Source organism: Daphnia pulicaria, chromosome 4 (assembly GCF_021234035.1).
Source record: "Daphnia pulicaria isolate SC F1-1A chromosome 4, SC_F0-13Bv2, whole genome shotgun sequence".
NCBI lineage: Eukaryota > Metazoa > Arthropoda > Branchiopoda > Diplostraca > Daphniidae > Daphnia > Daphnia pulicaria.
Window position 1 is genome coordinate 9880349 of NC_060916.1, and position 128182 is coordinate 10008530.

The 128182-nt window shown below is 40.2% G+C and overlaps 10 protein-coding genes, 1 non-coding gene and 1 pseudogene across 16 annotated transcripts; 6 read left to right on the top strand and 6 right to left on the bottom strand.

The window, feature by feature from the left end:
- Positions 1–15323: 15323 nt before the first annotated feature.
- Positions 15324–16878, bottom strand: LOC124337682 (merozoite surface antigen 2, allelic form 2-like). The gene is made up of 4 exons (XM_046791720.1): positions 16779–16878; positions 15720–15845; positions 15478–15669; positions 15324–15412 (listed from the first exon to the last, which is right to left on the bottom strand). Exons 1-4 carry the CDS (start codon positions 16876–16878, stop codon positions 15324–15326), a joined length of 507 nt encoding a protein of 168 aa, XP_046647676.1.
- Positions 16879–37079: 20201 nt separating this feature from the next.
- LOC124337683 lies at positions 37080–38955 on the top strand (annotated as a pseudogene).
- Positions 38956–43768: 4813 nt separating this feature from the next.
- Positions 43769–44859, bottom strand: LOC124338585 (U-scoloptoxin(16)-Cw1a-like). The gene is made up of 5 exons (XM_046792674.1): positions 44716–44859; positions 44511–44631; positions 44264–44378; positions 44132–44149; positions 43769–44035 (listed from the first exon to the last, which is right to left on the bottom strand). The coding sequence occupies exons 2-5, from the start codon at positions 44611–44613 to the stop codon at positions 43897–43899; spliced, it is 375 nt and encodes a 124-aa protein (XP_046648630.1). The 5' UTR covers positions 44614–44631; positions 44716–44859; the 3' UTR covers positions 43769–43896.
- Positions 44860–46329: 1470 nt separating this feature from the next.
- On the bottom strand, positions 46330–48742 carry LOC124338584 (protein phosphatase methylesterase 1-like). The gene is made up of 8 exons (XM_046792673.1): positions 48451–48742; positions 48195–48393; positions 47771–48126; positions 47619–47684; positions 47368–47557; positions 47110–47287; positions 46894–47026; positions 46330–46827 (listed from the first exon to the last, which is right to left on the bottom strand). Exons 1-8 carry the CDS (start codon positions 48525–48527, stop codon positions 46809–46811), a joined length of 1218 nt encoding a protein of 405 aa, XP_046648629.1. The 5' UTR covers positions 48528–48742; the 3' UTR covers positions 46330–46808.
- Positions 48743–48821: 79 nt separating this feature from the next.
- Trnar-ccu lies at positions 48822–48894 on the top strand. Its single transcript has one exon. It is a non-coding gene; the product is annotated as a tRNA-Arg (tRNA).
- Positions 48895–50157: 1263 nt separating this feature from the next.
- On the top strand, positions 50158–57896 carry LOC124338601. Its single transcript, XM_046792688.1, has 12 exons — positions 50158–50363; positions 50705–50798; positions 50869–51072; positions 51164–51390; positions 51506–51709; positions 51781–51891; positions 51951–52253; positions 52317–52620; positions 52700–52910; positions 52981–54421; positions 54548–54841; positions 54916–57896. Exons 1-12 carry the CDS (start codon positions 50175–50177, stop codon positions 56434–56436), a joined length of 5103 nt encoding a protein of 1700 aa, XP_046648644.1. The 5' UTR covers positions 50158–50174; the 3' UTR covers positions 56437–57896.
- Positions 57897–57919: 23 nt separating this feature from the next.
- On the bottom strand, positions 57920–87909 carry LOC124338602 (thrombospondin type-1 domain-containing protein 7A-like). 2 transcript variants are annotated; one of them, XM_046792690.1, is made up of 22 exons: positions 87347–87909; positions 71676–71837; positions 70902–71061; positions 69905–70034; positions 68909–69078; positions 67512–67760; positions 65985–66196; positions 65459–65706; positions 63376–64096; positions 62487–62696; positions 62071–62272; positions 61676–61811; positions 60917–61086; positions 60620–60764; positions 60276–60517; positions 60020–60150; positions 59805–59950; positions 59369–59516; positions 58900–59004; positions 58730–58775; positions 58612–58656; positions 57920–58546 (listed from the first exon to the last, which is right to left on the bottom strand). In XM_046792690.1, exons 2-22 carry the CDS (start codon positions 71770–71772, stop codon positions 58438–58440), a joined length of 3822 nt encoding a protein of 1273 aa, XP_046648646.1. In that variant the 5' UTR covers positions 71773–71837; positions 87347–87909; the 3' UTR covers positions 57920–58437. The 2 variants fall into 2 exon arrangements, with proteins under 2 accessions (XP_046648646.1, XP_046648645.1); XM_046792689.1 differs by having other exon boundaries at positions 65459–65709.
- An 8770-nt stretch (positions 87910–96679) lies between these two features.
- On the bottom strand, positions 96680–100074 carry LOC124338472 (ATP-dependent RNA helicase DDX54-like). The gene is made up of 10 exons (XM_046792556.1): positions 99753–100074; positions 99356–99694; positions 99100–99281; positions 98851–99019; positions 98574–98784; positions 98069–98505; positions 97651–97994; positions 97452–97587; positions 97161–97386; positions 96680–97043 (listed from the first exon to the last, which is right to left on the bottom strand). Exons 1-10 carry the CDS (start codon positions 99942–99944, stop codon positions 96802–96804), a joined length of 2478 nt encoding a protein of 825 aa, XP_046648512.1. The 5' UTR covers positions 99945–100074; the 3' UTR covers positions 96680–96801.
- Positions 100075–100437: 363 nt separating this feature from the next.
- LOC124338474 (elongin-B-like) lies at positions 100438–101723 on the top strand. The gene is made up of 3 exons (XM_046792557.1): positions 100438–100687; positions 100751–100892; positions 101317–101723. Exons 1-3 carry the CDS (start codon positions 100579–100581, stop codon positions 101426–101428), a joined length of 363 nt encoding a protein of 120 aa, XP_046648513.1. The 5' UTR covers positions 100438–100578; the 3' UTR covers positions 101429–101723.
- Positions 101724–102222: 499 nt separating this feature from the next.
- Positions 102223–105549, top strand: LOC124335791 (melanotransferrin-like). Its single transcript, XM_046789247.1, has 10 exons — positions 102223–102384; positions 102565–102701; positions 102762–103015; positions 103085–103313; positions 103382–103480; positions 103559–103933; positions 103997–104215; positions 104271–104472; positions 104548–105096; positions 105158–105549. Exons 1-10 carry the CDS (start codon positions 102276–102278, stop codon positions 105400–105402), a joined length of 2418 nt encoding a protein of 805 aa, XP_046645203.1. The 5' UTR covers positions 102223–102275; the 3' UTR covers positions 105403–105549.
- Positions 105550–106057: 508 nt separating this feature from the next.
- Positions 106058–109081, top strand: LOC124338057 (arginine and glutamate-rich protein 1-like). Of its 4 annotated transcripts, XM_046792105.1 has the most exons (8): positions 106058–106339; positions 106412–106472; positions 106582–106651; positions 106914–107089; positions 107158–107301; positions 107365–107590; positions 108481–108564; positions 108642–109081. In XM_046792105.1, the coding sequence occupies exons 4-8, from the start codon at positions 106935–106937 to the stop codon at positions 108801–108803; spliced, it is 771 nt and encodes a 256-aa protein (XP_046648061.1). In that variant the 5' UTR covers positions 106058–106339; positions 106412–106472; positions 106582–106651; positions 106914–106934; the 3' UTR covers positions 108804–109081. The 4 variants fall into 4 exon arrangements, with proteins under 4 accessions (XP_046648061.1, XP_046648059.1, XP_046648060.1 ...); XM_046792103.1 differs by lacking the exon at positions 106582–106651 and having other exon boundaries at positions 106059–106339; XM_046792104.1 differs by lacking the exon at positions 106582–106651 and having other exon boundaries at positions 106065–106158.
- LOC124338056 (serine protease inhibitor 88Ea-like) lies at positions 109073–111907 on the bottom strand. Of its 2 annotated transcripts, none has more exons than XM_046792101.1 (7): positions 111765–111907; positions 111100–111238; positions 110707–111021; positions 110102–110395; positions 109888–110023; positions 109607–109827; positions 109073–109523 (listed from the first exon to the last, which is right to left on the bottom strand). In XM_046792101.1, exons 2-7 carry the CDS (start codon positions 111208–111210, stop codon positions 109236–109238), a joined length of 1365 nt encoding a protein of 454 aa, XP_046648057.1. In that variant the 5' UTR covers positions 111211–111238; positions 111765–111907; the 3' UTR covers positions 109073–109235. The 2 variants fall into 2 exon arrangements, with proteins under 2 accessions (XP_046648057.1, XP_046648058.1); XM_046792102.1 differs by having other exon boundaries at positions 111770–111897.
- Positions 111908–128182: the final 16275 nt, after the last annotated feature.

The window sequence follows — 128182 nt, forward strand, 5'->3', positions numbered from 1 at the left end:
AAAGACACAGAGGTGGCAAATTGGCCTGATTGATTGTCACTTTAAATTTTTCCATTATATTTTCATTATAACAAATCATCGTGAGATCCTCGTGAAGAAACGTTCGTTTGCTTTATCTAGTTTCAGCGGGCTCCAACCAACAAATTATACAAGCTTTCCTGTGTCCGACGTTGGGTTTTGTAAAGAGTTTATACAAGAAAATGCATTTATAGGCAGAACATATATTTCATTGTTTAGCAAGCAGTTTTTTATTATTCTGATATAGTTCTGAAATAATAAATGGTTACATATTCATATTTCTAAAATAAGTTTTAAAAAAAATATTTTTCCCCTAATCGTAAAACTTATTTGCATGATAAAAACTGGTAGAATAATCTGCAAATGGAGTACCTTCGTTAAGGGGTGCCGTTGGATTTTGAGGAGAGATTAAAGGAGAATTTGGAGAAAAGTCTGACTAAATTCAAATTTACGAGCCGAAGAAAGACAACAAGTAAAGAAAATAATACTATTACAAGAAATATTTACTTCATTTTGGTGGAGCTTTAGCATTGTTATCTTTACTTAGAACACATTTACCTTTTCAATGGAGTAAACATGTCCGGTTAATGATTCATAGGAGTGAGTTTTACTTTGTAAGTTTTTTAAATGAAATATCAACATTTTTATCCAAAAGATATTCTCAATACAATTTCTTCTTTTAGCCAGACCAGTGTAGCAGTTTTGTTAAACAACATTAAAAGTAAGTCCCACATTGACAGTTTTAAGGGGTATGAGTATAGGGGGTATAAAGGGGTCGACGTTTTTTAGTTTGATAGAGCTAAAAAAAAGGTGGTCTCCGCTGTTGAACACTCGTTTGACCTTTTTACGAATTTCAATTGTTCGTCGGTCACTGCCTTACTTAAAACCATTCTTATTCCACCATAGCCTTCCCCATGGCCAGCATAGTCTATTATTTTCAAAATTACAACTAATATAGAGGCAATTTATTACGTGGTTTCGCTAGTCAATTGTTTTGATGGTCCATTATTTTGTATTGTTGTTTACATATTTGTATCTGATAGAGGTATTGGCTAATAGCACGATAGTTTAAAAAGTTTGAATATCACTCTCTTCTGTCAGCACTGTGAAACCCACCAACCATATTACTGAATGGAAGAACGACGTCACCAACAAAAAAAACTTCCACCATTTTTTTATTTTGATCGAATAATTCGCACATACCATATACACTACACTCAACACCGTATTTATCTCGAGATTCTTTACCCATATGGGGATTTCTGTGAACCTTAGAATCATCCTATAGGAACACATTTTTTAAAGGGGAGCCTCTTAACGGAAATTTTCTATGATTTGTTCCATGATCTGTCCGTGCGTCACGTCCTGGACTACAGCCGTAGTCAACACACACTGTTAAATCCCCCCCCCTTTGGATTTCCATCATAAATTTAATGTTGTTGTTTTTTTATATTTAGGACAAAATATTTTCCTTACCGTCTCCAATCCCAATCCATCACTGGAGCTTGGAATGCTTCTTACTATTATGTAAAGATCCATCCTCTTGGACGGAATAACTTTACAAAGAGAAGACTAAAAATAATAAGGAATAAACAACCAGAGGCGTTTTACCCACAAGCCGATGTATTGGACTAACACTAATAACTAGTAGCACAAATAATAATTAAGATAGACATACCGTTACTGAGATGGAAATAGAAGAATAGGCGACAGGGTAAGACACTTGTTGACACAGCACTAGAACTCAACATAGAGCTCAACACTAATAATTCTCGGTACACAAAAAGGGACCGGTAACTGTTAGACACGATTTGAAGAAGGGAACTAAGATAAATCCAGACTAGAACAGGAACACAAGACGGAAGTAAATCAAGTACTAAAGACTGGAAGAGAACTGACGTAAATCAAGAGCTGAAAAGAGACTGAACTAAGACTGGCGAATCGAGAGTCCCTTATAAACCCTCGTACAAAATGCTAAATATAAATGTTTGCAAATCGAGAACAGGTAAGAACATTCCAGATTGGCAGCTGAAAATAAACGTGTTTGTGGCTGCAAATCTAGCTTCATAATTCTAATTAAGCTGGTTTAAGCACAATAAAATTATAATAATGGAAGAAGCAGTACATGAAGCGTATACAATAAAAACTTGGCCAAAATAACTATAGCGCTTGTTTCGCACATAACTATATATGGTATGTGTAAATAATATTCAAATAAAATAGTATAATACATCACTCCCACCCCCGTTGAATTACGCCCCGTAATTCAACAAAAATGGTTCTTTAAAAGTTCTGATAAACGAACGATGTGTCTAAGAAGCACAACACAAAAATTAAGTTGATAGTTGGTAAAGAAAATCAAATCATATGATTTTTAGCGACTAGGTTACTCGTAGCATTTAACAAAGCTATTTGTCATTGAGGCCAGAGAGAAAAATACTTCATTTTTATGAATAAAATGTGATAGTCATATGATCTGCTAATAGTGGTTCATTCCCATATCGTTGCACATGCCAAGGAGTAAAGGAGTTGGCACTCTTATACATCGTTATTGGACTACGAGGGGACAATGATCTATTCGCTTGGCTGAAAAACGGCCAAAACATCTATGAGAATACACCCCTTTTCTCAAGGTTCTTGAGTTGAACGCCAGATGCCTCGCCATCTGGTTGTATAGCCAATAGCAATATTATTGAAGAGTACACAAATTTAGGTTTGGCATCTGTTTTGCCACATAAACAGGTATTTGTGAAATCGTTTGAGATCTAAATTAATATTTCCATTAGCAGAAGAATATTCTTTAGCTCTAGCAGACATTTTCACCTAGTGCAAGAAGCTGAAACTGTTTTTGGCGCGAAATTCATTTACCGAGCTAGCGTGAATCCATCAACACACACTGTTTATTTCTTACCCAGGAATACCAGCATTTTGGGCAAACTGAATTATTTAAATTAACCATAATGATTGAATTATCTACCTACCATATTACTATACTATATAGCTGGTCAGATAAATACAAGTCACAGTTTCTAGAAAAAAAAGTAAAAAGGTTTTCATCCGGGACTATTAAATTGGTCTCTTATTTTGTTAAGGAGAAGTGCTCAAGAAAAGCACATAATCTATCAACACTGCTGTCAAAAATGAAAGGAACGTCAGCGTATCTACCAATACTGCTGGTCCGACTGAAATGATCGCCAGTGTTTCTACCAACACTGTGGGCCCAAGTGGAAGGAACGCCCGCGTATCTATCAACACTGCTGGACCAAGTGGAAGGAACGCAAGCGTATATGTCAACACTGCTGGCCCAAGTGGAACGGATGCCAGGGTTTCTCTCATCACGAATGGCCCAAGTCGAAGGGGAAGAAGTGAATGAAGCGGATTTCAATGAAGATAATAATATGGACATATACGACGATCCATCATTAACTCACCAGGGAATTGTATTGCTTCTTACTACTTAGAAAATATAACAAGATAAAATGGAGAAAAAGAGAAACAAAAATACAAAGTCCGGAGAATAAAAATACGCATTAGATTAGTGTTGAAGTCCACTCACGGTAAAGCTTTTTTTTCATCTACAGCCCGATAATCCGTCGTGCCAAAAAATCAAAAGCTACCTGTTAGTTGTTGTTGTACTCGGTGCGTCGGAAAATTCAAAATAACCGGCAGGTTTATTTTCAAGTTGTTTTTGCCATCACTAGAGTGCGCTGATCTCAATAAGAACTTCGCTTTAAAAGAGGTGGAGACTGCGTTAAGACGAAAGTACGGGAGAGATGGGGAAACTCTAGGCTTGAACTATTCCATCAAGTCGGCTATATTTAGACACACTTCAGAATTAGGAACACCTCATTCAGGCAGCGTTGCAGAATAAAAATATATTGATTATTAAAAGTCGTGTTTTTATATTCATATTTGGCATTGGCATTGCTGTATATTCAGCCTGCAATCCTGTATCTCAGTCAATGAGGCGACAGCGTCGTCAGCAGATAATTGCCAACAGATAAATGCAAAGAATTGCAAAGAATTGAACTCCATGGAATTTTTTTGTCATTGTAGGGGGGGGGGATTCACAAACTCCAAAGTGGAAATATTATTTCTTATCAAATGCTGAAAAGAAGAGTTTTCAGCGGAGCTTCCTCGGCTTCCGGAGCTACCGGAGAAAAAGAAATTTTTTTACAGACCGTTTCCAAAAATGTAACAGGGAAATTAGATCATACCGTTGAAATTTGGATCGATTTCCTCCTGGCATCATCAGAAGAAGCAAGCGAGCACAGTTCTCGCAACGTTGAGCAGCCACTGTTTCTGGAGGGGTTTAAAACGAAAAAAGAACATTTTTAAATGTAAATTTTAAAAAAATATATTTTTATCTTAGCCTACTAATAATGTTGCGCCACTCCATCGGCTCAGTGGGAAACGAGTTGATGGATGGATACGAGGCCACGAAAGAAGGAGCAGCACCAGTAGGGACAGCAGCAGCAGGAGTAGAAGTAGTAGCAGCAGAAATACAAGGAATAGCAGTAGCTGCATTAACAGCGGTGGGGAACCTGCAGCTAAAGCTGCCAATGAAGCTGCAGATAGTGCGGTGGACAAAGCTGTTGTTGCGTTGATAAATTTTTGCTGCTTTTTAGTATTTTTTATTGCTTTGAAAACTCGTTTGTTTCTTTGCTGAATCTTCTGTTTAGCTTAGAGAAGACGGAGTCAAAACGCCAACAATGGTTTGGCGTGTTGCAAACGCTGCATAGCCAGTGAGGAGTAGGCCCAGCCTCGCCTCCACTCCCACCAGAACCTCCACCTATTCATTAAGAAAACAAAATAACTAGATAAATAAACAATTATTAAAATTTAAATACCTGGGGAAGGAAGTGCCGACATCTTTTTCCTCCTACTGTGATGCCTTACTATCCCTTTGGGATGCAAAAACTGTTGCAGAGAAGTCTGTTAATTAATATAGCATGACAAATTACCTTAGGAGGTTGGACCAAAGAACTTGTGGTAATACGTTGAGGATCCTGGGAAGCTGAAAATTAAAAAAAAAAAAACATTAAAATATTAAATTAAAAATCATATTGTAATCTGAACCTACTTATGTCTGTCCAGTCCATACGCTCTGTGTCTTCAGGTAGGTTGCTGGCTCGCAATACTGAAAAAAAAATAATATTATTATTTATCAATTGACTGAAAATGAAGAAAAAAATTTTACCTTGTATTACTTGAAGCAATATTTTTTTCGCCCCGAAAGAAGTAATCCCGATTGCAATTAAGTCTTTCTCCGTCATTTGGGTAAACATATTTAAATCTATATGATGCCCACGAAAAACTCCTAAAGAAAATAAAGCAAAACATTTAGGTTAGATAAGAATGATTCTGCTGCAACAGTTTCCCTTGATATGAATATGGATAGACGGAGCGTTAACAGTGCTACCGACGACGTACAACCCGAATTTGTTAATCTTGCATCACCAGATTAAACAAACACAACGGCTGACGACATATTCCCCTTAAATGATGCAACAGAGAATGAAATGGACGTTATGTTAGAACGCGATTGGGTCTTACCGGAGTATTCGGCCAGGCCAGTTCCCTCCAGGAGTTGCTCCATCTGACTCCAAGATTCAGGAGCAAAGATGACCGGAACGCGGAAGTAAGGTTCGGTCTGCGTGGATACCGAAGTCCCCACCAGGTGCTGCTGGTTTTCCGGATGGGGAGTGGTGCATTCGCATGACTCCATGTCCCAGTCTTCATCTGGACATGGGGGGGGGCGCCTGGGGTGCGTTCAGCCTCGCATTGGAAGCATTTTGTTCTTCGGATGAAATTCCATTCACCGCACCACTCACATCTCCAAACTCCATCTGTTTTAAAATAAAAATATAATTAGTACCTTAATTTTTTTGTTAATGAATTAGTTTAATTATACCTCCACCACCAACACCGCGACCTCGGCCGCCGCCACCAACATCGCTAGCTCTAAAACCACCACCGCCGCTACCACCACATCAGCTCCACTCGCTGCTGACCCACCTTTGACTGCTTCAGACTTTAGAGGATGTTTTCATCGATTTTTTCCACATTCGGTGACCGAATCTCCATCCATCCTGAACTCGGCAAGTAACCGGTATCCTGGGAAGCTGAAAATAAAAAAACAAAAAACATAAAAATATTAATTTAAAAATAATATTGTAATCTGAACTACCTTTTTCTGTGCAGTCCATAGGCTCTGTGTCATCATTTGGGTTTCTGGCAGGAGTCACGGCAAAAGTATCATCATAATTTGACTCACTAGAATTGGACTCACAATCTTCTTCTTCAGAAAGAATTGATGAGGTAGCCGAGGCAGTAGCAGCAGCAGCGAGTATTTTGTTCTGTATCTTGGTCTTTTTGACAGCTTTGAAGATGTTTTTTTTTTCTTTTCTGTTAGGTCTTATGATTGTCTTACAGATCACACACTGAATTCGGCCATGAGGGTTTGGAGAGTTGCAGGTGGAGCAAATCCAATGTGGCCCAGCCCCGCCTCCATCACTCCCTCCAGAACCTTCGCCTCTGCCTCCATTCCAGCCACCACCTATTCATTAAAAAGATAAATAAATATATTTTACCTTATAAAAAGACATACTTCATACCCTTAAATACATAAAAATATACTATACCTCGGGACACAAACGTAGACATTTGAAAAACGATGGTCTTATGACAAGAGTTGTCGTCCCTCGTAAGTCTGTAAATATACATTAAATATGACAATTTTTAGCTCGAAATATATCACTAATTATCTAAATCTCACCTTAGTTACACAAATTAAATAGAAAAAACTGATTTTTGTAAACAAATCCACTTTCAAACGGGACACTTTCACCGCGGCATAACTAAGCCAATGCTCTCTCAATCTGCTCTCAACGGTCAAGTTTCGATACGCCAACGCTACAATTCAAATTGCAAACTGCTCATCAGTTTCACCATGAATTGCAATACTCAAAATTAGAATATTTTATAAAAAAAACGTGTAACTTTAAAAACATTTAACTTTAAAACGACTAGCTAGTAGTTAAATTTAAATGAACCAATTTCAATTAGAAAAGTTGGCAACGCTAAATTTCGGCAAGAGTTTTCGCCCCTCGAAGTCTGTAAATATACAGTAAATATGACGATTTTTAGCTCCAAATATAAGAGTAATTAACTAAAGCTCACCTTAGGTACACAAATTGAACTGAAAAAATAAAAAAAACTGTTTGAAAAAAACCACTTTCAAATTCAAAAGCTCCAGCAGCAGTAGTGGAAGCTACTGCAGACATAGCTGCAAATAGTGCAGTAGTCAATGCAGTAGTGGCGTTCATAAATTTCGGGTTATTTTTTGTCTGTTTTATGACTTAACACCCTCTTCTCTTCCTTCGTGAAATTCCTTGTTTTTTTGCAGTAGGCACAGTTGAACCGCCCATGCATGTTAGGCCTACTACAAAATGAACATATCCAGTCAGTGGGGCCAGCCCCGCCTCAACTTCCACCAGGGTTTTTTCCACCACCTCCACTTCCACCAAGGTTTTCTTCCCCGCCTTCACCCCAATTAGCAATCCAGACTCCACCTATATTATTATACATTATTATAATGACAAATCGGTTTCTAGAAAATTTAGTTTTAATGTTATACAATAGCTATTCAATATTTGTCGCTAAATCGAAAAAAAAACAATTGAATTCGAATTCAAAAAACAAATCAATGTTGTTCGATGTATCCAAAAATCGAATTCTAATGAAAAATATTTACCTCATTAGTTGTGTTAATTAGTGCATAATTTAAATAATTGCTTGTTAAAGTCTAAAAAGAAACTCGTCTGCTTGTTTACATCTAAATTGTAAATAAACAAATTTGTGCAGAGGCGTCTGCTTCATTGTTTTATTTATTTTAGTAAGAAGCTCTCTCATTGCCCCTTTTATTTTTCTAAGTCTATTAAAAGCAAAGTCTTGTTATGTGTGGTTTTCTTAAATGTAGCAGTTTTGGTTAGGTTGTGTTAGGTTTTGGTTCGGAATCGAACTTAAAATAGTTTTTGAAAAATATAGACTTCGGGTTGCTTAAAGACTAAACTTGAACTGAAGGAAACTTACACTAATTGACTTGATGATAAATAATTTTCAATGAGTCGTAATTATTCATATTCTTTTCCTGATTCCTTTGTGGGGTGTTCACCGGGATCGAGATCCAAACGTCGGGTTTTTTTGTTACCCGATCTCTTATCCGGCAACGATCGGCTCCTCTTTTGGAATGCAGGAGAATTATGTTTTTTAGATTTTTCATTCCTCAACACATAATGGCAATGGCCGCACAGGAACGATATCTTATAGGAAACAGCTGTACGAAATAGTTTCTTAAATGACCCTGTACGATAAAATGAACGAACTCCATGTCAAAAGACACTTTTTTCTATTCTATTTCATCCATGGCTTAAGTATATGTTGTTGTATGATATTCTGTGTAAGCCATCCTGTCAGTGGAAACAATTTTTTCTTCCAATTTTCGCTTGTCCAAAAATGCTTCTTTCCTCAAATTTGCATTTTTTAGATTGATAACAATTTTATCAACAACCGCAGCTCCGCTCTTGACGTAAAGTGTAACCAAATACATCATTCCTGATATCTGCCTCTCATTATTTACCTGTTGTTAAAGTTTCTCAGTTCAAAGAGACCATGCGCAATGACGTCAATCAAAGCTTCCTTCAATTCAAAGTGGTGATTTCGCTGTCACCATAACAGGCCCAAAACCCCAATTTTTCGATAGCGACATGTATGTTTATGTGATAATAATAAGAGAATTGCGAAGTCCAATTTATTTGAAACCTAGTCAGTTTCTCGAATTACGCAACTTTAGTCGGCTGCATGAACAGATTTTTCACTTCTCGTTTAAATCTTCCTGTTAGGAAGGGGAGGTATTTTTTTATTGTTTGTGATTACGGAAGCCTCATGATCCGTCATGAGATTGTTGTCATGAGAAAATTTTTTACACTTTTAATTCCGGTACAAATTTAAGAAGGTATTGGAAAAAAAATCGTGATGATTAACTTGATTTAAACTTACTCATAGGCTATTATTTACTTTATTTCATTCAAATTAAATTAGGTGAGAAATTTTTATTTATTATTGGGGAGAATTAGTAAGGGGGGCTTTAGTTATGAGGGCAATAGTTTTGAAGGGCAACAGTCTGAGAGACAACTGTAAAAAACGCGAGGGGCATTTGTTAAATGTGGAGATCTTCGCTATACCAAAGACACAGAGGTGGCAAATTGGCCTGATTGATTGTCACTTTAAATTTTTCCATTATATTTTCATTATAACAAATCATCGTGAGATCCTCGTGAAGAAACGTTCGTTTGCTTTATCTAGTTTCAGCGGGCTCCAACCAACAAATTATACAAGCTTTCCTGTGTCCGACGTTGGGTTTTGTAAAGAGTTTATACAAGAAAATGCATTTATAGGCAGAACATATATTTCATTGTTTAGCAAGCAGTTTTTTATTATTCTGATATAGTTCTGAAATAATAAATGGTTACATATTCATATTTCTAAAATAAGTTTTAAAAAAAATATTTTTCCCCTAATCGTAAAACTTATTTGCATGATAAAAACTGGTAGAATAATCTGCAAATGGAGTACCTTCGTTAAGGGGTGCCGTTGGATTTTGAGGAGAGATTAAAGGAGAATTTGGAGAAAAGTCTGACTAAATTCAAATTTACGAGCCGAAGAAAGACAACAAGTAAAGAAAATAATACTATTACAAGAAATATTTACTTCATTTTGGTGGAGCTTTAGCATTGTTATCTTTACTTAGAACACATTTACCTTTTCAATGGAGTAAACATGTCCGGTTAATGATTCATAGGAGTGAGTTTTACTTTGTAAGTTTTTTAAATGAAATATCAACATTTTTATCCAAAAGATATTCTCAATACAATTTCTTCTTTTAGCCAGACCAGTGTAGCAGTTTTGTTAAACAACATTAAAAGTAAGTCCCACATTGACAGTTTTAAGGGGTATGAGTATAGGGGGTATAAAGGGGTCGACGTTTTTTAGTTTGATAGAGCTAAAAAAAAGGTGGTCTCCGCTGTTGAACACTCGTTTGACCTTTTTACGAATTTCAATTGTTCGTCGGTCACTGCCTTACTTAAAACCATTCTTATTCCACCATAGCCTTCCCCATGGCCAGCATAGTCTATTATTTTCAAAATTACAACTAATATAGAGGCAATTTATTACGTGGTTTCGCTAGTCAATTGTTTTGATGGTCCATTATTTTGTATTGTTGTTTACATATTTGTATCTGATAGAGGTATTGGCTAATAGCACGATAGTTTAAAAAGTTTGAATATCACTCTCTTCTGTCAGCACTGTGAAACCCACCAACCATATTACTGAATGGAAGAACGACGTCACCAACAAAAAAAACTTCCACCATTTTTTTATTTTGATCGAATAATTCGCACATACCATATACACTACACTCAACACCGTATTTATCTCGAGATTCTTTACCCATATGGGGATTTCTGTGAACCTTAGAATCATCCTATAGGAACACATTTTTTAAAGGGGAGCCTCTTAACGGAAATTTTCTATGATTTGTTCCATGATCTGTCCGTGCGTCACGTCCTGGACTACAGCCGTAGTCAACACACACTGTTAAATCCCCCCCCCCTTTGGATTTCCATCATAAATTTAATGTTGTTGTTTTTTTATATTTAGGACAAAATATTTTCCTTACCGTCTCCAATCCCAATCCATCACTGGAGCTTGGAATGCTTCTTACTATTATGTAAAGATCCATCCTCTTGGACGGAATAACTTTACAAAGAGAAGACTAAAAATAATAAGGAATAAACAACCAGAGGCGTTTTACCCACAAGCCGATGTATTGGACTAACACTAATAACTAGTAGCACAAATAATAATTAAGATAGACATACCGTTACTGAGATGGAAATAGAAGAATAGGCGACAGGGTAAGACACTTGTTGACACAGCACTAGAACTCAACATAGAGCTCAACACTAATAATTCTCGGTACACAAAAAGGGACCGGTAACTGTTAGACACGATTTGAAGAAGGGAACTAAGATAAATCCAGACTAGAACAGGAACACAAGACGGAAGTAAATCAAGTACTAAAGACTGGAAGAGAACTGACGTAAATCAAGAGCTGAAAAGAGACTGAACTAAGACTGGCGAATCGAGAGTCCCTTATAAACCCTCGTACAAAATGCTAAATATAAATGTTTGCAAATCGAGAACAGGTAAGAACATTCCAGATTGGCAGCTGAAAATAAACGTGTTTGTGGCTGCAAATCTAGCTTCATAATTCTAATTAAGCTGGTTTAAGCACAATAAAATTATAATAATGGAAGAAGCAGTACATGAAGCGTATACAATAAAAACTTGGCCAAAATAACTATAGCGCTTGTTTCGCACATAACTATATATGGTATGTGTAAATAATATTCAAATAAAATAGTATAATACATCACTCCCACCCCCGTTGAATTACGCCCCGTAATTCAACAAAAATGGTTCTTTAAAAGTTCTGATAAACGAACGATGTGTCTAAGAAGCACAACACAAAAATTAAGTTGATAGTTGGTAAAGAAAATCAAATCATATGATTTTTAGCGACTAGGTTACTCGTAGCATTTAACAAAGCTATTTGTCATTGAGGCCAGAGAGAAAAATACTTCATTTTTATGAATAAAATGTGATAGTCATATGATCTGCTAATAGTGGTTCATTCCCATATCGTTGCACATGCCAAGGAGTAAAGGAGTTGGCACTCTTATACATCGTTATTGGACTACGAGGGGACAATGATCTATTCGCTTGGCTGAAAAACGGCCAAAACATCTATGAGAATACACCCCTTTTCTCAAGGTTCTTGAGTTGAACGCCAGATGCCTCGCCATCTGGTTGTATAGCCAATAGCAATATTATTGAAGAGTACACAAATTTAGGTTTGGCATCTGTTTTGCCACATAAACAGGTATTTGTGAAATCGTTTGAGATCTAAATTAATATTTCCATTAGCAGAAGAATATTCTTTAGCTCTAGCAGACATTTTCACCTAGTGGAAGAAGCTGAAACTGTTTTTGGCACGAAATTCATTTACCGAGCTAGCGTGAATCTATCAACACACACTGTTTATTTCTTACCCAGGAATACCAGCATTTTGGGCAAACTGAATTATTTAAATTAACCATAATAATTGAATTATCTACCTACCATATTACTATACTATATAGCTGGTCAGATAAATACAAGTCACAGTTTCTAGAAAAAAAAAGTAAAAAGGTTTTCATCCGGGACTATTAAATTGGTCTCTTATTTTGTTAAGGAGAAGTGCTCAAGAAAAGCACATAATCTATCAACACTGCTGTCAAAAATGAAAGGAACGTCAGCGTATCTACCAATACTGCTGGTCCGACTGAAATGATCGCCAGTGTTTCTACCAACACTGTGGGCCCAAGTGGAAGGAACGCCCGCGTATCTATCAACACTGCTGGACCAAGTGGAAGGAACGCAAGCGTATATGTCAACACTGCTGGCCCAAGTGGAACGGATGCCAGGGTTTCTCTCATCACGAATGGCCCAAGTCGAAGGGGAAGAAGTGAATGAAGCGGATTTCAATGAAGATAATAATATGGACATATACGACGATCCATCATTAACTCACCAGGGAATTGTATTGCTTCTTACTACTTAGAAAATATAACAAGATAAAATGGAGAAAAAGAGAAACAAAAATACAAAGTCCGGAGAATAAAAATACGCATTAGATTAGTGTTGAAGTCCACTCACGGTAAAGCTTTTTTTTCATCTACAGCCCGATAATCCGTCGTGCCAAAAAATCAAAAGCTACCTGTTAGTTGTTGTTGTACTCGGTGCGTCGGAAAATTCAAAATAACCGGCAGGTTTATTTTCAAGTTGTTTTTGCCATCACTAGAGTGCGCTGATCTCAATAAGAACTTCGCTTTAAAAGAGGTGGAGACTGCGTTAAGACGAAAGTACGGGAGAGATGGGGAAACTCTAGGCTTGAACTATTCCATCAAGTCGGCTATATTTAGACACACTTCAGAATTAGGAACACCTCATTCAGGCAGCGTTGCAGAATAAAAATATATTGATTATTAAAAGTCGTGTTTTTATATTCATATTTGGCATTGGCATTGCTGTATATTCAGCCTGCAATCCTGTATCTCAGTCAATGAGGCGACAGCGTCGTCAGCAGATAATTGCCAACAGATAAATGCAAAGAATTGCAAAGAATTGAACTCCATGGAATTTTTTTGTCATTGTAGGGGGGGGGGGATTCACAAACTCCAAAGTGGAAATATTATTTCTTATCAAATGCTGAAAAGAAGAGTTTTCAGCGGAGCTTCCTCGGCTTCCGGAGCTACCGGAGAAAAAGAAATTTTTTTACAGACCGTTTCCAAAAATGTAACAGGGAAATTAGATCATGCCGTTGAAATTTGGATCGATTTCCTCCTGGCATCATCAGAAGAAGCAAGCGAGCACAGTTCTCGCAACGTTGAGCAGCCACTGTTTCTGGAGGGGTTTAAAACGAAAAAAGAACATTTTTAAATGTAAATTTTAAAAAAATATATTTTTATCTTAGCCTACTAATAATGTTGCGCCACTCCATCGGCTCAGTGGGAGACGAGTTGATGGATGGATACGAGGCCACGAAAGAAGGAGCAGCACCAGTAGGGACAGCAGCAGCAGGAGTAGAAGTAGTAGCAGCAGAAATACAAGGAATAGCAGTAGCTGCATTAACAGCGGTGGGGAACCTGCAGCTAAAGCTGCCAATGAAGCTGCAGATAGTGCGGTGGACAAAGCTGTTGTTGCGTTGATAAATTTTTGCTGCTTTTTAGTATTTTTTATTGCTTTGAAAACTCGTTTGTTTCTTTGCTGAATCTTCTGTTTAGCTTAGAGAAGACGGAGTCAAAACGCCAACAATGGTTTGGCGTGTTGCAAACGCTGCATAGCCAGTGAGGAGTAGGCCCAGCCTCGCCTCCACTCCCACCAGAACCTCCACCTATTCATTAAGAAAACAAAATAACTAGATAAATAAACAATTATTAAAATTTAAATACCTGGGGAAGGAAGTGCCGACATCTTTTTCCTCCTACTGTGATGCCTTACTATCCCTTTGGGATGCAAAAACTGTTGCAGAGAAGTCTGTTAATTAATATAGCATGACAAATTACCTTAGGAGGTTGGACCAAAGAACTTGTGGTAATACGTTGAGGATCCTGGGAAGCTGAAAATTAAAAAAAAAAAACATTAAAATATTAAATTAAAAATCATATTGTAATCTGAACCTACTTATGTCTGTCCAGTCCATACGCTCTGTGTCTTCAGGTAGGTTGCTGGCTCGCAATACTGAAAAAAAAATAATATTATTATTTATCAATTGACTGAAAATGAAGAAAAAAACTTTACCTTGTATTACTTGAAGCAATATTTTTTTCGCCCCGAAAGAAGTAATCCCGATTGCAATTAAGTCTTTCTCCGTCATTTGGGTAAACATATTTAAATCTATATGATGCCCACGAAAAACTCCTAAAGAAAATAAAGCAAAACATTTAGGTTAGATAAGAATGATTCTGCTGCAACAGTTTCCCTTGATATGAATATGGATAGACGGAGCGTTAACAGTGCTACCGACGACGTACAACCCGAATTTGTTAATCTTGCATCACCAGATTAAACAAACACAACGGCTGACGACATATTCCCCTTAAATGATGCAACAGAGAATGAAATGGACGTTATGTTAGAACGCGATTGGGTCTTACCGGAGTATTCGGCCAGGCCAGTTCCCTCCAGGAGTTGCTCCATCTGACTCCAAGATTCAGGAGCAAAGATGACCGGAACGCGGAAGTAAGGTTCGGTCTGCGTGGATACCGAAGTCCCCACCAGGTGCTGCTGGTTTTCCGGATGGGGAGTGGTGCATTCGCATGACTCCATGTCCCAGTCTTCATCTGGACATGGGGGGGGGGGGCGCCTGGGGTGCGTTCAGCCTCGCATTGGAAGCATTTTGTTCTTCGGATGAAATTCCATTCACCGCACCACTCACATCTCCAAACTCCATCTGTTTTAAAATAAAAATATAATTAGTACCTTAATTTTTTTGTTAATGAATTAGTTTAATTATACCTCCACCACCAACACCGCGACCTCGGCCGCCGCCACCAACATCGCTAGCTCTAAAACCACCACCGCCGCTACCACCACATCAGCTCCACTCGCTGCTGACCCACCTTTGACTGCTTCAGACTTTAGAGGATGTTTTCATCGATTTTTTCCACATTCGGTGACCGAATCTCCATCCATCCTGAACACGGCAAGTAACCGGTATCCTGGGAAGCTGAAAATAAAAAAACAAAAAACATAAAAATATTAATTTAAAAATAATATTGTAATCTGAACTACCTTTTTCTGTGCAGTCCATAGGCTCTGTGTCATCATTTGGGTTTCTGTCAGGAGTCACGGCAAAAGTATCATCATAATTTGACTCACTAGAATTGGACTCACAATCTTCTTCTTCAGAAAGAATTGATGAGGTAGCCGAGGCAGTAGCAGCAGCAGCGAGTATTTTGTTCTGTATCTTGGTCTTTTTGACAGCTTTGAAGATGTTTTTTTTTCTTTTCTGTTAAGTCTTATGATTGTCTTACAGATCACACACTGAATTCGGCCATGAGGGTTTGGAGAGTTGCAGGTGGAGCAAATCCAATGTGGCCCAGCCCCGCCTCCATCACTCCCTCCAGAACCTTCGCCTCTGCCTCCATTCCAGCCACCACCTATTCATTAAAAAGATAAATAAATATATTTTACCTTATAAAAAGACATACTTCATACCCTTAAATACATAAAAATATACTATACCTCGGGACACAAACGTAGACATTTGAAAAACGATGGTCTTATGACAAGAGTTGTCGTCCCTCGTAAGTCTGTAAATATACATTAAATATGACAATTTTTAGCTCGAAATATATCACTAATTATCTAAATCTCACCTTAGTTACACAAATTAAATAGAAAAAACTGATTTTTGTAAACAAATCCACTTTCAAACGGGACACTTTCACCGCGGCATAACTAAGCCAATGCTCTCTCAATCTGCTCTCAACGGTCAAGTTTCGATACGCCAACGCTGCAATTCAAATTGCAAACTGCTCATCAGTTTCACCATGAATTGCAATACTCAAAATTAGAATATTTTATTTTAAAAAACGTGTAACTTTAAAAACATTTAACTTTAAAACGACTAGCTAGTAGTTAAATTTAAATGAACCAATTTCAATTAGAAAAGTTGGCAACGCTAAATTTCGGCAAGAGTTTTCGCCCATCGAAGTCTGTAAATATACAGTAAATATGACGATTTTTAGCTCCAAATATAAGAGTAATTAACTAAAGCTCTCCTTAGGTACACAAATTGAACTGAAAAAATAAAAAAAACTGTTTGAAAAAAACCACTTTCAAATTCAAAAGCTCCAGCAGCAGTTAGTGGAAGCTACTGCAGACATAGCTGCAAATAGTGCAGTAGTCAATGCAGTAGTGGCGTTCATAAATTTCGGGTTATGTTTTGTCTGTTTTATGACTTAACACCCTCTTCTCTTCCTTCGTGAAATTCCTTGTTTTTTTGCAGTAGGCACAGTTGAACCGCCCATGCATGTTAGGCCTACTACAAAATGAACATATCCAGTCAGTGGGGCCAGCCCCGCCTCAACTTCCACCAGGGTTTTTTCCACCACCTCCACTTCCACCAAGGTTTTCTTCCCCGCCTTCACCCCAATTAGCAATCCAGACTCCACCTATATTATTATACATTATTATAATGACAAATCGGTTTCTAGAAAATTTAGTTTTAATGTTATACAATAGCTATTCAATATTTGTCGCTAAATCGAAAAAAAAACAATTGAATTCGAATTCAAAAAACAAATCAATGTTGTTCGATGTATCCAAAAATCGAATTCTAATGAAAAATATTTACCTCATTAGTTGTGTTAATTAGTGCATAATTTAAATAATTGCTTGTTAAAGTCTAAAAAGAAACTCGTCTGCTTGTTTACATCTAAATTGTAAATAAACAAATTTGTGCAGAGGCGTCTGCTTTATTGTTTTATTTATTTTAGTAAGAAGCTCTCTCATTGCCCCTTTTATTTTTCTAAGTCTATTAAAAGCAAAGTCTTGTTATGTGTGGTTTTCTTAAATGTAGCAGTTTTGGTTAGGTTGTGTTAGGTTTTGGTTCGGAATCGAACTTAAAATAGTTTTTTGAAAAATATAGACTTCGGGTTGCTTAAAGACTAAACTTGAACTGAAGGAAACTTACACTAATTGACTTGATGATAAATAATTTTCAATGAGTCGTAATTATTCATATTCTTTTCCTGATTCCTTTGTGGGGTGTTCACCGGGATCGAGATCCAAACGTCGGGTTTTTTTGTTACCCGATCTCTTATCCGGCAACGATCGGCTCCTCTTTTGGAATGCAGGAGAATTATGTTTTTTAGATTTTTCATTCCTCAACACATAATGGCAATGGCCGCACAGGAACGATATCTTATAGGAAACAGCTGTACGAAATAGTTTCTTAAATGACCCTGTACGATAAAATGAACGAACTCCATGTCAAAAGACACTTTTTTCTATTCTATTTCATCCATGGCTTAAGTATATGTTGTTGTATGATATTCTGTGTAAGCCATCCTGTCGGTGGAAACAATTTTTTCTTCCAATTTTCGCTTGTCCAAAAATGCTTCTTTCCTCAAATTTGCATTTTTCAGATTGATAAAATTTTATCAACAACCGCAGCTCCACTCTTGACGTAAAGTGTAACCAAATACATCATTCCTGATATCTGCCTCTCATTATTTCCCTGTTGTAAAAGTTTCTCAGTTCAAAGAGACCATGCGCAATGACGTCAATCAAAGCTTCCTTCAATTCAAAGTGGTGATTTCGCTGTCACCATAACAGGCCCAAAACCCCAATTTTTCGATAGCGACATGTATGTTTATGTAATAATAATAAGAGAATTGCGAAGTCCAATTTATTTGAAACCTAGTCAGTTTCTCGAAGTACGCAACTTTAGTCGGTTGCATGAACAGATTTTTCACTTCTCGTTTCAATCTTCCTGTTAGGAAGGGGAGGTATTTTTTTATTGTTTTTGATTACGGAAGCCTCATGATCCGTCATGAGATTTTTTACACTTTTAATTCCGTACAAATTTAAGAAGGTATTGGAAAAAAAATCGTAATGATTAACTTGATTTAAACTTACTCATAGGCTATTATTTAATTTATTTCATTCAAATTAAATTAGGTGAGAAATTTTTATTTATTATTGGGGAGAATTAGTTAGGGGGGCTTTAGATATGAGGGCAATAGTTTTGGAGGGCAACAGTCTGAGAGGCAACTGTAAAAAACGCAAGGGGCATTTGTTAAATGTGGAGATCTTTGCTATACCAAAGACACAGAGTTGGCAAATTGGCCTGATTGTTTGTCGCTTTAAATTTTTCCATTATATTTTCGTTATAACAAATCATCGTGAGATTCTCGTGAAGAAACGTTCGTTTGCTTTATCCAGTTTCAGCGGGCTCCAAGCAACAAATTATACAAACTTTCCTGTGTCCGACGTTTTCAGCGCTCAGATTCTGTTAGACATTCCAAACTTGCCTTGTCACGAGGCGCATTAGTTCTGTGACTTCCCAAATCACTTAGCTTTATCTTTGTCAATATAGTTGCTTCAGTGGTTTTATAGTAGTCTTCATTGTCTTTTGTACTGACTTTGCAGTTCGGTAGAATGGAGTGTCTTATTTTGTTATGGAGTGGCATTTCCGAGACAGAAATTAACTATTTCGTCTCCATTGTATTCGATTAAAACTAATCAAGGGATCGTTGGATGATAATAATTAATCTGCTTAAAGTTTTAACTGAATAACTTCCTCTTTTTGGGGGGTCGATCCCGATTTCCAATTTAAAATACAAATATATTCCCTGATCACCATCCAGCTGAAAATTCTCGTTTATATCGATCGGCACGCCAATCGTTTAAATAGCAATAGTCGAGGTATGTAATTCGGTATGTACCACCAAACCAAAATGGATAACTTGAAGCCGGAGTGGCTGTTCAGTGTTCAAATGGCTGACTAGGTATAGAAAAAATAACGTGAAAAAATCGTTGGTGCAAAGAACACAATTTATTCCGATTTTCTTACCTGCTTTATGTTTGAAACGCACGTTTCTCTGGATTTAATTGACTAAATGCCCCAAAAAGTTTTGTAGACGCTAAAGTTTTCCTAAATTTTAAACCGTGCTGATTAAGAAATATAAGCAAAATTTTACGCGACTCCGTAACGCGACATTGATAGGAAGGAAAAAACGAATGAAAAGCATTTTTATATTTCAAACAAGAATATTTGTGGCAAGACACGGCTATAACTAATAAACCAATTACAAAAAAAGATCAGTGCATCAAGTTATTGATACCATATTAGTTGTGACTTGTGCGTGTTAGTTTTAGCCTAATAAATCAAATATTTTCTTAAAATTAGATAATAAAAAAATAGAAAATATCTTATTATCTTAAAATAGATAATATACGAGTCCCTTTCTCTTTGAAACTCCATATACTGCTGCATACTGGCCCAAAAGATATTCAAATAATCATGTATATTTTGTGATACTTTTGGGATGTTTAAATATAATGCATTTAATGCATCAAATATATAATATACAAGTAGACGAAATCTGAAATATTACTCAACCACTTTCGATAGCACAAATAATACATGAAATTGATAATTGGCATTGTGAAAAAGGAAAATAAATTGGTCCTTCACAAACATTATAAACTCGGATCTCCGATCTATCTCTCGATATCCGACATGCTAGTCAGATCCTCTTCCAATGAGCTATTTCTGTCACTATATCAATGAAATAACCTTTTGTTTATAAGTCTTTTTGGTCTCAGAATTGGGACTTTTGTAATTCGGAAAAAAATTTTGAAAATTTTTTTGTAATTGTTTTTTTTTTCTTTTTGGTTGTGATTTTTCCCCTGAGAAGGGTGGAAATTCAATAAATTGTTGGTTAAAACCCGAAAGCATTTCAGATTTTACCATACATAAAAGTTTGGATTTTATTTATTATTCTTATCAATTATAGAAAACGAACTTTAATCTTAAATAAATCAAAATTATGTCAAAATACTGTGTTCCACTTTTGATATAAATATGATATACTTTTTATCGGTAGTCGAAGTGGAATTTATCCAGGATCATTCCTTAAGATGAATTTAACCCATCTCTAAGCCTCCTACATAAAAACGATGTAACTGATTTTCTTTATTAAATATCATTCCTTAAACATTGTGATTACGTAGTTAACGGTAAATTGTAACGGTAGATTAATAAATAACTTCAACAGGTTATGGGCCCAGGTTCACGCATCGACTGATTAGAAAAATGGCAAACAACGTGAATGAAAATCATCTCAAAGATGTCAGCCATGTCCCTAAGTTTGATGGATGCAACTTTCGTGAGTGGAGCTACGAACTTCGCATGATTCTTCAACAACTAGGTTTACTTTCAATCATGGAAGCAAGAGTTGGACACACAATCCCCACAGAGGTAATCATGCAATCCAAATTAACGTGCAAGCCACATATTTATTTCAAGGCTATGCAATTTGATATTCTCAAACATGTACGAATCCCAGACTTATTTTGATTCACACACATGCAAGAACTTTAGACTTATTCTAGTCACTCACATATACGAATCCCAGACTTATTCAATTCACACATATGTTGACCTGACATTTTTCTCTCAACAACCTGCAGTTTAATGTTGTCACATGTACGAATCCCAGACTTATTCGATTCACACACACGTGTTCACACAAACTGTCTTATATAATGCTAGAAACATTTTGTCAACTTTCAGAGAACTAATGCTGAAGGGCAGGTTACCAACACCGCTGAAATTGAAGCCTGGAATCTGAAAGATGTCACGTCCAGAAACTACATCTTCGCCACACTTACTAAGCCAATGAAGGAGAGTCTTTATTCGTGTGGCACTGCAGCTGATATGTGGACAAAACTCAACAATCAATATCAGCTCAGGGCAGCCGATAATCTCCATCTTCTCTGGCAGAGCTTTTACGACTTTTCTCATCTCTCTGGTGATGACATGACAACCCATTTACAAAAACTATCAAGCATTGCCGACAAATTAAGAGAAATTGGTCAACCCATGGACGAGATGCAGTTGGTAACGAAGGCCCTGGCTACTCTACCAGAAAAATTCAGAATTGTTAGATCGGTTTGGGCGAACGTCCCTCTAGAAGAAAGAACCATGGATAATCTACTCCAACGTTTACGTTCAGAAGAAAACGTTCTCAAGTCATACGAGAGGAACGAAGACGCCAGCCAAGCTGCTTATGTAGCTCATAATCGCAGTTCAACCAGAGGAAACCACCATTGCAAATGAGGAGGTTCATCGGGTGCAAGACCTCGTCACCGAACTCAAGATGGCTTCGTTAATCAACGCTTACCACGTGAAGGTCCGCGCTGTGGCTACTGCTCTATCTTTGGTCATGAAACACACGAATGCAGAAAGAAGAAAAGAGCAGAGCAAGAACAAAATGAAAAAGAACCAGCTGCATTTTAAATGTAGAAAAGAAAAGCAACTAACACCTTCCTGTGCCGAAGCTTGAAAGTTTCAGTGTTATGTATTAGACATTATGCATGTTCCTAATTTGAGATCTTGGTTTGAGGGGAAGTGTCGATGTTTAATATATGCAATCCCAAGATTCCAATCCCCAACTTGACATCTCGATTTGAGGGGAAGTGTTGAATTTAATATTACAACCCCGACACAATGTTGGACACTAATCTATTTTATTTCGTGTTATATTTAATACACAAAATTTTAATTTTATAAATTTTAATTGCCATCATAAATATATCAAATTGTTTATATCAAATTAATTACAGAAAATATATTTGAAATTGATGTCGGGATTTTCGATATGGATGTCTAAATGGCATTGGCATATCTTATTGACATGGAATTTATATGCCTGTACTACTAAGAAACAGCAAACCTTGGGAAACGCAGCATCCACGGGAATATTACTAAATTATATCCAGTTTTGTTTTATATATTTGTGAATAAACTCACATTTTTGACATTGCAGATCAGAACAGAAAATGTCTTCATTTGTCTCCTTCAGACCATGAAAGATTTGACAGTTTCATTGTAACTGCAAGATGATACCATCCCCACCCATGTTGTTACGCTTGGTAAAGTTATTGCCCGGTGATCAACTGTTGTATCGTGTATCTCGTAGCATCCAGCCGGTAGTATCGTGTAGTCAGTATAATCCTGCCGTTCATGTTAGACAGGTTTTCCTGTGCAATGTACGATAGTTAATAAGTACGGAAGTTTTCTCAGGGAAGAAGCCTTGAGTCATTTTGTCGAAGATGAAGTCGCCAATAAACTTATTTAAGAGATCCAAACGAATTCATTACAATATTCTTTGTCGTACATGAATTTAAAAAGATTTAAATTAACCCAAGCTTTTCTTGTGTCAAAATTTCACGAATTATTTTTTATTGGAGGCTTCTACTGGAAAAAATGGTCTTCAATATCAATAGCTACGTATTGCAGAAATCGATATGGGGAATCAGGGATATTATTGATTTCGGAGGTAGGAAAATATATTATTTGTTTTAAAGGTATATTTACCCTTCTTACAAAAATAAAACAAAGGAGGAATTGCGATAACATCGTGGGGTGGAAATGTGACTAAATCCCTTTTTAATTTCAAAATTCAATTCATTAAGAAATATTTAAAAAATTACCTATGTGTGAAGTAACAAAGGTCCTTACTTTAAAATATTTTGCGTCGTTTTAATTTTATTTTTTCTCTACTTACAGACCGGCAAAGTAGCTGATTTTAAATCAGGTTCTACGGCGTAATCCCAAAATTTTATATTTATTTATAGCTACTTTCCCCTTAACTACAAAATCTGGAAAAAATCATGAAAAAGCTAACCCATATGGCTCATGGTAGTGCATTTTTTGAATGCCTTGCCAATGGACCAACCAGCCCAACCAAAATATTTGAATGGAAGGAAATAAGAATCAAATCTCTGAAAGAAAATGCTATTTTCTCAGTAACGAACGGAAGAAGTAAACCATCATAGCATTTTCAAAGTAGAAACGTAGCGTTAGAAGTAGCATCAGCAACTCGTGTTGGGAAGTTGTAGTGTTTTTGTAGATAAAGTTTCCCTACTAGCATTCAAAATACTTAAATAGGCAGGCATATGCCCAGAAATACTTTAAACGGCCCAATGGGGATTGCTAGAACTTTCCTTGGTCATTGATCCAACATGGATTCAATTGATTTGGAAACTACGTCAATTAAATTTACAAAATCATTATTTACTTACGTTGCTTTACATTTTTTTTCTGAGTTTCAATTTTAAATATATGTACGTGACAGGTGTGTTATGCTTGTGACTATCTGATCTTTGATTCTCGTTGTTGGTTTGGGGGGCTGGAGATTTTGGTCTTGGTGAAGTGTGAAGTGAAATGTGAATATTTTCAGTTTCGGAGAATTTCTATAAATACTAAGTTTTTTGTTTGACAGAAGTATCTGAAGATAATAGGGTAGCAGATTAGGAGGACGACCTCGGTCGATATATCGATGTCATCATCTCGGGGATGATAAGCGCAATGTCAGAGACAACAAACGACTCAACATGGCAAGAAAACGGGAAGAATTGTTCAAATTCTTTTTCAAAATTAGGCGCGCTTATAATATAGAGGGAATTCATTTGAAGGCTTCTTAATCAGAATGACCTCCTACAATCAAAAACTTGATTCAACGCTGGAAACGGGTTTCTTTCATTTCACAGCTATTATGGCTACAGGAATAATCCTACACCTCCGCCTGTGGGTTAGAAAACAGGTTACGTAAAAGCAAATATCAAACAAAAAATCTCGGTTCCTACTGCAAACAAAGGACAGAGATTTTACTACCTATAAATAGTAGAACGGATTAGGCGTTCTATTTCTATTCAATCGATCGCACGATACCAGAATCCATCAACGGCGAAGAAAGCCAGGCAAGGCTGGCCGAGGCGTTACAAGGTAAGTCTATAACCTATAATTTCGCGGTCAAGGTACAGCTCGTCCGAAGCTCGAACGAGACTTTTAGGATTAAGCGAACATTTCGGATCCTCTGCAGCTCGATGGCGTCTCTTTCTGCATGTATATATATGCATATAATATAGTGCAGGTGTTCGCATGCTTTTATCACTGTACAACACAGATTTAGGGACCGCATCAAACCTTGATCTCGCTACCAGCGTCCAGTTTCGAAAAGTCACCGTTTACAGCTGAGATCGATCACGCAGCAACACTAACACACACACATCCGAGTCAAATTTTTTTTCGTCTTCTTCCATATTACAGAGGAATTCATACACGTTACAAAAGTGATATTATCACCATCACAAGAATTGAGGGGGGGGGAATCCCCCCCCCCTGGGCGTGAAAACAAACAAAATATTTCTAATACAAATGAGGATTACAAAATAATTTGGGAAAAAAGAAAGAAAAGAAAACAAAAAAAGATTTTTATACATAAAAAACGTTTTTTTACAATTTTGGTGGTGATTCGCACGCCTCCGAGGTGAGGGTGGCGTGTGCGTAGGAGGTTGAAATGCCAATTCGGGTGGTTCCAAACCTTCTCGACTTTCTCACGAAGGTGGAGAGCTCTTACTGTCAGGTAGTAGTGCTCCAGGAGTTGACGGGAGGTACAACGGTGGAGGAGGAGGTGATGGAAGAAAAAGAGGAGGTGGACGAGGTGAGTCAAAAGGAAGGGACTGGCGATGCCTAGAGTGTAGGGAATGGAATCGTGAGTGGCGGTCTTTTTGCCAGAAATGTGGAGCTCCGCGCATCGGCCGTTCTACAACATGGCTTCGAACCGAAGAAGACGAAGAAGAGGAAGAAATGGAATGGGAGACCACGACCACGTCTCCCCCCCCCCAAATGCAGCGAATGCAAACGACCCCGCACCGAGGCTGGAACATGATCTTCGTCTCCGCTGCTTCTTCGTCTTCCAGGAGACGATACATCGTCCTACAACCCTCCAGTACGATTCAAAGGATCGCGTCCCATCAGTTAACTGAGCTGCTGAAGGATGTCAGCCTCAAACGTCATGCATCCGTTTTCCTCGAGAACGACATTGATTTGGTCATGTTCCAAACATTGACCGACGAAGATTTACTCACCATCGGCATTTTTTCATTGGGCGCAAGAAGATTAATGCTCAATGTCATTCAAGGTAAAAAATCCCTTTTTCCTTTTCCTCCTTCATAATTGAAAATCGATACATATCTAATTTTTATTTCTTTAATTAGAACTGTGCCATCAATAACTTCAAACTGCAGTACCCAGTGCAAGCACAATGCTGCAAAATCTAATCCGCAAGCAAGGCTTGCCGATGCTTGTGGAGAATTCCTTTTGGTTGAAGAACTGGGGATCAAGGATAAATTTGTCGATGCGCTCCTTTATGACGTAGACCGATTGAGGTTCTAGCTGAATCCAGAACTCGTCAAGTGACCTGACGAAAGGTGCTACGGCAAGTTTCGAGTTACGGTATCTTTAGTTGGCTATGGTGAAGTGTGACTGTTTGACCGTTGTGTGTAAAACAGCGGTTTGTCTGTCTTCAGTTTGAAAGATTTCCTTTGCAAAAACAGTTATTTTCCTAATTTCTCAGGGCAATTTGTGCTAAGGTGAGCTTTATTACTTATTTTATTAGTTTTCAATTAAAGAAAATATAATAAAGTGAGGCTCAAGCCTAGTTGCATGGCGATTATTAAGGTGAGATTTAGATAATTAGTGATATATTTCGAGCTAAAAATTGTCATATTTAATGTATATTTACAGACTTACGAGGGACGACAACTCTTGTCATAAGACCATCGTTTTTCAAATGTCTACGTTTGTGTCCCGAGGTATAGTATATTTTTATGTATTTAAGGGTATGAAGTATGTCTTTTTATAAGGTAAAATATATTTATTTATCTTTTTAATGAATAGGTGGTGGCTGGAATGGAGGCAGAGGCGAAGGTTCTGGAGGGAGTGATGGAGGCGGGGCTGGGCCACATTGGATTTGCTCCACCTGCAACTCTCCAAACCCTCATGGCCGAATTCAGTGTGTGATCTGTAAGACAATCATAAGACCTAACAGAAAAGAAAAAAAAAACATCTTCAAAGCTGTCAAAAAGACCAAGATACAGAACAAAATACTCGCTGCTGCTGCTACTGCCTCGGCTACCTCATCAATTCTTTCTGAAGAAGAAGATTGTGAGTCCAATTCTAGTGAGTCAAATTATGATGATACTTTTGCCGTGACTCCTGCCAGAAACCCAAATGATGACACAGAGCCTATGGACTGCACAGAAAAAGGTAGTTCAGATTACAATATTATTTTTAAATTAATATTTTTATGTTTTTTGTTTTTTTATTTTCAGCTTCCCAGGATACCGGTTACTTGCCGAGTTCAGGATGGATGGAGATTCGGTCACCGAATGTGGAAAAAATCGATGAAAACATCCTCTAAAGTCTGAAGCAGTCAAAGGTGGGTCAGCAGCGAGTGGAGCTGATGTGGTGGTAGCGGCGGTGGTGGTTTTAGAGCTAGCGATGTTGGTGGCGGCGGCCGAGGTCGCGGTGTTGGTGGTGGAGGTATAATTAAACTAATTCATTAACAAAAAAATTAAGGTACTAATTATATTTTTATTTTAAAACAGATGGAGTTTGGAGATGTGAGTGGTGCGGTGAATGGAATTTCATCCGAAGAACAAAATGCTTCCAATGCGGGGCTGAACGCACCCCAGGCGCCCCCCCCCCATGTCCAGATGAAGACTGGGACATGGAGTCATGCGAATGCACCACTCCCCATCCGGAAAACCAGCAGCACCTGGTGGGGACTTCGGTATCCACGCAGACCGAACCTTACTTCCGCGTTCCGGTCATCTTTGCTCCTGAATCTTGGAGTCAGATGGAGCAACTCCTGGAGGGAACTGGCCTGGCCGAATACTCCGGTAAGACCCAATCGCGTTCTAACATAACGTCCATTTCATTCTCTGTTGCATCATTTAAGGGGAATATGTCGTCAGCCGTTGTGTTTGTTTAATCTGGCGATGCAAGATTAACAAATTCGGGTTGTACGTCGTCGGTAGCACTGTTAACGCTCCGTCTATCCATATTCATATCAAGGGAAACTGTTGAAGCAGAATCATTCTTATCTAACCTAAATGTTTTGCTTTATTTTCTTTAGGAGTTTTTCGTGGGCATCATATAGATTTAAATATGTTTACCCAAATGACGGAGAAAGACTTAATTGCAATCGGGATTACTTCTTTCGGGGCGAAAAAAATATTGCTTCAAGTAATACAAGGTAAAATTTTTTTCTTCATTTTCAGTCAATTGATAAATAATAATATTATTTTTTTTTCAGTATTGCGAGCCAGCAACCTACCTGAAGACACAGAGCGTATGGACTGGACAGACATAAGTAGGTTCAGATTACAATATGATTTTTAATTTAATATTTTAATGTTTTTTTTTTTTTAATTTTCAGCTTCCCAGGATCCTCAACGTATTACCACAAGTTCTTTGGTCCAACCTCCTAAGGTAATTTGTCATGCTATATTAATTAACAGACTTCTCTGCAACAGTTTTTGCATCCCAAAGGGATAGTAAGGCATCACAGTAGGAGGAAAAAGATGTCGGCACTTCCTTCCCCAGGTATTTAAATTTTAATAATTGTTTATTTATCTAGTTATTTTGTTTTCTTAATGAATAGGTGGAGGTTCTGGTGGGAGTGGAGGCGAGGCTGGGCGTACTCCTCACTGGCTATGCAGCGTTTGCAACACGCCAAACCATTGTTGGCGTTTTGACTCCGTCTTATCTAAGCTAAACAGAAGATTCAGCAAAGAAACAAACGAGTTTTCAAAGCAATAAAAAATACTAAAAAGCAGCAAAAATTTATCAACGCAACAACAGCTTTGTCCATCGCACTATCTGCAGCTTCATTGGCAGCTTTAGCTGCAGGTTCCCCACCGCTGTTAATGCAGCTACTGCTATTCCTTGTATTTCTGCTGCTACTACTTCTACTCCTGCTGCTGCTGTCCCTACTGGTGCTGCTCCTTCTTTCGTGGCCTCGTATCCATCCATCAACTCGTCTCCCACTGAGCCGATGGAGTGGCGCAACATTATTAGTAGGCTAAGATAAAAATATATTTTTTTAAAATTTACATTTAAAAATGTTCTTTTTTCGTTTTAAACCCCTCCAGAAACAGTGGCTGCTCAACGTTGCGAGAACTGTGCTCGCTTGCTTCTTCTGATGATGCCAGGAGGAAATCGATCCAAATTTCAACGGCATGATCTAATTTCCCTGTTACATTTTTGGAAACGGTCTGTAAAAAAATTTCTTTTTCTCCGGTAGCTCCGGAAGCCGAGGAAGCTCCGCTGAAAACTCTGCTTTTCAGCATTTGATAAGAAATAATATTTCCACTTTGGAGTTTGTGAATCCCCCCCCCCTACAATGACAAAAAAATTCCATGGAGTTCAATTCTTTGCAATTCTTTGCATTTATCTGTTGGCAATTATCTGCTGACGACGCTGTCGCCTCATTGACTGAGATACAGGATTGCAGGCTGAATATACAGCAATGCCAATGCCAAATATGAATATAAAAACACGACTTTTAATAATCAATATATTTTTATTCTGCAACGCTGCCTGAATGAGGTGTTCCTAATTCTGAAGTGTGTCTAAATATAGCCGACTTGATGGAATAGTTCAAGCCTAGAGTTTCCCCATCTCTCCCGTGCTTTCGTCTTGACGCAGTCTCCACCTCTTTTTAAGCGAGGTTCTTATTCAGATCAGCGCACTCTAGTGAAGGCAAAAACAACTTTAAAAAAACCTGCCGGTTATTTTGAACTTTCCGACGCACCAAGTACAACAACAACTAACAGGTAGCTTTTGATTTTTTGGCACAACGGACTATCGGGCTGTATATGAATAAAAAGCTCTCCCGTGAGTGGACTTGAATACTAATCTACTGCGTATTTATATTCTCCGAATGTTGTATTTTTTTTGTTTCGCCTATTCTCCTTTTATCTTGTAATGTTTTCTAAGTAGTGAGATACAATACAATTCCCTGGTGAGTAAATGATGGATCGTCGTATATGTCAATATTCTCATCTTCATTGAAATCCTCTTCATTCGCATCAGTAATTTCACTTCTTCCACTTCGACTTTGGCCAGCCGTGATGGGAGAAACCCTGGCATGCATTCCACTTGGGCCAGCAGTGTTGACATATACGCTTACGTTCCTTCCACTTGGTCCAGCAGTGTTGATAGATACGCGGGCGTTCCTTCCACTTGGGCCCACAGTGTTGGTGGAAACACTGGCGATTATTTCATTAGGACCAACAGTATTGGTAGATATGCTGACGTCCCTTACACTTCTGACATCAGTGTTGATTGATTCCGTGCTTTTTTGAGCACTTCTTCTTAATAAAATAAGAGACCATTTTAATTGTCCCAGATGAAAACCTTTTCACTTTTTTTTAGAAGCTTAGACTTTTATTTATTTAACCAGCTATACTAAGTGGCTTATGAAATAAAAATCACTGTCCTCATTTCCGTGCAGGATACTTTACAGAAATGCACGTTCATTCGATGATAATTCTTTACAAAGAGAATGTAACGTTCAAATTTGTTTTCCATCATTATTATTAGCTCCCGTCTATTGTCTAGACGACAAAACAGAATTACATATAATTTTTTTAAATATTTACCGAATACAACTATAGGCTATAATACAGCATTCTCATTAAATAATCATAGATTTCTTTGTGGTTTTAACATTTGATAGAAAAAGTAAGATCTAGTTTCGGGGAAAGCAGTTTGTATTCAAATGCATTAAAACTTGAAGAATGGAAATGGATAATATGTCAAGGCTGACGTAACAATTTCAAAAACGTTTGATGAAGATAGTTGGAAATAAAGTAAATATTCTTTGTTTAGACCTATTTTCCCTAGCACAAAGATACTTCTGTTAAATTACAGGTAATTTCTTATTCAGAAAAAAATGTCACACGAAAGAATTATAGTTAATCAGAAATTATTAGAGTTGTTTTAAAAAATATTAGATAGCATAGTTTTTTCTTCACGTAATTGTTTGAAAAACATTGTATTGTAATGTATTGTATTACATAGCGTAGTATTTATATAGCGCCTATTCATAAACAGTCAAAGCGTTTCAGTTTTTTTAGATGAGTTACACATTATACATCGTATATTTAACGAAATTTGTCTTGAAAGCAATCTTGAAAGCAATCAAGAATCTGTGTTGTGCTGCCGTTGGAGGCGCGATTAACAATTTGTTGACTAGTTCAGCAGGGATCACTCACCCATACATCCCTATCAATTACGAAACATGAATTACACGAAAACATACTGAATCAGTAGCCAAGTGGATGATAAGACAACATAAAAAGAAAAAAAATATTGAACCAGCATACAGCGAAGAGAGCGATGAGCGATGAGAGCCAGCAAGAATCGGTAGCCCCATCTTAAAAAACTTGATAATAAAATTGCTGTGAATATTTATGTTTGGTTGATGTCCCATAGGCATCTTCATCAATGACAATGTCACATTCTTTTTAACTAATCTATGCTGCAATAGTTTTGGCTTACTGGCAGGAGAAGCTTCATACAGGCAAGTCTAGAACAAAAAATCTTTCGTATTACTTGCGCGATGGATTTAACATACTTTAATGTACGAAATTGCTTGGTATTTTTCCCGCTAAACCTCGGAAAAATTCATTCAAAAAACACATATTTTATGCTATAAGCATTTTTTGGAGGGGAAAGATGACGGATATTACTACGTAACTTATGAAAGTTTACCAATTTTACTCATGTTACTACAACAGAAGAAGGAGGTAAAAAAAAGAACCAACGTTATTAATGAACGTCTATCGCTATCGAGTCTATCGCTAGTAGTGGCCACCCCGGGCCGCCCAAGCAATTAAGCCTACATATCAAGGAACTAATATTCAAACTTTTTTTAACTATCATGCTTTTAGCCAGTTACTCTATCAGACACAAAAACGTAAACAGAAATACAAAATAATTGACCCTTTAAACAATTGACTAGCGAAACCACGAAATAAATTGCATCTATATTAGTTGTTATTTTGAAAAGAAGAGACTGCTTGCCATTAGAAATAATAATTAATAAATAAATTTCAAAACAGTTTTCAATGTCTGCCCCCCCCCAAAAAAAAGGAAAATGTAAACAAACCACTTGTAAATTCAATAAATTGTTTTCTGTGATATCTAAAAATATGATACTTACATGAAAATGTTACCTGTTTAGCGGTGAATCTTCTCCTCTATAGCATTCTTCACTTTAATTTACACTATTTGAATTACTTTAGACATTTATTTTTCTGGAACCTTTCGGCCTGTTTAGTAATTGGGTATATTGAAGCGATTTAATACTGTAATAAGATGTTAGTTTATTTCACCATATAAGCTGTTTTTTATCATTTTAATTTTTTATTAATTTATGTTTATATTTTTTTTATAGTTAATAGAACAGAACTATATCTTCCTTCACAGTACTTAAAATTGAGAAGCAAATAACTGTGAATGATGATTTGAGTTGTCCCTTGATGTGACAATTTCTAACAATTCTAGTTCATTTTCATCGATGTTATTTTTTATTAATGTGTATCTAACTTTGTTGTATTAATCAAAAAAATTTTAACAATTGGTTAATTTGTTTATATTTAAATAACTTTAAACAAGTTACCCCGGACTTGGGAGAAGTTGTCTCGCTTTTTTCAAATTTTAATTATAAATTAACGGTCAATCGATTAAAAGGATCAAACACGAGCTTCTTTCGATATCTATATAAGAAAATCAACGTTTCGATAAAATGTAGTGAAGTACATCGTAGAAACATGTAGGAATGGTAGAGGGAAGGGGACAAAGGAAATACTTTACATGCGTTACCCTTACATTTTGTTTTGCGAGTTGTGTGGGTAATTTTCATCGAAGTCTAAAATGTTGATACTTTCTGCTTCATATGTAATGACGTCTCCACTAACGATAACCTTTTCTTAAGCGGGCAAATACACTCGTGGTATCCTTTTGTAAATTCACAGTGTCTGACTAAGATGCCTTCTAGAGACTTTGATTCAAATTTGCTTGTTTTATAATCGGGGATGTGGACCTTTGCTTCAAATGTCTAGATGTAAGATGCGTCGGGTTACATTTTGTTTCAGATGTCGCAAGGCGTCTCTTTTGACACATTAAACGTTATTCTATTCAGGATCAGCAGTGGCTTACGCCACTGATTCACCCAACAATAAGAAGAGTGGTTGATTGCTTCCATGGGTGTTTTGTGTTCTCTTTAGGAGACTCCCTTTTTCTCCGTGGTGCAGTGGGTACTTTTCTTATGTCACTTTGCAATCTCTAATTAATTATTTATATAATTAATACACTTGCAAACAGCTAATATATGAATTCCTTGCTTGAAAATTTTCTTCCGTTTTCTGATCTAAGAGTTTGAGCATTGCTCATCGTTTACTGTGGCCACGACCAGACGAAAAACATGTATGTATGATGGTGAACCTCCGACTTCGTCTTCATTAATTTGACGACTAACCAGCCATTAGTAGTCACCTTTGAACGTTTCATATTAGTTAGCGTGGGTAGGTACAGACATCGAGCCACAAAACGTCTGAGTGTTTAAGTTCTCCAGGATGGTAAGCTCTATTTCGTCCAACTGGAGAGCTGGAGCGCTGCGTTTTTCCTTCTGCACACCCTCTACAATGGGATGACTTTTCTTTGGATCTCCTACTCAATTTTAAACCTAATCTACCAATTGTTGAGTAAACATTCTTCGGATGGTCCTTGTTTTCACATGAGTCAATCCTTGATGCCAGGTATTGATGGACGTTTCTTTGGTGTCCACATGGGTTGTCTCTTCGGTGTAAGTTAACGATTTGATGTTATCGAGGTGATACTGTGTTCTCCCAGTGCGTTTACCGCAAAATTTTAGTTTTCCGTGACAGAAAAAGTAAACTCGATTATTCATGAAAACTACCTCCATTAAATTCTCTGTGGCCGCTCCAATCGAAAATAAATTTGTACCTAGTTTAGGTAAGTATAGTATTTTCTGAATAACCAACAGTTTTTTCTGCATCATTAACAACGACTTTCACTTTGGTGTCTCGTACTCCATGAACATTTAACACCGTCTCACAGATTTGCGGTACAGTCCTTGTTTCTGGGGTTATAGCTTGTAATTCTTCAGCAGTTTTCTCTGACAAGTCACGTGTTGCGTTGCGCCTAAGACTGCGGGTCAACCATTTTTTGCAACTTCTTGCTGCAAAGCATGGTGCTGCTGGGAAGTCGGAGTCTTGATGTTTATTTGCCAATGTGGAGTTGGACTTGGACTTTTTACATTTTGTGATCGTCGAGTAGTCGAGTCCTGAATTTTTTTACTTCGACGTTTTCGAAATTCTGCCTGTGCTTTATGAGAGTCTGGTTGACACAGCGCACATTCGAACTCCCGAGTGTAATTTATCGGTTTTTCACATTGATTGTATCCAACAGTTCCTCGATTAGCTGATCCTCTTCTGGCATCATAATAATTTCCCCTCAGTCCAGGGTATCCACCTCTTCCGGACAATATTTCTTTGAGAAATAATATTGTAGTTCTTCCTTAGTTGAATATCTTTCACCTAAATATTTTGTCAATTTCAAAATGAACCCTTCGTCATTTTCCGACCCTGTCTGACATGAGAGGGGGGTTATAATGGGGAAAATCGGAGGTGTCAAACGTTTGAACGGTCTTCCCTGTGAGGTAACATCCTCTCCATAATGAAACTATGCATGAAACAACGCAAAAGTTCCTGCCAACGCTAATGAATAGTGTCATTTTCTCTCGTGACATGCTGGGAATTTAGTTTAATCCACATCTATCTTGTTGTGGGACACATGTAGAGGAGAATCTTTTGACTTTGATCTATTATTTTCAGTATATAGTTTCTGCATATAATGCCCCGCATTCACCAAACATCGATTTTCGCTTGGTGAGTTACTGTATTATCAACCATTTTCTAGTGAGTATATAGTAATAAGTGTTGATAAATGTCTTGTCAAAGTGTGTTAACACCCGTTAGCTGACTAAGTGAAAAAATATGTGTGATTAAAGTGGTTTAGCAGGTGTGTAAAGAGTAGTTAGAGGTAATGTACTCAACGGTATTAGTCCTTCCTTCTTCACAAGCTGCCTTCTCCAATTTATCTTGTTGGTTTAACTTGAACCTCAAAACAGTGCAGCTAGATTAGTTCAAAACTATAATGAATGCCATGATCCATCAAAGGGCACACAATTCCAATGCAACATTCTGGGCCGGGACAAACTTCATGTGTTTTTCGCGGCGTATGCAACAGAGTGGTTTCTGGAATCAACACTTGACTTATTCCTGTTTCTTTAGTCCATACTTGACTTTTAGATGTTTCATGATTCCATACTTCACATATTTTTGTTCCTTGAGTCTATACCAGACTCCTCGTGGATGCATCCGTTGTTTTTTCTAAAATAACGACAGTTAAATTTCGCATTTGCACGTTTGCTCCTTAGTTACCCATGTTCGCTGCACGATATTTTGAGCATTTTAATTTTGTATTAAAAAATATTGGTCGCTCAATGATTTGGTTTTCAATAACCAATTTGAATCGCCGGGTGAATTCTTACTAAACATGAAAATTACTTCAAAATTTATTTTGTGGTTATAAGTGTTAATTCAAGGACTTGAAATAGAGCTGTCAACATGTTGAAATGTGAATACAGAAAGTATTTTTTTATTTACTGTTTTTGGTGATTAAACTTGTTCGTATTGTGGATCGTATGAAAATATACTGCTTCAAGCAGGCAGGATCGATGATATAGAAGAGATAGGTTCGGAAGACAAGGTCACCAATTGTAACAGGTGTGTTACAGGGGTTAAAGATAAATAATAGTTAAAATGACGATTCGTGTGAGGAAGCACTGTATTACCATGTACTAAATAGGTTTACATACTCAATAATACAATGTATATAACTGCGCATATGAATATTTTTGCGATATCCGATTGAGTCACCTTTATATACCTACGGATTTTGGCAGATTATAACTGGGCGGCTTTCTAAGATATTAGAAAGCCTGAGGTCTTAAAGTCTAGTAATGACGTGTAGTAATAACATCGTTAGGAATACATTGATAATCAGTCTCGAGGCAGTACTCGTTCTTGATTCTAGTTTGCTTCTGCCAATTGTTCTCATTACGACACATAATCTTTGTTATAATGGAGATGGCATCATGGGCACCGATATCAGAGAATTGGGTAGTCATTGTCTCTATCTTGGTGATGCGGGTCATATGCTATCGTAATCGGGCTTGTAGTGGTATTAAAAGAATCTTGCTAGTACAACGTAGTGCTTTTTAACAGCGTCCCAGGTGTTGGACCAACATGCACACCCACATATCGTTAGCTATGCTGCAATTTATCAAAGACTTTTTCTATTGGCTCTCAATGGTGGAGTTGAGATAACTACGGGAAAAAACTGTTTGTCATTTACAGGAATTTCAGAACTTCCTCTACAGTTTCAGAGATATACTGAGCTTCAGCCAACATTAAGTTGTTTTCTTAAAAACCACTTTGTGGCATTGCAGTTATAACTGGGTATTTGCATCTTGGGAAGCTAAAGCAAAGCTATGTAATTGCACTCTTTCAAAACATAGAAATTCAAAATCACTATGTCCTCTGTCTTCCCAGAGGCTTCCTTACTCGGTGATCCTATCTGTTATCCTATATGATCAACATAGTTGAGAGAAATAATGTCGAGTGAAAACTTAGTATTGCAAGAATGACAAGACTCATGTAATGCAACATGTGACCGCATGATATAATTGTATTGTTACTATAGTAATAAGTGTTACTTTAAGTTAATCTAAACATGAAGTGCGACGTGGGGTGGCGGGGCGAAGCCTCCGCCACACCTAAGTCGCACCACTCATAATATTGACAGATTATTAGTCAATTAGTTAAAAAGAATCAAATCATTTAAGAGAATAAAGGGAAACATAATTTTCCAAAAATAATAGTATGTATTCTATTTACTTCCTACTATTTAACCTTGATTTTCTGTCTTAACGTTTAAAAAAATTCCGAAGGAATCTTGTTGCAAGAATGAGGACATTCTTCCATTTTGCAATACCCATTTTAATTTTCCATTATTCATTAACTTTAGTTTCGATGTTGGAAAGGCAAACCGTGAAGTTCAGCTGTCTGACAGAAAATTGTCTTTAATCTGCAAATGACTTTTATTAAACATTGTTGAAAGTTTAAATATTTTACATATTTGACTATAAGAACATCCATGAGAAAAATTTAACCTGAAACACGCTTTCTTATTCATTTACAAACATTTCAATTCGTCCCCAAACAACATGATATGAGTTTCCTCTGTCGTGAACACTAATACATCCATGACTGCTCTTATACGTGGACAGACGATAAAAATACGATGTCATCGAGTTTCATAGAGGGTAATCACTTGTTTGGTGTCAATCGCTGATGTGCTCTTTGTTAGCAACGCAACTTTTTATGACAGCTCACGCTTATTTATCCAACATCTAAAATTTTCCTTAACAAACGACACGATCATCAATGCACATATCATATATTGAGTGACATGGTTTATGTTGTTTAAAATTATTGCTAGTCACCATTTCTAATATTGGAGATCACATCGCGGTTGACGAGATCAAATTTATTTCCTTAAAATGGCAAGTTTTCTGTATTTTACACTTTAATATCAACGTTAATGAAAAGGTTTCTTGTTTTGTTATTACATATTTTTAATTTATTGCCTGATGAAGTGGAGTGGCAGTCCAAATTCAAGCTGTATGGATGACTGCTAGAGAGATGAATGGATTCAAATAGGAAACAAAGGCTTTCAACAAAAGGTTTGTTCCAGCATCTTTCTTCCAATCTTCCTGTCACTGATTTAATTTGTAATTTTTATGTCAGTCTTAGTTATCAAAATGCGAAATCTACTAAGGAAAACATTTTCAATTTATCGTCCTAAATCGTCTTAAAATCGCAATTGAAAGTCCTCACCACCTGCTGCACTGCTGATGTGTTTCATGCACTTGCAAAAAAGCCGTTTCTTTGACCAACGTGTAACTTTTTTCGACCAACCCGTGCCCGATCACGAAAGTATGCGAGAACGAGAGATGCGTCGACGTTAACAGCTCCAACATCCCGGTTATCCAAAGAAAGATCACGGTTGGTTTTCCTTGCCATGCGTCGCATTGCAACAGTAGTTGGTTCGGTTTCATTTCTCCGTTTGAGGACCACGACGGCCTTTTTTACGACCATCGTACGATTATTCACAGGCCCATAATGGGTGACCCTCCGATGGTAGGCGAGAAGACTTTTAAGGCTACTATTGTGGAGAGAAAGACTTTTATTTGTACAGAGAAGACGGCTTTTGTTATGACGCAGAGGGCTATTGCTATCATTTCGAAGAAGACGATTACTATTAAGACGTAGGGAGTGGCAATAGTTATGATTCTGGTTGTTTTGTGTTTGATGAGAAAGGCGTGCGTATTCGTGACAATCAGATGAGGAGTCCGGTGCAAACGGTCCTCCCCCAGCCAATATAACAGCCCCTCTGCCGAGTGATAAGTCAGCTCACCCGAAAAGTAAGACAGATCAGCCGCCGAGCGGCAAATCAGTTCCCCTTCCTAGTGGTAACAAGATTTTTCCACGCGTCGAGGAAACTAGCGCTGTTCCGAGCATTGCGAACATCAGGTGCAAAAAGAGGTAAATTCGGACCAAACGTTAAGAAGCCGTCCTTGGCGTCCTAGTACGACCAGATCGCCAGCGCAATGAGAGGGGGGTTGGAGCTGAGGCGTCCACTACTTGGATGTTGCCAGCATCGGTGGTAGTCAATCTCACACCGGCGGACACTGTAGCCCCAATCCCTGTGATAACCACTGAAGGGGTGAGCTTGCCTGGTGGTTCAGGCTTTCAGCTGCTTTCAGTTTCAAAATATATCTCACAGGAGATTTAATCTTTGAAGACCAAGGGCATATTGACCAATACCTCGAATGCGATTTTTAGAGAATTTCCGCTAGAGTTCTTTGACGCCAAATTTTCTCAAAAACCATCCAAACTTGATGACTGGATTTTATGCCGAGCGCAATTGAAAGCCGACAAAAGCATCGTTAGATCAAGTAATGTAGATAAGGAATCGTTCACTAAAGTGTAAATGAGAAAATATACATCATTCCACCCTTGATCGATCTTTACGTTGGCTTACATTCGTTGCCGGATAGTGAATCGCTTAAACGCCCGGTGTATGCCTCTCTCCAGCAGTGGAGATGGGCTTTGTTCCACATTACTAATTAGCACCGGAGCGCTGTGATAGCTCTCGTTGAGACAGGAATAAAATATCTGCTGCGTGATCCTGATGCCTTTGAATCTGGGATAGAAGCACGTTCGTTTCTCTTTGCGGACGCCAACCAAGACAATACCTCGGGCCATGCAGTGGCAGCAGCTGCTGTGCGCATTCCTAGACGATCGAGTACAAGGCGCGCCCTCGTCAATCAACCAGGTCATTCCTTTGACGCACCCAGGCCCGCAGGCCGTAGTATCGAGACTTTAACATTTCGCAGCCCGTTGGCCGGCTGTAACTTCAGAATAATCGGTCTTGAAAGCGGTCCGCGAGGGCCTTACTATTATTGATTTCATTTCCAAACCGATTTTTTAAATGTTTCCATCACAGATCACAATGTCTGTTAAATAATTCTGCTGTTTTTGAAGTGGAAGTGGACGAGTTATTATCGAAGTGATGATTCATCCGGCTTCGTTTGCTCTTTGTTTTGTATCAAGAAAAAGCAACAAGGTTAGTTTAGGCCCATTATTAATTTAAAGCCGCTTAACAAATTTATTCCGTACTAACATTTTAAGATGGAGAATCTGGAGTCCGTACGCTTCCTAGTAAAAAAGGGAGATTGGTTGGTGAAATTAGATCTTAGGGACGCCTATTTTATGGTAGCAGTTAAGAAATCGCAACACAAGTACTTGCGATTTCACTGGAAAGAGTGCGTTTTTTAGTTTAACAGCATGGCCTTTGGCCTCGCCCCCGCTGCCAGAATTTTCACTCAAATTCCTTAAATAATGATGGCGTTTTTCGACGACAGGACATCCGACAGTTATTTATTTAGATGACATTTCGATCTTGAACGAGTCCAAAAATGGGCTGTTAGTGGACATTAGTATAGTTATTGACCTCCTCCAATCGCTCGGCTTCCTGATCCATTGGGAAAAATCAATTATCGTTCTAACTCAAACGATAGAGTAATTAGGCCTAATCGTTGATTCGACCGACCTATCGTTTCTGCTTCCTATCAGAAAAGCGGCAGCATTCAATAAGATGTGCGAGTTGGCTCTAGTCGAGGGTAGAGTATCCTTGCGAACACTAGCCTCGATACAAGGCAACTTGTCTTGGGCGATTTCGGCCATTCCGTTTGCGCAGTCGCATTATCACAGTCTACAACGTTTTTATATTTCCAATGCGCAACGGGTCCACTTAAACCGAGAAGTTTAAGTTTGTTTTTATCACCAAGCGCCCAGCTGGACCTCAGTTGGTGGGTGGCCAACATTGAAAAAGCAAACGGCAAAATATTTTTCCCGTGCAACCCAAATTTTGAAATTTTTTCTGATGCGTCGCTGACAAGATAAGGACCTTTCGCAATGGGATTACAACTCGGGGCCCTTGGACCTTGCATGACAAATATAAATATTTTAACGAATTAGAACTCATAGGTCCAGGAATTCCTAGCTAAAGAGTCGGACATTGCAAATTAGAATATTTTTTTGTAACGCGACGGCCATCAGTTACGTGAATAAATGCAATGAAACGAGATCAGTCGCTCTCACAACCACGGCCAAAGCCATTTCCGCTCGGTGCGAGGCGAGAAATATTTCTGTAGAAGCAGTCCATCTTGCGGGCGAGCATAATCGCGGACCGCGAATCTGGAGCCGAGGTCGACGCTGACTGGCGATTAATCACAAATACGTTCTTTTTTATTTCAGATGTATGGAAAATGGATACCGATCTGTTTGCCGCGTCCCGGAACAATCAGTTCCCCAATTTTATCTCATGAGGACCCCAGCCTAGGGCCGTCACGTCGAACGATTTTTCCTTTAGTTGGAAGATATTGCCCCCCCCCCCCCCCTTTTCATTAATTTTTAAATGCCCCGAGTAGCTCCGGTGGGAGAAAGTGTCAATTTTACTTATCTGTCCCATCTGAACAGGCCATCCCTGGTTTCCTTTTTCATTGGAGCATGAATGCGACATCCCTCCGGCTCCTGCGACCGTTGCCAGCGCTCCTAACATCAGCACGAGGTTAACCTCACCCGCTGCTCCGATCCGGCGCTCTGAATTTAGCCGCTTGGAAACTCTCAGGCGATCAGACTTGCAGAGTTTTTCGTGACTGTCCATCGAACTTTTCCTGGTGGGGAGCCGTAACAATACAAACGCTGCATATGAATCCACCTGTGTCAATTGGAGAAATTATTGTTTGGAGTGGAATAACGATCCTTTCGTAGGGATCTAGCCTTAGTGTAAGCCTATCATGTCCATCTGCACGCATCATGCCTTCTGTTTCTTAAAGTTTTCGGGCCAATATTGGTAAAAAAAGTTATCCTGTATGGGCAGAGGAGTATTTAAAAAAACTAACTGAACCCAAACCTAGGATGAACAAAAGATAATGAAATGGGTGTTATTTTAGTTGATTATGTTAATGATGTTTTTTAATCAAAATATATTTTTATATTTTACTCTGTTACACCGAAAATTGATGTTTACTTTGAAAAAAACCTTGAAAAAAACCGGCACCGGAATACCCAGATGAGCCAACAACTAATTTAAGTACCATTTAAATGTTCAAGAGGCACATAAATTAAAATTTTCAACTGAAAATGTTTTGTTCGTTATTTCCCTGTGTTTTGTAATCTTTCCCTATAAAATTATAGATTGGTTGGAAGCGAGTCAATTCATTTGTGATATTCTTTTTTTATTTTGGATGTATGGAAAATGGATACCGATCTGTTCGCCGATCTGGCGATCTTTCTTTTTGAACCGGTTCATGTCTTCCGGCATTTCTCTTAGATGTTAAATGTGATGAGAAAATTTCAATTCGGCCGAGTTCAACAGCTGTTGCCTTTTTTGTGAAGGAATTTCCCAAAAAATTAAATAATTGAATTTGTTTCACTTGAGCCTGAGGTTGGAGTTTACTGTCTCTGTTTCTTCCTGAAATAAAGTTGATGGTATCAAAACATCATCAATAAGATTCAAGAGAATCATCAATCCTAACATTCACTTCGATTATGAGTACGTGCCTTCATTTATACATGTCGACATAACTTTAAACAGGCTTTAATTTTAATCTTGTGCGAAAAACTTCTTACTGCAACTTGGCAACTTATTTATACATAATTTTTTTTTTTAGATTTTAGGTTATTATGAAACGCCATAGTTCATTATAGTGCAGTTGTCCATAAAGATCCTCCTTCCCTATTCCCAATGTTCGTCTCATCCCGAGCATTGCCAAAATAAAAGTAAACTTTAAATTCAAATTTGTACCATGGTTACCAAAAAGCTAATTTTAGTTTGAAAAAGACTTTTATAATGCCTTTTCCAGGGTTTTGGATGAGACCTTAAAAAGATAAAAGCGAAGGAATAAAGTGATGATATAATAAGAATAAATAAGGGATAAAGCTAGTTCAAACAATTATATTTCGCTGAAAATTATCGCTAGAAGTAGCCAGTATTGCCGAAGCTCACCTCTAAACAGCCCTCTCGGCACGGTGTATCGGGAAGAAGTGGGCCCGGAAGTGGGAAACTTACTGACTTCGCCTTGCTTCCCACCATCCGCCTCAACCCTCTAGTGGCTGACATGCATAATAATACCAAACAATTCACAACGACATCTGGGGGTAATGAATGCATATACGTTTAGGGGTACGTGCTGATTGCGGGAGATATAAAATTCAAAACATGAGATCACAAAAAAATTAACGAAAAACATGATACGTGTGAAATTATTTGATTGATAAGAAAGTATAGAAAAGAGAGATATCAGGAATAAATAGCACTCCCACTCTACCAAAATCGATCGGAAAATGGTCCAATCGATTGGATAATTAGAGTACCAACCAGAAGTTTGGAAATGCGCGAGAGAAGCTTATGTAAAAAGCTGATTTTTGCCGCGTTCCCAAAAATCGGGTTTTCGACGGAGGGTATTGATTTTTTTTTTTTAAGTAGCCATTATGGTTGGCTACTTCCTGATTTTTTTTTAGATTTTTATATCTAAGGGGAGGGCAGCTACAAATGGATGTAGAAGTTTGGAAACATGCTGTAGAAGCGTATTAAAAAGTTGCTTCTTTGCCACCAACCTAATTGGGGAAAAATAACCCTACAAAGACGCCAAAAAGTGCAAAATAAAGAGCTTCGTTGGCTCTATGACAATAGGGTTTCCTACTTCGTAGGAAGGGTAAATATCACCTACTAGAAAAGGTGGCGTTTCGTTTCGTATTTCGTTTCACGTTTCGTAAAGAAAACAAACAACCAAACGCCATCTGTATGCGGCGACATTTTTATGAACCAGAGCGGAAAAAAATTGTTTTCTGCGAACTTTTAAAATGAATAACTTAAGAGCTATTAAATATTTTTCAAAACGACTTTTAAATTTAGGAAAATTGATATCTTAACTAATTTTGTACAAAAGATCAAAATTTTAGGACAACTACATGACTAGATATAATGAGTTTACGGATGGACTATCCGCCATAAGGTCCCTTGTAAACACCTTTTGGTGATTTTATAAAATTTGAGGCATAGTCCCTCACAGTATATTTAATTACTAAAACATCGTCAAAGCTAGAACATTAAAAATTGAAACTCTGATCAATAAAAAGACGAGGAACATTTATTAGCTGTAAAAAAATTATTTTTATTTCTTATCACAATTCTAATACATTTTCTAATTTTTACATTTTGTTTTCTATTTTTTTTTTATAGCAAAAATTATTATTTCTGAGGAGGGTTTTTACAACAAATATAAAATTATAGTAATAACAAAGCTCATGAAAACAAAAATTCGTGTTGCAATTTTTTCCTGCTTGATCGGGGAAATTATTTTCATCGATGTAAACGCGATCTCTTTTTGGGGTTGTTGGTTCGATCAAATCAGCGCTCGGTAATCGCTGATCGATCGGGTGATCGGAGCGGAAAACGAGCGCGCTCTGCCCAACCCTGTTCCCATGTAAAAATTCCGCCTAATTAGCTCCGGGTTACAGCCATATTTATAGCAGGGGTAAGGTTCCGAGAGTATCAGTGTGAGCCTATAGCGATGTCGCAATCCCGGAATTTTTTTCCCCTCATTTTTCTATTGTTTATTTTATTTTGTTTTGCTGTTAATAGAGAAAACTAATAAGGCACCGAAAAACATGTTTATGATTGCCGATTCTGTGAATATCTTAAAATGGCGACTGAGGTCTAAAATGTATTAGTAAATGAAGGCCCAGCTTGGATTTCATAACGACATTTCACGAACAAAAATCACGTATCTTAACGACCACATCTTTAAAAACTGCAATGCTGTGTAGTATAAGATTTGCTTAAGCAACTGGAATATCGGGGAATTCTAGTTGAACACCAGGCGCACAGTCATAGACGGGGCAGCAATTAGGATAGGGAAGTGTAGCATTGGCATTGACTTTGCATTCTGGATTAGCCTTGGCCGGTGGACCGCAGTCGCTGTTTCGAGAAACATATAGTAGATCAATAGCAAATTCACGATTTTAAAATACATTTCATTAAACTGAAATAATTAATTTCAAAAATAATAATCACCTGACACGTTCCTTCAAACTGCAGAAGACGTATCGAAGTCATATTTGTAGCAAAAATTTTAAAATTACCAATATATTATTTTTCTCTAAAAGTTCTAATTTGAAATTAATCAGCAGAAAACGAAATAGTTACATTCCATCAGCTCCCTTTATGCAGATAGATTTTCCACAGAAAGGTTTTAGATCCCATTCTTCGTTTTCCTTAAACGTTCGGCATTGGGTCGAAGCATAACAAACGCCAGGGAAATCTATCGTAGATGTGCATCAATGAACAAATAATTAACTCTCATCCTTCTTAAGTCTTTTTCTTGTTTTATCCGGTATTTTAAAGTGGAAAATATTAACTACAGACACGCAAGCATTCACATAAACCATTATACCTCTTAGGACGTCGGCTTTGATTTCACGAGTCAATGTTTTAGGAGTGATTTCAACGCTAGCCACAAGGACAAATAAAAGACTGAAGCAGAGGATGAATTTCATTTTCTTCTAAATTTCGAGCTAAATTTCAACCAATGTCGAGATTGTTAATTTCAGTATAACGGTATAAGTCATTAAAAAGTCGTATAATTATTAGTAAATTACCTTGTGTACTGCGTTATGCGCCAAATTCTAAAAGCAACTGCCGAGAACCCCTTTTCCTCAGCGGCTTTTATACCTTAGTAGTCGAGGGCTGGTTAGGTGGGCTGAACCTCTGAGCTAATGGTACCGAATGGTACACAAGAAATGTGTATATTCCCTCACCTCAACACTCTTTTCATTCGTTTTGTTTACAAAAAATTCTTATTGCTTTCTTTTTCTCTCAGCCCTTACTAAGCGCTATAGCAACAGCGAGAGTTTCCTTGTTTTCGGAGTTATCCAATCAGATGAAACTTTTGGAACAGGGGAAACCATTCGTCTCAAGGACATCACGAATACTCAGTTTCTTTTTATACTGCTAGCATAACTATAAACTACAGCGCTACCCTGAAGAGGGAAATACTTGGTTTTTCCACCTTCTAAAATTTAACAATAGCGTGGCCTCGTTTTAATTCAATGTGATCACTATGAAACTCCTGAAGGGTACAGACTTAAAAGTTACTCCCCGCAGATTTTAAAAAATAACAGTTGATTAGCAAGAGTCGCAAAACTGATAAGAGTCTAAGAGAACTAACTGAGATGTCTTATTACTTTATAGACAAATTCAACTTCGCTCAAACATGTGCTGATAATAGCTACATAGTAAAAATACCAAACAAAAACAAAATCTATACTTATCCTATAGAATATACCTCAATACCTGAAAGAACGCCGTCCTAAGACTGGAAATGAAATGTCCATCGCTAAACTCGAATAAAACATCTAACTACGCAACATCTACCTAAATGTTTCGACAATTAACTTTGTAGCGAATACAATAAATGACAGATTTAACGAAGGTCAAACGTGTTTGAAACAAACAAAAAACAACACAAAGGCGCTTCCAGGAATGAAGAGAAACTCATCATTGCAACGCATTGCAATGATTAAAGGATTTAGGCTTCGTTAGTTTCCTTTTCAACACTTTGTTAACAATAAAAAATCTGTAGACAAAATCCATTAGTGTCCTTTCTCTCCTGTCTCTTTTTGACTAATAACGCTTTCACTACATTTGGAGAAACGAAGCACGGCAAAAGCGACTTTCTTCCAAGGTAGATTATTTGTTGAAAAAGTTAAGCCCAATTTTATAGAAAAAACAGGTGAAATGCCATTTTCCCCTGTTTATGCAAAGCGAATTCATTAGTTGCAACCGGAAAAAAACCCAACATAAGGCCTTTCGACTTTTCTTGGCCACTTCAAACCGGTTTAAGACATGGAGCTCAGGGAAATCCGGTCGCTTTGCAGGCTATAACTGTTTTCTCAAAAAATTTGGTTTCCGCCTCTTAAAATGCCTGAAGCGCACCAAAGACAATCCATTTCAATAACATCCGTGTTGACGTATTAATTCAAATGCGTCAGTGACTAGTGAAGTTATTTCTAATAGAATTTTGAACTTGAAAACTTTTTTATTTATTTTCCTGTTCTGTATTTATGAAAACTTCGAACTGAATGGATGAAACTGATTCTAAAAAAAGTTAAAACTTTTAGATCTTGTGACGTATCAAACTTGTCTTCAATAAACAATAAGACCTTGTGACGTATCAATATTTGTTTCCATAAACAACGAAACAGCATCAGTAATTCAATTCGCCAACAAAGGGAATGTCCTTTTGGCCTTGACGAACTTTATTAATACGAATCACCACGTACGAAGAAAATACGAAAATTTAGATATCTTCAGGTGCAAAGGATAAATTCGCTTTCAATGTTAGCTTATCGACATCAAAGAACCGACACGCAATTTGTTGTCGACAAAGAACCGACACAAATTGTTATTGTCATTTGATTTTGACAAAGAAATTTGATGCGGCGGAGCATGACCCATTTTCTTTAGAATGCAGTTTTAAGTACGCCATTTTGAAGTAGGAAAAGTAAAACTGCTGAATAAATGTTACAAAACACTTTAAAATGAAAGTATGTAGAACAATGCATATGACGCAAAGAATATGACAATATGACCATAAAGTAAACACAAATATTCAGGACCCAGATTCTACTGTCGCATTATCGAACACAATACTCAATACTTCATTTGTTGTCGAACGTGATAAGTGGAAAATCTAACAAGCAGGCATCACCCTAGATTATATGTAAAATCTTTTAATTTATTTTTTATTTTAAAAAAGAAAATATATTTATTTTTACCAATTAAATTTCTCCTTTGGTGATGTCAAGCGATTTCTTACTAAAAATGTAGCAACCACTTCTGCAACCTTGTCTGGCACATCTTCGTGTACCGCGTGCCCACACTGAGGAAGCACTTGCATTTGGAACTTTCCTATTTAGGCCACAAACAAAAATTGACATTAAGACGAAAACGGATTTTAATATTTTTCAAACTATTATTTGAATTTGACTTGCCTTGCATCTGACCAACGGTTAGTTCTCGGTCGAGTCGGTCAATGCCGGCCAACAGCAGGAGCTTCGCAACAGGAATGGCTAAAAATGTAGCCGAGAGACCATGGAACCATCCCGGCCATTGGTGTTCAGTTTTTGTCAGATCAATACGCCAGTGATAGCCAGTCTTAGGACTAACGGCCTAAATACAAGGACGAGAAGTTTTTGCTTAAAATTTACTCTAAATGTGATGTAACTTGATAAATTATCCGAAAATCTTACTGGAGGGAAAAATGTAGGTTCTCTAGTTGAAGGAGAACTTTCAATTTTTTCATCTTCATCATCTTCTGTTATACATTCACCATGTTTGAGCGCATTCGAAGTTTGTGTTGTAGCATCGAGTGGTGAAGAAGCGGTAGGAGTGGTGACTGTTTCTGGCACATCAGATGTAGCGCATTCTCCAGTCACGTCACTAGATGAATTGAAAATTTTGTTGAAGTTCTACATTTTCAAATACACAACTCAATGGATACCTCCGTAATTGACCAGGCATAGACACTCTAGCAGATTCACCGTTTCTAATCTGACCACTTCTGACACTATAAAAACACAACAAATGAAATTGTTATAATTAGAAAGTTTTTACAATCAAACTTATTCAATAGTATTTCAGTAACCTAAATACCTCCATTCAATGGCTTGTTCCAAGGAGAGAAACTGTTTGGGTCTTGATCTTAGAAAATTTTGCATAGAGGCTAGTGCTTCCATTGCTGTTCCCTCCACAACATCGATCACAATGAGCCCAGCAATCATTGGGAGCTGATCTGTAGCAGCAGCATGAACTGCAATTGCTCCTCCCATACTATGTCCAATAAGAACAATGGGAGGAGGGTCTGATCCAAAGACATGTTTGACCACTGATACAATATCATCAGCTTGGGTTTCTGCTGAAAGATTTTCATCATTGTGTGTCTTGCTGTCACCATGACCCCTCATGTCAATTGCAAGAATCTGACAGGAAACCAGCCCTTCAATGCATTCCTAATAAAACGGTGAATTAGAAATATACATCATAAAACATTAACATTATTTAGATAAGAATAAATTACAGCAAACAACGACCAGCTCAGAGCAGAAAATCCACCTCCATGAAGCAGAACAAGAAGAGGGCCAGAAGATCCTCTACGATAAACCTGAAATGAATCTCCATCTTCATTTACCACTATTTTTTCACGTGATGTAAAATAACGGCTCCAATGAATAGGGGTATAATCTTTCTTCTTTCCCATTCCACTAGGTCTTGAAAAGCTAAAAAATAAAATAAAAATATTGTTGTCTCAGATACAGTACCACAAACAATGGTACCTTTTGGATGAAGGAGGAGGGAGGCCCAAAGGAGCAATCAATTTACACCTTACTTTCTTCAAAGCACTTGCTTCCATTTTTAAGATCAAATGTTATTGTAAAAATTACCGACTAACCAGATTTCATTTCAGATTTTCTGTCAGGCAGTGCACACAGCAGCTGGCTGCTGGAATAATAGAATAATGTCGTCTGCAACTGTGATTTGCAACATAAATATATCGCTACGCATTCAATTAAATCAAGATCGATTGTCAGTAAGTTTTTAACTGAATGTTTATGAATGTTTATAAATTGAATGGAGGATTCTCGGCAGCTTCCATTAAATAAGTTTAATGAAAGAATTATTTTTGATTTCATAACATCCAAACTAAGCCCTTGTGGCCTAATGGATAAGGCGCCAGCCTCCTAAGTTGGAGATTGTGGGTTCGAGTCCCACCAAGGGTATCTCACCTTTTTGGTATTTAAAAAACCAAAAGCAACTTTAAATTATTCTTTTCTTTCTTTTTTCGCATCTACTATCTTCTTTTCCTTCTCTTCGCAGATTTTTCTATCATTTTCATATCGGAGAATTAAACGCATGAATTTATATTTTAACTTTTTTAGGGGCATTTAGTAGCAAATTCTGCCATATCCATTCTCATTGGTCGAACATCCTAGACATTTTATCGAATTGGTTCTATAGACATTTCTATGTCTCTACTCAACAGTTGAAAACACAGAACAAAATTGTTCCCATTTCCTAATAGACCTACCAATACCTAGGGCCTACCAAATAATAACGGGCAACGGGAAGTTGACAGTCACGCACTTTTTCGATGTAGTAACGGTTCAGTAGAGCAGGTCAAAGGTGACTTTAGATTTCCATAAAAAGTGAAAACACAACAGATTCGGTATGCTCCACGCTATTTGATTTTTCATTTAAAAACTTTGCCAAATTGTATCCGTAAGTTCACATTTCTTTCGTTTTGAACACTAAGACGACTTTGTTGATTAACTATAACTTACTATAATATCAGCTAACTCTATAACTTACTAGTAGCGATGGGTCAAATAAAATTAACAACGAATGGAAATGTTTTGAAAAGATGGAATATATACAGTAGGTATAAGTACAAAATTTTTAATAGTACGGTGTAAAATTGAATTGAATATTTCCTCTCCTCGAGCACAGTACATTCAGACATTCTGTATTTAGCCAATATATTTTTTCGTTTTCCTTTTTTGTTCTTCTGTTTGTTATATTCTGCTTTTGTAAGAATTGCGCTCCACCTTTCTCCGGAAAAGCAATAGACGGTCCATGTGACATTTCACTTCCCATGTATTTTAGGTTTAGTTTTGACCTATATGATTCTTTCGAGAAAGAAAAATGAAAGTCTATAATTATTTGTATGTTGCTGAACAATGGACATTCATCCAGTCTCATCCAGTGTGCCATGTTTAAAGCAGAGATGGTAGAGATACTATATGGAGCCGTTTCAAAATCAATAGAAAGTAAAATACAGTACAACAAAATAAGCGGAGAAATTTAACTTAAAATTTGTCGGGGTCGCAATGGACGTAATCATGGTCACGCGTGCACACAATCATCATTCATTGTAGCTCCGCCTTGACTTCCTTCCTTGAAAAAAGCCACTTCCCGACATTAACAGAAAATAAGAGTAGAATTCGTTAAAAAAATTCAACCACAGTTGTGCTCCACTACTGCAACTGAACTGTCTAACAATATGTGTCGTTCTGTGTCATCGATAGGCGCGATTTTTTATTTTTTATTTTCGTTGGCGGCAGCAGATTGGATTTGCCCAGTCGGGAATAAATATTGTTTTCAGTGGATAAACGAACCCCCTAGGACTTGGAATGAAACCCGAGCTAGATGTGCCCAAATAGGAGGAGATCTTCCTGGGGCAGACCATTTGGTATGGAATTCGAATATAACCGAATAAGTATATATAAGTCAATAGTGCTAACTAGCCAAATGCAAAAACAGTGAAATCCTCATTTGGCGGGAAATATTTAAAAAAAAAATCGATTTATTACATATTATCATATTACATTTGTCTGTCTGAGTTAAAGACACGCAATTAGTAATAAGATTCTTTTAAAATCGGCAACCAAAACTTTTTTTTTATATCGTGCATAATCGATGTTTATATAAATCAAGGAAACAAAATCTCGTTTTTTCTTTTTTGTTTAATAGCCATGTAACCATCGCTAGATCACATTTTGCATGAATAAATTATTTCCAAATTCATTTTAGCATGTATTGAGCCACGCATGGGTTAATGAATATCCTTTCTGGACAAGTCTGTGTTTCAGCAATGGACGTCTGCAATGGTTAGGAACCATTTCATGTACTGTAGCGTTTGCGTTAATTATTTTTAAGATAAGAAATTGATTAGCGAATTTTGTTCTCCAAATTAGACGAGGAACGAAATCTTGCATTTATTGATACATTTTTGCCTGGCTTGACGACACTTCACGATGTCGACGGCAAAATGTACTGTTTCTACACTAACGGCAACATGGTTGATCCACTGACAACTTTCGGCCTCTCTCTGAAAGACAGTCAACATTTAATAGGATCTATGTGTGTTTCAGACTACCGATTCACTCACTCCTTCATCGGTAATAATAAACATTGTATACATTTTCTACTAAATCTAAATGTGGTTACTTGGGTTTGCAAGTTTATTTTTTATGTTGAAAACTTTTCTAGGATCAACGCTGGGAGGACATGTATTATCAGCCTCGATGATAGCTGAGGGCACCGATATAGACTGGGGCCCTATAAGGCAAAATCAAGACGGTTTCGTAAATATTTTCCCACTCCAAGCTACTTCTCTGAAATTAAAATGCGTCGTCCAAACAACAAACGACGCTCATAAATCATCAGTCCGCATAAGGTGGATTCGAAATAATGGTTACTTAGGCAATTTTTCTCAGGTTCGTTCTTGAATAATAGTTACGCATCAGGGTAGCGTTCTGTATTTGTCAAACAAAACATTACTATTTTAGTAAATAACCCAACTCTTTTTTTTGTGATTTTTTTTTTCTTCAGGAGGTTAGTTTTGCTTCTGCGGAGGATCTAATTCCTTGGATTGGATTTATTCATTGTGAAACGTCTTATCTGAATCACCAACCAGTCTACAGTCAAGGAATTCACTTGGTGGTGTGGAACACGGTGACAGCACGTCTCATTTCCACCTGTATTTCTTGCAAAGTGCAGAGCATAATAGAGACAGCAAAAATTATTTTAGCACAGGTAAAAATTCATAATTTAATCACATAGATTCTTAAAAAATTAAAAATTACAATGAACGTATATTGCTATAGTTTGTAGAGATGGAAATCACTCCAGGTAAAGGAACAGCAATGGAATTCTACATTGAGCCTCCCGTTATACACCACACTACCATCTCGTTCATGATTCATATAAAGAATAAGGTAGAAAAAAATATCTATATTTATTAGACACTGCTTTAATTTTTTATGACACATTTTAGAAAATCGATAAGTTTGATTTCAGAATGGTTGAAAAACTTGGCAACGAATTCCAACTATCGCGCTGGGCAAAGAGTCGTTCTCTATTTCTTCCCAGCGATTCCGATTTAGTTCTTGAGATTATTAGTCCATGCAACATGGTCTTGCCACAGGATCGTCAGAACACGACATGGATTGGTTATTTAGGTCAAACGGTACCATCCGGGAATTTTATTGATGGCCCCATCTGCGTTAACAATCATGGGGCCATTGTAACAAGAACAGCCAGATGCGGTTTGTCTGATTTACGTCCAACACCTCACGAAGTAAATATTCAAATGCAATGAACACGAAGAATAAATAACAAACAAAGTTGTATATGCTGGAAGGAATGTTTCTCTATGAAAATTAGACGAGAAGACCCACAATGTTTCAACGGCTTCTATCCAGCTGATGGGAAATGTTACCGAATGACAGAAGCTTCTGATTTTGCCACAGCTGTCGCTAAATGTTGGGTCGGATGGCCAGTGCAACCCGAAATATTGCTGCCAAACAGTATATCCAATTGGGTGCAGACTTCACGCGAATGGATCTATCAGACTCACTATTCACCAGCTTCCCTAGTTTGGCTTCCCCTACGACGCGTTAATAGGGCGGCTCCTCTTCAAACCCCAGTCTGGAGTTGGAACACAAGTACAATTTTGAACACATTCATTTCCCTTCTGTTTGAAAGTTTTTATAACATTTTCAATTCGGACATTCTGACATACAGTGAGCAACCGGTGGATTCACATGGCCAACGATTGGAACACCACAGTTGAAAGCTCTGACGTCAGCCGTTTATGTGCGGCATACGATTTAGTAAGGAATAAATTGATCAGCACTTCATGCCAAAATCATCTTCCGATGATCTGTAGTCGACCATTATTATCACAACCCCTCAGTTCCGCTCAATCGGGTGACGTGGGAGAATACTTTTGCGAGTATGACTATCAATAACCTAAAGGAAAGGACAGTATGATAAAAATATTTCAACCATTTCGTTATTTATAGCCCCGGTTGGCTGACTCATTGGCTTGTGCTGGACACGGGAATTTGCTACAAACGCTTCACGCTAAAGGAAGCCATCGATGCGGATGAAGCTCAGCAATTCTGCGTAAAACGCGGAGGACATCTTGCCAACGCCCCAACTCACAGCACACGACTAGCTCTGGAGCAAGTCTACTCTTACTTTAATAACAGAAGCGTCGTTGACTCTTGGATCGGACTGAGGAATCAAGATGGCCAGCCAGGAACTTTTAGCTGGGTGAACGAAACGGCTGGTGACCATAGCAAGACGTACAACTGGCACCCTTATAACGAATTTAGTGAAGGCTACGCGTCAGCATTTCGTAATGGCATGTGGTGGAATTGGCCACGTCACACAAAACTGTGGGGTCTGGTCTGCCAAAAGAACGCGTCCGATTGGAAAGAAGGCATTCGATTGCTGCTTGAACCGTCTAATGACCCGATTAGGGAAGGGGAATACGCTCTCGTTTTCACGTACGAACCCAAACCCATTCTTCAAGATGAAAACGACGATTACATCACACCCGCAGCGTTCGAGACAAAGAAGATATTGAATCATTCTTATTTGACTAAATCCTTTTGGCTATCCGATTTTGACGTTGTCTGTCATTTCACTAACTACGTTCGACGCTTCAGTTTCCCCAGAGGATTTCGTCGACAGTATCGAGCTCTGGTCCCCGTGTCAACGGCCATGGGGTCGGGACCTTTCACTTGCGAAGCATGGTTCAACAAACCGGCCTTTCGATTCCAATCGAATACGATCATTCACCGACCCGCTCACTGGCACAACTTCGTCATTGTTGTGTCGAAACAAAATCCTCTCTATCCTGCAGGCTACCGCCAGTCACCAGAAATAAACTGGAATGGCGAATCAGCTGTTAATGACCTTTTGCAACGAATGAATTTGAACCGATTCCGCTATTTCAAGGATTTCATGAAAAATTTTTCGGTTGTCACAATAAGTGTCGAGCCCAACCAGAATAATGCGACTGGTACTGCAAATATTATCAATTATTTAGTGTCATTTTTCCTTTCGCCGGATGTCCAGCGTTTCGATCTGTTTGCAAACATAAGACAATGCCAAACAGGGTGGGATTCGAACGCATTTAAAACCAGCACGCTAGACTACGAGAGCATCCTTCATTTACTCCTCCAGTTTTGCTTACCTTTGGTCTATCGAAATGGCGAAGATTACCAGTTTATTGAAGTACGAAGCACTGTAGCCTGTCCATCAATTCATCCACCCGAGACATTTGGCCATCACCTTCGTGATGAAACTTCCATGGCGATCAACCGGTTCGCTTGGTCAATGACAAATATTAACCGGATGGCTAGATCTACCAACCCCTGTTTGATAGAAGGGCATATTGTTCGTCGTACCTGCACGGGAAGCTTTGAGCAAGGTGCCATCTGGGGACCACCAAAGGTAAACTTAATTCATACTTAATTAATTCGTGTTTCCTATAACTTTGAAAAACTAACGTTGTTTTATTGATTTACTTTCTTAATTATCGCGATCCATTCAATCTTTTAAAAAAATGTGTCTCTTTAGATTGCGGAGTCGAACAAGATATTGGATGAAGCAACCACTATTTGCCAAGTGGCAGATTACACGGAAAATAAGATGTATCAACTAGAACGACTGTCGATGGCTGCCACGGTCGACGGTCTTTCTCTTTCATCAGAAGCCATTTTAACAGAGTTGCTAAAAGAATGGGATGAGCAACCTTTCTTGTCTATGGCTAGCCTCGAATTAACTATTTCCAGTCTTCGTCAAATATTGAACAGATCTCGAAATCAAACTGCCCAGCTAAATCGCCTTCTCTTAACCACAGTTATCGAACGGGTAATATTTTGTCGTCTATTTTTTGAGCGCGCAAAATAATTTCAGAGATTCTAAAAATCATTTTCTGAATTTAGATGATACACCCGGGTAAATGCCCGCTGCCTGAATTGCAATTCTTACCCGACGTTCTAGAAGATTTGATTCAGCTGTTCTCCGATCTACCTGCATTGGACAACAGGGGATCGCGAGTTCGGGTCAATATTGGCGACCAGGTCTCTGTCGTGGCGGATGGAATTGATACTACGCTCGGAAACCAACACTTTGCATCCGAGATAGTGATCGATTTCAATCGCCTCTCAGTCACCATCCAGAAAGATGCCGAGAATAGCGTTTTATCCACCGTCGTGGCTCTACTTCCGTCTGAGCTTTTGGCTATCGATCCGGTGACAAAGAACAGCATCATCGATCTGTACAAGGTAGATGCCAGCGATCGGACTCAGAGGAGCATACTCGGGAAATTCATCGCCAGCCAAACAATCGTACACGTCAACTTGAAATCCGTCGTCAAGACGTCAGCGACTCCATTTATGCTGGCCTTCAAAATTGAGGGGCCGTCATCGGCGGAGAGTACCTTTTTGTGTGCGCGCTGGGACTCGCGTTTGAATGACGTCCACGGCGGTTGGCTAACGGGCGATTGCTGGTATCTCGGACGCACGGATGAAGCCGGAACTCACCTCTGTCAGTGCCATTCTTCCGGTATCTACGGCTTGTTCCACTCCGAAGAGGACAGAACACTGCGCTTGGCTTTGATTCGACGACTGCCGATTGTCATCAATGTGATCCTATTCCTCTTTATGACTTCCTGCCTGATTATTCGCTCGGCATTCGTCTGTCGAAAAGCGGTCCGTGAAATGGATTTGGTGGAGCTGGGCGCACGTCTCCAGCTGGTGATCGCTTGGTTAACGATGCTATTTTGCCATCTTGGCCAATACTTTGCACCGGGCCAAAAAGTTGGTTGCATTATCTTGACAACGTTGTTTCAGTTCTTCCTAACGGCCGCTTTCTTCTGGAATATCATTCTCCTGGTCGTCCGGCGCTGGCAAATTCACCAACGCTGGATCAGCAATCAACACGCCTGTCTGGCAAAACTCTCTTTTGCCGTGTGGGCGCTCAGTTCCCTCAGCGTTGTGACGATTCCGATTTACAAGTGGAAATACGTTCACGCCAAACTGGCGATAATATCAGAATGCTGGATAGAAGATCCGATCGATTTTGGATTGACGGTTGCCATAGTTTGTCTGGCTAGCCTCGTCAGTCTCATTTTAAATGTGAAGAATCTTGGCGATCAAAGGGAATTCGGAGTCGCCTCAGATTGGAACGCCAGTGACGTTCTGGGAGCCGTGAATACGCCACTGATGTGCCTGACCGGATTGCTCGCCATCTCGGACAACAGCTGGCTACATTCAACTCCGGTTGCTATCACTTTCAGCTTCACCTCATCATTGCTCGGTCTTATTTGGCTGTGCACTTTCTGCACGCTGGTAGCCAACCCTACGGTCAAACATGAATTTCAACATTCCAATCGCAAACTTGGTCAGGATTTGCAACTGAAAACCATTTATGGCTCCACTATCGAATATCTTACCGATCGTTGATGTCCTAATCGGTCCTAATGCGACATAATGTGTATATGTTTACTAACCCATAAATATAACTCGATATGCAAACTAAGAAAATATGCCATGATACAGTTTATTTGCCTTACGTAATTAATGAACTACACACATCACGTCAGTGAACAAAATAGGAAAGTCGTGGAATCGTGTCATCTATAAATATCCACAAGGTTCATTATAATTACCTCAAGCACATGAGGGGGGGGGGTGTTAAAGTGGGATGGGAGAGATGTAAAAAAAGCTGAGAAGTGAAAGCTGTAACACCAATAACATACAATTAGGGGATGAAGATCAAAGAATCAAAGGTCGGTAACTCAGCATCAACAACCATCCGAGTTCCATCACGCAACCGCAAAGAAATGTGACACGTGGAGAGTATTGTAACGAGCGAAAGCGTGAGCTTGAGTAACTATGCTTAACTTTGAGTTATACTCTGTGCGCATCTAAGAAAATATTCTATTCTATCGATATGTTGTCAATTTTTTTGTTTGGTTGGAAATGGAATTAACAAAACACCCTAAATATTCTAACCTAATCTATTGGAATTTTTGTGCTATAGATTTTCAACTAACCTAACTTCAGATGCACTTAAAAATACGCGTTTGCTGTATCCCACACGCAAAAATAGTTGCAGTTATACAGTCGCGGCTGAAAGTTTCTATACGTGTAGCTCAAAAATACGCCTTTTTACTGTGTATTGGCGGATGGTGTTAGCCTATGGTAGAGGTTGAGCTACCTTATTTGCTAGTTTCTTTATTTTTTACCGCCCTTCTTTACTTAACTCTTCCTCTTAACATCGATTACTAATTTACCCGCGATACCCCAAACGTTATACTCATTCCTATTGCCTAATGCTAAAATGAAACTAATCGATGCAGAAATTGCCACAGTTACAAACTGATCAATCCTCTGCCATTTTAACGTTTCATTTTAGAGCTATTGCTAGTTTATTGGGCATAGACTCAATTGTCTGATTATCGGCCATGGTTACCCATAGTTGAGAAAGCCCCGCCAACAAATCATTGTCGGAGGTGTAAGGGGGTAAAACTTAAGAAAATCGAGCAAATAAGGTAGCTCAACCTCTATCATAGGTTGACACCATCCGCCAATACACATTAAAAAGGCGGGTTTTGGAGCTACACGTATAGAAACTTTCAGCCGCGACTGTAGATTATATTGTTATCACTCGGTAAACAATGTTGCTGTGAAAAAAAATACATTATTTTATCCCCGCAGCTGCAACGGAAATCTTTAGGTTAAGGAATGATAAAAAAATAAAAACTAATTAATCGCCGATAACTTTGCTTCAAAAAATAGAATTGTAAGTTGAAGCGCAAGGTGCTGGTTTTTGGTAGTCTCCAAAATAAAATTAAGGCTGAAAATTTCGGGTGAAAGCTTTATTTTTTAACAGCTTTCAAGTTCGTTTCAATATACGGGACTTGTATAATATTCAGTCAGGGAATGAGAGAAAGAAAGTGAGTGTATTACATCCAAATGAGGGAGGGGGATGTTGACACGAGAATGGACACGAGTCGTAGATGAATGTGAGCAGATGAGATAGAGGACGTTAGACATCCAACAAACAATGAGAGGGAAAAAAAAGAGAAGACTCGTTTTTTTGAATAATTATTTATGATTTTTCAGACAAGAAATGAATTTTGGTTGTTATAAGATTTCGTTTTAATTTTTGGGTCGAGGGGTTTCTTCTCTTTTCCTTTCTCTTTTCTTTATAGTAGATAAATATTTACAACATAAATCGGTTAAAAAACATGAGTAAGCGAAAATAACATGCAAATGTCATTTCGTTCTTGTTTGCTTCCTTCAAGTATAACTGACCTGTTCAACAACCGGTCGACTGGCAAACCATTCTATATCGTCAATATCCCAGTTCACCCCAAAATAAAATGATGATAACAAGTCAAATAATAAAAACAGATGGTCGGTACAGATGAAAAATAAATAAATAAATGTTTAGCTTGTTTAATGAGATCCAGCATTGCTAACACGATGGACTCTGGTGCGAAATTCACTTGGCGGTCCCGCCATGGACACGTTGCGCTTACAGCCGCTTGATTCCTCTCGCGACGAACTACATGGAATCAAATTAATGATTAATGAAAAAGAAAAACAAAATGCGGAAGTATCGATACCTACCAGATAAGAAAAATTGTTACTCCAACGAAAACGAGGAACAAAGACCTTCAAAAACCAAATTATTATTTGATTTGATTATACCTTAGTGAACGTAATAAAAGAAAACTGCGTTTCTTACCCAATGGCGACCATGGCCACCATCCAAATGTTGAATTCACCATCGTCTATGTGCGCGGATTAAAGCATCGCAAATAAAGCAAAGACAAAATAGTCAATAAACATGATGAACCGTATTGGTCCACAAGTCTATGTAGGCCAAGTGCTAAGTCGTCGTCATTCTTGACTTACTTGGATAGTAGAGGACGCTGATGTCATCATCAATAGACGAGGGGAAGATGCTGCTCACGCTGTCCTTGGTGGCCGTGTCTTCGACTGACACTTTAACCAGTTTCTCTGAATCCGCCATGATATGTTCCAGCAAAAAAGAAGACAAACGCAAAGGATTATGTTGTGAGAGACACCTTGGTGTGGGCAGCAGGCAGCCACAAAGCTGGGCGCCAAAACATGGCGTCAAGGAGAGAATGTCACGAAACGGAAGCAAAATGGACGGGGGTGTGAACATGTGAATGGCTTGCTTAAATGCTTGCGCAAGCGTCGGAGAACGATGGACGCGCGCGCAGCTTCTCCGCTGCTGTTTTTCACAGTTTTAATAAACAACCGAAAAAAGAAATGACGCCAGAGCGGGAAATGGAGAAAAACACACACACACACAAAAAACAAAGAAATAGCAAAAAAATAAAAAAAAGGAACAACTCACCGAAAGTGCAGAGAACTTTACATTCGGACATGTGAGAGGGAGGCGGTCGACGACCGAGTCGGCAGAATTCGGGATCAACTCGTTTTCCCGTCTCCTCCAGAATGCATTCAGACAACTGACGGCGGACTCCTGTTCCACATTGCGCCCCCTAAAAGTTTTCAGAAGATAACATGGACGTTATTATTTTTTTTTTAAATAACAATTTAACATGTAGTAAAACATTTGAATATTTTATATTAAAGTTAACCCGTTCCGGCTTCTCGGTCTCTTGAATCAAATTTTTTACTAAAACTTGATTAACTATATTCAACCTTAAACAAACAAATATTCTACAAGAAGTTTGCGTACAAACAAGAGATGAATATTAAACTTTAGGTTCTAGACTGACGGAGTGACGGTAGTAAAATAATCAAGTAAAATAAAAAAAATGACCAACCTGTAGGAAGCAATCAGACCAGTTTGATGGCCGCCATTCGTAGCAAGGCTGGTACGGGCACGAGAGCTGTTGGCGTATGGTGGTCGGGCAGCTGCGACCAAACTGATTGTTAATCATTTGAATCTCGCGGTGGCGTGAACGCAAACCTGCATTTGAAGCCATTAAAAAATTAAATGCAATACAACTTTGATAGTATTTTATGTATAATTATTTACCTGAATGGTGACCACACGGAGCGCATTCGGAATCATCCCATGCCGACCACGAAGAGACTTGGCAATCGATTGGGCACTCGACGTGGCACCACATCTCAGTCAAGCCCGGTCTGGTGTGGGAATCGCAATTGCTACAGACGGAGAATATGTTGGAATTTTTGAAAATGTTTTAATACGATCGTGTTTGTTTACGCCTTGTCGCGCTGCACTTTGGGATTTATTTTTAACAATATAGTGCTGGTCTTTGAAATCTTACTTAGGCTCAGTGATGTATCCGTCAGATCTGACGCATGAGGCGATTCGAGTGCGGACGCCTTCGCCACAATTAGATCCGCCCAGCGGTTGACAAGAACTCCATTCTGACACCTGCCAATCGTAACCAAAGCAACCGCCGCTAGCCGGATTGGAACAGGATTCCATCTCCTCCAATGGCGGGCATGTGTGATTGTAAATGGGATTCCTGATGATGGAGCGCTCACGTCTTCTCTCCCCACGACACTGCAGTGGATTATATGATACGAGTTTAATATGATGATAAGTTGGCTAGCAACAAACTTCTTGGATAAATACGAAAATAAGAAATCAAAGAAATCACAGTACGTGTTGGCATGGTGACCAAGACGACCAGGAGCTGATGACGCAGTGGCCAGGACAAGCGATCTGGCAAGATTGTTCGGCCGCAGGCTTGTTGGCCACGTCGCAAATCGCATCTCCCACCACCATGTCTTCCAAGACATTGACGCACCTGTTCCATTTCCATGCCGAGAAGAGAAGATTGATCAGTTATTCGAGTATATCCAACGTACTATACGTTTATCAATTGCTCGCTTGTCATTTGACATGCAGGTCGTCGTGTATCTAGTGATTTATTATGTGTGCAACTATTGTGTAGGTTACCTGACGTATCGCGTTTGGAGACCGCTGCCGCATCGCTCGTCCGACGCCAAGTGACAAGGGGTCCAGTCGGAAGTTCGCCACCGATAAGCGTCGCACGAATGAAGGTTGCACGCTTGAGTCTCTTCCATCGATCCGCAAGGTCTGCCGCCGTTGGCGGCTTCGGTTTCAATCTGCAATTGACATTCGTATATTGTTGGGGTTAACGTTAGTGGATGTATAATGTTCTAATGCAGGGTCATTGGTCACGTACATATATCATTAAGGAGTAGTAAAAAGCAGTAGGGAAAGCATACTATTTGCTAATTATCCTTCAACATTTCCTTTGCCCAATTTAAAGTTGCGTAATCAGAACATGCACATCCACAATGGCAACTGAAATTCGCGGATGTCAGCTGTCACTCGTAGTTCAAATTCCCAACGGCTCTTATTAATTTCTTCTCAAATTGCATAGCTGATGGGCGTCCAGCACGAGAAAACGGGTTCCAAAGTCAAAGTATAACATTAATGAGCATGAACCAAGGAGGAAACGAGGAAACTGACAAACTTCCGTGCTGTTGTTCTATCGATTGCGTTGGCACTGGATAACCCCCCGTGCTACTATCAGTTAGATCGGAGAAGCGTGTAATTGCGACTACCCACTACCGTCCATTCTTACCATCTCGTAGAAAAACCCACTACAGTGCAGTCATGAGAAACATAAAACTAAAACGGAAAAAAAAATAAAAGAGAAAAGAATAAATAAAGATATCCTGGACGGACCTTCCTGTGACGCTGTTGGACGCCCGGGCCGCAAGTCGAATTGCAATTCGTCCATGAACTCCAAGCAGATAATTGGCAGTCGACTGGGCAAGGAACGTCGCAGCTTCTCGTTTCGAAATCTTCTTCATTACACCAGCTGATTTTCGAGCATTAATCAAATAGAAAAATATTCAATCAGTTTGCAGTTAAAACCCGCTAAATCAATAATAACAGGAATATTATCTTATTTTATTTCTCAACAGAATACAGTTAGACTTCAACGTTAAACAGAATCTCCAACTTGCAGTTTTATTCTTTGCCATGCAACAAGTTTTGACGGAAACTTGTGAATAAGTTATGCATGCGAGCGAAAGTCTATGTAAATAATTCTGAGAAAAACAGAGGAGACAACTCACTGGAGTGGTGCTAATTGGCCGTTGGCTGTGACGATGCACTTCCGTCGGCGGTACTGTTTACCGCGTCCGCAACTACGCGCGTGATCCTCTTCTATCAGGCAGGTAGACCAATCCTCCAGCTCTAGAGTGACTCTCTCACAGGGACAATCTTCCGTCAATTTTTTGTCGTCATCACCGTCGTCGCACTCGCCACCGTTACTCCCTAAATTGCCCCGTTCAAATATTTGATTATTTATAGCCCATCAATATCCAAAATACCGAGACACAATGGACGTTTTGTCCGTACGCCCACTCTCTTTACTCTTTAGGTTGGTCGACGTTCCTTGTCTTACATATCCACACGCGGTGTAATTGTTTAACGAGAAGACACGGAGTGATAGCGGAGGGGGTTTGATGGATAAATGGGACCAACGTACCAGAGGTGCTGCGAGTTCCGATGCAATTACGAGGACAAAGTGATCTCGTTTCTATCGGATCCTGATGTCGGCACGCTTTCAAATCGCCATCTCGTCGACAAGGAACGGAGCATTCGCGATACGTCTCCAACTGGCGATATTCATCCATTAACTTGGCCAGACAGACGGACGGGTCTATGGTGACATTGTTACCGTCGTGACAGTGGACACCTTACGACGCAGCAACAGAAAGAAAAAAAAAACGAAAAAAAAAACGAACAAAGTGATTCGTTAGACATTTTTTTTTTTCAGTGTTACGGTAAAAATGGGCGTATTCAACAAAAGAAAAGCGGGAAGGTGACCTTCTATTTTGTACCAAATTCAACAAAGAGTTATGGAATCTACAAAAAAAAATGGTTGCCTTCTGCCTTTAGAATTATTTCCCCACAAATATGTTTTCTACGGACTTATTTTTTTATAAAACTACAAGGTCCTCTATAGTCATTACTTTTCCCGCTATAATCAAATAAATGTTAACTGCCAAAAAAGAAAGAAATGTGAATGAGAAATGATGAACGGGAGTCGGGGAATTGGACCAACAATTCCTTGGGGGCAGTTAGTATATACGTTTGAATGATGATGGAGTCTTTTAATTAAGCGCTCGACGGGTTATATCAAATGTGCAATAAGGAAAGCGCGCCAGCCGACAAAGGGGTTCAAAAGCTGCTGTTGCTGGCGCGCTACCAGAATCCGTGAAATATTAGCGTTGTTGATCGAAAGGATTTCAGAGAAACGTCCGGCATTTCGTGTGTTTGTCGACGAGACGACACGTTCCGTATCAAACCCGGACGTCAACCAAACGCTATAATGAGATTGCCAGGAAGAGCTTAACAACGTGAACGTGAAATACTTCGAATGGATATTCCAGTCCCGCATTTGGCATTGGCTGCCAGGTAGCAAGGCGACCACGAAGAGACTTGCCAGCCGATGCGCTCCTGCTGGACCAGCCAATCGTAGCAGGAGCGTTTCTCGACCAGCGGCGGCCAAGTGAACGACGACGATAAGCTGGGCGAGGCCGCATTGGCCGGCTGCTGCAGAACCACCCGGATTCGCGATTGAATGGCGTCATCTTGAGATTGATCGGAGCATTCGGACCACTCGGACCAGTCCGACAAGCGATACTCTTCCGGGCACGGCACATTGCAAACGCGGACGCTCTCAGGGCGACTCAGAAGAGCGCAATGGGCGTCGTCGACGTGCTGTCCGTCGTCTCTGGTGCAGCGGACTTCGCGTGTGTGCGTTCCAGCTCCGCATGACGACGATGTGGCGTCAATCATTTGGCACGGACCCCACGGCAGGGGCCACCAACCGAAAACGGGCCAGCGGAGTTGTTCCATTTGCTGCTCGACCGAGCAGACTTGCTCCTCCATCAGCTGATTCGGACAAGGTTGGCTGTCCGGCTGCGGGAGCCCGACCACGTAGCGAGTTCTCCGTCTGCGCCCCTGATGAATGCACGGCGTCCACTCGGACCAGGGCGACAGAATACAGTCGGACGAGCACTGGACCGTGCAGGCGACTTGCTCCAATGGCGCCAGTGTATTGTTTGAACACTCGTCGTCATCCACCGTCACCTAAAATATGGCAAAAAGAGCTGCTGGTTACAACATCCGCGTGTCAACAATTAGACCAGTCGCTCCTGATTGCGTCTGGGGGGGTCAACTTGTACAGGAAATTCGCAACTTTCGCAGTTTTCTCTCAACGCGGCCGTGCATTTTGTATTGTATTATGTCATTATATTGTGTCGAAATAGCGGATCGGAATGAAGTAGCAGTCCTAGGACCCTATATATGGCAAGGAGTTAGTCGTTTTTTTCCTTGTGGATGTCTTTGAATGTTCCGGATCGTTTCAGATCGTCTGCTGCTGCTGCTGTACAGGCACTCTTCATTCTCCTTTCTTTTTATTGGACTATTGCGCAGCATTACTATCTCGCTCTTGCCCCATTTCGACCAGGGTTTCCCAATGGAGATATATGAACCCCAGTTCGCTAGCTAGCTAGTACATATTCTGGTGATGGCTCGTTTCTCATTCTCTCCAGAGTTCTCTCTATCTCGTGTATTATATTGCTCGGTCCCCGGACGGGTTGTCAAGAGAATTTGAGTGTTTTTTTTTTTTTCTCTCTCTCTCTCTCTCTCTTATTTCGTTTCTTTCCATTTTCTTTATCAATTTTGTATTACGCTACTTCTTTTGTTCCTTTTTCTTCTTCTTCTTCTTTTATAACCAGTAATTGGGACAAGAAAAAAAATAACAACAACACCCTAAAAAAAAAGGAGAAGGAAAACGAAACTGGTGACAACAATACTTCTCTGGAGAATTGTTGGATGCCATCTGTCTAAACATATATATATACAACACACAGCAGAGAGAGAGAGAGAGAGAGAGCAGCTTAATAGTCTAAAACGCATGGCAGTCCGGCCCAGTTTTCGGTTGAGTTCAGCTCGTCTAGCTTATATATCCTATACATCCGTCGACAGTATCAGCAGTTTCAGAAGCGAGTAGTATATATATATCTAACACAAAAGAATAGATGGAAGGAAAAACGGACGGCACGAGTCCCTTTTCATCCTAGGAGATGCATCAGACGTAATGCGATTGGATGCGTTTTCTTTTCTTTCGCTTTTTTTCCTTCTTCTTCTTATTCTCCTTCTTTTCTATTTTCGTTGTAAAGAAACTCGCCCACATACGGAGCTGCGATGGTGGAGACTAGCAGTTAGAGAAAGGACATGGCGAAGGAATACAGCGACATTAGCATCAATGAAGTCATTAAAGAGAAAGCGGCCAACATCTTCCGAGACGTTTGTGACTTTTCTTCCGCTTTTTTTTCCCGACTCGAAATGGACAGACGATGACGATGTAATATGCGAAAAGTTGTGCGGAGTGGCTCCAACTTCTTTTGGACGGGGGGAAAAATGAAAAGTAGGCTAGCTAACTCTCACCCCGTCGTATCGACGACATCGAAAGACGAGCTCGTGGTAGCCGAGTCCGCAGGTGGCGTTGTCGGCCAGATGGCAGGTGTCCAGAAGCGGCTGAACCTCCCAGCGGGAGCAGGCATCGCCCCAGTCGGTGTGACAGCGTCGAAGCTGGCTCAGCGCCGGGCATTCAGTTCCGTCGGCGCTGGCGTTGGACAGGATGCGTCGGTGACGAAACTGGTATCCGCTCGCTACTTTGTCATCCGTCTTGCCAGCTTCTTGACATTCAGTTCCGACGCAGCACATAATAATAACAGAGTTGGAAACAAATAACGCACAAATATGTGAACAACATCGCTAATACTCATATAAACATGTCGACAGACTCGAATCAAAGCATCAAAGAGAACAACTAGATAAGCGTAAATATAAGAAATGCGACTATTAACACTCCAGTCGTCTATACTGTGTATAGTCTATTCCATTTTTTCTCATCATCTTATTTTCTATTGTTCAGTTTGCGTTTTATTTCAAGTATAAATGATAGAAATACCTAAACGATAGTAGAGTGTGTCTGTGTTTTGGTTTGTTCCTTCGTCTTCTTTGTCCGCTGTTCCAGTCGCTCCTTCGTTCGCCAAGTGGCTGACTGATGGCGATGGCGAAAGACCAGGTGGGTTGATGTTTCCGACACAAGCGGCCGCCATGCACGACGACCAGGGCGACCATTCGCTCACTTGGCAATCAGAATCGCATGGGATCTCGCAGCTAAACGGAAAAGTGGCACACATAACACAGAAAAACAGGAATGTAGTAATTCATTCATCAGCGAAGCAGTCATGATTATCAAAATGCTCTAACATCGTTAAGTTTGCTAAAAGTACACAATCGTCCATCAGTGTTGCTCCTTCCTTATTATTTATTTTCGGCATCTTTCACGATATCGTTGGATTATTTTTGACTTGTTTACGTAACACACACAGGTCCGTGCTATAGATAGGTTAGTCAATGGTTCCGACGAATTTCGGAGAAAACGAAGATGATCGTAGAAACATGTCACTACAGATTTATTTGGGCGTCCAAAGTCTATATTCTAGCCTGCCTTAATGTTGACTTAAGTTTGCTTCATATAGCTACTTGGTTGTATATATGACTATGTGTATTCTTCACTGTTTACACGGACGTACTGAACACTGGGTGAAGTGGAGTACGGTGGGTATCAAATTTAAAGAGAAACGATGAGAAAAATAGTATAAGTCTATATATAGGGAAGGATTTCTGTTTGTTTTTTCGTGTTTTCGGAGGGAGAAAGCAAGGAAAACAAGAAGGATTTAGATGAGAAAGAAAAAAGTAAAAAAAAAAAAAGGAAAGAAACTGAACTAGAAAGTATAGGGGGGTGCGGGAGGGAAACAACAAAAAAAGTAGATTCGGTATACATATCCGGGCACTTTTCCAGCTATAGCCAACAAAAAGGAGAACATGCAGAAGCAAAGAATAAAGGAGAAAGGGGGGAAAAAAACCAAACCAAAAACAAAAGAAAAATAGGAAAAGGAAAGAAACGGGAGAATAGAGCAAAGGGATTATTGGATTGTCTGACGATGAGCGCACACAAAACAGTGAGAACGAAATAAGAGGGAGAAGAGACGTACGGAGCAGGCAGAGATAGTCTTTCATTGATCCTCAAAGCACTTGCATCCGCACCGGATCATACAACTTGCTTTTCCGCTTACAAAAATAGACTAGACGACTCTCCTGTTCTTGTATCGAAATACGCCGTTTCGTCGTTTCGTTTCAAACATGCATTACAGCGAGATATATATTTTCCGCAATGCAATATATGTTTGAAAAAGAGGATGAAAAGAGTCCGTCATGTAGTACGTACTATATTTGCAAAAGAAATCCAACAAACATACGTTGAAAGTGCGCTTGAAATTTGTCAAACTCTGAGCTGGAAACTTTCTGAAAAGTTTTGCAATGCTCTTGTGTTTGCTTCTCTCCAACAAGCATTTGGCACCAACACAGGCTTCACACACAGGCAGTATATACTAGTATATTCAATATATATCGAATTATCGATACTCACTGTTGAACGGTGGGTAGGAGAGTGAGTGCCCGGCAGAGTCGAAAGTTGACGGGCCGAGAGTCGCTCAAACGGAGACAAGTCAGACCACGCATCTGGATGCCACCGCCGCAGATTTGAGATGACGACGAAGATGTCAGCGGAGGGTTAGCTGAGGTTAAGGCTGCATTCGGGCCTGTGTCCACACGGATGGCGGGCGAGATGGGAGAATTGGCTCGACACGCACTCCAAGGTGACGGCTGCCACTTGTACCTGAATATTTTAAAGTTGCCCAAACTCAATATCCAACTGCTGAGCTACTTTTTTTCATTTCTACTTGTGTCATATACCGACATACTACTTTTCTTTCGTATAAATCAAGAAAAACTTGTGGTAAATAAATTAAAGCAATATTGTACAGTATCTTGATCTTGACATTAGTTCATACGGTGGCATTATTTATTTTTGTAACATTTGTGATTTCAGCTGAGTTGTGCGCGATTTATTTGATTTATTTTTTCCTGTTTCGATCCCACCCTTCTGATTACTTTTGCCTGTACTCGAAAAAAAACGATCGATTTTGTATCGCTTTCGATTGACAATAAACTCTTACAGTCACAATAAATTGAGGAATATTGATTGCAAATAAATTTCGATAAAAAAAATCAGTTTCTTTTATTGGTGCGCTCACTCAGATCGTCACAGTGATCGGCAGATTGGAATCGTCAAATTTCACGATCTGAACGACCCCGAATTTCAGATATATTTTAAAAAGGCCAGACAGAAAACTGATTGATTGATTGTCTGATCCAATAAAAATGCAACGTTTGAACTTATAACTATTGAATTACGCCCAGCATTTTCTCGAATAGGATTTAAAAATTAAAATGTAATCTGCTTTCTAAAGGCATGTTGACGGATAGGGTACCGTCGTGCTGACCTTGTCTCTATTTATTTATTTCTCTCATTTTCTCGTGGTTTCTTCTTTCATTTCCCATAGAAATAAGAAAAAGATATCAAGAGACAGCACTATCCGATGTATACCATCCTTCAAAATGCTCTAAAACATATTAAATTTTTAATCTGTTCCAGAAACTTCAAAGCGTGGCTGCATGTGCAATCGCAAAATAAAAACAAATCTTTTGTCTTTTGCATTGGCCCAGATCGATAGTGTTTTTGTAGCAAAATTTAAAAGAAACAATAAAAACACGCAAGAGCTTAGAAGAACGAGAGATAGAAAAAAAAGAAAAAAAGTTCTCTAGCTTCTTTTTATACTGGTCGGGGGGAGTCAAAGTCTACAAGGAGAGGGCGGGAGGCAAAAGTTGAGATGAAGGAAAAGCAAAGAGGATTGAGTGTTGGATGAAGAGCGAAAGGGAGAAACGAAGCGTGGAATGAGAAAGAAAAAAGAGGACAGATAATACCTTTGATTGCAAAGAGGCAATTGTGAGGGTCGGTCGATAAAAACCTTCTCCTCCCACGGAGGGCACTCGCTCTCCGACTGCCACCGACTCGAGTCCGCCGTGCGGATCCTTGTCGGGACGAGTGGTGCTTCAACGATTCGTCTCTGACGACTCCGAATTTCCGGTATTACCTGCAAAGGCCGCAATTATGTCACTTTAATGCTGTATCAACTACCGGTATCAAGTTGATGGCAAATGTTGCCGACTTCAATTTTACATGAAAGTAATTTATTCTCTAAAAAAGCAGGTCCGTCTCTTTCAGCTGGATCTGCTTTGATGCGGAGACAACCTGTGTTGTCGACGATGATGTAACTAAGCCTAAATTGGCACATGACATCGTACTACGAAGTATCATATTACACGGGATTACTAGCTAGATGCTGGGGTGTGCCGAACGATGTTGGGCATGAAACAGAAATCTTTGATCATCGCTACTCTCTCTGTCTCCCTCCAGCCTTGTGTAAATTTCGTCCTCCTTGATACAACCCATCACAATCTCGATGGCAGGAGAAACGACGAGGTACGACGTACACGTCTTTAATCAGGCAACCAAGCGACGAGGAGAGAGACGCGGCCGCTCGCTGTGACGACAATTGATGAGCCTGTTTGGTATTAATGTCGTCATTGATCTCACATTCGAAATGCGTATGTGCTCCGAATTCTGTTGAATCATTTCTCCGCTTATAAGCTCTCCGGCTTATAATCTCATTTGGAAAGGAGATCCTCCTGCTCGCCGGAATATGCAATAAATAGGCCGACAACCGAAAACAATTCCCTGGCAGCACAATTTCAAAATAGAAAAAAAAAATTTGTCTCCCCATAAAATGTGCAGGGTTTTTTATTATTTTAGAGTCTGTTGAATTGCTCAGTAAAAGGTAAACGAATCATTTTTAAGCCACGTTTTCTTTCCTCTTATTTCCGACTCCAAGTAAAAAAGCGCAGCGCAGAGGCGGTTACCTGGTCGTCGTCTCCTCGGCAGCCCTGCTGCAGTGTTTCCCACGGAGACCAATCAGCCACTCGGCAAGGTTGCGCTACAATGCAGCGCCGGTGCTGCTGCGGCTGCGGCTGGCTCGTATCTCCGCACCAACTGGTTCGTATTACATAAATAAATCCAAACAGAAAAAAAAAAAGAAAAGAAAAGAAAACCTCGTCACAAATGTCGAATGAGACTATTTTTTATCTGTCGCCCTGGGCGTAGTCGGGGTAATGAATTATATAGAACGAAGAATCATATAGTATGTTACGTAGAATCGCCTGAAAGAGCAACACTACTATTCCGTTGGAGTTGCCGGCGGAAGGAAATGCAGCGACCCATTTTTAGCGGACGTGTTTGCTTTACTTTTCTTCCAATGAAAAGAATAGAACAAACAGTCGCCATTGCCATGTCGTTTTTGTCAGTTGGAAAAATATGGATTCCGGAATTCTACTCTCTCATGGATGTCGTGCCGCTGGTTCCATTTATAAGGTGTCGTATATACCTGCACGGTGCTGCATGCCATGTATGTATATGCTCGAATGTTGGATCGATAGAGCTGTCAAAGGGCAATTTTGTCGGATTTTTTGTATTTCACGTTTTCTCTTGTATTAACTTTCGGATAAGTTGACAAGGGAGAGGCGAGAGACTCTTAGTGCGCCACTGGCACACGCTCGTTCCAGATTTCCACCAACACAACACAAAAAGGCACAGCACTCGTTACGACTTTTTACAGCAAGGAAACCATTTCTGGCGCAGCACTGCACTTGGTGGGCCATAAAATTTACTCAGCTAAAGGCTAAAACGCGCGCGGCGTGTCTGGGGAATATTTCATTTGATGCGGTGTCACCTGTGCAAAGGTTGTTAACTGTATTAAACGAGCAGAGACACCAAATAAAAGACTGGGTTGTTTTTTCTCTTATTGCAGGGGCCGGCATTGTGAATATTTAACAGGAAAACGAATGAAAAGTAGTCGCAAACCTGGGCGGAAGGACGGAAGCGTTGGCCGAAATGCAGGTCAGCGTTCGTCGTTGAAGACCGACGGTCGGCGTGATGATCCGACTGGCGCTGTCGTTCACCGCTTGGAAAACTTTCTCCGGCTCACAAGACTCCCACGACGTCGTGTGCCATTCGCCTAAGACTTTAAACAGAAGTACAGTCAAGTAGAGCGTCAGTGAATGTCAAACATCAAAGAGCAGCGGATAGGATATGTGCATAAACAAGCGAGTCGAGAATATAAACCACCAAATTGAATTGAAAAACAAAAAGAGAACGGCACGCCATTTCACGCAACCCAACCGCCGAACAGCGCGGATTTTCATAAATACATGAACTGTCGACCGACTTTTGTCCGCTTTTGTCGGATCTCACCAAAGGTCTATTGACTCGACAGGTCACAACTTATACTGGCATGCATGCTGTGAGTACGACGTTCTACAAGTTGGGAAATTCGACAGAGATGAGAGCCAACTGCTCGTTAGACGTCGAGTCAAACTACAGTCGAATCGGACAAAGAACGTCGCATTCGAGTGTCTGTTGGGCTTCTAATGCTTCATCCAATTATATAAGGAGACTCCGGGGTTTTTTTTCTTCACTTCGTTACATAATAAGCTCGCAGTGACGTTTTTGTTTCTTTACTATTAATTATTTGTTTCCTTGAAATTTAAGCCACTCAAGCCGTTGGTTTTTTTGTTTTTTGTTTTTTGTTTTTTAGAAAATGGGATTAGTGAAGTCAGAATCTTATAGTTAGCATACCTTGAGTGTGAATTCCAACGTCCGGCCGACCCGTTACGATCCAGCATGTCAGCCCTAGAAGCAGCAACAGAGAGGTAACGAGATGATCCTGCGACATGATTGGCTGTGTGGGGCGACGACGGCTCACAGGTGCATGGCTTCCACAACCAGCCAAACTGAACTCTAAAGTATACATTTCAAATGAACAAAATAAGCATAAGAATCAATCAATAAAGAGCTATGTGTGAAATGCATTTAGAATAATTCTATTGATTTAAAAAAATAAATAAGCCAGCCATGTACGTCCTTTCAAATGATTGAGATTACGATCGATATAATACGTATTGGCTGCGTTTTAGAGCCTCCAAATCTGCGAGTATAGACTGTGAGCGGGTTGATTGGTCTCTTGTTCAAAGAATCAAGAGTTGCTACGCTTCAATTACATCTTTTTAGCTCTTGTTTCTCCTACACACGTGCTGCGAAACTATATAAATCAAAGCCATCCGTCTCCGACCAATCTTGCAACAACACCCAAGGAACGACCAATTTGTTTGGCTGCCGAGCAGTAAAAGAGAAAGCGAAAATAAAAGGCAAGAAAAGAAAAACCTTGATGGCTGATGTTGAGGGAAAAAAAGGCAACAAAATAATTGCTTGAGCCGGAAGGAAGTGAAAGAAAGAAGTCTATAAGCAGAAGCCATAGAGCGGGATCAATGTTGTGTTCTCGCTACCCACCCCACCCCCCCCCATCTCCCTGTTTCCACCGCACCCGCTCGTTTCCTTTTTTTTTTTTCGGTCGTTTTTCAACTTGTTGGCCGCAGAATAAATAAGAAGCGCGTGCTTGGCGTAATCAGCTTGAGCGCAGCCGGCCAGTTATTTCGGTTGCCTTTTCCAAACGCGTGACATGCCGCTCGAGGCGTTGTTTAATAATGCACGTTGGTACGCCCCAACAGATAGACGTGTTTAAGCTCCGTGTAATAACTTGAGGGACAGCAAGCGGCGCGGGCCGGGAGAGTGAACGGCGGCTGGGAGGGGAGTGGGGGGGGTTGGGGGTGCTGCTGCTGGCCAGGAATCCTGTTGAAGTCCAGGACCAGGCTAGCAGCAGCCGAGTTATGTTCATACTCATACTACATACATTTGTGCAGTCCAAGTGCGTCTTATATAGCGCCGGTGTGTATCCAGCATGTCTAATTGCGGAGGTGGGCGTGTGCAGCAGAGTTGCCGTAGAAAATCGTTTGCCGAACTCACTGGCGCACGGTACATTGGGTATATCCCGTATAGATTTTCAGTCTCTCCACTACTTGATACTCTATATGCAGCAATATCCATCCATCTATATTGCAGAGACATAAAACATGCAGCCATGTATAACCTATTGGATTATATACTACAGGAATCGGCTATAGTAGAGGAGCAACACACAAGCACACGCCGGCTGGACGTCGTAGATATGTACTGTATAGAGCACGAGAGACATTGGCACCCTCTCTTTCTCCCCGCCCGCGTTCATTGCGTTGCGTACTACCCCCTTTCCTCTCCTTTTTGATTTTAAACTGGAAATGGTGAGGACCGAAAAGGCTTGGCGCGCAATACAGGAGCAATACAGCACGTAAGGGATAAGGGGCTTACGGATCGCACCACTCGACTCAATGCAAATCCAGAGAAAATAGGAAAGCGAGAGAGCGCGCGTTGGGGGTTGGGGGGGATTTTCCGTCGGGTCCTCGACTTTCGGAGAAAAGCGAACGACGACGGCCTATAGCATCCATCTTCCACTACAGCAGTCTCTTATCTTTTTGGGGTTTTCCTCCCGCATATTCTCAGTGCAGCAGCAGCTTCACCGTCTAGCACTTTCGCTACTTTTCCAGACACTTTGTCAATGCTCTGTCTTTGTGTATTCAAATGCACGCAGCAGCAGCAGCAGTAGCAGCCACCACTTTGACGTATTTTTCGGTCCTACTCTATTGATCGTTTGGCCTACATATAGATCATAGCCTACATTCTTCTGTTCTCACTCGCAGTTCTTTTCGCCCTATTCTCTAATTGTTTGCAGGCCTTTTGGGTATGAGCAACCGGTCAGAGCCGAATCGTTTGCAAAGGTCACAGGTTAAGATGGGGAGAAAAGCTCTTATGGCTGAAAACAGAAGAGAAAAGTGGATCCGACAAAGCCCATTGCTTTAACGCCATTACGTCATATCTATAAGCTGTACGTGAAACGGGAAATGATGAGCACTGACGTTATAGAGACGCAACACATCCAGCAAATGGGCGCGTATGTAATCCGTCCGTCAAACATCAAGCAAGGCTGGCCGAGGCGAGCCGCGGTGGGACTCGGTGTTAAACAATGAACCGGGTTCGGCAGCATCAGGCATGGCCTTCGATGATTAATAGACTATTGCTCTTAAATAGAAAACGTAGCTATATATCTAGAGCCAGGCCATCGAAGCCTATATATAGTATAGTAGCCTAGTAAATCAAATTGTTAAATGGCCATCTATTGTGCCATTCTCTCTGTGTTGCTGTGATATCAGCAGTCACCCAGACCCCTTCCGCCTTCCGCTCCCATCCATTATTACCAGGCGAAGCTTCAGAATATTCCCTATATATTTTCCTTATATAAAAACTGTGTGCATCAAAAGTTATCGACGTTATGTAACACAATATAACAAAGTCTTAATAATTCAAAAAAATAAAGAGCTTGGGCCACAATAGATGTCTTACAGTATATCTCCCCTTCGTTTGTGTAGGGGGGAGAGATTGAGCCTATCGGAAATCTATCAGATGCTCCGGAGTGAGATAAACCTATTGATGCACTGATCTACGTATATGGCGCAATATCAATATCAGAAACGACAGCAGACTGTTGTCTGTGTAGACTGTCTCTTTCCTTGTATAGGACACCATTTCCTTGGTAATAATAATAAGGACGAGGGTGGAGTGTCTAGTATATGGAATGAGCGTGAGGCGAGATCAAGGAACAATAAATTGATCGTTCCCATCTTGGGGTCGCTCCTTACGTGCACCAACGTCCACGCAATCCTTCGCCCGCACCCGGTTTCCCCCCGTAGATATAATTGCATTAAGTTAGAGAGGGACGAAGGCGAGCAAGCGAAGCAGAGAGTCCAGCAGCATCAGCTGAGATCCTGAGAAGGAGGGTTCCGAGGCGTGGCAGCAGGAGCCAAGAGAGGAGAGAAAAAAAGAGCGGCCCCTAAAAGGAGATTGGCAGCAGTTGGGACGGTGGCAAAGAGAAAGAGGTTGTTCGTCCCTTTTTTATTCTATTGTAAAGTAGATATTAGGGGGGAGAGACGCAGATGGGAAAATCTCGTCTATGTTATACTGGCACTCTACAGCCCGAGATTCCTTGACGGTTCACTTATTCCTTTTACTTATTTCCAGCTTAACTGCTGCTCTCAGCTATATGCTATATGGCGGTGTGTTCTCCATACCCCCCGCCCGACATGGGGAAGGGAAAATGAAGACCAACTTTCGGTTAAACTGGACCGCCTTTTGCTTGGCATGCTGCACACATCTATCACTCGGTTAATAGAGGGTTATTTTCCATTGCCGAAATACGTCCGCAAACTCAGCGATTTCCACTTAATTGACCGAAAAAGCGAACAATCTAAAAGCCCCGCCGAAACTGCACATCGTTTGTGCCTTTTGTTCTTTAGCGAGACATGTAATGGGGTATATACCAGCACATAAAGTTTGGCGTTGTATAATTCGCTTCGATGTATTCATCGTTTGAGAAACGCCAGAGTTGATTGACTTCCGTGCGTCGCTGATTGCTGATTAAGGGATGAGACGAATCGTCCCACCAACCTTGGCGATGAGACGCTCTCGTTAGAGGAACTTTGTGATGAATCTGACTACCAACAAGTATTGCCTGGGCTACTTAATAAAGACGTCAAGGACAAAAACTCTGCGGTTGATATATCGCCAAGATATTTCTCTCCTCTCCCTTTGAGAGCAGGAGACTATTAAGAGATGACGCAATTGTGAGCTCACTCACGAGACACACATCATCAAAGGGAAAAGGGGAATTGCCAGACCAAATAGACCGTGTTGCCTCCATTTTCTAGCCAAATCTTCCATTTCTTTTATTGTCCCCCCCCCTCCCCCCATTCCTTTACTGATTCAATTGATGCAACTTGTACAACTCTCTCTCTCCTTGATTTCATGCCTGTACGTTGGATGACTTGGAAAGCCCTTTCTACCATATCAACGGAAGGAAAAGAAAAAGGAAAAAGAAGCAAAAAAGAATGTCGGTGTGGCGCCGCTGCAGAGTGCATCATTCCGCAGATAATCTGATGAGTTTGACATTCTCCGAAAGCTGATGGCTTCCCAATTGAAACATGCTGAATCGATGCAAGTCACATTTTGGAAGAGAGAAATCTAAAAAGAGAGAGAAGAAGATAGAGACTGACGTTCCAGTGGTGTCAGGCGAAACTGACAAGAACCCAAAAAGTGAGCGATCCTACTGATTGGATCAACGTCAGTTACTGATGTTTGAAAAAGACGATACGCCTTTCTCCTTTATTTTATTTTTTTTCTTTCTTTCTACATGGATGTCAAAAAGATCGGCGCCGGATTGTTGGGGCTAGGGGTAGGCTATCCAGCGATCATGTCTGCTCAATAGACAGACGGGTGGATCAAAGTGACTGAACTGAGTGAATGATGTGGTTGCTGGCGCTGCTGCTGGCCTGCTGCTGCTGGAGAAAGAAGATGTTACTTTTGTTGCCATGACTACCGGTTACCATATACTGCTGCCGCGTCACTTGACTCGTGTCACTGTTCTCCACGGTCATTATACCGTTGAAAATGTGACAACTGAGACAGGGAGAACCGTCGTCGGCGTGTCCCCAATTCACCAATGTGCATTGTCTATTAACTATTTGCATTCACGTCGATCCCAGCAGCAGCGTGTATTATAGTTTCTATAGAAGCCATATAGCTGCTATATGCCCATGGATCCCAGAAAGGGTCATAGCTCCTGTTGTTAATGTCCTCTTGAGGCAGCCTAAGTATCGCTCGTGCTCATGCAGCTTTAACGTTCGTCCCTCGTCAGAGCGTTTGAATGGCACAGTGAATATTTCACTACGTGGCCAGAGATGCTGCAGCCGAGCTCCGGGTTGTGCTGTCGAGTGTGTTGGGCCAGATACCGTACATAGCTGGATGAAAACGACGGTCATAAGAACCAGACGCTCGAGCAGTCTAGTATATAGTCAAGCCAAGGCAATCAAATCCTGTCGAGAGTCAATTCAATTTGCTTTTTTCCCCATTGGCAGCAGCAGCAACAACGGCCGGGCGGACCGTGCGTGCAGTCGGGATCGATTGACAGCCAAAAGAGTCAAAGACAAAAAGCTTGCGGTGATGCGCTGTGGCGATGACGCTTATACTACATATACGGTATACGGCGAATATCTAAAAGAAATGACAAATTGACATCACAATTTTAAAAAAGGACGTGAAAATTACACCCTGCTCACAGCAAACGTCGTTTTATTGTTGGTACGGAAATATTACAGAGGTTGCCACCTCATATAGCTTGGAGAAAAACCCGCATTTGCTGGGTCAACCAAATCGGAACCTGTCCGCCACCGCGTTTTGATTCTATTTCCTTTCTTCGCGTATTTTTCCTTTTGTATTTCTTTATTTTTATTCTTCTTCTTCTTCTTACCCAGCTGTAGAGCATCAAACCAAGAGCTCTAGGCTTTTTCCCATCTTTTTTTTTGTTGTTGTTGTGGAGGGGGGGGGGGGATGGCTCTTGAATAAGACGGCAACAACACGTGAGTCCCTCTCGGCCATCAGTGGAGGTCCGCCCGCTTTTTGAACAACAAGAGAAATCACCCAAGAGCAGCCAACAACAATAAAGCTTCATTGCGACGGGCACAATCGCCTCAAGTCCCTCTCTTTTGTACAGGACGACGGGGCTCACAAGGAGACCAGCAACCAGCACAATGCCCACCAGCACCAGCGACAGATCTCTCCGTGTGTCTGTGTGTTTGTGTCTAAATACAAACGGAAGAATATAAAAGGCAACGCCCCCCCCCCTCCATCTACCTCACCAACATCGCGCGTCTTCCAATATCATTTCCTTTCGATTAACCCTCTATATCAACAATTTTCCCGAGTGCTAAGTTGTTCGGTACACACAAGAGAGGCAGCGGCGGCGGTAGGACCTGCATGGGCAAGGAAAGCCTAAAGAAAATAAAAAATAAAAGATCTTCTTCTTCTCCTCTCTATCTCTCATATGGGCCATCACGTCGTTGCTTATAGAGAGAGAGACTCACGTTTCTACTAGACTGTACGGTGTAGAGAAGGGTGGTCTGTGCCAGAAGCGAGTTGTTTATAGATAAGCCGGTGGGACAGCGCGGGTGGGAAAAGAAGAAGAAGAAGAAAAAAGAAGAAGAAAAAAGAAAGACCAGATCGATAGATATATCTCTCTAGTCAGCAGCGCAAGCAAACGAATCCATCTAATCAACTCTTTGGTCCGTGTGGCGCGCGGGCGGTGTGTGTGTATCGGACCGAATTCCTGACGCCCCGCATTGGACATTATTGCTTTAGCTATTTGTGCTTTGATTAGATCTCTATTGACTGAAAATGTTTGCCTTTGATTTGAATTAGGACGACACTAGCCATATAATATATCATCATCCTAACGGTAATTAGCCCAATCCACTCATTGCAAACGCTTGGATTGTGTAACGCGTAAAGACGCTAGCAACATTATGACGGCGCTATCTATAGATCAACGAATGAAATTGGGTTTAGCCGAATTTTCCGGGAGTCATTTTGATTTGATTTGATTTGTAGTAGAGCTACTGCACAACGAAACTGGCAAGTGTCTAATGCCGCAGTTGGAAGCCTTTATGAGAAAGTCATTTGCATAGTAAAATACTCTTTCAGAAGAGGGGTGTGGGGCGTCGGGCGGGCGTCGGGAGAAAGGAAGGGGGGGGGGGGGTTGGGGGAGAGAAACTCAAAGTGGATAGAATACAAAGTGTGACGAAGAAATTCAGAAACTTGGCCATGATGACGATAAGATTATCAAATGATATCGTTGCTGCATTCAACCAAAAAGAGAGAGAGAGAGAAAAGTCGTTTTCCGTGAGGGTGTTGCCATTTCATGTGACGTTCAAGTTTTATTTTAGTAATCCGCGGAAGAAAGTTTTCAAATTGGGACGCGGCAACGGCTTCTTTCCCGACGCCGGGAATCTACACACACACACAAGGCGGGAGGCCACAAAATCTTCCAATGCGTGACACACAGCCAGAAACTTGAAGGCAAAAGGTCTAAATAGTAAATAGCAGAGCGTCTCAGCACAGCCCGCACAGCCCCGCACAGCCCGGAAGCCTATCCAGACCCACCCTATTGATGCGGATGCGGATGCAAAAGGAGATGACGAGAAGTAGGTGTCTGAATTGGGCAAGGAAAAGCGGAGTAAACGTGCGGAAACCACTTAGAGATTCAGGCAGTTCTTACCAGCTCATCATCCGCCCGCCTCTCTGCGGAGTCATCGTTGTCGTCTTATTTCCATATCAACGAACGCCAAAGAGTCATAGACAGAGACAGCTATTACCAACTATATATAAGCCTGCACAGTCTCCCGCGGATAAATCGGAGACCTTTCCCAATGGAATAGTATATAAAAACGGCAAGAGCCGCGCTGCTTGTCTTTGAGGAACCACAAAGAGCAGCAGCATCGGCTAAAAACAATAAATAAATACAAAAAAGGGAAAAGATTGGAGATTGACTTTTATTCTTTTTTCTGATTTGATCGCTCATCTGGTGTATACTGTGTTGTTCATCAACAGGTCGTATTGAGTCATATACTGCAGCAATACAGTATATATATAGAGAGAGCTGCTTGGCTTAGTAAACATGTTTCCGCGATGCTCAGCCATGGAATATAACGAGGTCTATTGACAAGCCCAGCAACAAGCCTTAAGGCGCACAATAAATAGGTGCATGTACCGAAACATAACCAAACTTTCGCTATATCCCGTCTATACACCATTACGCCAGCCGAAATTCAACGAAGGGAACTTTTCTCTTTCCCGTATAACCACCCCAACTGCCATAGTCTAAAATCTATTATATAACACAAGCCCTCCCCTCCCCCCTCACTCTCAAGCTATTCTCATTTCCCTGATTTCTCTACACTCGAACACACACACACACACACGCAAAAATCAATAAATATACACACACGGGCGATAGAGCAGCGTGGAGAAGCGCAAGGCGTGTGCTGGAGTATATAGTCTATATCCTCCTCCTCCCGCTCTATACCCCGGCGCCCGCTCTTCCCATTTTCCCCGTTCCGGTAAGCAAATAGAATCACAGTTTGATGTACTCCATCCATCTGTCATGAATAGGGGCAAGGCCTATGCTGCTGGAGTATAGAAAAAAAGGGAAGGCGAGAGAGAGAGGAGACAGCAGCATATCCATCCAGAGCGATCCAGAGAAATGGATGTCCGTTTAAACGGAGAGCAAGGGTGGGGAAGGGGGGGGGGAGGGAGGCAAAAGAAAAATGAGGAACAAGAGGGAGCAAACATCAACCGATGGCCCCAAATAGGGAAAAAGCAACTACTCTACTTTTTTTTGTTATTCACCGTGCTGCTGCAGCAGCGACCGGCATAGAAATACATAGATAGACGGAGAAGAATGTATTCCAATCTTTTTCTTCCAATATAGACGACGGCGTATCCTATCAACATTGAAATTGCCTGCAACTTCGGAATAATAAAATGAGAGACACAGAGAGGGAATATGGGGGCGGCTTCTCCTGCTGCAACACACACACACAGAGAGAGAAGGGGAAAAAAAAACTTCAAAAGATGTTGAAATAAGCGAATCATTTTCCGGGGCAAACTTTTTTTCTTTCTTTCTTTCTTCTCCCGACTACCGTGAATTCTCTCTCTCCTCGGGATGTACGAAAGAAGAAAGAAAGAAGAAACAACACACATATTTTGACATGCCAGCTAAACATTGGGGATCTCTTTTGATGGCCTCACCAAATGTTGTTTTGGCTTCTCCACAACATGGGTGGCATGTCGATGCTCTGACACAAGGACAACAATATAAGCGCCCATGCATAATAGTAGTAGTCGTAGTAGTAGTAGTGAGACGAGGAATGAAGGAATGCCAGCTATGGCTCCTCGACGCCTACATGTGCAACATACCGCTTGCCTATATACTTTCTATCGGCCGGGCTATAAGCGATATACACACATTGCACGTCGGCGTCTTGTTTCTTTTGTGTACATCCTTTTTTGGGGTTTCTTGGCCAGTCAGACACGTTTTTTAATTGGACAAACACGACGAAAAAGATACAACAGATATCAGTTAATGAATGAATGTGTAGCCTTTTTTTCTTTGTGGCTGCCATTCGATTTATACGCAGTTGCAAATTTGCAATAAGCGATCGGGGATATTATATAAGCCCTTACTCGTATTTGCGTCCTCTTTTTATCGAGTATGTATGCGCCCAAATTCTCTAAAGCGGAGAATATAATATCGGATGATCACTCTCTTCTTTTTTCTGCGACATTTTTCTTTGGTGATACGGAGAGAGCGCAGCAGGATCTTTTGAAAGTTTTGTCGCATTCGCATGTAATACCAGCCATTTAAATCGGCTGAGAGCCGATGAATCACAAAAGAATTTCTGAACAGTAAAAAGAGGGCTTTTTTTTCCCGACAATATAGTATATAGGAAATGGGATTCGAAACTTGTTCAGACTTTGGCGACGCTTTCTTCCCTATTTTCTCCTTGCACTGCACTGCGTTTAGGAGGTGAGCTGAGAATATTGACTCTGTCATTTTGTGCCTACGTGTGCACTCCTGCGAAGAGTATAGAGTAAGAGAGAGATCTTTTTTGAATATCAATGCCAATCCTCTTTCTCGTATCGTTCTGCATGCCGTCAGCGGATATTCAGACCATGTGGCACTATCTCTCTCTACGCTTCTTCTTCTTCTTCTTCTTTTTGGCCCCGTCGACAAAGAAAAAAAAATAGATAAAAGAACGACTACTAATAATCAGACTATGCAGGCATCCCATTTCATTTTCTATGCCAAGTTTCCCTGTGCACAGCATATGTATACCCATTCATCGTTTAACATTTCCCAATGTTGGCAGAATGGCGACAACTTTCTCGCTTACCTTTACCGTGTGTTGTATTCTTTCCATCATCTTTTAGGGCTTTTAGGTTTGCTCACGCCCAAAAACAGTTGACGACAATGTGCGGAAAATCGACCATCTCTTCGCCCATGGTCGCTTCGTACAGTTGACAGATGTTTGAGGAAATCTGATTAAGAGTACGACGAGTCTAATATATAACGATGATGGACAGCCGCTGGGAATCGAGGGAAACGTTTACAACGGGATGAATACAGCAGACTAGCAAAGTAATGAGATATCAATTACCAAAGTCATATAATGGAACAGGGGACGCTCAAGTTCAAAACTGCCTACTTGGTAACAAGAGTTTGGTAGAAATAAAGAGAGACCAAATACGTAATACGACAGTCTGAAACAAAGTATATATAGCCGTATACAGCGACGCTGATAGAATTCAGACGAAAGTGCAATTTATAAAGCCTCCGCGAGTAGGAGTTTCTAAAGAACGGACTATAATATATATTATATTATACTCGCTAGCTGGATTTCAAAAAGTCTTTGTTTGTAATAGTTTGTAGTTTCGTTCATGGGTGCACATCGTCCGTATACTGTTATATAAGAGCTACAGAAAATTCTGCGTAGAGTACAAAACTATGTTTTAGTAAACTTGTGAATTAGAATAATATAGCCCAGCTCGATAATACGTGTGAGGGTGTAAAAAGTTGAAAGGGAAATAAACTCCAACTCTAAAAGTTCTCCCTTTTATCAATTTAGACATTTTTTAAAATTTTGTGATTCATTAGAATTCTTTACAAGGCAGCGCTAGAATGAAAAAGCCTTGGGGGACACGGGCTTCTAGCATTTGCCCAATCACGACAAACGGGCCTGACTGGCAACAGTGCATCGATTGATTGAACTAGAAATCGAAAGGATCCATATTATTGACGGATCCCTGCGCTTTCCTGCTGATGGAAATGGCAACGTAATCTCGTTGACTGAACAATTGTACACACGGACGGTTATATGCTGATGGTTAGTCAGATTCCCATTGATGATTTAAAACGTGACGAAAAGAAATAGAAATGTATGCTATTTTTCTTTTTTATTATATAAAAAAAAAGACTAGCCAATGTCTTTCTATACGCTAGAATGGCGCCAAAGACAAAACACATGACGACGTGGCCACCGGCCATTCACTCTCGGGTGTGCAGCTCTTTTCCTATAAAAGAGGATAAAAGATGCATGGCGAAGCGACGGGTTGCTCGATGATTGGCCGCCGCCTCTCTAGCGCCAGAAATGCTGGGCGCAAATAAACCAAAATAAAAGAAAAAGAAAAAGGGACGCACTTAAGAAGAGCCAAAAGTCAGTCGGTTTCTTTCGATCTTTTGCTTCATAAAAATATCGGAAAAAGCCGTTAGACAAGACCAGCAGCAATGCGAACAAGAATAACTACATGTAGAAGAATAATATAATAGCCACAGCCACACTGCGTGAATGCCGTCGTTTTGGGCTTCACGGATGTGTGTGTCGTCTCTTTCTCTCCTTCTCCCTCATCTATCATGATATTTACAGCTTTAGACAAATCTTCCATTACATTGCATCTAATATGAGATCCTTTTCTAGACCCTCTCAACACTCTCGCTAGGCCGCAACTGATTTTCCCGCATTTTCCAATGGATTGTCAAGCGACTCGGAGACTTCCTGGCCCATCCCAAGTTTCGAGCTGCAATTGATGGGAGGAGCGGAGCCCTTCAGTGAATTATGTGACAAGTGGAGCACGATTACCCTGAGCAACCGAGTTCTATTTCATGCGGTTATATATATCCAGCATGCAGCTAGACTATAGACACAAGTTAGAACTTGGAAGGAGCGAAAAATACTTTCAGATCTTACTTGTCATTGTGTGCGTGAAAGGGAAAAAAACTTCATAAATCCAACATCTATAGGAGGAGAAATCACCATCAATGAGACCATTTGATTTATCGCAATGAACACAGCAATAAAGGCCAGCAGTTGGCAAGTGGTTTGAAGATTTCCAAAGGTTGTTGGCCTCGAGATGAGTCATTACCCGACAAAATTTCCCGTGACGGTGAGCGAATCTCTGTGCCGAATTGTGTTTGAATTGAAATCGGGTCGAGTGTCTTGTAATGGATTGCGACATCACAAAAAGACGAGCCCGAGTTCTCCATCATTTTTTTATTTCACTTTATTCAATAATCTATTGATTTCTCAATCGGGAAATATTTCGCTAACGCGATGTTGGATCCAACACGAATTCGACATTGTACAAAAATCCCGTGGGGCAGAATATAACTGGAGATAAGATGTAGGAAAAATAGTCGATATAACGATTCGATTTCGAGTTGCTGGCCAACTGACACTTTTCCTGATTGCAACTGAGCGATCGATGGGAGGAATTCCAACACGCAGACACATGCATTATCCAACACCGCGTGACTTCCTTAATTGTTATGATCATTATCGTAATTTGGTGATCTAGAAACACGGAGGATTCTGCATCGATTTTGATCTTCAACGAGTTGTCCTGAGTGAACCCCACGCTATTCGTTTAGAAAACCAAGTAGAAAACGAAAGATACTTTGTACAGCAGCAAATGTAAAGAAACTCAGACCCATCGACGGCTTCACTTGATGACACTTTTGCGCCGTCAGCGGTGCAAGACGAGGATCAGAACAAACAGAATCTATGGAAAAAGGGGGAAATAGGAGAAATAAAAAGAAAGGAAAATAGGAAAAGGGTGTCGGGGAGTCTGTTTTATGGAAAGAGAAAGTATACGTAATCATCGTGAAAAAGAAAAGAAGCGAACAACAAATATCTATAAAACCTGCACTCTCATTCTCATATAATTTTTCCTTTTTTCGTTGGAGCCGTCAAGGCGTATATATCCCGGGGCGCCTTCTCCACAGTCGCTAACGTAAAAAAATGTCGGATGTTACGACCGCCATAATGAAGAAAAGTGTAATAACAATAGGAAGAATAGTATAGGCCTACGGTACTCTTATTTCCCCATTTTGACACCAGACGGGCTTATAGTATATATTTTGAGTTGATTTGATTAGACATGAAAAAGCTCCTTGTTGTGTATGTAGTTTGATCGAATTGTAATCTTGTATACGGGAGCACGTCACATCAGCGTATACAGTCGAAGGGAATCGAATTGGTCGGCGTTCGTTCCTTTTTGAACGGCGTCAGCTGGAACAGCTGCCGGGCGGCCTGCGTTAATCCTGAATGAAATTCTAACGAAGCGCCAATTGACCGGAATGATCTGATGATAATGAATAATGACAGAGTGAAGGAAGAGGAGGGCGCGCCGACTGGATTCAGGATCAACTCGTACATGCAGGGAGGAGTTGGGAAGGCAGCGGGACAATGCAGCGGCGATGGCGATTGGTGATGGCGGGGGGAAGCGAAAGAAAAACCGCGGGAAAACGGGTCTATCTCGATAAAAGGAATAAAACGAAAAACAAAACAAAAAAAAAAAACGAAAAAAAAAACCCAGAAAATCCGTGACGACGTGACAGTGTTGTCAGATTCGACCTCCCGCCCGCTTGACATGCAGAATTGCCTTTCTACACGCCCCTTATCCCGACGTCAACGACGAAAGTCGATGGCAGCAAAGCAACCGAACTGATCAAAGCTTCTCTTTTTCCCAATGTGCTGTATATATTTAGAGAGTGCACTATACTGCTGTGCTGCTCTGCAAGTATCAGATGAAATAAATGCATGTGGTGTACAGTATTTACTGGAAAAGCGCCGTCTAGAGATACTAGATATGGACTGCGCTAGCTGGGCGTCTCTCGTCTATGCTGCGCTGCCGGCCGCACATCCTGGCTCGACTGTTCACGCTAGTTTGCGCTTTATGGGAGTCGGGCGTCGTGAATAGCGTCCATGGGCGACTGGGCCAACCTCTCGATAGACGACGACGACGACCATCCAGTACATAAAGAAATGATGGGCTATTTCGGGGTTTCCCTTTCGTCATCGAAATTCTTCCTTCAACTCTTTTCTCTTTTTCCTTCTTTCTGATTATCTGATTATCATTTCGTTTTTCTTTGACTATTCGCCGTTTGCCTTTATTTTCGGGAAAAAAAAGAAAAAAAAAGAAAAGAAAAAACTCCCCCCACCCCCGAAAAGTTGATAAAAGTCAATATCTACACAATACAAAAGGGATGGCTCTCTGCATATTCCCTAATGGGGTTTTTTTGCTTTTTTTGTCTTCCCTCTCAACTCCCGTGAGTTTAGTATCAAACTAGCAAGAAACGAAAGAAATAAAATGAACTAGGGAGGAAAAGAAAGAAAAAGAAAGAAAAAGAAAGAAAAAGAAAAAAAGAGACAGAGTGGGGAAAATGGTGGATGAATTTTCCATGTAGAGACTCTTTCCTTTGGCTGTATATAGCAGCCTTGAAACTCACAGTCATGTATTAATCTTGGGGGTTTTGTAGACGAGTTGATGGAGACTATATACCAGCAGCTAAGAGCCACTCCTGGCGAAGTTTGGGGCTTGTTTGTTTGATAGTTATTTTGTGTTTTTTTTCTTTTGTTTCTGGGTTTTTGTTTCAAATTCTCGTTCCCAGAAAAACAAAAACTGTTGCTCCATTTTACGCTGTTAACGCATTCTTCTTAATTAGTTTCTTTAATAATATATATACACTCCCTCTCCCCCCCTCCCCACCCCTCGACGTTGAAATCCCACACCAATAATAAGGCTCGTCAGGTCCTCGCTTCTTGACTCGTTCGCTCCCGCCAGCTAATTAGTGTAGCCTGAAAACAATCTCCCAATTATTTGATAAAAAATAAAATAAAATCATCAAAAAAATAAAATGAAATAAAAACGGCCGGAAGTGGATCGAAATGCAATCTAGACGAGGGGGGAAATACTTAATAATTTCGACCGTGTATATATGCTCAGACGAAATTTATACAACATCCTAATTAATAATGGCTTTTTGTTTGTTTTTTTCTCTAGTCGTCCCTAATGATTGAAATTATATAGCGTAGGACGGAAAAGCTCAAAGTCACGGTCTGCGTAGCGGGTATAATTCTATTATATTATTAATTCCTTATATTCCACCAAGATATAGTTTCGCATTAATATAAAAGAGTTTGTGCGATTGGTTAGTGTTTGATTTGCTTTTAGTCCGCCATGGGCAGCGTTTTCTCCTTTCGACTGGTGCTGCATTACAGCGATACCTTCTGTTCTCTCATCTGCGAAGAGTAGAGAGAGAAGAAGAGTACCGAAGTACATTGGCGATGAAAACTGCGCACTGACAGCGTCGCGATTTCGCTCTCCGAGTTTTAGAGAGTTGGGAAAGTTTCGAGCGCAACTTTTGAGTGTCTACTCTGTATATCTGTATACATATAGAGAGTATATAGACTGATGAACAGCTCTCTTACTCATCTCAAATTCTCGTTCGTTCTCTGTTTCACTCTGTCCAACTTTAGCGCGTCTATCTGACTAATCTCGCAGAGAAGGTTACAGCCAAAACGCATATAATGTTATGCAGCATCAATATCAATAAGTGTACATCAAAAGAATTAGACTATAGTGCAATTGTTTACCTTTATACGTCCTGGGTTGCCGATGTTTTCTTTTAAAAACACGCCAGTCTTTTTTCCCGACAAGAAAGAATAGGCTGTTGGGTGCTATAGGTTTCTTCGATTTGCTCGTTGCTTGATTTGAGTTGCCACTTGGGTTATTGTGTCCGTGTATTTTGTTATGAGGCGAGTTCTATGGCAACTTTCCCGTGGTGCATGCACGACTTTTCCTGTCGTGACTTGCGGAACACACCCGCGGGAGAAAAAAGACTAGCGCCGCTGCGTGCTGGTCGACTATGGACGTCGATGCTCACAACATTGGCCCAGCCGAGATGCTGCCCAACGCCCAACAATCAGTCGCTGCAATCGACAAACGCACGCGAAAAAACCCAAAACCGAAAATAACGAATAACCGACTCGATAGAAACAAAAACAAACAGATTCAAGGTATATGCGATGCAGCACACAGTGTCCACTGACGAACGGTTCTTTTCAAAAAAAGCGAGAGAGGAATGTTCACACTATAGACGTAGTAATAGACTGTCACAGACTACTCGAGCAAGAGAGATCCAACACGTGGGCCAGAGCGCAACCGACTGTTTGGCCCGGCTAAGAACAAGCGCTTCGTTATAGTCTCTCTCTCTCTCAACGACACAGTCGGTGTTTGGCTGGAGTCTGCGCCGTGCGTGTCAACTCCGCGTGGATGCAACTCGGCCATGCCATGCCATGGCCGAGTATCGCCACTACTAGACTAGACACTCGGGCGCCTCAGACATCTACAGAAACAATCATACGAAGGTTCATTAGCTCCATCTTTTGCAATTAGCTGCATCAGATATATGGTCCAGCAGTATATATAGTCAGCAGGGGTGAGAAAAAATGTAGGCGTGGCATCAAAGAGAGAGAATAGAGACAGTTCGACGGCCTCCGCCCGAAAACTTGGATGTATTATGTACTGTATGAGATGACAGCTGGGCTGTATAGTGAAGATCGATCCTGCCCTGCCTAAAGAGTCGATTAATAACCTTCATCGTGCTGAAGCAGAACGGAGCAAAAGAGCGCCGGCTATAGACGAAAATAATATCTCCGTCGAATACAGCAAGAGAATAAAAGCGCTTTTTTCCTATTTGGCCCGGCTCTCTATTAACAAGCGCAAAGGGGTATCACGTGACCTGAGAGTAGCCGCACTCGCCTCCTCTCGAGTGTGTTAGTCGTCTGTTGTTGTTTGTCTAGCCGTGTGTGTTTGTACACGGAATGGTGTGTGACTCTTGTGTGTTTTCTATCAAACAAACCCAACTGGGGCCATCATTACCCGCGCCATCGACAGCCTATAGTGTGTCAGTGTGTATATACTACGTTATACCAGCCCTTGTGTATCTCCAGTCGACACAAATATATAATAATGGGTCCGTCAAGAGCCACTGTTTAGAAAAGAAGACTTGAAGACACTATTATAGATCGAGGATAGACTCATCTTAGAAGAACTCGAACAATAAATCATCCAGTCAAGGGCGAAGAAGCGGAGGGTTACTGCGTATACAGGCCGTCTAGTATCTCTGGCAGGCATTCGATTGAACCAATTAATTCCGATTTTTTGATACGGATAGCAGAGAGAGAGAAGGCGGAACAAGTTCAACTGGGTGCGCAGGGGGAGAGAATGCGAGCGAAACTGCTGATTGCGTTGAACAACAGCCAAGGAATTTTTAGAAGCTGGCGGCAGAGTTGCATTGAAAAGAGTCACATAAAATTGCTGAAAAAGGTAATGGGGAGGAGGCTATTAACCTCGAAGGTATACGATGTAAATGAAGGAGCGTTAGACGGTTTAGCCGGAAGGCGCAGAGAAAAACGGGGAAGGTTAGAAACATATTATTGGCCAACTTATTCGACAGCCCTGAGGGTTTGAGGTTTATTTTGACTGTTTTATAAAAAGAAAAAAGCGCGGAATCGATTACCTAGAACGTCTACGAATGCTCATAAAAAGACGAGAAATTGAATCCCGAGAGTTTTGCAGTTTGTTGACAAATGTGAGAATTTCCCTTTTTGTCGTTCGTCACTTGTACTAGGCGTAGGAGGTACAGGATACATCAGAGAATACGCTGAATCGGAAGTACCCTTTAAAGTTCTCTAGGGTAGAACTATATATAGAAAGAGAGAATCACAGGGAAAATGCATGAGAATTTTACGTCAAAGGGTAATTTGTTTGAACTTATGATCATTTTGCTGACATTTCAATGAAAGTCAAAATATCACTGTTCTTCTTTTTACTTTTTTTAAAATTCTTGTCGGAGTCACTCGGTTCAATTCTTGAAACGAAACCCCTGTTGGAATTTGACAAATCTGATTCAATCGAGAAAAATTGAAAACGTGGGATTAACTCTGTGTGGTTTTCCAAATGGTGAAATGCATTACCAAATGCCCGGAACATTACCAAATGTTATGTTTACTATTATGCAAATAAGCAGGATTGCAAGATCATCTCGGTTATGTAGCTGTCGGGTTGCCGACGACTAAACGAGCGATGACGTAAACAGAAAAACGGATGTGGACGCGTATCAAAAGCTCAACTGATGACGACTAACAAAAGAAATTGGCGACTCTGTTGCCATGACAATCTGATGACTCTCTCTCTCACTCGCCGATCGATCGATATGCCAGTCTTGCTTAGTTCCTTCAAATCTCGATGGAAAAAAGCCGCGCTCCATCTTTCCGCCAATGTTTCTTTGTGCAAGGCGGTGGCGGCGGCGGCCGACTTAGCACAGAGAGAGAGAACGCGCTGCCCTCATCCACACACACACAGACGAGAGAGTTTTTAGTCTGTGCTGTGTGCCAGCCGAGAGAATCTCTCGTGTAAAAATACAGTATCGTATATAGAATGTCTATGTGTGCTTGGTCGAGCGGTAGTTACATTCCTTCTCTCTGTATAGGCCGCTGCTGCTGCTGCTGGAGCGGCAGCTAGACGGAAATGCGTCCGTCCACTCGGCCGTCCGTCAGTCCGTTTCGGGCGTCGAAGCGCAACCATCTCGATGGGTAAACATCCGAGTTAGTCTCCCGACGTCTCTCTCTTTTTTTTTTGAATGTTTCTTTTTTTTTTCCTTCTTCTTCTTTTAGATTTCCCTCCTTTTACCAATGGGATTTTAGGCTTTCAACGGGGAAAAAATCGGACTAGAAAAAAAGGTCAAAGTATATCTATTTCGCATTTATCCGATTCTCTTTTCATTCCCGAGCAGAAAGTTTCTACTCCAAATCGATGGCAATCGATATACTGCCTACGACCTACGTATATGGACTTGTATCTCTTATCAAATGAATCCTATGGCGATCTACAAAAAAAAGAAAATTCATTCCATCCGACGTCGTTTTTTATTAAATCTACCAGAGTGGACTCTTATCGATTCGGCATTCTCAGGTTAGTACGTTTTTGAAAAAGTACATCAAAAAGTTCCACATATAGCCTAGTCCCGTTGGAAAACTACCATCGTCTGCACAATACTGTTTAGGTAGCGACTTTTGTTATTATACTGTGAGTCAAAGTCAAAGTGCCACACAAATGAACCAGTTGTAAAGGTCAGTATATACTCGGACATGTAAGAGGGTCTCTTGACGAATTATTGTTCCAAGTTAAGAAATGTGATAAAGAACACGGCATCTGTTTATTGAATGGCTAATAGCTTCCATTCAGAATAGATCAATAGCGAACATGTTGCAAAAGTCCCCTGGTCTAAGCGAACATCTAACAATTGCATTGAAACTAAAAACCCAGGACATGCAGCAGTCGTCGCATTCATCTATCATCAACTTGGGAGACAAAGTTTTTGCCGACCAGCAGAGAGCGACTCTCTTCTTTGCACTTTACTTCTTTGCTGCACTCGTTTGATTCTCTCTCTCTCGCGTTCCGGCGTCGGCCCGCCTTGTTCTGTGCAGTGGTCCAAGGGGCTGCGTGAATGTACACGTCCGTGAGGAGAATAATAGTCGTGACGGTTTGCGAACAGATGAAAGAGACAGAGAGAATCGCTATATACATACACACAGCAGAGCAGAGCAGAGCACAGCAGAGCAGAGCAGAGTGAGAGAGTCTCGGTTGCGATGTATTGATTGCGACAGCTTCGCCCCTAGGGCGCCACTACACATCCAGGTGGAGTCTATAGTAAACCTGAGTAAACCATCAGCCACGGGGTTAGAGACGCGAACAAGTTTTCAGCCGCATCTCCCCCGCACCGTGAACGTGTTACTTCAGAGACTTTGCTCATTAAAGGCGGAAATTATAACGAGCAGATCGACAGTGTCTATAGGTAAAAGGGACGCCGAAAACCTCCCCCCACACATAATATATAGACACAATCCAAATCAAAGAAGACGATGCGCAATCTTTTAATTTCTTGGGGTTTTTTTTCCCCCCCGATCCTTCGATTGTTGGACATTTCCTGTGTGTTTTATTCGCCCGCTGCTTCAGACTGACTACACTCCATTGAAGAGGATATTCTGGGTGCGCGCTGGCAGATTTGTCTATTCATAAATGAAGGGTGGCGCTCTGCTGTATGATGGGCGTTGTTCTCCATATAGGATAGTCACCGAAATATTCAGCTGTACTCTGTTGCTTTTTTTATTTTTTGTTCTTCTCTTTTCGTTTTCTTTTTGCGCTCATTGTTCCGCTGTTCCCTGGGTGACGTTCATCGATTTCACTCCGGCGGATTACCAACACACGCCGTTACTGTACGTGTCTTTCTTTCTTTCTTTCTCTCTTTCGCCCGTGCTGCTGTCCTTTAATGCCAGCTATACACAGCTGCTTGTCTTACATTTTTATTTCCTCTCGCTACTTTTTTTTTGTCTTTTTCTTTTCTTTTTTTTTTTTGTTACATGCTTCCCACCAACTCGATAAACTTGACAGTCGGCACACACACGCGTTCAATCGATGACAAAAAGCCTTGTTTTCCTTTTTCCTTCATATTCCTTTATTTTTCCTTTTTTCTTTTCATTTCTCCTTTTTCCTGTACTGTTTCTGGCGATTGTCTATCCGGTCATCAGATATCTCTATCTGCTGTCGCCCCTCGTTCACTCTCGTCGTCCGCACTGTATGGCGGCGGGTAGACTGCTGAGAGACTCTATGCCGCGGAGTTGCTCGTCATGGATGTAGATAGAATTACATTCGCCAGTCCACCGCTTACAAAAGGGATAGGGCGGACACTATCGGGTTTTCTTTATTGGAACACACACTTTGTTGACGGCTATATAGGAAGCAGGCGGCGCGATATGCCCAAAGGGGATAAAAGAATAGACCGTATATAGAACACATCGTCTCTATAATATCGCCGTCTATAAGAAAAAGGTCGAAAGTGGCAGGTGCCACTGCCACTGCCTGCGAGTGTGTAGGAACAAAGCGGACCAATTTGGACATTCAGAGGATTATATTGAGCCTTTTTTTCTCTGCTATAGTTTTGTAATGCCATGTATGTAAAATTGTAAAGCTTTAACAAGCAAAAACAGAAAAGTGACGAAAATAAAATAATGATAGATCCTATATTTAACCTACAGACTTTTATCGTCTTTGCTTTAGACTTTTCTCGGGATCGGGATCGGGGGATTTGGCCGTGCCAATTCCAGCATTGAGTCATTGAGCTGTAAGAAGCGCATTGTCGATCACTTGAAATTTCGGGTTCGTTATAGCCGAAATGGAGAGAGAAAAACCGGAAGCGGGTGGAAAGAAAGAAAGAAATCAGCTGATCAACGCGACATGATTATGTTAGCATTATTAAATGTCTCTTTTATCTTCCCTGTCGTTTTCCCTTTCTTCATCTTATTTTTCTTTTTGGGTTGGTTGATGGGGGTTGTCGTCGAGATAAATGCTTTACACAGGATGTGGTAGACGATGAGCGTGCTGTGTGTGTGAGCTTCGCGTTCTCTACGCTCTTCCGTTTTCTTCTTCTTGTATTTATTGACTCTCTCTCAGTCTCTCGGCTTGTGGCCAATCGATATGGAAAAGACTGGACTTATCTTGATCGTCGTGCGTCGTTATATATCGGTCCCTGAGTCGAAGCCAAAAAAAAGGGTGAAGAAAATAAAAAGAGAAAAGATATGAAAGGCGCGTCAGTGATTCACCCACAGCGCCGGAGGTGACAGAGGCAATGGGAAGCAGAGCAGCGGCCAACAATGACAGTCTCTCTTTTCTATAGAGAAAGAACCGTACATAAATCGCGCGTGCGGCAAAACGCACAGAAGCCCCTTTTTGGCTTTTTCTCTCCTCACTCGATCCCTCTAACATTATCGTGCATCTACCGAGCAGCTAGGCTGGGCGACGCGACTCTGTCCGAGTATATAAACGAAATGGCAGGGGGGCAAAAGGGAGAGAGGTGCGGGCCTCTTCAAATCGGATTGGAGCACTTTACGAGTTTGTGTACAACCTTCCGCGGTTGATAACGGCGGGGGTCGAAGGCTGCGCTGCTATTACGACAATGCAACACAAATGCCGAGAGCTAGAAGAAAAGAGAGAGAGGAGCCATTAAATAGTCAATAGTGTTTATTTCTCACTCTCGGCCGGCCGTTGTTACCCGATTATTCTCACGTGTGGATCTTGACGCTTCTTCTCGAGGACCAGCAGCCCTGTCCTGTCGCTCCTGGCCTTTTCAGTCCACACTCCCACTGTACTTTTTGATCAAGGACCAGTAGCTGCCGGGGTTAAAGGGAGAAAAGATGCCAAACATTTATAAGGGATTCCAGGACTGACGTTGTTGTCAGGCTCAATTATTGAACGGCTTGAACGTCAACGTCAATAGGCCCACGATTGGCATTTAAAACAATAGCGAAGGTGAAGAAAGAGAAACTTACATTGTTATTTTTTAATGCGATATAGTACAAAAGAAGGCTCGAATCAGGTGTACACTAATATTCGCCGGGAATCACGAAAAATGAGACAACGGCCACGGCTGTCATTTCAGGCCGTGCATCATTTTTTCAAACTCAAAGTGCTTTTAGGAATTGGAAGGCGTCACCAATCAAATATCGGATGACTACGTAGTACGTAGAACCTTAAGGTAGTCATAGTCTATTCCTAGCAGAAGTGGGAAATTTAAAATCACGAAATAAAAAAAAGAGAATTAGGAACGAAGGTCCGTCTTGTCGTCCATTCGGTCAGCGATAAAATAAGGAAAGAGAGAACGAGAGAGAGAGAAAGAGACCTAAGGAGATGTGGGGTGAATTGACATAAAATTCAAACGGGCGACAAGAGTCCTCTCCGAACTCACTCCCGCCCCCGAAGCAATCACTATTAATCAGAGACTCAGAGAGTGGAGGGGGAGATTGGAGGGAAGGAGACGTTTCCTGTCGGGCAAATGGAAACTCCAAGTGAAAAGGGGCGAGGGGAGCGAAGAGGGAGAAGAAGATATCGGAGCAAACTGTGTCAAAATGGAAAAAAGAAAGTTATAAGAATCCTTGGCAAAAGCTGAAAGTTTATGCGACGACGACTGTCATCACGATCCATCCATTCGGCTCTTACGCAGCGTCTAACTCGGTCAACCCAACCTATTCGATTACCTCATGCCGTACACTCATCGCTTCTCTACCTTATCACGCATCGCCGTTCTCTCAACGCTTCGAGGTTCAATCGTGATCCCGGCCAAAAAAGTCATCCCAAACCCTCCGTATATTTGATCGTCACTGAACATTAAACACTCCAAATGCGATCGATCGAATTTTGAGTTGAATTCTTTGACTCGCATTTCTTTCTCTTTCTCGGTTTGCGCTCTTACTCCGTACGTGCTGTTCGTGATCGTTTGGGCGTCCTGCCTTATCTCCTCCTCTTTAGGCTACCAACTCCTTAAATCCTCATCGGCTTCCACAAAATAAAAATGGATGAAAATATTTCTTTTCTCGTAAAAAAAAAAAAAAAAAGAAATGATAGAGAAATACACAAAGCACACACAGCCCAACACTAGATTGTATAATTTAGATATAGGATGAGAACGCACTGCCATTATAAAGTGATGGATATCGTTTTCTTCGACGTTTTATTTTGGACAAAACTTCCAATACATCTTCAAAGTTTGCGTGTGCTGTTGTGCATATACAGTTTTTACAATAGCAATAAAAGGTATGCACTTCGTGGGGGAAAGACGACGCCACTAACTTATTTTATGAGTAGGTACTAGGAATGACGTGTGGCGGGCGCAAAATTTATCCATCCCAGTGGTAAGGATACAACGTCGAGCTCTTTCAATTGCCTTTTTTTACGGCTGTGCAACTGCGCGTTCATCGTGGTGACTAATCATCTTTTTACTATAAAGGGGTCAAGACACTCACCTCAATTTTGATATGGGCTATACTTTACGCATTAGATTGCATCACTTTTTTTTCTAGATCTACTTGCCCATTTTTAAACGTGAAAATCGAAATAATATAGTAATTGGGACCCAGAATTATGTTATACCAAAAATAAGCAAGGAACTTTCAACAAGTTCTTTTGGACGAACTATGTATAGCACGTAGGTTAATTTTTTGTTGCACTTTTTTTAGGTTGACCCGATGGGAGACGGATTAAAAGTCCTGCACGGGCTTCGTTACGAATTCCGGTAAATATTTTTTTTTGTAGCAGATTAGACGTTTTTCTGTTGTGTTGCTGAACTAGACTTTTTCCTTTCTATTTTACGCTGGTCAAATTCTGGTCAGGCTGTCCTTATTCTATACGCATTTGTTGGCCGAATAAGACATCGTGGACATCGTTCGAAAAGTACAGAAAATGGAAAGTTGCAGTTCGTAAAGGTGCGTTCACACTGCCACTAACGCAGCGTTACGGAGCGTAGCGCCACTGGGTGTTACGGAAGAATTGGTACTGTAGCCCAGTGGCGCTACACTACGCTACGCTCCGTAACTCTACGCTCCGTAACGCTGCGTTAGTGGCAGTGTGAATGCACCTTAAGTCGTCGTAAAGTACGCTCTTTGCAGACATACCGTAAGTTCTTTTGACCCGTGACACATTAAAAGGCGTTAAGAACAACGAAACTTGTTACAAGTTATAAAAAAATAAAATAAATTCGTCATTCAAAGTGTCTAAACCTGGACCCCCCCGGAAATCTGCACTTGAGGCTTTTTCAACGACTCGAATAAAAATACGAGGCGAAATGCGGAAAATCGATTGGAGGAGGTATTCATGGTTGAAATGTTGACAAATTTCCTAGAACGTTTCGCCATTTCCGACAAATATCCTCCAAAGTCCTTTCCAATCGTGAAAATAATATTGTAGCTGTAATGCGTTCGATTTCGTTTGACACGCCCATTAATAGCAAGATTTCTAACATCTACACTTGAAACATCACGCGTTGAACATTGCTGAAATAAACGCAAAGAAGTAAGAAACAAAACAATGCAAACTACGCGACAACATACTTTGTATTGGCAGTTTTCCTTAATTCTCGTCACAATAGAAATTGCGATTGACAAAAAAGGAAAGAAGCGCCTTACAGATCACGTAGCACGCACCGATTTTCAGTTGTTTACCTTCGCCTTTTACCACCCTTCTTTTGTTTGGTCTTCAAAGTTGGCTTCTTTTGCTTCATTTGAAGTTTTATCCGAATTTCCTTATTTCCACGCAGTCGAGCCTTCTCCTTCAATTTGCGAGCCTTCTCGATTTGCTCAGGGCGCTTCACCTCGTCACGCACACGCTGTCCACCTTGCTTAACCTCAGCCCAAGCCTTGACCATGGCTGGATGATTCTTTGGTAAGCTTCCCAATCGTCCTAGAGAAAAGAAAAAAGTGTTAATATGAGTGATTTGCAAGCGACATTGAAATTTGGTGATAAGCCGTAGGCGCCATTGCAAGTTGGTGATAAGCAAAATAAATAAACAAACTGTACCTTCAAGATTCATCCCCATAGGGATACCTCGTCTCTGATAACCTCCATCGAACCGAGCAGGTGCATTACGATTGCCAACCTTTTCATCATCACCCGAATCCTCACTAGCTGGGTCGTTTTGGTCAACCTTAGATTTGTCCTTCCATCTCTCGTAACGGTCAGTTTTGTATGTAGCTGGAATCCAAACACCAGATTCGGTACGGATCTTACGCTTCTTGGTATCGTCCTATAGTACAAAAAGAATGAAATATATTTTTATTCAGAAATATTTAAAAGTAATGCAAATACGACCTCTCCGATAAACTTCTTCTTCTTTCGATCCCACTTTAAGAGGCTCCTCTGTTTACGAAGTTCCTGGTCATCATCACCTGTCAAATCCAGAACCGCATCAGCGGCAGCTCGTCCAAAATCACAACCCAGGGCCAATCTACGGTTAAATTTAATGTTAAAATGAACTAGACTAGTAAAAATAAAACGTAAGTCATCTTACCCCGATTCCGTCTGGTGATCCTTCGAATTGTAATTAATGTAGTTTTCTTCGTCCTTGGTTGTTTGAGACTGAAGTCGTCTCTTCTTGGATTGGTTGGGATCAAATGGTTTTCGGCTGGTCCGTTTCTTTTGGGCTATAACGGTACTGAAAGCCTCTTGAACCAATTCTTCGTTGGCTTCTTCCTGTGGAACACCACTACTTTCAGGCTCGTCTGATGGTTTCGTTTCGCTCTGTTTCATATTCGCATTTTTCTGCTTAATGATGATCCTTTGATGTTTGATGCGTTTTTCTAACATAACTTTAGCTTTCACGGAATTGGCTGTTACACCAATTTCAAATATAGTCTGCAATCGAAAAAAAAAAAAAACAGGTAATTAACAACATCTATTGAACAAACTTTCAAGGTCAAGAGCCTCACGTGATGAGGACGATAGCTCTTCATCTGTTCCAACAAGTTTAGCCGATCTCCTTCGAGTTCAGAACTTTCTGCAACAAACACAGGATGAGGGCCTAAAAGTTCAAGCTTGATTTCTTTCGCCTTCTTGACTGATTCGTGCGAAGGAGGTGGGCATGAACGTTTGTATTGCTTGTAAGCTGAAGTGTAGACCTTGATCATGTTTTGAAGTTCTACTGATTCTTGATGCCAGAGCGTCATGGCACTACTTCCATCGTCTATTACAGTCTGGCCGACGCGACCAAGAAAGCCGTCCCAGTCGACATCCTTCCCGAGTCCATCTTGCGGAATCTGTTTAACCGGCCGTCCCAGGAAGAGATGCAGATCTACTAAAGCTGGTAGTTCATCAAGAGCAACCAGGGAATAAGCGCAACCAGAACGTCCAGCACGGGCAACACGTCCTGAAAGGTTTCAACACAGCAAGATGACAATGGAACACCAAACAAAAGTGTAGCTTACTAAAACTTACCGACTCTGTGAACAAAAAGTTTTGCTTTAGCCGGGAAATTATAATTGATAACGTTATCCAGAAGTGGGATATCAATACCACGGGCCGCAACGTCCGTAGTGATCATAACATGTGTTTGCTTTGTTTGAAATTTGGCTGCATGGATTTTACGCGCAGCTTGATCCAAACTGGAGTAAATGTAGGTATTAGAGATGCCAGCTTTGTCAAGCAACTGGAACGATGTAAATCGAAATCAGAACATTTATATTATCAAAATTTTAATAAACAAATTGATTACCAAGTGCAAATATTCCACGTGATGCATGGTCGCTGCAAACACAAGTGTCAGTTCCCCCGACTTGACTGCATTGCGTAGTAAATGAAGAAGAACAGACGCTTTCGATTCACACGGACAAAATACAAAACCCAATTTCAGTGCTTCAGGTAATTTTGAATCAACATCCAATCTTATGAGTTTGCGAACAACATATTTACAACAAAATAATTAGCAAAAATGAATTTATATTTTTGGAAAATCAGTTCTTACCTGACAAGGACAGGGTCAGTTAGTCCAGCTTTGGTGAAATCAACGAGCAGTTTTGGAAGAGTAGCGGAGAAAAGGAGAGTCTGCCTCAATTCCGGTAGTCGATTCAAAATCTCCAACAGCTGCTCCCCAAATCCCATCTCAAAAAGTCTGTCGGCTTCATCAAAAACCACATATTCAATTTCCTAAGATAAAATATTGCTTAGTAGATTATTATCATAAACACAGAGATGTATATTTTATGAATATTAAAACAAACCTTGAGTTTTAATTCCATTTCAACACAAAGATGGGCAAATCGTCCAGGTGTTGCAATAATGATATCCGGTATTTCATGCATTGCCGCAAATTGAGCTTCCATAGAATCTCCTCCAAGAATGGTAGCTGCTTTCAGCCCTGTGAATTTACCAAGCTCTCGAGTAAATTTCAAAGTCTGTAATGCCAATTCTCTTGTAGGGGACATAATAAGTGCACGAGTTCCTATGGTGGAGTGTGCTTGGAGCCTTTCAAATAAAGGAATTAAGAAGCAGGCAGTTTTGCCACTGCCAGTTCTGGCCATGGCTACGACATCTTTTTTTTCCATGATTAAAGGAATACACTATAAAAAAGAAAATACATAACATTCTGATTAATACAAATAACTTAATACTGCTCACTTTTCTTTGAATTGGTGTTGGTATTTTATAACCACATTTCATTATTCCATGGTAAACATTGTAACTAAGGCCCATCGACTGGAAACCACCTGATTTTTTCTTTTTACGATTCTGTTCTTGAACCAGAGCTCGTGTATCAAGCTCAGCTTCTGATTGATATCCTCCATCTCCAAACCCTTGAAGCTCGGGCATCTTTAAAATAAATTGAAGTAACCCGCTGAGGTGCTGACACTTCAAACTGCTGGTCTTCGGTCTTTACAACTTAAAAGTTAAAACACAACGTGGTCTGGCTCACAGCAGACGACTTTTCGTCCGTCCGAACTCCAAAAGAAAAGTAGGAAGGTCTTCAAGTTCTGCTCTCTAGGTGAAGTTTCCAATTTATATTTATTATTTTAAGTAAATATTATTGTACTTTAACAAATAACATGATGTAAAATTAATTTATTCATTGTATATCTGAAGTTTTTCATTAAATATAATATGTATTTATTCACTATTTATAGCGCATATAGGGACAACGCCACGCCCATCGTGCAAGCAATAGTTTACAGTGGACCACGTTGGTGGCGTTCGTAGCGGAATTCTGGAGAACCTACCCTTATTCCGCATCCTTCTCAAATCTCAAGGCGTTTGTCTACCTTTCCTTTCCCCCTTTTTTCCTTCCTCTCCTCTCCTGTTCAATTTGGCCTGAAAAAGTTGAGCTGACAACGTTGTTGACTCGACTTGGTCTTGGAGAGTAGACTATACCGTGAAAACAGAGAAGAGAGAACGTTTTCTAGATTTTGAGGTTGACTTAATATTCGGGAAACTCGTTTTAAGTCCCGAAATGGCCGCAGGAATGTGCGTTTATTTGATGATAAGGAGGAAGAAAACGACAATATTTACTGATGCTAAAGAAACCACAAATGTATCTGAGTTGAAAAAAATCATCCAAGGTTGTTAAAATTCTCATTTTATGATGTTGCCCACACATTTTCTTAACCAAAATATGCATACAGGAATAACCAAGATTGCTCCAGAAAGCCAACGTTTGTTTAAAGATGATCGGGTCATGGAAGATAATCGTTGTTTGGCAGACTATGGATTAATTTCAACAACTGCTAGAGCCCAAAGTCCTGCATCCCTCAGCTTGGCCTATCGGTAAATATTTTTTGTTTGTAAAATTTTTTCTGGTACCGTCTTCTTTCTCAAAGTCTTTTAAGTACATGACATAGTAAATTCATCACAACTTGAAACAAGCATGTGAAAGTTTTTTTCTACCTTTTCGCACTAAAATCTTGAGTGTAAAGAAATTGGGTATAGAATACTATTTCTAAAGTAATTCAGTAGTATTGCTTGTAAAGTTCTAAGATTTTATTGTACCCTTAATTATTTCTGAAGTTATAGAAATCAAGTTCATATTCAGGCTACATCTTGTAAAAAGAGCAGTGTAGGGAATACCAATGATGATCATGGAACCCAATCACATTTGCTAATGAGTTTGAGTGTACTATGGGATGATAATCAGTATTCATGAAAAAATATGTATAACTGGAACAATTTAAATATTACTTATTGTGTTCAGATTGGATAATGGAGAGTTTGAAACAGTCGACATAACACCCCTTTCGTCGCCTCCCGAGCTACCCGATGTGATGAAAGGTCAAGAGGCTACCCATGAAACTTCAGCCAATTAATGGGCAACATTTAAAAGAATAATTGGAAGCCATCAACTGAGTGTTAACAAATTAAAAATTGTCTACCTTTGTAACACCTTATTGTCGAGCCCAACCCCGTTATCTTTTCCACCTTTCTAATACTATCATAATTCCTCATTTTCCTCTCAAGAAAGAAACGTTGAAGAAAGAACGCAGACACGTGGCAGTACGGTATTACTTCATGGCTTGCTTTCACCTTGGTATATTTTGATTCATAATTGATTGATCAAGAAAACATTCGAAAGGTTATATAAATAAACAGGAGTTCACATGACAAGAGGTTGATTTAAAAATTAAAAGTTTCTTTTTTTAACGGTTTTCTTATTTGATAATAGTAGCAAACCTATTCTCACTTAATTCTTAGTTTTTTTAAATCTTTATTGTATTATAGAAGTTTAATTATTCTAAATATGTAATTTTTTTAAATGTTTGTGTTGCTGACTGTTAAACTGCTTCAGCTTCACATTTTTTTGCCACTTCGTTATGGTTGAGAAAAAGTTTGAACTGCTAGTTGAATAACGTCACGATAAAAAGGTCGTGACAGTGTAAGTTTAATTCGAATTGAATGAAGTTTTTTTTTAATTCTAACGTGAATTAGAGTTGGAGTACTGGAAGTACTGGTTCTACACTCCTACCTAGTTCTATGTGTATCTCATATTCTAGTTTTACCAGAGCAATAGATCTATAGCTCTGGTTTTACTTATACCTATGATTTGTCTATGACTCTTATGAGTCTATGTGGGCTGCTCCGCGGTGGTCCAGTCCGGAGTGGGCGAGCGGGTTCAAATTCAGAAGCAAATGAATACATGGCAACGTAGGTTTGGGAATGAGAAATGCTGTTGTGTGTTTGAGAAAATTTGACATGGCCAACAACAAAAAAATCGGTTTTCCCCAACTGTGTTGGATATTTGCGATTTTTTATTCTTTCGTTACTGGTAATTCATTATTAGAAGATCATTTAAATTTTTACATAAGTATTTATTAAAATGTAAAGTTTAATAAAGTAAAGTTCCCTGTATTACTTGTATGCCCCACCCTACTTGCCTCATTATGGAACCCTATGATTGGTAAAAGAGGAAGAACAACTTTTTATTTATCTATTTTGTTCATTTTAGTTCATTGCCAAAAAGATGTTTTGAAATGGTGTACAACTAATGTCAATGAGCAAGAGAAATGTGAAGAAATGGCACATAATGTAGATCTTCAGTTTTCACAATTTGGAAAGCTAGGAATGGTTGTGAAGTGCATTAGGGTAAGGAATCAAATATTTTTATTTTTATTTGTGTTTCTAATATTTTTGATAAATCAATAGGCATTCAATAAAGCAGAATGCATGCAGTATTTGGACAAAAGTGAGGCTGATGTTACCATTCTAGATCCAGGAAATGTTTTTGTTGGAGGCCGCTACCATAGTTTATTGCCAATAATGCAAGAAGTTTACACAAATAATCAAGCATTTTATTTCTCTGTTGCTGTGGTAAAGAAATTTTCTTTACCAGAAGTACAAACCATTACTCAACTAAGAGGAAAGAAAGCCTGTTTTCCTGGTGTTGGTATCCATGGAGGGTAAGTTTGGTTCACACATATAATAAAGCTATTTTAATTAATTAATTAAATAATCTATATTTATTTTAGTTGGGTCCAACCTATCTTCACACTGATGCAACTGAGACATATGGACATTGTTGATTGTAATAATCACGTGAAATCCGCCAGTGAGTTTTTTGGCCCGTCTTGTGCTGTTGACTCTCTTTCGGATATTTACAACCCATTGGGAGATAATTCGGATCATCTTTGTCAATTGTGCGCGAGCAAAGTTCTTGGTCAAAGGTGTACTGCACATGACCCCTATGCAGGGTATCAGGTATAAAAAATAAAGAAATTTTTTTATTTTGAAATCATGATGGTCCTAAAACAGTTTTGAGTTTGTAGGGCGCGTTTAAATGTTTAGTCGAAGCAGGAGAAGTCGCCTTCCTAAAGCATACAACTGTAGCAGAAGTGCTCGCCACAGGGCAGTTTGGAACCATCAAGGTATTTTTTTTAAATTTTGGTTTTTATTTCTCCATCATCTCCACATAGATGGCTAAATAACGTAAACATTTTCTTAAGATTGACGACTTTGAACTCTTATGTGTTGATGGCACACGCCGTTCGATTCTTGAGTATCGTGATTGTAACTGGGGACAAATTCCTGGTGACGCTGTGGTGACTACTTCAGCAAGAGGCATCGAAATGCGTCAAAAATATCAGAAGTTTTTAACCAAATTAGTGGAAATATTTGGATCGCGCACGGCAAATCCAAGAACGGAATTTCGTAACACTACAACATTTAGACCCTTCGAGGATTTTCCAAGCCGAGATTTTAATACCGTTGATTCTTTTAATCAACCGACTTCTCCGCGGCCATTCCAACTTTTCCAATCTTCTCCTCGCTATGGAATGCTGAATAATCTAATGTTTCAGGATGACAGCGTCAGTCTGAAGGTTGTATAACAATTTATTTCCCCCTAACTGGTCAACAACTGATTTTTGTTTCGAATCGACCAGGCTATTCCAGCTGATCAGCAGACCTATTCAGGGTTTTTGGGTCGTACACTGGATTCCATCTTGGGTGTTAGACAATGCCCGGTAAAAGCAATGACTTTGTGTGTCACCTCTCCGGTCGAGTTGACTAAATGTGTCCGTATGCGAACGGCGATGAAAGCTCAACTACTCCAGCCGGAAATGAACTGCTACAGAGCAGATACAAACATCGGTTGCATGCGGGTTAGTATAAATAAAAATGTTTGAGTAAACTTAAGCTGACGACTTTCTCTATTAGGCCATTCAAACTGGAGTAGCCGACGTGACTATGTTGGATGCTGGTGACATTTACACAGCAGGATTAAATTTTGACATGATCTCCATTCTTTCGGAAGTGTACAATCTTGGAAAACCCGAATACTACGTGGTTGCTGTGGCTAAGGCTACTGATCCGGAAACTGAACTCATCTATCTCAAAAACAAAAATACATGTCACACAGGTAAAAAAAAAAAAATTGTATAAAATAACAAGTTGATGTAGGGTAACTTCATTAAACCTTTCTTCTATTATCAAGGTATTTACCATGCTGCTGGGTGGATTATACCGTTAGCCCATCTATTAGCCAACGAAAGGATTAGAAGTTACGGGTGTGATTCTGTTCAGTCTGCTGCATCATTCTTCACCAAAGCTTGTGTACCTGGTGCAATGAATCAAGAATATCAACCAACAGGCTTAAGCTTTCCTCATATGTGCGACTTGTGCCATGGCACAAGTTTTCGATTTTGCCGCCGTGATCACTCTGAGGACTATTTTGGCAATACTGGGGCTTTCCGCTGTTTAGTGGAGGGAGGAGGTCACGTTGCCTTTGTCCGACACGCTACTGTTCTAGAAAACACTGATGGTAAAAGCCGAGAATATTGGTCCCGAAATCAGCTTTCGCGAGATTATGAGCTTCTGTGTCGTGATGGCCAAAGAGCTCCCGTGTCAGATTACGCTCGTTGTAATCTAGGGAAGGTCAAAGCTAATGCCATGGTTGCAAGAGGAGGACGAGGCTACAATAAAACAGAAATCGATGCGTTCATAAACGTTTTTATGTATGCGCAACAATTTTACGGGCTGAAAGGTAAACAATTTTTACATTTAATTATTTCAAAAAATTAAAATCTTGAATTATTGTAATTTAGGAGATTATTTGGATTTTGCGTTGTTCACGTCTGACCCTCCTTATAACGACGTAATTTTTCAAGACGCCACACAGAAACTGCAAATCGTCCCTCCTAGCCAAAGGCATTATCACAAATATTTGGGACCTGAGTTCTTGAGAGCCAGACAGTTAGTGGATTGCCAAGCTGGGGCCCCCACTTTAAAATCAAGCATTACTGCAGCATTCACAATTTTTATATTCGTTTTTAATCATATTAGGTTATAGAATCTACCTCTTTTTTTAAATGACTTTGACTTCAGTGAACAGACACAGTGCCTAATGTTTTCCGTCCATTTTCTCACTGCAATGAATCTCTGTTTATGATGTAGATCGACTTTTTTTAAATTGGAAATACACATCCAATTTACGTTTCTTGATGCGTGGTTGATTTGAATTTGCAAAGCGATCGTGGACTCCTTTTTATGACTGTTATTTTGAGCTCACCCTCACTCTTTACCGTAATTTTAACAAAATGACCTTGTTGCTAGTGTTTCGTCTTCTTGGCTTAAAGGAATCTAAACTAATGTTTCAGGCGAATTTCTTTTAGATTTTTATGTCGTGAAAAAAAAAATCTTATAATCACAAGAGCTTGAATGTTTCTTGTGGTCAGACACATTCTTATGCAGGATAATATATATTTTTTTAAAGTTCTTATCTTTCTAGTTGTGCTATCTGATATTATTTTAGTTTTAAATTCAAAATTTGAGCTTTTTTCTTACTTTGGTTGGGGTTTATTATTTTCAGCTGACTTTTAAATCTTTTATTGAATAAACCCCATTTCCGGCAGATGGCAGCTCAATCGCCCGATTACATTTTCATGAAACATGAAGTAGCACTCCAGGAGAACTCACGCAGAAACGTAGTAACTTGGTAAGACAGCCTGAGCTGCGTATCGCATTGTTCAGACTTCAGAGATAGATATTAGATTTAGATATTAGATAACATTGTGGTCGGAAATTAAAGGAAGGGAATAACCACTTGGTAAATTCTTCCCTACTCATCTTTTCATCAACTGTTCTCTAAATTCCTTCCCTAGTTCCCTGAATCTGAATGTACACATCCCATTTCCCATGTACCTATGCCCCTCCTTCAAATGCCCGAACTAACCAGCCGCAACGTCATCTGTGGAGCTCGCCATGCGTAGCTCAGGCTTTCCAATGTGGTTGGTGACTTCCTCTGGTGCACTTCTTGTTTTCCATCTTCACATCAGTTTTATTTCTGTTTCTGATTTTAGACGGCTGTGGTGTGTGTGCTGATGTTGAATTCGACTAGAATATCTTGTGCTTCATAAAAAGGTATGAATTCAATATATTTCTAGATATTTAAGAAGTCTTAATCGAAACCTTGGTGTTCAAATGTATCATAGATGCTATTAATCCTTTGTTTTGTGCACTTCCATTGAAGAAGAAACATCTGTTATATAGGCGTTTTCCTAAATTCGGATGGATTAATCTGAAAGCAACCAAAAAAATGTGTACGACTCGAAAACGAAATTTGTTACGTACCACTATTAACTTGGCTATTAAAAAAAAACTTAGTTGTACACCAAAACCTTTATCATATTAAATTGATTGGATCGCATGCATGAGACTTTAATCATAAAAGCTGTAGTCAACGAAATTCTTAAATCAAAGTGTGTATTTTGAGCTCTTATACCTTTCTATTTAACTGCATGAAGTTATTGAAGAAAATCCAAAGATAAAGAAGTTACTAAAAGTTTTTATTTCTATTCTCAGTTTCAGAGTTGAAAAACAATAATGACAAAATCGAGAAGCAGAAGTCGCTCAAAATCACGAGACAGGGTGAGGAGAAGCAAACATAAAAGACGCTCTAGGTCACGGTCGCGATCGAGAAAAAATGAAAAACATCGGATGCCTTCTAGTCGCAAGGATTCTTCTGAGACTAAATACAGGTTAACTCAATTGCAGTATTTAAAAAAAGATAGAATTTCTTTATTCAGCGTTTGAAATGTATCATTAGGAAGAGGTCAAGATCATCGTCCTCTTCCAACAGTGATTCTGATGCTGGTTCCCGGAGATTAAGGCTTGGTCGGAGTAAACTTAGTGAAGTCGAAAGACTCGCTGAAATTGAACGTCAAAGAGCAGCCCATAATGCAAGAATCATGTAAGAAAAAACAATAAATTGTTTTGAAGTCTGGGTAACCGTTAATTGTCATGTTTCTTTCAGGCGTCAAAAGGAACAGGAACAAAAGATAGTGGAAGAAGAAACTGTCAAAAGAATCGAGGAAATGGTGGCGCAACGAGTGGCAGAAGAATTGGAAAAGCGGAAGGACGAAATTGAAGCTGAAGTCTTACGGCGTGTCGAAGAAGCCAAACAAATAATGGAACGACAAATGCTGGAGGAGCTAGAAAGGCGACGGAAAGAGAGGCTGGAAGAAGAAAACCGCCGCGAGGTATCGTATTTGGTTGGATCCAGTTATCTCCCGTTTTCTCACGGGCAAAGAAACGCTGAATTTGCAATCAACTTACAGCTCGTTCCCGATGTAGTTGCCACATTTTTAAAATGGTGGCGATGTCGTTATCTTCTCAAGATTTAGCAAATTGTTAAAGTGGAAAATTGTAAATTCAGCCGTTTCCGCGCATACAAAACATGAAGAAGTCTATCGGCGACATTTCTCTCCCATCTTGCATCTTGTTCACAAATTTATAGCTCTTTTCTCCCGGCGTTCATATATGCATTCCGCGCCGAATAGGAGCGGGCTGTCTTGTTTTGTTTTTTCTATACAAGACATTTTTTTCCTAAACCTAAAAAGAAGATTTGCAGAGAATTCGATTTATGTTATCAAGTGATGAGAGAGAAATTGAACGGTTTGAGGCCCTTTTTAATGGTGGGTCATCATTTCGATCGATCATCTGGAGTATGCTGACAGTGAGATCTCTCCGCCGAGCAAGGTCAGTTATTTTCTGGTACCGTGACCTCCAGTGTCAATTCAAGGGTCATCAGGGTTGTGCAGGTAACAGCAAATCATCACCAAACAAAACACATTTGTTTCCCCCTCTCTCGATATATTTGACATTATCCTCATCGTTTGACATGACTGATTGTTCATTTCATTTGTGCTTCACTATTTATGTTAATTTAAAAAAAAATGCCATTTATCTTGGTAACTTCGGCCACCATCACTACCCTACACCCCGTTTTTAATGGCGTGACTTGGATGGGTATATGGTTCCGCGTGCCGTTTAACGTCGTCCTAAAGTATCGATTTTTTTAACCTTACCCATCGTCCCTTCCTATCCTGCCTCATCTTCCCTTATGCACCCGGGTACCCGTTTGAAACAGGAAGAGGAAAGGCGCAAACGCGAAGAGCTCGAACGGATCGTGGAAGAGAATAATAAGAAAATCGAGGAAGCCCAGCGTAAACTCGTGAGTTTCATACAAAAACAAACTTGAAAGATAATCAATTTACAAAATATTGTATGCATTTTTATCCTAAATTTTAGGCGGAGGAACGTTTGGCCATGGTGGAGCAATCGAGAAAAATGGAAGAGGATCGACAAAGGATGCAACGCGAGCACGAGAAACGGATGCGCGACGAGCAATATTTGATTTTGGGGAAAAAGAATGCTCGACCCAAATTATCTTTTTCACTTAGTAAACAGTGATGACTGATTACGGGTATCCAAGCAACCAAATTTAATATTTCTCGCCATTTCTTTCGCCTAGTATTGCTATGCTGTACAGAATTTTCTTTTCACGATAGCTCCACATTAATTTCATTTCAGTCGAATCCCATCATCCATTTGACCTGCAAATCATGTTTTTTTTTTCAATAATCCTTTTTGAAATGTAGTGCGTAGTACGTGCCCTCCGATGTTGTGCTTTTGTTTGTATCACCGTACCGTCAAAATTTTCATCAATATTACAGTAATGGTTCGACGGATATTATTTATTATTTTGTGCACATTACATATCATTTCACGCGAAGGTAGGAAAAATAGATCAATGCAAACTACCAACCAACCAGTGTGCAGTAGCAATAAATAAGAAATCAATGGGGCTTCGCGTAGGAATATTTTCACATGCCCTATTAGTCACTACTTTGGATTTCTGTAGACTCCCATGAAAAGAATGCTTTCGGAGAGGTTGTCATAGATGAAGAACATGAACGGATGGTCACAAATGAACTGGACTACATTCACAGGTCGAGCCATGCGGAAAGCGACAAGAGCAGTAGCAGCGGCTGCTTCAGATCCTTCTTCATTCACCTCAATGAAAGCTTTGTGTGTAGCTGCATCAAATTTCAGTCCGGGAACACCGTTGAAACCGGAAAAATCTGCCGCCAATGAGTCAAACATGTCTGTCAAGCCCATCTTGACTAAAACCTGTAAAAGCAACAAAGGACGTAAATAAATAAATAACTTGAAAAAGACGAAAAAAAGGGCAATCATTAGAAATTATGACTCACATTACGGAGACTAAGAGTTTGTTCCAGGCGAAATTTAGGAATACCGACATCCACAGTCAAAGGAAAGGTGCTGGCCATCGCGTTGCGCAAGGTATCCAACGTCAGACGACTCACGGTTTCCTCCAGTCCATTATTACCTTCGGGTAACAATGCAAAGAAGCTGACGTCACCTCCCAGAAAAGGCATTTCCAACAGGTTGGCTTGCAACTCTTCGACGGCAGCTGTAAATTAAACTTTAATAATTAAACAATAAAACAATCACAAGATTGAATAGATAATACCGTGGCGGAAGCGTCCTTTTTGAAACATCATATTGGCAACACCTTCTTCCTTATTGTTGATGGCGAAGGAGGTGAGCCGAGTATTGGCTACTTTGAACTGAGAGGCCCACTGACCTTTAAAGTAAGCCGCGTTAACCTGTTTTTTTTTTCCGAGAAATATAAACATGGACATGTTACAAGGTTATACTTCAAGGATTTTCAAAAGAAAAATTACCAAAGCAATTCTAGTGTTGGCGTTGATGGTGTCAGATGTAACCAGATCTTTAATTTTGTTGCGCGTAATGTCCTCAACCCACTGATTAATGCGAGTCCTAGATTCAGCTGGTTGAAAAGCAAAATTCAGCATTTCGATATCTTCGTTGAAAATGTCCTTAATGCACGGGCGAATGTTCTCATCTTCATTGAAGTAAAAACGATTCGCAATATCAAAATCATATTTAACTAGTCCAGCGACGCGCATCAACTGACGAGTAAACTTTACTAGCTTGTAAGCCTGTACCGCTCCGACCTGCGATATAAAAGAAAATTTAGTGTTTTAACATTTTCGAGTCGGAAGGTGTAGCCACTATGTCGTAATCTGGACTTTCTATAAAATTTCTCGAAAACAGACGCTACGTAATAAAACCCGGATGTTCCCTAACAAAACACCTTAGGCAATACGAAAAATTTTACTCTTAAGCCGTCGAGGAAAATTACCTTTCTCTTTAAATTTCTCTTTGCTCAACAATAAAGCGAGGAGAGAGAAAGTGAACGAGGAACAACATCAAAATAACATGGTCAATGAGTGGTCGCGAAAAAAGTTCATGAGTGATATCCTACCTTGTCCATATTCTGAAGTCCTAAAATTTCGGTCAGCTGATCCTCAGTGCGATTATTGGCGCCGAAATAGGCCAAGAGCAATGCCGAGTATATACTCATTGGAGAAAAGAAAAGGTTTTCACTGGCACTTTTAGACTGCACATCGGACTGGGTTGCAGCAAAGACCTTCTTGAAGAAATTCAAACTAAACTGCATCTGTCCAGCGAATAGAGCAGTAAGGGCTTTATCATCTTGATTTGACGATCTCCTGGTCAGAGTAGCATTTGATTCGGATCCGTTGCCGAGCAACCGTATTCCTTTGCTCAAACATTCCTCCTACATTCAAATAATTCACGAGTTCAATATTGCCATATTTAATAGAAAATAAAAAAAATAAAACGAAATGGAACTTACCTGGCTAACTCTTTCGCCAAGTGGGGGTGATCCTTTAACAGATCTGACTGACGCGGTAAGCCCATGAGACACGAGAACACAGAGCACCACTAAAAACAACCTTCCTTCCATGTTGAGAGACGACAGCTACACTAAAATTCTGCCATGGGAGAAAGCACATCACAAATTTACAGCAGGTGAAAAATTACTCTTTTTTTTACTGCTTTTAATGTGGATTGTTGGAGAGTATTACCCAAGAGTGAAAGAAAGGAAACAATGAAAATGGCCGCCAAAACTAAAGGTAGGGTAATCATTTATTGAAACTTTCACAAGTAGTACTTTCCAACAACACACCCTAAAAGAGTCGTTTCAAGCTCATCGAGACTCGAGAGGGAGGACTGGAGAAAGTGGAAAGCCGGGAGAAAAGGGACTTTCACCTCTGTAAACTCCCATTGGATATTTATTGCCCTTAGTATATTCTTTTTTAAAAAATTGCTTTTAGCTTGGTGAGTGAAAGTTTTCTACTTACTACGTTACTAACCCAATAAAAAAAAACTCGATAGATCTTAGTGACAAATATTTTGAAACACATGCACATGCGAGAGATACATTACATGCCAAAACATCAAGCATATCAATATTTTCTTACAATTCTGTATTTTTTAAAGTAGTAAATTAAATATTACCTTACAAAATTTGCGATAAATCAACACTTAATTGTGTCCTGCAAATACTTTTTTTTCTCTGTTGAAACACGTCACGTAGAGTCGTAATGAGAGACAACTACCTGCTTCCACTACTCCCAACTCACTGACTTTATTGCAGGTCCCAGCGCATGCACCAATTGCACCATATGCAAAGAAAAAACCCAAACAAGGATATGTTTACAACAGTTCTTTATGATGCGTTTAAACAGTGGGGTTTGTCCAGCCTCGAGGCCACTTTCTCTTTTCCTCGTCTGACGTCAAATGACTTAACAACTCACCGAGCAACTCACGTCACACGATCTACCAGCGTACCTCCTCCTACTACTCCCACCAAAATTCTGGCAATAATACGCACAAAAAAAAAAAAATCGCGTCATCCATTCACGTCTATTGCACCGGAAGTGTTGAATAGTCTTCCAAACAAACAACATGAATATATTTCGAGGCCACATTTATAAAAGGGAAAATAATGAAAAAAAAAAACCTTTTCATTCCGAGGTTAACGAATAACGACGTTATCTATGACCTTTCAATTAGATTGTGCTATGATGATTTCCTAAAATAGATGGAATAAAAAAGTGTAAAGGCAAAAAAGATCAAAGTAAAAAAAAAAAAAAAATTCGTTTATCGAGCCTTTATTCTACAATGCCTGCCGAATAAACCAAACTATTCTATTTCGTTCCGTCCAGACGAAACCAATGCTGACAAAATGTAAATCGGGTACCAGAAGTCGGGTACACAAATAAAATTGTAATTGAAATAAAATTAGTTTAATTCGTCTAGTCGAAAATACGGACTATGTATTTATGTGCTGTCGTATGACCAGAATTGGTTATCCGGGAGGTGGGGGGGGGGGGGATTGGAAATTGGAATGTAGACCCAACGCTGCTGTTTTCCGGGATATAAGAATTTTGATCCGTTTTTCTTATGGGGAGATATTTCAATAATTTACAAAACCTCATGGTCGGTACACCTCTGTTTGTTATGCCGGGAGGTCATGCGATTACTTCGAAACTATCATTTTAAACCTGTCATTTATTTAAATTTAATTTCTTTCATGCTTCCTTGTATTGCATGCAATTATTTTGTTTTCGAGTGATGCTGGTTGGGAAATCCCTATTTCCATTGATCGCAGAACCGGTCTCTGTGATGTTGTAGTTTTAGACTCCAGCCCCCAGGAAGCTCTAATTAAAAATCTAAAACAGATTGTGAAAGCACACTGCCAACGACACAAATCTTAACCTAAGGAACGAAAAAAAAAGAAATAATAATTTAACGAAGTAACAAAAAACCACCACACAATCACGTCACGTCACCTAACACAAAACACAAAGTTTACTTATTTTTTCTTAAAAATACTTTTTGGCTGGCGGTGAAAATAGTACCAACATAACTTTATTTCCACTTTTGTAATGGTAGATGCATAGACAACGAAGTGGAAGACCGCTAAACGCGGTAAAAAAAAATTTAAAAATTGTCCCCTTATTTTCTCCCAATCCCACCCTTTTTCCGCCCTCGGAAAGGGGGGAAAAGGGAGGATATTCATAAAGCAGCTGATTTTCCCCCTATTTCCTCCCTATCCCACCCCTTTTCCGTCCTCGGAAAAGGGGGGAGAAGGGGGAATATCAGCTGCTTTATGAATGAAGGTTAAAGAAACGTTAAAAATCTGAAAAAATTCACAGGACACGCGGAATTTGTTTACATAATTTACATGCGTATTCAAAAATTATATCGTGGATATAGTTACACGGGGTAATGGCGGTGTGTGAAGCATTGGATCAGTAGGGAATAGGAATAAAACCAGAAATTATTATATTATCGTACGACGCGCCACCATACGGCATGGCACGCGCATCGCTACCCCCCCCCCGTCCTCTCAGCCCTGGATGGAGAAATGGACCCCTTCGTGGTCTTCCACTTCGTTGTCTATGGTGTAACGCTGACTCCGATCGACTGCACAAACACATCCGAGCTGGACTAGCACACGAAAATCAAGTGGCACCTAGAACAGGACGTGAAAACTAAACAATTTTTTCGGTAGTTCTCAAAGAAGTGCCTTTTCAAACCTGGGTTTCATAAATTCCAGCGTTGACTGAAGTGAACAGATCAGCCATTTACTGATTAAAATTTTGCTGACAAAATGTTTTTTAAATTACGATTAATTTAACAAACAATCCATCACCAGAACAATAGATGCCTGGTCGGTTCTCGGCTGAGTTGACTTCCCTATCCCGGTTTCAGCTTTCAGGCTAAACGTGGTCCGATTTGGAAACTGGAATGAGCGCTCTAGTGAGTGTGTCATCTACTACGCTCAGCTACTTTTGAGAGCCTAGATGGCTCTGTTTCCAGTTTCTACTTCACAATTCTGACAAGCTCCGCCCTAAAATGTCTGAAAATCGGGGATACGTTTACCCTAAAACCGGGATAGGGAAGCCAACACAGCCGAGAACCGACCAGGCATCTATTGCTCTGCCATCACTAAACAGCACCAAATTAATGGACCCCCGTTTCTAAACATTTGAAAAGAATACAGACTTGTCTCTGTTTTCGCAGTATGAAAATATTCTCTGTCGTTCAGGAGATATTTAACTTTAAACTTCAGGTTTTTTTTCAAATTTCGTCGATTTAGGTGGAAGGGGGTCTTTAGTATCGCTTTTTGGAAAAAAAGCGGACTTAAAAAAAGAACTAATTTTTCCAAAAGTTGTATTTTTGTATAGGGCTCTTCGGGGTCTGTTTTATTTTGCCGTTTTGTCTGGCAACGCAGCGTGGCGAAGCAGATGCGGCATGTGTTTACAAAGAGCACGAAATAATACTAAAGGAGTAAGCACGGTTGTGTAGTGATTACTCCTTTGTTCTTACTCCATGTAATTTGAAAACACATGCCACATGAAACTTAGTCTCGGTGGCCTAGGCCACCCCGGCCATTCTTATCGACCAGACGACAAGCATCGCCTATGTCACATCAAACACCTTTGATGAAATACTCCTATTGGTATTAGACCTATTATTGGGACACAACGGTGTAGTGGTTAGAGAGCCGGCCGCTGGAGTGCCCCTTCAGGACCCCCACTCCCGTGGCCGTGAGAGGGGTGCTGGAGATCCTCGCGGCTAAAAAGCGGAGCCCGCTCTGCATAGGCAACGTTGCCATGTGAGAATGTATTTTTTCTAATTGGTCTCCGTGGTCCCCCTCCGAGGTCACGGAGACACAGAGAGCTTCAAAATTCGGCTTAAGCTTTGCTTATGCAACGTTGCATTTTTTACTAAAATCTTTTTTCTGCCGCTTTCTCTGTCGTTCTCTTCTAATGACCTCTCTAATGGCCGGAGATCGAGCCATACTCGCTGTAGTGTAGCTTTTCCAACCCATCCCCTTCCGTTCAACCTTCCAGGTAGGTAGCGCCTCTAGTGCTCGGTATCGCCAACTACGTCGCTGGTTATCTATCTTTGTCTGAGACACATACTACATTATTTGTGTGAGACAAAGATAGATTCTTCCGAGCTCTAGAACTCCGTGATAAAGTGACAATGCCACCTTTCTTCATTTATTTTACTTGGTTCTGAATCACTTTTCTCTTCACTATGCTCACTGGACAAGGGTACGAATGGACTGGACTAGTTGTTCCGGTGTCAATTCTACTAATTCCTCCCCCGAGGCTGGCTCGTCGGCCGAGCTGGATTCCAGTAGACATAGTTCCGTAATTCTTCGCCGGAATATTCCAGATGTTCCAGAATAAGTTGAGCACCCGTTGGTTACGAGGGCTTGCACCATCAGAACGCCTAACTGGTGAATAAAGAGCGTGTTTAGTCGACTTGACAGACGATTCATGAGCGCCACCAAAATGTGCCGTACGAGGTGACTGGAAGGTCCAATCGATCCCAGCCTTCTCCATGCAAGTAGGAATTTCTTCGAAAGCGTCCAGGGCTTTGTTGTGTCAGTGTGCCCTTCTTCTCGTGACCGCTAGGTGCCGCGCGCTCGAACCGTGAGAAGCAGCGGGCGGAGAGAGGGGCAGTCTTGTTTCGGCTTGGGTTTGTAGAAGGAGCTCGTTCTGTCTCGTAGAATACATTGAGTTAATTATCTAATTAACTACCCAGACTAGTAATCTAACAGGCTTCAACAGTATAACGCGGCTCGCTGGACAGAGAAGGCACCAACTCGAGGACGGCTCATGTCACCAAACACGTGTAGAACACTCCCCGTCGTTTGTCTTTATTGCGTCGTCGCAGACGAAACAATCACGACGCCTTCCTTTCGCCAGTTCGCGACCGTTGGTGATCCAAATAGGTTGGCGCCCCCCGCGCCCGTATGCTAGCAGGATATCCGTTCCAGCATTTTTCAAATTTAAATGAAACGCAAGGACTCCCAACTCGGTAAAAGCGTTTTTTTTTCAGATGACAATAGAGCAGGTGTAACTGGTAAAAAGTCAGCTGTACCCGCCCGACTCTATCATCAGCCCAAAGGATTCCGCCAGAATTTAAGGCTGGTTCCGGATTCAAGATGTTGGGGGTAGACGGCAACTGCTTGCCTTTCCGGACGAGACAGATTTCTTCTTCAAAAGATCCGGCTTGGCAGATCTTCAGAAAAGGCCACGGGAAATCGTTTGACACGCGTCCAGCAGTAAAGCTCGATCCCGAACGCCTCGGTGTCGTAAAAATGACCGAATTCCATGGTCAAATCGTGCGGAGGGGTCTGGCTAGTAATCGTGCAGCTGCGGGCAGATGAAATTTGGTAATCTCGATCGATCACTCCTCTAACGATCCAGCCTAATCTGGTTCTGCAGGCAATGGGTTCGTAGTCTTGTCCTTCTCGGGTTTCACGTGCCACTAATAGATGATAGTAGTCCGTGCCGACGAGAATATCTACTTCTCCTCCTACTACACCAACCGGAAGGTCGGGAAGATGCGGCCAGTTCTCCTTCCTTTACTCCAGTCTGTGATTGGTGTGGGACTGGCTACCAATTCCATCGTCGAACCTTCCATCGGGACGACTTCACCGGATTCCGCACGTAACTGAAATTGCACTAGTTTAGATTGGTTCTTGTTGATAACACCACCGGTTCCGTCAACTGTTAACACTTGCGACGATCCTTGCAGCTTCAGGCTGGACGCAAAGGCCGTCCTCATCAAAGTTGTGTCGCTACCTTCATTGGCAAAGACGTTGGCGGCTATCCAGCTGCCGTCGGCGGCTTGCACGCGTCCTTTCTTCGCTAAAAACAGTAATTTTATTAACTCCTTTCTCCTTTCTCCAGGCAAGTTTGGATCAATTTTCTGACTTCCGCTTCGTTCAGTAATACCTTCTCACCTCAGATGGGATAGCGACGATTTCCCCCATTGAAAAAAAGTCCCCCAAAACTATTGCTTCTTTAACTAACGCCCCCCCCTCAAACAAAAAAGTACAACAGTTGCCACCCACCATCTTCATTCGAATCATTCAAAATTAATTAAATTGTACAAATAAGTTTAAATCGATTAAATTAATTAATAACAACAGGATTTGAGAAGGGCTTGGTGACATTTTCATTTCTCTGATGCTGGAATTTTCTTAAGATCATAAAAATATAAGAGTGGAAGGTGAGGAATTTTCCCATGTCCCAAGTCCCAACATCGTAAGGGAAGGTATTTGAAAAAAAAAGTTTTTGTCTCGCTCAATCTTTTTTGTAAATATATAAAAAGGAATGCTAATGAACAAACGAACATCATAAGGCGACAGCTTATGATATATTTTCATGATCTTTGAAAATACCAACAATAAGACGCGGGAAGACGAACTTGCTTTGTTATATTTTTAAAGTTTTTTTCGGATTTTGATGCTGTTTTGATTTCTTTATTTACAATATTAAAAATCCTCACAATAAAGTGCACCGAATTCCGAAAAGAAGAAGACATTCAAAATAAATACAGGTTCAGGCGTGTTCGTCTCTGCACGCCTTATTTGTTGGCGTAAGTGAACTTACGACATTTCTCTCCCGTTAAAGAGATATTTTAATTTGATTCTCTTAATACACGGCTAATTATGGTGACATTTTCAAAGACGTGACAAAAAAGAAGCATCTTAGCTGTCTCCTCGAGTTTATTTTAAATATTCCTTTATATCATATTTGCACAGAATAAAGCCAGGAACAACCTTTTTTTTATAAACCTCTTCCCTTACGAAATTGGGACTTAGGAAAACTCCTCGCCTTCCCCTCTTTCAAATTTTTTAAGAAAAACCTTTATTTGATTAAATACCCCTTCAGATTTCGTTCCGACGCTATAAGTTTAGAGCCTCCAGAGATTTCCTCCGAAAGACTGTTGTAAGCAGCCATATGGAATTTATTCTTTGAAGTTGAGATTCATGCACGACACAAAATACCACAAAGCATGAAAGTTTATGTGTGTAGATGGTGAGGTGTCTAAACCAACAAAGAAAGAATTAATAAAGTGGAACGGAACGGAATAATGAGAAATCGTACCTGGGATGGCACGAGCAAGCATGAGTGGCCACCCAGACCAATATAACCACAGATAGGAAATACAGAGAAAAAGGCCTAGAACAAGCAGCAATGGGTATAGAATAGATAACAAACAGTTTTGAATAGTTACCAAGAGCCAGGTCAGTTAAACATTCAGAGTTACGTTCAGACTGACAGTGCAGAACGGAAATAAACCGAACCTAGAAATAACAAGCACATTCACAAATTAGACAATTGGTCAGGCAATTGGTAGCTACAAATATACTCAGAGACTCAAGAGATGACTACACGAAACACAGAATGTAAAGAATATAATCGTGACAGGACTTCGTAACTGTCTGCTTCGAAAATAACAAATAAGCATGGGCTTCACGTCACAGGAAAGAACAGAAGAATTTACACTAAGGGTTTGGGAGGGAAGAGTTGGAAATCGCGCTTGACGTTAATTTAAGTGTTGCCAAAAGGCAGAGATTAAGTTGCGCTTATCTCGCCGCAACATTTTCCCCACGAATATGTAACATCCGGTGGACAAGATAAGTAAAGAATGAACAGATGAGTAAATTCAAAATGAAATAAGGAGACTATTTTGATAAAGGATGATGATTTCGGATGAACATCTGCGACGGTAGCTTGCTCGAAAAGACTTAGACGATGAACGATACTCTCCGTCTTCCGTTTTCATCTTGACGTGTACGCGTACTAGTACGCGTTCGGTCCGTCTCCTCCCGGATAAACTTGATTAACATGACCAATTTTCCACAAACCGCACGGTTGATTAGGATCTAGCAGTAGGACAACATCACCGACGGCAAGGTTCTTCTGAGCTGATTTTGCCACTTCTTTCTCGTAACTAGCGACGGAAGAGGCAGTTTCGTTCATAAGTCCCAAAACAACTTAGTCATCTTCAGGACGTTGCGAAATTGCTCTTTTGGAATAGCAAGAAAGTCTTCCGGATCGGAACTAGCATAGATTAAAGAACGAGAATTGAGAAATCCGTCAATTTTTGCAAAAAGAGTCCGTAAAATTTCGTCCGCTGGGTAGCGTAGAGCCAGCTTTCTTCTCCAAATCCAAGGCATGGTACAGAACGCGTTTTGTAGAACACGCCAAGCTCTCAAGAGCTCCTCCAAAATGCGGCGCTCGGGGAGGCTAAATACAAGTCGATTACCGTTTCTTTTCGGAACTGCGACAGCTTCGGTCCTATTTTAGTTGATTAACAATATCGACGATATTGTTCGTCAAATATATATTGTCACGGGCGGGTCAATGCGGGCTTCACGTTGCTGTGGCCGACCAGTGGTGTAGTTTAACGGAGCTGGCTCTGTGATTGCACGAGCCCAGCCTCCACCAAAGCACATGCACTGCCGTCACTCCCAAGACACGAAAACGGACGACAGTGCCCAACAGCAGTAAAACGAGAGACCCATCACACACCAGTAAAACGAGAGACCCATCACACACCAGACAGGTCCCAACTCGACTCCACTCTTACGACTACTAGGGGGGTCGTCTTAAATGTAGGGAAATCCAAGGTGACTTTATGTCATCATCGTCTAAGTACAGTCGTCCCCTTATCGTCGTTTCCCAGAATCGTCTCGATGATCGACGTTTGTGTTAAACTGTACGCGACAATATTATATCTTTCAACTCTTGCTCCGCTCCGACGAAATTCGTTCCATTGTAAGAGTGGGCAGTGACAGGTATGACGAAAGAACCTGTAGAAAATCTTCGGAGGACAGGGACTCCCATTTGTCGCCAGACAAGTGAAGAGTGCTCCGTACCGCTTTGTCACTCTATTACGGCCAGGACTCGTCTCTATAGGACCAAAATATTCAACCGCCATGTGAGAAAAAGGTGGAGAATAAGAATTGAGTCGCACGACTGGTAGATCGTCCATCAGTTGAGCAATTTGTACTGCTCTCTCCTTGTTGGACACAGTCGACGCATCTTTTTGATCAGCTCTCTCCGTGAATAATCCAAAAATGTTGACATAATTTGGCGAACAAATAGTCAGTTCCGGCGTGATGCATCTGACCATGCACAACTTCTAATATTTTCCCGTGAGTGGGGTTTGCTTTGCAGTAAAGGAGGATGATCCTAGGTTGTCTTGGCGTGATATAATTTGGTGGCTTTGAGTTTTGCAGTTGCGGCCATCCAAGGCAGATCCTTGTGCCAGACTGATTCGGGTTGAAGTAGAAATTCCGGGCCATCTTGCCAGATCCTTGGCCAAACTTCTTCTCCGATGGCGGAAAGTGTAGCAGCGTCGACAGGGTTCAGTTTACCGGGGACAAAACGCCATTCGTCCCCGGTAACGTCTGTATTTCCCCATTTTGGTTAGCAACGAAGATTTGATAAAATGAGGCGGTGGCTCTTATCCAATTACGGGCGGTACTGCTGTCCGTTCAGAAATATCTGCGGTGTGTGGGATATGGATGTGGCAGCTTTAGACGGTGGCGGCGACACGGGAGGACAATAAAGCTGCATTAAACTCCAGTTTTGGCACCGACATATCTTCTTTGAGGCCAAATTGTTGCTTGCCTGCAAAATTATTGCGATGATTTGACCGCTGTGGTACTGGGTAGGGCATGGACTACTTAAGCTAGAGGACGGGTCTCTCGTCCTATCCCGCCGTGTTATAGCTTGTCGGGTGGATTTTTAATCATATTTTTTAAAGAAGGGTCAATCGATAGAGATTTAAAAAGCTATTCTAAGTCTCCAAAGCACCTTTCGTGTGAAGATATTAAATTAAAAGATATTTGCGGTTAAATTTTGAGGGGACGGGAGAGGTGTTCGTTGGTTGTCTCCACCTAGCGCTAAGATTTCTAAACTATGGTCTTTAGAAACAAACAGAATCCAGAGAATCACCAGAGAATCACAGATAGCAGACGCACCTAATTAAACCAAACCAAAACAAAACCAGAGAATCATAGAGTGGTAAATCAACAATCACCGCTAGGCGGCGACAACTAACGAACACCTACGTCAATTTCTAATTAAAATATCACCGAAATTAAATAATTCCCGCATAGGGATAATTTAATAGACTCTAGCTCATTTTTGAAGCTCGATTCATTAAAGTAACAAAAAAAAATGGTAGCCGACATAGGATTTGTCGAAGAGACCCGTCCTCTAGCTTAAGTAGTCCATGGGTAGGGACATCTTCCACATTGGCGTATGCCTCCTCCGCAGCATCTCCAAAAATGTGAAGCTGAGACTCGGCGATGACTTCTTCTTCCGGAAATAAACAAAGTTCAATGGATATATGGGCCAATTCTTGCATGATCTGGAAACACGACTCCCACCACGCACGATCGGCTCATTCCACGGGGTCGGACTTCTTTAGCCCCTTGATTTCTAATTCACGAAGTCTTTTTATGATTGCCTTTTTTATTATAGGGGCTGCTAACCCAAGTGGGTTGAAGATTGTGGTAACCTCGCTGGTAAAACTGAGACAAGTGTATTCATCTGTGGTCGGGTTATTTATCCGGAAGCCCAGAGCGTCTCTGTTATTGGTACTTCAAACTGCACCGAACACTTCGTGCTTCTTGCGGACCCTAGATAGTCGTCCACTTAAGTTCTCTTCTTGACTGCGTCGACCGCCTTTTCTCCTATTCCGACATAAGAAACTGCATGGCGAGTGGTGTTTATATGGCTATGAAAAGGGAACAGGTGTCGTCAAACGGCAATCGATCCATCTGGCACCCTACATATATTTGAAATCCAGTATCCAGTCCAAAACCAGCGATTAGTGGCGTAACTCTAATAAAATAAAATATTAATCGATTGACCAAAGGGAAAAATAGATTATATTGATTTTTACTTTCAATAGCATTAAGCAACTTCCATCTGGCACCAAACGAATCCACACCCATTTTTGTAAAATTCTCTTCGCTCATGGTTAAAAAATAGTCATGTCGATATCATTGGAAGTGAATAGATCTGAAAAATGAAATTCAACAATTGGATAACTTCAATAAACAAATTATTTTACTCAAATAGCGCGTGAGTCCGACCGACTCAAGGAGCAAGAACATCTCATCATCAGAATTTTGATCTGATTTAGCTTGTGACATCTTATCAGCGGAATTTCGATCGGATATAGCTTGAAAGGCTTCAAATGGTCTTTGGCATGCGAAACATGCGACGGGGGATTCCCAAACCATGGGTTCTTCCTCCGTATTTGCAGCGGAACGTGGGACATTCCAATGGAAGAAATGAGACCTCCATTCAAAATTTTTACATCCGCATGCTGTGCACACCCAATCATTGTCGTTTAACGAACCTATAATAAAATTCAAGATAAAATTAATGTTCAACAAGAATATTTAAGTTAACAACCTCGTCTAGCGCGTCCGCCGGGCCCGCCACGACCGTGTCCGCCGCGCTTACCACCCCTCCTGAGCCATCTCATGTTGAGAATGTTTTTAAAAGCTTCGTCACTCATTTTGAAATTCGGATGTTTTCTTTCCTAATTCCTCCTAAAAACATAAACATACATGAACCATAGAACATTCTTCTAACTCAAAACTGTTGAATAAACATGGCAGTGGTGAAATACGATACAACCCTTGTCAAAATTTTTAAAATGTGTCCCGAGTAATACAACATCACTGATGAATCACTTAAGCTTTGTAATATCTTACAGTAATGTTACATATAGTACATATTTTTTTCTTTTTCCACACACCGCCACTTGTGCTTCAAGTGACAAATCAATATCAAGTAAGAAACTTTCGGTTTTACTAGCCTCACTTACACTTTCAATTACCCTCTTAAGTTGGTAATTGTTAACTACAGGGCAAGAAAGAAAATATATACATACCTATATGCTTTATAAGTTAAAGTTTGGGGTTAATCAATCAAAAGGGAAGGATTATCATGACTTTCAGCAAAAAATTCCAAATATTAGGACTGGACTCGAAGATATATATCTCTATGGTAACTATTTAATTTGAACGATGCAAGCAACACGACTCAGCGACCCTCAATCGTTCTCTCTAAAATTTAAACCATGGCATACTCTGACAAAAAAACTTGTCGTCCCAGTAAAAGTGCTACCGGCTGAGAAAATCAGAAAGCGTTTCTCTCAAATTAAAGAGCAAATTAAGATGGAAGAGGATTTGATTATTCTTTTATCCTTTTGCATTCATGTAGAAAACACATTTGTGTTAATAGCTCGATTTGGCCCACATAAAATTGGTCAATGTTCATGCAGATGTGTGCAGAACCAAAAACCACGTAGAAAGATTCAGTAAATCTCTTCGTCTTCTTGTGAACTCCAACTCCCCTAATCTCATTAAATTTATTGGCATTGTGTTCAGAGGCCAAACAATCAATTGATTTACAGGCCAAACTATTGTACAAAAATTAAGCTCTGAGCTCCGGAAATGCAAAATAAACAAAAGGGAAAACGAACAACTTCTCAGTTATTAAGTATTTTTTTAATGTTTCATCCGAAAAGGTAGGGTCCGAAACGTCGGATCACCGAAGATAGTAGAGAGACTTTTTTTAAAATTTCAATGGGAATGTAACGAAGACCCAACTATCTTTTAGTTTTGCCGAGTTATGGGCAATATTTCTAAATATATATCAGTCAGCTCAACAGTTCAAGTAGAATCTTCACTATGTTGATGGATCTATTTTGGATGTAACATTGAAAGGAACCAGAGACTACCAGTGCTGCCTGTTTACTACGCCATGTATGACTTGCAGGCAAAAAGCGCATCTGATGGTAAGACAATGTCAGATGAAGGTGTATGTGTGTTAAAAAACTTATACACAACAAAAGATATTTGATAAAATATCCATTGGTTCTTTTGCTACAGATAATGTATTAATTTAAGCTGAAACGTTTCAAGGAAGAGTGGGATAAGCCCTAACATCGAATTGTTTGAACTGTAAGTTAAATGAAACCTGAAACATTTCTATATTGAAATTAAAATTTTTCAAAACTAAGTCTAATTTATTTGCACAGACTCACACAATGAAATTTAAAACAAAGCCCTTGAAATGGTTGAAGTTAATAGTTCAACTTTCTCATATGTGCTACATTTTACAACTGACGCTGATTTGAAAACCATAATAATGGTAAGAAATGAAACCTTTGTTCTGATAATGGTAAGAGTAGCACTAGATCTATTGTTTATTGAAACTATAAAGCTAACCCCTAATGGATTTTATGAGCGCAACCAAATGAATTGTTAATTATTGTTTTACTAATCGTACAAGATATTTCAAAAAAAATTCAAATCCAGTATTGAAATGTTGCAAATAAATACCATCATTTTATCATGAAAACATTTCATTGCCATCCGAAACAACAGATTCTAGTGTTGAGGGCTTTTGCTATCACTGCTCATGAAAATAAATTCCAGACAAAACAAGATCTGTGATGTGATCTCTCAACGAACGAGGTGTTAGTTACAGCAGATCGATAATTTGAAACGACTGAATTACAGTTGAAATCAATGCTTTGTATTTGACAAACATTATCGTTGAATTGACACAATAAAATAATTAACATTGGCTTTTTCGAGAAAAGTTACTTTTCAAACAAATTAGAATTATTTCTACTTCGAGTTCTCGTTGGTGCTAGAAAATAGGATACCGCTGATAGTACTAAACGCCCTTTCGCTGCTGGTGGATGATGCAGGACAACTTTAAATATTTCTTGCAACACAGAAATGGGTTAGGGAAACGGTGGAAAAGCCAGAGAATGAAGCTTCTGATATATTTTAGAGATCAGGTTGTTTGCTTCTATGGGTATTTGTAGCTCACTTAGGTACCCTTGGGACTTCATCGATATGTTACTTTGCGTTGACGAAATAATGAAATGAATCAAGTTATTACATTTCAACGGCCGTTCTTCAAAACTTAAGTATGAATAGATGAGAAATGGATGTCATATTGATCTTAAAAAAAATTTACAAGATAAAACCGAAAAGCTATATTTTTTTGTGACAGTAAATAAAAAAAACCATCAAAAACTTGTCAGATTGTTATCAGAAGCGCAGAGTACTTAGCAACGCAGCAGCCCTTGTTACAGCTTGATAAGTGAAGTGAAGTACCCCCTCTCCAAAGTGGGATTTGGTCACCCAGACTGACCCAGCTTTCGCGCTATAAATGTTGCTTCTGGATTGCCAAGTATTCGCAAATTAAAAGATAACTGTAAAGAACCCCTATACATGTAACCCAGATAATAATTTAAATAATTTTCTTTTTTGTATTATTATAAATCTGTTACTCAAACCTACATTAAATAAAGCTGTATCGACCACAGGTAAAAAAACATTCATGCTTTTGGGGAAAGCAAATAGTATCACTTTTTTCTAGAAGAAACATTACTGCTCGCAGCAACTAATTTTACTTCAAAAAAATAACTTTTTACCTGTGCGATTAGACATTTTTTCACAATAGTGAGAGTTATTCATAACAGAATTAACCGACGAATACTTCCATTTTGTTTGCAATAAACAAGATTTGAATAATTCCGGGAAAAGATGAAAACTTCTAACTTGTCATGATTCGCCTCTTCGTAGTGTGGCAGCCGAATTGTTGTAAGCAATTTTTCTGTTAACTTTGATCCTTTTTCCCCTTCGAGTATCAAATAAACGAGTGCCACTCACTCCAGAAGCATAAACATTTTTAAAGGAATCCATTTTCCTATCAATTCAATACAATTCAATACAATTTCTTCCAACGTTGACTTCAGTTCAGTTGACCTCTCATGGGGCAATTTTCCGGAAAATGTTGTTATAGCTGATTTTTCGGATTCGTCAGTGAATATTTGGTTAAAAAGATCAAGATAAGAATTTTTCTAAAAAAGAAGTTAACTCTCGGGATCACGTTCAAGTTTGGGTACTAAGTAATGGGTACTAAGTTTTTTAAAGACTTCCCTGTAACAATTATCATAACAACATGTATGTTTTTCCAATTCAATCTGTTTACTTCTAGTTGCTGTTAACCTTTTTGTTAGCGTGATCCATTTTTTTATTAGATAAGTGATCATGAGATTGATTTTTTCTTTCTTGAAAACACTCTGTACTATTGAATCCTTTCAATGGAATTAGTGATTGAAATGTTATCAAAAACTGTTTGTTTATTCAATGTTTTTTTTACCTTTAAGGGACACCGGGGCTATTCGGAGGCTTGTAAGGCAGAGATTACACTATGATAAAGGGACCGGGTTGAGTAGTGGCAGGAGATGTAGTGCGCGTGAGCTACTAGACGGGAGTACAGCGAGAGAGAGAGGGACATGAATACATGGGGTTTATATATTGGGAAGGGTGTACGCCGGCTGCAGAGCAGCTCATCTTCCCACACACAGTCACCTTGAGACGGCGTGGCCAGCCGGAACAGGATGGTGCGGACAGTTGGGACAGGTTGGCGCGGCGAGTCGGACCGGGTTGGTGTGGCCAGTCATTCAGAGTCTGCAAGTGCTGACTGCGCTGAGGTTCTCCCGCGTAACGTCGGGGGTGACGTCAGTGTTGCCGGTCGTGACGTCAGGGTATGACGTCAGGCTGTGACGTCCTCAGGAGCGGCCATCATGGGATGGGCGGGGCATTACAGGCTTTTCCCTTTTCTACGATAATTCATGACTAGATTGATCGTAATTTTTTACCATTAAACCCGCAATATCTAAATCTATATACTGCATTTTTTACCGATAAATATCATGAAATTCAATTTATGAAAAGAAATGACATATTTTCCCGAAAATCTATTGACTCTCTTATTCACGGGGGGTAACTTGGGACCGACCTGACTCCTTGGGGTCATAGGCCACTCCACCATGTCACAAGTCCCATCCATTGTTTTCAATGAAACTTTAAACGACGTCATCTTCGACGAACGTGACGAGAGATGAGGTCATCGTAATCCAACCAAAACAATACCACAAAAGGTAATAATGGTCCTCGGAACCCCCTTGGCTAAAGACCAAGAGGGAATTAAAGAAAAAAAAAATAGTCAAATTCATTCAATATTCCAGCTTTTGATTTTGATTTAATTTTCTAAAATTATCCAGTGTTACATAATATTGTAACACGATTTTCTCGTGATCCCCTGCCCATTTGTCTCCTAGGCACAACTTCAGTTTGACGCTCGCTGCTCTGGTGCGACACAGAGCCACATCCGTATGCCCTGTTTGACTAGCGTCCGCTTGTGTAGCAGGTCATTGACTAACACAATGCACCCGTCCTCCTTCTTTTTAAGGTTACGGAACACTCTTTTCCATCTCGGAATCGCCTTATTATTCTGACCCTTGTTCTTCGCCGCTCAATTTCCCAGGCCACTGAAAATACCAGAAATAGATCGTCCTCGTCGTCCTCTGTTTCTTATTTATTGGATACCAGAAAAGTGCATCTGCGTCCTCGTGCAGTTGATCACTTTTGTACACGATTTGAGACTTAGAGTCAAAGAGAGTGTAAATAGTTTCGTTCAAAGTCCCGATTCACTTCCAGCTGCGAAAGAAATTGCCACAAGTCCTGAAAACTCTTCAACACCCGTCCTTGGTCCAAGAACAAGAAAACCTCCGGTGCGTTGGGCTGAAGAATCTACAACAAGCATTTACGCGGGATTAGCCCTGGATCCAGACGAGATTGTAAAGCAACAGACTTATGAAGATGCAATCGCTTCACCACAGCAGTCAGCAGAGCGGAAATTGGCGATGGAGTACGAAATGGACTCCCTTATCAAGAATTAAACCTGGTCAATTGCCCATTATCCAGCTGGACGCGTCCCAATAAAAAACCACTGGATTTTTTAAATCCAAGGATGTGGAAAAAACAAGACAAAATTCAAAACACGTCTGGTAGCTAAAAGGGTTACTCACCTGTTGTGAAACACAACTCACTCCGTGTCATTTTATCAATTTCTGCAGCACACGACCTAGAGCTGCTCCAGCTTGACGTAATTTAATGGGAATGTTGAACAAGAATTGTTTGTGGATTAACC

Bases quoted from the DNA above. Each gene is read 5' to 3' on its own strand.
- LOC124337682 (XM_046791720.1), bottom strand. From the start codon at position 16,878: ATGTATAATAATATAGGTGGAGTCTGGATTGCTAATTGGGGTGAAGGC. The intron at 15,846-16,778 runs GTTGAGGCGGGG...TTTAATGAATAG, and splicing joins TGGAAAAAACCCTGGTGGAA to GTGGTGGCTGGAATGGAGGC. The intron at 15,670-15,719 runs GTAAGACAATCA...ACATCTTCAAAG, and splicing joins CCGAATTCAGTGTGTGATCT to CTGTCAAAAAGACCAAGATA.
- LOC124338585 (XM_046792674.1), bottom strand. From the start codon at position 44,613: ATGAAATTCATCCTCTGCTTCAGTCTTTTATTTGTCCTTGTGGCTAGC. The intron at 44,379-44,510 runs GTATAATGGTTT...CATCTACGATAG, and splicing joins CAAAGCCGACGTCCTAAGAG to ATTTCCCTGGCGTTTGTTAT.
- LOC124338584 (XM_046792673.1), bottom strand. From the start codon at position 48,527: ATGGAAGCAAGTGCTTTGAAGAAAGTAAGGTGTAAATTGATTGCTCCT. The intron at 48,127-48,194 runs GTAATTTATTCT...CCGTTTTATTAG, and splicing joins TGAGCTGGTCGTTGTTTGCT to GAATGCATTGAAGGGCTGGT. The intron at 47,558-47,618 runs GTATCCATTGAG...CAATTCATCTAG, and splicing joins ATGCCTGGTCAATTACGGAG to TGACGTGACTGGAGAATGCG.
- LOC124338601 (XM_046792688.1), top strand. From the start codon at position 50,175: ATGTGTCGTTCTGTGTCATCGATAGGCGCGATTTTTTATTTTTTATTT. The intron at 52,254-52,316 runs GTAAATATTCAA...ATATGCTGGAAG, and splicing joins TACGTCCAACACCTCACGAA to GAATGTTTCTCTATGAAAAT. The intron at 52,911-52,980 runs GTATGACTATCA...CGTTATTTATAG, and splicing joins GTGGGAGAATACTTTTGCGA to CCCCGGTTGGCTGACTCATT.
- LOC124338602 (XM_046792689.1), bottom strand. From the start codon at position 71,772: ATGTCGCAGGATCATCTCGTTACCTCTCTGTTGCTGCTTCTAGGGCTG. The intron at 60,151-60,275 runs GTAAGATTTCAA...CTCCGTCTGTAG, and splicing joins GGATACATCACTGAGCCTAA to CAATTGCGATTCCCACACCA. The intron at 59,951-60,019 runs GTAAATAATTAT...CTTCAAATGCAG, and splicing joins TCCGTGTGGTCACCATTCAG to GTTTGCGTTCACGCCACCGC.
- LOC124338472 (XM_046792556.1), bottom strand. From the start codon at position 99,944: ATGCCCGAGCTTCAAGGGTTTGGAGATGGAGGATATCAATCAGAAGCT. The intron at 98,785-98,850 runs GTAATCAATTTG...ACATCGTTCCAG, and splicing joins ACGTGGAATATTTGCACTTG to TTGCTTGACAAAGCTGGCAT. The intron at 98,506-98,573 runs GTAAGTTTTAGT...GAAACCTTTCAG, and splicing joins ACTTTTTGTTCACAGAGTCG to GACGTGTTGCCCGTGCTGGA.
- LOC124338474 (XM_046792557.1), top strand. From the start codon at position 100,579: ATGGCCGCAGGAATGTGCGTTTATTTGATGATAAGGAGGAAGAAAACG. The intron at 100,688-100,750 runs GTTGTTAAAATT...ATATGCATACAG, and splicing joins GTTGAAAAAAATCATCCAAG to GAATAACCAAGATTGCTCCA. The intron at 100,893-101,316 runs GTAAATATTTTT...TATTGTGTTCAG, and splicing joins TCCCTCAGCTTGGCCTATCG to ATTGGATAATGGAGAGTTTG.
- LOC124335791 (XM_046789247.1), top strand. From the start codon at position 102,276: ATGAGAAATGCTGTTGTGTGTTTGAGAAAATTTGACATGGCCAACAAC. The intron at 103,314-103,381 runs GTATAAAAAATA...TTGAGTTTGTAG, and splicing joins ACCCCTATGCAGGGTATCAG to GGCGCGTTTAAATGTTTAGT. The intron at 103,934-103,996 runs GTTGTATAACAA...CGAATCGACCAG, and splicing joins ATGACAGCGTCAGTCTGAAG to GCTATTCCAGCTGATCAGCA.
- LOC124338057 (XM_046792105.1), top strand. From the start codon at position 106,935: ATGACAAAATCGAGAAGCAGAAGTCGCTCAAAATCACGAGACAGGGTG. The intron at 107,090-107,157 runs GTTAACTCAATT...ATGTATCATTAG, and splicing joins TCTTCTGAGACTAAATACAG to GAAGAGGTCAAGATCATCGT. The intron at 107,302-107,364 runs GTAAGAAAAAAC...TGTTTCTTTCAG, and splicing joins GCCCATAATGCAAGAATCAT to GCGTCAAAAGGAACAGGAAC.
- LOC124338056 (XM_046792101.1), bottom strand. From the start codon at position 111,210: ATGGAAGGAAGGTTGTTTTTAGTGGTGCTCTGTGTTCTCGTGTCTCAT. The intron at 110,024-110,101 runs GTAATTTTTCTT...AAAAAAAAACAG, and splicing joins CCAACACTAGAATTGCTTTG to GTTAACGCGGCTTACTTTAA. The intron at 109,524-109,606 runs GTGAGTCATAAT...TTGCTTTTACAG, and splicing joins AAACTCTTAGTCTCCGTAAT to GTTTTAGTCAAGATGGGCTT.